Source organism: Xenopus laevis, chromosome 9_10S (assembly GCF_017654675.1).
Source record: "Xenopus laevis strain J_2021 chromosome 9_10S, Xenopus_laevis_v10.1, whole genome shotgun sequence".
NCBI lineage: Eukaryota > Metazoa > Chordata > Amphibia > Anura > Pipidae > Xenopus > Xenopus laevis.
This window is the reverse complement of record NC_054388.1, coordinates 9,571,731-9,715,909: the sequence shown is the minus strand read 5'-3', so window position 1 is coordinate 9,715,909 and position 144,179 is coordinate 9,571,731. Positions and strand designations below refer to the sequence as shown.

The 144,179-nt window shown below is 41.1% G+C and overlaps 3 protein-coding genes across 3 annotated transcripts in view; all 3 read right to left on the bottom strand.

Annotated features, from left to right (window-relative positions):
- Nucleotides 1-43,803: 43,803 nt before the first annotated feature.
- On the bottom strand, nucleotides 43,804-44,670 carry cebpb.S (CCAAT enhancer binding protein beta S homeolog). The gene is given in 3 exon segments (NM_001172167.1): nucleotides 43,804-44,322; nucleotides 44,324-44,349; nucleotides 44,352-44,670. Coding segments are annotated over 3 exon segments (864 nt in total).
- A 19,893-nt stretch (nucleotides 44,671-64,563) lies between these two features.
- opn7b.S (opsin 7, beta S homeolog) lies at nucleotides 64,564-101,748 on the bottom strand. The gene is made up of 6 exons (XM_018238167.2): nucleotides 101,159-101,748; nucleotides 72,863-72,950; nucleotides 71,686-71,848; nucleotides 67,998-68,125; nucleotides 66,965-67,299; nucleotides 64,564-65,596 (listed from the first exon to the last, which is right to left on the bottom strand). The coding sequence occupies exons 2-6, from the start codon at nucleotides 72,948-72,950 to the stop codon at nucleotides 65,018-65,020; spliced, it is 1,293 nt and encodes a 430-aa protein (XP_018093656.1). The 5' UTR covers nucleotides 101,159-101,748; the 3' UTR covers nucleotides 64,564-65,017.
- Nucleotides 101,749-131,491: 29,743 nt separating this feature from the next.
- Nucleotides 131,492-144,179, bottom strand: part of spata2.S (spermatogenesis associated 2 S homeolog) — a 13,415-nt gene continuing 727 nt past the window's right edge. The window contains exons 2-3 of the mRNA XM_018238166.2: nucleotides 133,997-134,434; nucleotides 131,492-132,951 (exon numbers count right to left, since the gene is read on the bottom strand). Coding sequence (XP_018093655.1) covers nucleotides 131,701-132,951; nucleotides 133,997-134,314 — 1,569 coding nt within the window. The 5' untranslated portion in view covers nucleotides 134,315-134,434 and the 3' untranslated portion in view covers nucleotides 131,492-131,700. The remainder of the gene's footprint in view (nucleotides 132,952-133,996; nucleotides 134,435-144,179) is intronic.

The window sequence follows — 144,179 nt, the reverse complement described above, 5'->3', positions numbered from 1 at the left end:
GTTACAGATATATAGAAACATTGGGGTAACAGTCACCCTGCTATAGTTCCAGGGGTACCCAGGGCACAAATATGCACTCGCCCCAAATCTCCCCCTAACTGGCCTTCAGACTGGGCCCCCTTAGCTCATAACAAGGTTACGGATATATAGAAACATTGGGGTAACAGTCACCTGGAAGTGTTCATTTTCAGTTAGTAAAATACTGTATAGGAGTCACTGGCAGAAAACCTACAGTATGACATGCAGACAAATGTGAGAGAGCTTCTTGCAAGTAAAAAATGCTGGCTGGTACCAGTTGCCCTTTAAAGGGGACATATTGTGTAATAAACAAGAATGTGCCAGTGCATTATACTGTTCTAAATATAGAACTGTCCTGAGAAAAGTCGTGTTTTAGCTAATTTGTGGAAAATGTCCCCAAAAACCCTACTAGCACCGCCCATCTGTTCAACTTCCTGCTGTTTTTTTCCCCAGGCTGTGCAGGGGAGCCGCCGGCACTCGGCTAATTGTACTGCAGAATAGGAACCAATCAGCAGCTAGGCTGACCTAAAGCCCACCCTTGTTTGTATGAAAGCAGAGCTGTGATTGGCTATCCCCTACTACGGGTTACTGGCAAGTGCCATTAGGACATGCCGCCCCTCATTTCAAACATGGACAGAGACTATAGCAGATCTATGGGAGGCCATATAGTGTTCAGTATTGCCTAAAAGACTGACAGAGTTTTCAATTATGCTATATTTTAATAAAAATGAACATTTGGAAATTTTAAATTTTCATGAAAAAGTCTTCCATGACGTGCTTATGACCACTTTTATGGGCCACTTTTATTTCCCAGCAAGCCCACTGCCAATAGGTTGCCAATTGAGGATAGGAGATGAGAGCTACAGTGCCTCACAAATGATATTCAGATTCTTGACTAATTGTCCCAATTAATAAACAAATAAACAAAATAACAGATCCTCAACTATAATGTTATTCTCTCTCTTTATCTCTCTTCCTTCTCTGCAGGGGTGATTTTGGCCTATTCCTCCAGCCAAATTTGCAACAAGTTGTTCAGATTCATCGGATGGCGATTGTGCATCTGCAATTTGTCACAGATTTGCCATTGGACTGAGATAGAAACTTTGACTGGGCCATTGAATGGCATTCGTCTTTTTTAATCGCTTGAATGTCAGCAGGGACTGGGATCTTGTTAAAGGGATACTGTCATTGGAAAACATGTTTTTTTTCAAAACGCATCAGTTAATAGTGCTACTCCAGCAGAATTCTGCACTGAAATCCATTTCTCAAAAGAGCAAACAGGTTTTTTTATATTCAATTTTGAAATCTGACATGGGGCTAGATATTTTGTCAATTTCCCAGCTGCCCCTGGTCATGTGACTTGTGCCTGCACTTTAGGAGAGAAATGCTTTCTGGCAGGCTGCTGTTTTTCCTTCTCAATGTAACTGAATGTGTCTCAGTGGGACATGGGATTTTACTATTGAGTGTTGTTCTTAGATCTACCAGGCAGCTGTTATCTTGTGTTAGGGAGCTGCTATCTGGTTACCTTCCCATTGTTCTTTTGTTTGGCTGCTGGGGGGGGGGAAAGGGAGGGGTGATATCACTTCAACTTGCAGTACAGCAGTAAAGAGTGATTGAAGTTTATCAGAGCACAAGTCACATGACTTGGGGTAGCTGGGAAATTGACAATATGTCTAGCGCCATGTCAGATTTCAAAATTGAATATAAAAAAATAGTAGCTTGTGCTTGATCCCAACAAAGATATAATTAATCCTTATTGGAAGCAAAACCAGCCTATTGGGTTTATTTAATGTTTAAATTAATTTCTAGTAGACTTAAGGCATGAAGACCCAAATTACAGAAAGATCCGTTATCCGGAAAACCCCAGGTCCTGAGCATTCTGGATAACAGGTCCCATACCTGTACTGTATTGTCTGTTAGAAACAATATGGCAGCTCCCACTGGGTCAAATCTTGGGGGGGTCAAATATGTCCCATGAAGATCTCGTCCAAAAAGTTTCTGACCACCTGTAAAAAAAATGCATTTGTGTTGCCTAGCAATTCAGGATGAACGCCATTATAGCAAGCATCTAAATTCCCTCTACTGGTAATTAGTGTTATTTGCTACACTCAAACGGCACTTGGGGTCCAGCAGAATTATCCAGTTAAAAGAAGAGACTGCTGAACAAACATTGGGCACTTGATTGTGACGATTATGCACTGCACATGGCAGATTATTAATAAAGAATGAGGGCTCTTTAGAAATGCTGAGATTCCTCCCTAAAGGCTCAGCTCCATCAGACAAAACAAACTGCCACAAGTACAAAGGCGCTTTTAATAGCCATGAAACATCTCAGAGCTCGTGACTCCTTGCCAAGTACACATATAGCCCCAAGCTGTTATTACCCTCCAGCCAAAGAGCTGTAGTAGCCACGTGTCCATGCCGGCACCGAGATTCACCCCAACAAAGGATTGTGGGTAGTGACCTTCCTTGCTCCCACATTATAAAGCTACACAGTGTCAATGAATGGTATTGCATGCTGCACTGATTATAGGAAATAAACTGAATTACTAAAGCTGTTGAAATGTTAGCCAGCCCTTTTGCTAATGTAGTAGCCATGTACCTATTTAATCCCCTCCGTTACAGTTACTATTAATTTTGCCATTATTCCCAGTTGCAAATGTGTTACTTGTACTACAGCCATATTTTTCTCCGATTACCATTTTGCCCTGCTGTCACCATTTAGAATCAAAGTGGGAATGTGCTTCCCTAGATACCATTGGAACTATAGCAGGGTGACTGTTACCCCAATGTTTCTATATATCTGTAACCTTGTTATGAGCTAAGGGTCCCAGCCTAAAGGCCAGTTAGGGGGAGATTTGGGGTGAGTGTTTATTTGTACCCTGGGTACCCCTGGAACTATAGCAGGGTGACTGTTATCCCAAAGTTTCTATATATCTGTTACCTTGTTAAGAGCTACAGGGCCCAGTCTGAAGGCAGTTAGAGGGAGATTTGGGGTGAGTGCTTATTTGTGCCCTGGGTACCCCTGGAACTATAGCAGGGTGACACCCCAATGTTTCTATATATCTGTAACCTTGTTATGAGCTAAGGGTCCCAGCCTGAAGGCCAGTTAGGGGGAGATTTGGGGTGAGTGCTTATTTGTGCCCTGGGTACCCCTGGAACTATAGCAGGGTGACTGTTACCCCAATGTTTCTATATATCTGTTACCTTGTTATGAGCTAAGGGGGCCCAGCCTGAAGGTCAGTTAGGGAGAGATTTGGGGTGAGTGCTTATTTGTGCCCTGGGTACCCCTGGAACTATAGCAGGGTGACTGTTACCCCAAAGTTTCTATATATCTGTTACCTTGTTATGAGCTAAGGGGGCCCAGCCTGAAGGCCAGTTAGGGGGAGATTTGGGTTGAGTGATTATTTGTGCTCTGGGTACCCCTGGAACTATAGCAGGGTGACTGTTACCCCAATATTTCTATATATCTGTAACCTTGTTATGAGCTAAGGGGGCCCAGCCTGAAGGTCAGTTACGGGGAGATTTGGGGTGAGTGCTTATTTGTATCCTGGGTACCCCTGGAACTATATCAGGGTGACTGTTACCCCAATGTTTCTTTATATCTGTAACCTTGTTATGAGCTAAGGGGGCCCAGCCTGAAGGCCAGTTAGGGGGAGATTTGGGGTGAGTGCTTATTTGTGCCCTGGGTACCCCTGGAACTATAGCAGGGTGACTGTTACCCCAATGTTTCTATATATCTGTTACCTTGTTATGAGCTAAGGGGGCCCAGCCTGAAGGTCAGTTAGGGAGAGATTTGGGGTGAGTGCTTATTTGTGCCCTGGGTACCCCTGGAACTATAGCAGGGTGACTGTTACCCCAAAGTTTCTATATATCTGTTACCTTGTTATGAGCTAAGGGGGCCCAGCCTGAAGGCCAGTTAGGGGGAGATTTGGGTTGAGTGATTATTTGTGCTCTGGGTACCCCTGGAACTATAGCAGGGTGACTGTTACCCCAATATTTCTATATATCTGTAACCTTGTTATGAGCTAAGGGGGCCCAGCCTGAAGGTCAGTTACGGGGAGATTTGGGGTGAGTGCTTATTTGTATCCTGGGTACCCCTGGAACTATATCAGGGTGACTGTTACCCCAATGTTTCTTTATATCTGTAACCTTGTTATGAGCTAAGGGGGCCCAGCCTGAAGGCCAGTTAGGGGGAGATTTGGGGTGAGTGCTTATTTGTATCCTGGGTACCCCTGGAACTATAACAGGGTGACTGTTACCCCAATGTTTCTTTATATCTGTAACCTTGTTATGAGCTAAGGGGGCCCAGTCTGAAGGTCAGTTAGGGGGAGATTTGGGGTGAGAGCTTATTTTTGCCCTGGGTACCCCTGGAGCTATAGAAGGGTAACTGTTACCCCAAAGTTTCTATATATCTGTAACCTTGTTATTAGCTGGGAGGCCCAGCCTGAAGGCCAGTTAGGGTGAACAAGAAATTAAAATTATTCAAATATCACAAAAAGATTTTAAAATGTAAATACCAACTGAAATGTGTTTTCAATATGTGCTTTATAAAATTGTAAGACAGTTTTTACTACTTCTTACTACTAACACTCTTTCAATTAGATGCACTAGGGGTGACCACACTAAGCAAGGTGTAATGATGATGATGGAAAACAAGAGTAACAATGAATGTACAAATGTTTTTGTGTACACCTATACATAGTGCAAAGAATATTCTTGCTGAGATAGCATTGCTCATTATTTATACATTTAGAATTCCCCAATGGTTTGTGGTCAGTGATTTTTATTCTATTTTCAGATGGAATGCCCCATCGAAGCAACGCGAGTGCCATTGCGCTGGCGTTTTCTCATTATAGAAGGGGGAAGTCAGTTTGGGGAGATTGTCGCCCCGAAAAAGAGGCAATTAGTAGCCAGGCAACTAAATCTCCCCTAATCTGCCGTATGCCTCTGCCTTTAGCAGTAAAGATCTGTGTCTCCAAAGATGCCCCAGTAGCTCCCCATCTTCTTTTCTGCTGATTCACTGCACATGCTCTGTGCTGCTGTCACTTACTGAGCTTAGGGAGCCACTCACAATATACAGTACACATAGAATAGAAATGTCACAATATAAGGCTGATTAGTAATTAATACACATAATTACTACATGGCAGCACAGAAACCAGTGCAATTAGCATCAGAATTTAATAATCAGCAAACCTGTAGCATCAGCTTATATTACAGCCAGGGAAGCTCATTTTCTGCTGGATAATTGACGAGCCCTAAGCTTAGCTTCTCAACAGCCAATCAGAGCCCACTGAGCATGTGAGTGTCACAGACGCTTTCCAAGATGGCGACCCCCTGTGACAAGTTTGAAGTCCTGGATCATTGCTGCTATTGACAAGCTGAAACTTTAGCCTCGTGTAATAAGTTCACTATATAAAATATGGCATTTTTCCCCATATTTATTTTTTGGGTTTAGTTCTCCTTTAAAGGGACAGTTTGCCATAGAAGTAAGTATGATGTAGACAGTGATAGTCTGAGTTTCTTTGCAACTGATCTTTATTGTTTATCAGTTTCAAGATAATTTCCTCTCCAGGCTGTAAGTTTAAATGCTGCCTGTTTGGTAGGGTCAGGAGAACAGTTTCACATTTGAAGTTCCACATTTGGGAAATAGAGAACAAAAAGTGAAATGATCGAAGAAAGGAAAATGCTGATTTTAATAATAGTCTTAGCACCTGTCCCTGTGACCACTTTCTACACTGAAAACATTGAACTTATATTTCTTCCCTTTAACTGCCTGATAGCGCCAGCACAAGTGGCTCTCAGCTTATAAGATGTGTACACTGACTGCCAATACTCGTAATTTCTGGCAGTTTGCATTGCAGTTAATGGAGGGTAGAAGGCCCAGTTTTGAGCCCTTAATGGGTTTGAAGTACTGTTATAGTAAACTCACACATTGTATTTTCTACTTGACTGAGATATACCAACTGCCTTTAGCTGCATTTAAAATGGATTGTATACCTTCATATCTCCTTTCTTCCTCCACTTTCCTATGCAAACAATCAGAATCAAAAAAGTGTGTTGCATTTTCTAATTCTTTTAATTCACAATACCATGTACATTGTTTAAAAAAAAAAAGTTTTTCAATGACAGTATCCCTTTAGGGCAAGGCCAGACATGGCGTTTTTACGTTGCTTTTTAAAAAAGAAGCGACGGGCGTAAATACGCCACTGAAACCACAAGTGACCGCCAACATGCGTTTTTCATGCGTTTTTTATCACGTAGGTTTCTTTTCCCAACATGCAATTTGGACGCCATATTTAAAATACGCTACGTATTTACCAAAAGTGTGGTTTCAAACGTGCAGATCCCATAGAGTCTATTGTTTTGGTAGTTTCTTGACGTATTGGAGTTTCTGCTGAAAATTGCTAATACAGGCGTCCTGTGGCGGATTTCGGCTTGCAAGCACCCCGTTTGAATTGCCATAGTGCGTTTTCCATTAGTTTCAGTGGTAGTGCAGTTTATGCGTATTTACGCCTGGCGGAGTTTTTTTAAAAACGCCACGTCTGGCCTTGCCCTTAATTCTCACCGTACACAATGGCGCTTCATTGTAATTGATCCATTTCAAATCCATGTTTCGTAAAACATATAAATAGATAATTTGGAAGCTCGGAAATGTTTGCTGTTCTGATGCCAATGTTACCAGTTCGTAACAGTAATCTGTGGTGTTAACAATGTAAATAAAGGATAAGAATATCAGAAGGTGCCGTATAAAGCGTTCGTGAAGCAACAGATTGGCGAGACGATATCTGCCAGGGGTGAAATATTCTGGATCGTACTCAGACATGAAGTTATACAAGCGACAGTTATGCAATTGTCAGCAAGGAGTAGGTTGCATCACTCTTGAAAGAGAAGGTGGATTATTGGGCATTGATTGTTAATGGTGTGTAACTGATTATCTTCGCTTCATGGATACCTTCATGGTGACTGTGCATTTGTGAGTGACTGTTCATTTAAAAATAGGGTCACCTACTGTGATTCATATGTGCTTTGTACAGGGTAATAGCTATTTTGGGATTATGGTATCTCTTTGTATTGGCTATGAGAAAATGTAGGGGTCTGTTCCTGCTGAATTGTGCTTAGTACAGAGGAATACCTATGCTGCTATAGTTTTATGGGATCTCTCTGTACATACTATGAGCAAACTTAGGGGACTGTTCCTGCTGAATTGTGCTTAGTACAGAGGAATACCTATGCTGCCATAGTTTTATGGGATCTCTCTGTACAGGCTATGAGCAAACGTAGGGGCTGTTCCTGCTGAATTGTGCTTACTACAGGGGAATACCTATGCTGCTATAGGTTTATGGTATCTCTCTGTACAGGCTATGAGCAAACTTAGGGGACTGTTCCTGCTGAATTGTGCTTAGTACAGGGGAATACCTATGCTGCTATAGTTTTATTATATCTCTCTGTACAGACTATGAGCAAACTTAGGGGAATGTTCCTGCTGAATTGTGCTTAGTACAGGGGAATTCCTATGCTGCTATAGTTTTATTATATCTCTCTGTACAGACTATGAGCAAACTTAGGGGAATGTTCCTGCTGAATTGTACTTAGTACAGCGGAATACCTATGCAGTGTTAGTACCATCCTCGGAGAAAAGAATGAAAAATCACAGCCAGTAAATATATAGCTGCCCCTTTAAATCTCCATCTTGATAATATAAAAAATGTTTTACCGAAAGTAACCCTTCACTACCCCACTGTTTGGTAAGTTAGTTAGTAAATGGAGATTATCTTGATCCTGCCCTGGAGCTAGACGATTATAACATCAGTATAAATCACAGAAGTGGATGCTGGGTTTTCATTTGGAGGGGTTGAACTTGATGGACTTTGTCTTTTTTCAACCCGATTTAACTATGTAACTATGTAACACAGATTGGAAATTCCACATATTTGTGCTTTCCTGCCATAGGCACAGGTCCACAGGCCTTTCTAATGAATGTGCATATAATTGATTGGTAAGGGGAAGGAGGTTGATAATTAACCTCAATATTGACAAGTATTCCCTACATATGTTCTTCATCACAAGAGGTTGAATCATGTCCAGGGATCGTTTTTTTATCGTCTTGGCAAGAGATTAAAAAGGATGCGTCAGCTTGTGCTGGTAAATGATGCAGCGATGCCAACTTCCTTGAGGTTCTTAAGACAAAGAAACTTTCAATTTTGGTAAAGTTTTTGAACAGGGCTCAATATGCCCTTACTAAAGTCTGACTTCTTTTTAAACAGTACAGTACAAGTTAGGTGTAACTGTGTTAGGTACCTGCCCACTGATTACAGTCGCTGACCTTAAACCCTGGGCTGGTGCTCCTTCTTGCGGTATATTGCTCCAGCCTAGGGTATGTTTCTTTAAGCAAGAATCTGCCATGTTCCAAAAGGTGCTGGTAGTCCCAGGCAACTGTCAGAATGCACAGTAGCTCATTGATTTTTACTATATTGGGCATCAGGTCCGGACTGGCAGTCTGTGGGTTCTGGCAAATGCCAGAGGGGCTGCTATAAGGTGCCATAGAAAGTCAGTATTTAGTGGGCTGGTGGGGGCTGTTTCGGCCTCTGTGTACCTGAAATGCCAGGGTCTATTTTAATTCTCAGTTCTGACCTTTTGGGTATGTGTGACAGCAAGGTGCCAAGTACTTTTCACAGCATAAGCACTATATCCAAACCCTTCAATTTTACCCTAACTTCCGAGAAGGGTCCTACTTTTGGACACCCCCATTGGATACCTAATATATACCTAATATATACAGTACCTATATACCTAATATAGGTGGTTTTCAAGGAAAATTAAATCACAATCACAGCAACAGGTCATCTTGTAACTAGAGATTGGAGTTACTGACTTTGAAGTTACTGACTCTAAAGAGGACAAGGTTTGGTTGGGGTGCGATTGGGTGTAACAAAATAGTTCCTAAACTATGGGTCTGCATTCCATGGGGGTTTCCAATAGTAGGGCCCTTCTCTGAACTTCGGGTAAAATTGGAGGATTTGGATATAGTGCTATGTTGTGAAAAGTCCTTGGTACCTTGCTGTGGACCTAGAGATATGCCCAGACCTAGACAAATGCCCAGACCTAAACACAGACACATGCCCAGACCTAGACACATGCCTCCCAACTGTCCCTTTTTCGGAGGGACAGTCCCTCTTTTGACAGCTCAACCCGCAGTCCCTCATTTGTACTGGAAAGTCCCTCTTTTCTCTGCACTGAACAGCCAGAAAAAGAAACAAAGTTTCTCACTTAATTGGCTTTTAGCAGAGAGCACAGAACACCTAACAGGTACAAATAAGAAAAAAAAATGTTGTCCCTCTTTTTACTTCCAAAATGTTGGGAGGTATGCACACATGCCCATACCTAGACACAGACACATGCCCAGACCTGGACACATGCCCACATGCCCAGCATCTTTTGGAGCATGGCAGTTCCTTGCTTAAAGAACCATACCCTGGGCTGGAGCAATATACCGCAAGAAGGAGCACCAGCCCAGGGTTTAAGGTTAGCGACTGTAATCAGTGGGCAGGTACCTAACACCTAACTTCCACTTGGCTTGTCCTTTAAAAAAGTTTCCAATTAGTGCAACTAAAGCAGGTTAAAGATGCTTTGTCATCCTAAATTGCTCAGTAACCTGCCTATCAATCACTGTGTGCAGTAACCATTGACATTTTACCTAATTGCTCTTTTCTGTTACTTCCTTCTACACGGACCGAAGTGGTCTTGTGATTCTCTCTTTTTTTTGTTTTGGAAATGACATTTATGTTGGCCTTGGCTGATTGCCAACTTGAGTGTGGGCACGTGTTCTGCAGCTGAGGGAGGTGCATTACATGACACCAGTTCCTCATGTGATCAGCGCCATCTCTACTGCCTCGTCCAATCATAAACTGGCTACTTGGGACCTGGTCAGGTGACAGATCAAGCGCTCAGTTGCAGATTTAAAGTTTACCTTTAAATAAACTAACTTCACGTAAAGAGTGATATTCGGAGACAATTTGCAGTTGGTCTTCAATTTTTATTAGTGGATTTTAAATTGAATTACAGCTATCTGGTTGCTTTGGTCCAAAATTACCCTAGCAACCAGGTAGTGGTTTGAATGCGAGATTGGCATTTGAATAGGGTAAGCCTGAATAGAAAGATAAATTTAAAACATAACAATAAAATTGTAGCCTCATAGAGCAACCGTTTATGGGCTACCAGGGTCAGTGGCCCCCCATTTGAAAGCTTTAAAAAGCCAGAAGAATTACCCCTTTAGCGGGCGGTTCACCTTTAACATTTAGTATATTCTAAAATTGCTAAATTTCCAATTGGCCTTCATATTTTCCTTTTAATAGTTCTTTAATTATTTGCCGCCTTCTTCTGAAATTTTCCAGCTTTAAAATGGTTGTCACTGACCCCATCTGCCAAACAAGTGGTTTGTAAGGCTACAAATTTGTTGTTATTGCAAGTTTTTATTACTCGTCTTTTGTTCTAAGCCTCTCCTATTTATATTCAAGTCTCTTATGCAGGTCAGTGCATGGTTGCTAGGGTAATTTGATCCAAAATTGCAAACCGGAGAGCTGCTGAATAAAAAGCTAAATAATTAAAACACAAATAATAAAAACAAATTGTCTCAGAACATCACTCTCTATTATACTAAAAGTTAATATAAAGGTGAACCCTTTTCAGCAGTAGTGTTGTACTCTGCTTAGTGAAGTCTACAAGGTTGAACTGGTGGTCGTTTATTAAGAATTATTTGGCTGTTATAGTTTCCTTTGTCTTTGAGGGATGTGTATAAGGCCACAGAGAGTTGTGTTTTCACACAGGTTCTTTGGAAGGTTGCATTTTTTTTTTCTTATCTGGCCACTGACATGTCATCAAGACTAACTCTGTAAGGGCGGGTTATTTTATTCCTTCTCTGCTTGTTGGGAAACGGGCATGATGCCAGCACCCCCAGGCATGCAGAGAGTTTGTTTTTCTCAGTAACGCGGGAGCTGCGCAGTAATCACACTATTAAAAACCTGTCGGGCGAGCTGTATTGCCAGAGGTTTTATTTCCTGAGAAAACAGATGTGCCATCTGGATGCAGCTGAAGAAAATGTATTGGAACCAAGTGGAATCTTGCCAGGCTCCCAGATCTGAAGTACACGTTTACACGTGGTGTGTCGGTAGTACTGGGTAAATCTTTTGCACACTAAATCCAATGTCACAGAAGTAACCTGGGTAAAATTGTGACTGGGGTTCATTTTGCTTCTATTGTTTTTCTCTGCCTTTATGAATGGTTGGAATGCCAGGCTGGAAGAAAAGTACGAGAAGTCAAGAAGCAGAAACAAATGGTTTATGAATAAATAGTATTCAAAGGAGAGCTGAAGCCTAATAAAGTATATGGCTAGAACTGCTGTATTATTTTATACTAAACTTACTGTTAAAATCCAAAGCTTCAGCAACCCCATAACAGTAATGATCTACACCTTCATTTGTCCAAGCTCCCACCTTGGATCTCGTTGAGCCATCTATTGAGTGTCAGTGGCACTGCACATGCTCTGGGGGTGTGAGCTACTTCAGGGGCTCAGATCTTCACTGATAAAGGGCTATTGTCAATGTTGGACTCAGGTGTCCAGGGTCTACTGGGGCTACCACCCAAAGGGCCCAACCAGGGCCGCCATCAGGGGGGTACTCCTGTACTGGGCCTGAAGGGGGGCCTGGCTGTACTGCACTTTTCAAAATAGCCCATGACCGTGCCAAAGCTGTGCCACCTCGCCTCTCCTCAAGTCACAAACAGCCAAACTGCCAAATCTGCGAAAAGACCCAAAGTCATGAAAACAGCCGAAGTTGAAGTCCTGAAGCGGCAAATTCAATTCTTCTGAACACCAATGTGTGATTTTTATTTAAAAAATGTTTTATTCCCCTGGCCACCAATGCATTATTTTAATACTCTATAGGCCCCTGCCACCATTGTTTTTTAAAAAAAACTATTCTCTGGGGTCCCTATTGTTTTTTAACTTGTAAGGGGTGCCCTGGCACCAATGTGTTTTTTGAAAAATATTCTCTGGAGCCCCAATTTTTTTTAACTTATATGGAGGGCCCTGGTCACCAATTATTGTTTTTTTTTTAACTTGTAGGGGGGCTCTGACCAACAATTTATTTAAAAAAAAAATTTTTTATAGGGGAGCCCTGGCATCACAGTTTTTTTTAACTTATAAGGGGGCCCTGACCATCAATAGCTTTTTATTGCGTGTGGGGAAGGGGTTTCCTTTTTTAGCGCTGATGTCTGTGTGGTCTTTTAACTGTGGTGTGGGCAGGATTTGAGGTGAGACTTAGGGGCTGGAGAGGGCGGGCCCTGTTATTTCTAATGGCCGCCCTGGCGCCAACCCCAGAAGAGAATTCCTCCAACTAATCCCGACCCAGTTGCTTATGCTTGTATCACACACCACAAAGTGTTCCTTATACATTCAGACACCCCCCCCCCCCTGCACATGCACATTCACACATCACACTTTTATTTGTGGCCTGGTAGAATCCACAAGTTCCCAGAAGCCCCGGAGCTGGGTCAGTGGGGCCCACTGGGTTTTTTCTTGCTCAGTCCAACCCACACTTGGTGGCCTTGGGCTGGTGTCTAAAACATTTTGTATAGCATTTTCAACATCCATTTCCATATAAGTGATGTAATAACCCTGACTCGGCATCATAACTCCACGACATCATTGTGACTGCCTCTGATGTCATCATGCCCACCCCAAGACCACTGCTCCACCCCCAATGCTATCTGCCTCACCCCTTTAATCGGATTTAGCCACCGGCAAATGTGGCAACCCTAAGTGCATAACTCCAGCATATTGTATTTTTCTTTTTGTCTAATTTTCCTTAGGGAAAAAAATTCTGCATTGTGGGGAAAAAATATATCAACTTGCTCCTGAAATTGGGCTTTGCGCACTGCACTTGCATTCATAAATGAGTCCTGTAGAGTTTTACTGGTAAAGTTGTGCCATAAAGCAAGAGCAAACTGTTGCAACTGATGTGTAGGAGGTGGTCACATGATGTCAATGAACAAATGCCATCAAACAGGCAGGCAATGATATATCTGAAAGACAGTATTCAGTACAGTTGATATTGTTCTAGTTTTCTTCGTGGTGCTGAAAAATTCGCAAAATTCAAGTAAACGGCGTAAAATTCACGAAATTCGAGTTTTGATGCTGGTGTCAATTTGATGTGTGCCTATTTTATCCAATTGCATTAACGTCAATGGGCGTGCGGTAAATTGTCGCCGCGAGCTGTCGCGAACTTATTCACCGGCGGCAAAACACTGAAATTCACCAAATTCGTGCCTGGCGAATGCATTCGCCCATCGTTAGTCCTATGTCTTTATGCATGGAGGTGGAAATTATAACATGGCATCATCCCTTTAATATCTCTTTAAAAAATCCGCAGCCATTTCAGCGATTTATTATTATTTACAACTACTGGTTGTTTAACTAAAATGTGGTCCAATACAGATTATAAACACACTCATTCAGAATGCTCATATATTCCTGAAATTGTCTGTTCAGCAGTAATATGTTTATTTATCTCGTATGCAGTATCTGCTTAAACTCAAGATAGGGCACGAAAAATAATGATGAACCTTAAAAAATGGTTTATACAAGCAGCATAAGAATGCCAGAAATGTGTGTAATGCTGATACGAATAGTGAGCTTTTTACATACTCTCTCCATTCAAACTGTACCGAGTTATGTATCACTATGGGTATTTTATACTGGGCGCCTAGATACCCAGTGCAGAAGCTGGAAGGCTTTAAATTTCATTTATTATAGATAGGGCAATGTGCAAATTATAAAAGAAAGAGAGCAAAATTCCTTGTTTTTTTCTTGCTCTGAAAGCAGTGCTGTATCCAGGGGTGTCTTGTAGTACAGGGGTCCCCAAATGCTGGGCCATGGCCCAGAATTGACCCGCGGACAGTCCTGAACTGGGCCGCAAAAACAATTAACGTGGCGCCCCAAATTGGAACGGCGACCCCTCCCGACCCCCCATCCCGACCCCGGTCCTTGGAAAAAATGTGGCTTTTTTCTGGTCCCCAGGTCAAAAAAGGTTAGGGACCCCTGTTGTAGTAGTAGCAATGCAATGCTCATAAATGCTCCCCATACCTCCCAACATTTTGGAAACAGAAAGAGAGACAACATTTTTGGCATGCCCAGTTTTTGTGACCACACCCCCTAATTACCCACGTTCATTTTACAAAATTTGGCAGGTTATAAAATTTTGACTACAAAACTTTCTGTGTTTTTTTATGTTATTACAGTTTTGCTAATGAAGATGAATTGCCCTTTAAGCTGCAAGTCTCAGTTCCACCCAAGAAACATGCTTATCTTAAATTGCTACAATTGTTTCTTTGCTTATCTTACATTGCCACGCATTCTGGGCTCTCTGCCAAAAGCCAATTAAGTTAGAAACTTTGTATATTTTTCTGGCTGTTCAGTGCAGGAGATCAAAGAGAAGGTCGGGACATTTCAGTAATAATCCAGGACTGAAGGTTGAGCTGTCAAAATAGGGACTGTCCCGGGACTGTCTATGTCAATCAGATGTGAAGCTAGGGAGCATTTAGGGGTTCAACAATGAGAACAGAGCTCCCCTGTGCCTGGCAGTGCTGCATGCACATTTTGGCTACTAGATTCTGGCTACAGAGACCACTAATTTACTTGAGATATTTCATTTTACCTCATTGGTGGATGTAGTATAACAACATTTTGCAGCAAAACTATCCAGACTTGTTCCACTGAATGGTTGTAGCAATATGAATTAATCCCTGGTCATAATAATTTTCTTGTTAAGCAGATTGCTATTGTATGTGCATGGTATAAAGCCCCTCTGTAATATTATTCCATATTTTCTTATATTTCATATATATTTACATATATTTCCTATTAGGCATGCACTCAACCCACCTGTTTGGAATTCGGCAGAACATCTGAATCCTCCTTAAAAGGAGAAGTAAAGGCATATTTAATTGGGGGTGCTAAAAGTTAGGCACCCCAAGTGATTGTATATACTTACACCCTGGGCCAGTGCTCCTATCAGGAGAAAACTGCACTGTCCCAGGGTTATTCCAGTGAGCACCATGGAGCAATCATTTTCTATCTTATTCTTTCTTCAAATTTCCTGGGGCAGATGCATGCGCAGTACAATGAAATAGGCGACTTCTTTGTTAAAGTTTGGCTTTTCATTCTACTGAGCATGTGCACCCATGCGAACAAAGAAGAAGCAGGAAGCTGATTGCTCCATGGTGGTATAACCCCCGGACTGGTGCAGTTTTCTGCACACGTAAAAAAGCAAATATTTGCTTTTTTTTACGGTTTGGTTTGATTCAGCCAGGCTCTTGGATTATGCTGAATCCTGGTTAAAAAAAAGAAAAAAAGCTTGAATTCAGTCAAATCCTGAACTGAATACAGGATTTGGTGCATCCCTATTTCCTATGCACCTAAACCAGAACAGAAGGACCAAGTCTTATTTCTCGAATGACTGGGGTTATTCAGTTGCACCATTGCTGACTAATGATGGGTGAATTTGTCCCAAAATGCAAATTTTGGCGCTGACAATTTGAGGGTGTCAAAATTTACGCCGTCCGTTTAATTCGCCCATCACTATTGCTGACATTAACAAACAGATCTCAATTGGGCAGGTTAAAAAATCCCATCAGATCGTGGCCGCATCTGTGCATTTATGTTATCCCGCGATCCGACTGCCCATTTCGGATGCATTATGATTCGATCGTTGGGCCCTAGGGCTCGGGTTGCCACCTTTTCTGGAGAAAAATACCAGCCTTCCTATATATTTATCTTTTTTCCCTATTAATAACATTGGCATCAACCATAATCTTTACCGGCCAGGTGGCAACCCTACCTAGGGCCCACTATCAGATCAGCCCGATATCGTCCACTTCAATGTGGGCATATTGGGGAGAGATCCTCTCATTTGACAACATCGGAAAAGAGCGGATCTCTACTTCTATGGCCACCTTAGGACCAATATTAACCAAACTATCCAACCAAATCTGTGCTTGTATGTGCGCCTTTAGTTATTACGGAACTGATTACCACTGTTTTTGACTGTATCTACTGTGCCCAGCAAGGAAAGAGAAAAATAGTCTGCCTTTGCTTGTTGGGACCAGTTCCCCACCCTCTTAATGCTCACAGTGTAATGCAACCCCTCCCTCATCTTATTCCATTGTTAATAAATGGATTCTGGGACATAAAGGGGCAAATTCACTAAGCAGCGAAAATGCCCTAGCGAAGCCTTCGCCACACTTCGCCGCACTTCGCCAGGCAAAGTTTCGGCAGGCGCTGCTAATTCACTAAAATCCGAAGTTGCGCTCAGGGAGGCGAACGGTAGCGAATTTGCGCTAGCGATAATTCGTCAAGCAAAGCGAAGTTAGGCTAGCGATGCCTAATGTGCATATGGCGCCAAGTTAAAGTTGAATGGACGTATATGTAGCAGCAAATACATTACATTACTCAAGGCTGGGAAACCTTCATAAAATAAAATTGAGTTGTTATTTTGCCCTACACATGTGCCCACTCTATAGTTTAGGTGCCATATGTAGGGGGGAACGAGGGTACCCCCAAAAAAATGTACACTCTTTTTCAGCCTACCACCCTTAAAAAAGGAAAAGACGGCAGCGTTTTTTGGGACTTATGTACTCTATTGTACTTCGCCTGGTCTCAATTGGCGAAGGCAAGTCTGGCGCACGAGTTAAAATTCATGAAAATCCGCAAGTTAGTGAATTAGCGTAGTTACATCTCTTCGCCATGCGTAAGGGTGCGAAGTAGCGCTAGAGTAGGTCCACTTCGCTAGCGAATTTACGCCAGCGCCCGTTAGTAAATCGGCAAAGTAACGAAATTTGGTGAATTTGGGCTAGCGTTAGCCACTTCACGCTTTAGTGAATTTGCCCCGAATATCTCTACTTTCTACAGTGGATGGTGTACAGATCAGATAACTGATAGGGAGGGCACAGACAGACTATCATGGTTCTCCTACAATCTGTGGAATCAGGTATATTTGTATAAACAAATATATCCACATTTTATATAATGTATAGGAGTTCAATGAGCTAAATTTAGTGGCACAGTTTTGGAGTTTGGTATTGGGTTAATTACTGACCAGGGCGCTATCTCTATGAACTTTGCTCTGCCTTTGTTTATTTGGGTCTCTTTCCAAAACCATACTAGTAAGTTTATTCATTCCTGCTGAAATTGCCCTCCAAATAAATTAGGCTGAAATTACAACATGGAGAGCTTCTTCCTATTGTTCTATATAGTTATCCGGACAATGACTCAACTCCAGGTGAAATGCAATCAGTTTGCCGAAACTGAGATTACTATCCCTTGGCCTAGCTGCCAACATTCATTATATTACAGCCATATCATCTAACCACGGCTATGTACCCACAGCCGCCTGATTTTAAACATCACATAACACAGTTTATATGGCACAAATCAGTGCCATTCATCATATATCAACATACAGCAGGGCTGCCAGAAATACCGTGGTAGTGTCCATTTGGGGTGCTTTGACTGAACAGAGCAGGGGTATGATCATCTGGAGAAGCAGAGGACTATGGAGTTCGTCTTGTTCAGGATTGTTTGTAAATAAGGTCAGAATAATTCAGAAGGAACAAGTGGGTTACAGCTGATTAGGAGTGGAGTGCAAGCAGGTGTCTCACTGTTGAGTCATTGCTGATTATATTAGGTAATTATTACAGTAATCTGGGAGTGGCATTCAGATTTGAAACCTAATAACTGCCTAGGATAGATTTATCAAAACAGAGCTTAAAATATATTATAGCAATGTACAGCTCAGCAATTCATGTCAATCGGCTTCCATTCGTACTGGCTGTCCTTATTAAAGGGATACTGTTACTGGATACTGAAAAAAACATTTTTCCAAAATGCATCAGTTAATAGTTCTACTTCAGCAGAATTCTGCACTGAAATCCATTTCTCAAAAGAGCAAACAGATTTTTTTATATTCAATTTTGAAATCTGACATGGGGCTAGACATATTGTCAATTTCCCAGCTGCCCCTGGTCATGTGACTTGTGCCTGCACTTCAGGAGAGAAATGCTTTCTGGCAGGCTGCTGTTTTTCCTTCACAGGGTAACTGAATGTGTCTCAGTGGGACATGGGTTTTTACTATTGAGTGGTGTTCTTAGATTTACCAGGCAGCTGTTATCTTGTGTTAAGCTGGCCATAGACACAAAGATCCGATCGTACGAATCAACATACGATCGGACTTTCCCATCTCCCGACCCTCCACTAACCATTCAGATCAAAGTCTTTACCATTCCGATCAAATAAGAACAGATCAGCCAATGTTCTGCCCCTGACAGCAATCGTACGATACTTATGTCTGACAACACTAGTGACAGTCTCCCTCTGAAAATCGTACGATCGGCGATACACGCAGAGATATTATCGGCAGGCGACAGAAATTTTCTAACCTGTCTGATCGACCAAACGACCGATCTCCGACGGACGAAAAATGTCGGGACTCTCCACACACGGTTCGAAAATCGTACGAATCCACGATTCGTACGATCGGATCTTTGCGTCTATGGCCAGCTTTAGGGAGCTGTTATCAAGTTACCTTCCCATTGTTCTTTTGTTTGGCTGCTGGGGGGGAAAAGGGAGGGGGGTGCAGTACAGCAGTAAAGAGTGATTGAAGTTTATCGTAGCACAAGTCACATGACCAGGGGCAGATGGGAAATTGACTAGCCCCATGTCAGATTTCAAAACTGAATATAAAAAAATCTGTTTGCTCTTTTGAGAAATGGATTTCAGTGCAGAATTCTGCTGGAGCAGCACTATTAACGGATTCATTTTGAAAATGTTTTTTTCCCATGACAGTATCCCTTTAAGGGGAAAATTGTATTTCTTTACCCATAATGCTTGTTTCATAGTGCCAAGCGCTGTTTGTTTTAACTTTTTATACCACTCCTGTATGTAGTGCAAAGAGCTGCATCTGATTATGCCCATGATAGAGAAATGTGGGAGCCGCTACTTATTTGTGTAGCATTCAGGAAGCATAAGGTAAAAGCATCAGTGAATCGACGGCACTCTAAAGAACGGGCTCCCTAGCACCCAATGAGTACCATACTGTGCCTGGTTTTTATTCCAGTATAAGGGTTACAGTGCAAAGTTTATATGGATCAAAGAGCCTCTGATACTCTGGCATTTGTGCCAAGACCATAATAAATTAGACCTCTTTTATTTCTTAACATAATAATACAGTATAAAAAAAAAAAATCAATCAATAATACAATAAATATATTAACCCCAAACGGTTTAGAACTTTTAAAAAAAATCATGGCAGTGTGCTAAAATCAATATCTGCATAAATAAACTAAATAGGCAGTCTTTCCCATGTGTTCACGAGGAAACTTCAGGCGACTTCGGAAAACGAATCGCTCCAAGTGCCATCCCGCCGACGATTTAGATTCTAGCCGACACGAGGCAGTTCGGGGAAGAGGCGATTTATCGCCGGGCGACTCAATCTCCCCGAATCTGCGCGTGTGTCTCTGCCCTTAGGGTGAGATGTATGAGGTGCCGTTTGTCCCAAATACATTCTGTATACAAAACTATATACCACGCGAGACATTAATTCTGTATATCAGGGACCCTAATATACATAATTAATGTCTATCATGGTATATAAGTATTTGTGACCATACACAGATGAAAAAATATACAAAAGACATTTCTATTAAAGAATGAGAAGGGCACAATGCATGTTCCAATATCTTGCACTGATGAGATCAAAGATCAAAACAGGCTGTTGGATATATGGCTCTAAACCAGGGATCCCCAACCTTTTGAACCCGTGAGCAACATTCAGAAGTAAAAGGAGTTGGGGAGCAACACTAGCAAGGAAAATGTTCTTGGGGTGCAAATGAAGTGCTGTGATTGGGCATTTAGTAGCCCCTATGAGGATTGTCAACCTACATTGAGGCTCTGTTTGGCAGTACGCCTGTTTTTTATACAATCAAAACTTGCCTCCAACCCTGGAATTAAAAAATAATCATCTGCTTTGAGGCCACTGGGAGCAACATCCAAGGGGTTGGAGAGCAACATGTTGCTCACGAGCTACTGGTTGAGGATCCCTGCTCTAAACTATTAGGCTGGATCTGTGCTATAAAACCAGTGGTTCTAGGTGTGTAGTTGGCCACAGGGATATCAAGGAGTAGTTTCACGTCTCTACCCATAATATCTTATGTGAGAGTTAAAATCTCATTGTTGGTGTGAAGGCTACAAAAGGCTTTACACTAGAACCGTGAAGACTGAACTGCAACTAAATACAAAGAAAACACAACACATTTTTATAGCAGATGGTGATGAAATAGAAGTAGCACAGCACCATTATTTCCTCCGTGAATCATTTATTAACAACATCGGTTGCAAAAATAAGGCAAGGGATGGCACTTGGTAAAACAAATGTAGCAATGCATCTACTAAAACAAATAGGGATTGTCCAAACTATGGTTTATTGATAACGATAGTTATGCTTGCCTTGATGATATAAAGGACTAGCTAACATCATATATGGATTTGGGGTGGGGTATAAGGAGCTGTTTTTTTTTGCATGTTGTTACAGGTAGGGGACCTGTTATTCAGAATGCTCGGGACCTGGGGTATTCCTGGGGTATTATTGGAAGCAAAACCAGCCTATTGGGGTTATTTCATGTTTCCATGATTTTCTAGTAGACTTAAAATCCAAATTATAGAAAGATCCATAGATTTCCATAATTTGGATTTTAAGTCTACTAGAAAATCATGGAAACATGAAATAACCCCAATAGGTTGGTTTTGCTTCCAATAAGGATTAATTATATCTTACTTTGGATCAAGTACAAGCTACTGTTTTATTATTATAGGTATGGGACCTGTTATCCAGAATGCTCAGGACCTGAGGTATTCCGAATGATGGATCTTTCCATAATTTAGATCTTTTTGTTCGTTTGCTCTCCCGTGTTCTGCTGGAACCAGGGACTGACATTGCGAATGCAAAACAGAGAGCAGAACTAAGCCTACAATTCAGGAATAATCATGGTCTTTGTATTAACGACGTAGGCGGGTCCCTGTGTTAGATTGGCAAGCGTTTCAATTGTTTCCATACATTGGTTTTGGTTACGCTATAATTATCTTAATTACCTTTGATGGGATAATTATATGAGCAGGGCTATAACAATGAATTGTTTAATATTTTGACGTTCCGCGCCATTCAAGGGGGAAAAAGAAAAATACAAGAGGAATTTTATTCCAGTGGTTTGAAAGGGGATTTAATATATAAGTACGACCGGAATGTAGTTCTCACCTCTCTGGCTGCTGGCATAGGCCCAACATGGATAAAAATTGTCCTCTTCCACTTAGCAATACATTTGATGTTTTGTTTAGTTCTATTAACTTCAGGAGACCAATAAATGCTAACTGCTCATTGGTTGCTATAGTGTTACCGGGGTAGTCCAAGCTGTATTTTGTTTTTTTTGCAGAACCTACTAGAAAGGGGTTTCTATAGGGATAGCCTCATTGAATGATTGATGGGCGAATCTGTCCCATTTTGCTCCGCTGAAAAATTTGCAAAATGCATTGAAGTCAATGGGCATCAAATTTATTTTGCGGCATAACAATTTTTACACGAGTGACAATTTTCATTTCAAATTTCATTGCATTAAAGTCAATGGGTGTGAAAATAATTTTGTTGCGCGACAGCAGGACTTGGGGTTTAACCAAAGGCTATTAAAGGGAAACTATCGCTAAAATTAAAATTTAATATAAGCTTCAGCACACTGAAATAAAACACTTTATAAATGCAATCCATTAAATATTCTGTACCGTTTCTGAAATAATCAAGTTTATCTTCACTATTTCTCTCTCAGCATCTGCTGTCTCTTAATTCAGCAGTTGGGTGTCAGATATTCATTGACAGTTAGATCCAATATATCTTATAGGGCGGCTCCTTTTGCCTAGAAGATGTATTAGAGCTCACTCTATTAAACTCACCAGACATCATGTCTCTCTACATGCAGAATTTGTGCAAAAGGCGGTTATTTTGTTAGATTTTGTTTGTACTGGAATCAGTTATTTGAGTGACCTCTAATACATCTGCTAGGAAAGGAGCCCCCCTATAAGATATATTGGATCTAACTGTCAATGAATATCTGACACCCAACTGCTGAATGAAGACAGAATGAAGAGAAACAGATGCTGAGAGAGGAATAGTAAATATAAACTTGATTATTTCAGAAACGATGCAGAATTTCTAATCTGTATAGAAAGTTTTTTACTTCAGTATGAGGAAAATTTTATTAAATTTTCATTTTCACAAAAGTTCCCCTTTAAAAGCTGCCTCTCCGGACCAAGTTTGCAGCTTATTGGCTCACGTATGGGGTTTGCCTCACCAATATCTGACCACATTGATAAGTAAAAACATTGATCATGGTTAACAAGTTCACAGCAAAGTTCACGCTTTAATTGGAACCCCAAAATGGCACAGTCAGTATGGCTGAATTAAATCCTTTATTCTATATTTGGTGTTATTGGCCCTTTAACACAAAAATGCCAGCTCCTCATTTGCCGTAAGTCCTATGTATCGTGAGTCACCCCTCTAGGACAGCATATTAGGAACACCCAACTGCTGAGACTTAATACAGTGATCAGCTACACCACATGAGTCATCTGTTTTGGAACAACCTGATTGATGCGGGTGATTTTACCTGATCGAAAACACTGTCCCTCCTTGTCCTAAAGTCTGTCTGAGACTCATCAGCCTTATTACCCTCCACAAATATGTGCAAATACCACAGGCATGGGCTCCCTTTCTACCACACTGTCTATTTCGTGTGATTGTTTCATACCAGGGTTGTTTAAAACTCAAATAAAATTTATTTTACAATGGATATTTTGTATAGATCTTCCAGCTCATATAAACATTGGGCTACTGTTTCTTTAAGGAGTCTATTATATTGAGGAGTTTTCCAATTATCCAAGATTGAGTCAGAAAAAAAAAACCAGTCATCACTTTGACCATTTTTTAGGGATTTTTACTTTTGGGTAATAAATAAATAAAGCTGTGATGTGCTGTGATTTTTTCTGGAAAAAATAATCACACTGAATGATCTAAGTCATTGATAAATTAGTAAGAGGTGCCTGCAGTATTAGTAACCATTTCAGTATGCAGCAGCCTGTTATTCTAGCTTTACAGATCATCATAAGAAACTGGGAATACAACACATGTTTTAAGATAATATATAGTAGGATAATAGGTTCATTGAGTGCATCCTTTTCAAAACCCTCTGCATATTGATCTGAAGTTCCTAACTTTGAGGCTTGGTGTAGTGGTGGGGTGAGGGCTCAGCATCAAGGCTATTTAGGGTGCTTATTTGTGCCCTGGGTACTCCTATATACATAGAAAGGTGACTGTTACCCCAATGTTTCTATATATCTGTAACCTTGTTATGAGCTAAGGGGGCCCAGTCTGAAGGTCAGTTAGGGGGAGATTTGGGGTGAGTGCTTATTTGTGCCCTGGATACCCCTGGAACTATATCAGGGTGACTGTTACACCAATGTTTCTATATATCTGTAACCTTGTTATGAGCTAAGGGGGCCCAGTTAAGGTGTGATTTGGGGCTGAGTGCTTATTTGTACCCTATGTACCCCTGGAACTATAGCAGGGTGACTGTTACCCCAATGTTTCTATATATCTATAACCTTGTTATGAGCTAAGGGGGCTCAGCCTGAAGGCCAGTTCAGGAGAGATTTAGGGTGAGTGATTATTTGTACCCTGGGTACCCCTGGAACTATAGCAGGGTGACTGTTACCCCAATGTTTCTATATATTTGTGACCTTGTTATTAGCTAAGGGGGCCCAGCCTGAAAGCCAGTTAGGGTGAGATTTGGGGTGAATACTTATTTGTACCCTGGGTACCCTTGGAACTATAGCAGGGTGAATGTTACCCCAATGTTTCTATATATTTGTGACCTTGTAATGAGCTAAGGGAGCCCAGCCTGAAGGCCAGTTAGGGGGAGATTTGGGGTGAGTGCTCATTTGTGCCCTGGGTACCCCTAGAACTATAGCAGGTTGAATGTTACCCCAATGTTTCTATATATCTGTAACCTTGTTATGAGCTAAGGGGGCCTAGCCTGAATGCCAGTTAGGGTAAGAGTTGGGGTGAGTGTTTCTTTGTGCCCTGGGTACCCCTGGAACTATAGTAGGGTGATTGATATCCCTAATTCTCTGCCTATGTTGAATGTTGAAAGGAGTTGAAACCACTTCAGCTGTAAATTTGCCTTAACTAATTCCTAACCCCACAATGAATGACTACATGGATTAATTATTGGTGATTGTTCATTTTGAAACCCCTAAAAATGTATCACTTACCACATTCTCTGAAGGGATTCCATAACCCAAATGCCCTTTGTGTAATCACAGTCCCTAAGCTGATGGCGAAATCTCTATTCCTCCAGTCTCAGTGGATATCTTCTTGTAGTTCAGCATCAGCCTATGAAAACAAGCAATCTTAAATACATTTATATATATATATAGATATATATATATATATATATAGATATATATATATATATATATATAGATATATAAAAAATATTATATATGTAATATTCCATTTGGCAATTTTTGACACACTTGAAGCTAAAACACTAAATAAGGGAGTGCAGCAAATTTAAGGGATTTAACTGACATTATTCAAGGACTCTCGCTTTGTATACTACTATAGCCAATTTCTGACATATATGCAAATAAGACCAGTTAAAGGACATATTGAAGCTAACAAAGTAAATTTTTATGATGTAATCCAGAATTGTGGGTTTATGTATGTTTATAGGGTGGATTAAAGGGTAAAAGGTTGGTTTAGGGTGTAGCTTTTTTCGGGAAATTGAAGTTTGCCTTAGGCAGCCATTCAATAACTATGGACTGTAATTAGAAGGTGATCATTAATAATTAAGTTTTACTGTGTATATAATAAAAAGAATATGCTAAGTGATATCAAAAGTTCGCCGCAGCCTATTAAATATCAACTATTCCCTCACATTTTCCACTTAGTTGTGCTTGCATTGTTTGCTTGCTTTCTGTACTAAGCAAATGAAGAGGGTTGTTCCTGCTGAAAAGCGATTGTGCAATGCCTATGCTCTCATAGTTTTATTGGATCTCTCTGTACAGGCTGAGGCTATGAGCAAACTTATGGGGCTGTTCCTGATGAATTGTGCTTAGTACAGGGGAATACCTATGCTGCCATAGTTTTATGGTATCTTTCTGTACAGACTATGTGCAAATTTATGGGGCTGTTACTGCTGAATTGTGTTTAGTACAGGGGAATATCTATGCTGCCATAGTTTTATGAGATCTCTCTGTACAGACTATGAGCAAATTAAGAGGGCTGTTCCTGCTGAATTGTGCTTAGTACAGGGGAATACCTATGCTGCCATAGTTTTATGGTATCTTTCTGTACAGACTATGAGCAAACTTATGGGGCTGTTCCTGCTGAATTGTGCTTAGTACAGGGGAATACCTATGGTGCCATAGTTTTATGGTATCTTTCTGTACAGACTATGAGCAAACTTATGGGGCTGTTCCTGCTGAATTGTGTTTAGTACAGGGGAATACCTATGCTGCCATATTTTTATGGGATCTCTCTGTACAGACTATGAGCAAACTTATGGGGCTGTTCCTGCTGAATTGTGCTTAGTACAGGGGAATACCTATGGTGCCATAGTTTTATGGTATCTTTCTGTACAGACTATGAGCAAACTTATGGGGCTGTTCCTGCTGAATTGTGCTTAGTACAGAGGAATACCTATGCTGCCATAGTTTTATGGTATCTTTCTGTACAGGCTATGTGCAAATGTATGGGGCTGTTCCTGCTGAATTGTGTTTAGTACAGGGGAATATTTATGTTGCCATAGTTTTATGGGATCTCTCTGTACAGACTATGAGCAAACTGAGGGGGCTGTTCCTGCTGAATTGTGCTTAGTACAGGGGAATCCCTATGCTGCCATAGTTTTATGATATCTCTGTGTACAGGCTATAAATGATTAGTGAATATGAAATACATTCGTCAATCCCCCCAGTCTGGCTGCTGTGTTGGATTCTGGATCTGCATACTAACAATATTAATATGTAATGTTTCAATAAAATAGTAGTCAAACTGTATGGTGAAATATATAATAGTCATTATTTATATTAATAGTCATTAATATAGTCATATTCTTATTGCTGCAGAATTAAAAGCAATAATTAACGATTTTGAAAAAATTTACAGTTTTGCTATTCACCTTGTTTAGAATCCGATGAATGGATGTGTGTAGAATGAAATGTAATTCCTCATACAGCCACAAAAAGGGCTGCTATTAGTAGAACAACTTAATCTTTATTAACATAAATATTTATTCATGAACTATGGGTCAGGAACCAAAACTGGGTCCTTATGTTGAGTAGGAAGGGGCTATATAATCATTTATATTGTAGAATTGTATTTATATATACAGGTATGCTGGGGTTTTCCAGATTACAGATACTTCCATAATTTGGATCTTCATACTTTAAGTCTCCTAGAAAATCATGTAAACATTAAATAAACTGAATAGGTTTTGCTTCGAATAATGATTAATTGTATTTTAATTGGGATCAAGTACAAGGTCCTCTTGTATTATTACAGAGAAAAAGGAAATAATTCTTAAAAATTTGGATTACTTGGATAATATGGAGTCTATGGGAGATGGCCTTTCCGTAATTCAAAGATTTTTGGATAATATGTTTCTGGAAAATGTATCCCATACCTATATATATATACTTCTATTTGTGTACTGACTGTACTTCTATATTGACACCCCAGGGCCCCTGCCTAGGATGGACAGCTTCAGAAGAGGCGGCCCCCGGGTGTGTATTTATTTTAATTTAAAAAAAAAAAAAAAACAGGAAGGAGGCGGTGCTGGCACTGCAGAGCTATAAACCTAAATGTGAAATTCCTTCCTACAATTAGTCATTAAATTGAGGTATGTGTGTGTAAATGAATGTTTAGGGTCACAAAGCTAATTTCTCAACTTTGTTTGGTTCCCCTGTGAAAAAGGGTTAAGAAACCCTGTATAAAGGGATAGCATAATATCTATACAATAAATGAATCCTCTACCAAGCCCAAGGGAATCAAAGAAATCCACACCTCCCCAGCTGGCAAGGTATGGGGCATTAGAAAGGAGTTTTGGTGGCAGCCAATCGTCTTATTGCTCCTAAAACCCAATTAACATGTTTTGTAAAAACTGATTCAGCCTCGAGTCATTATCTTCACAGTGACTCCAGGTCTGTTGTTGTTGTTGTTATTTGGTCCAGTATAGACGTGCTTTTTTCCTCGTTGATGGTAAGTGCCAAGGATTAACTGGAACCCAAATTGCGTTGCCAACACCTAGCTGGATCATAGGCTTTATAAGTATATATATTTCTATATATATATTTATTTTTCCTTGTAATTCTCAAGTTCTAAACATGATATCAAAATGTAGACGGTGGCACACTGCCATACTGAAACTGTGCCCATGATACTCACCCGCCCAGAACTTGTCTAAACTTCCCTAGCTGTTCCTGGCACTAGTTGAGTGTTCATGAAGCCATGCCAGGCCTTCCCACACATAGAAGAGAGAAAAAGACAATAGCTGGTTTATCCCCCTGAGATGCTTATCACGCAATGTAACTTTATCTCGGAGACTAGGTGTTTAAATGGATATGCTTTGGGATGGTGGCACACTGATTCATTAAACTAAGGTCCCACACTGCTTTCTGTGAGGAATATGCAAGGACAACAAACTGCCAGGATAAAGTTGCCATAGAGTAGAGGAGTGGGTTTACTACTGAAGTTTCTTTTGGAACCCCTCTGTGATGAGTAAGGGTGTAGTTTAGAGCCCTTGGGGAGAATCCAATAAGCAGTGTGATCAAGACCCCAGAAGATGAGGTTAGATCCTTCATGTAGTAGCTCACAGCAGGGCCGGCCTTAGGCCTATTGGACCAATTAGGCCCAATAGGGCCCCGCACCTCTGGGGGCCCCTCACCACAGGGCAGCACAGATAATATTTCCCTCAGCACATGATGCTGCCTGGTCTGCCCCCAACTTTGAGAGTCCAGCCCATCCCCAAATCCATAGGTCCAGCCCACCCCCAACTCTGATAAGCCAGCCTATCCCCCAACTCCATAGGTCTAGCCTGCCCCCAATTCTCATAGGCCCAGCTTTCCTCCAACCTTGATAGGCCCTGCCTGCCCCCAATCCAACCATGCCTGCTCCCAAGCTGAATCTGCCCAGCCTGCCCCAAACTAATTGGCCCAGTCCACTCTCCTATTTCCTCCCTCTCTCTCTTACCCTGTGTGCCCCTATTATGTGCCCCTATTTCATCCCTCTCACTCTCTTACCTTGTCTGCCCCTTTCCTTTCTATTTTGTGCCTGTATGCCCTTATTTTCCTAAATACTTGGTGTGTCAGTAGCCAGCAACACTTTGTCTAGGGGCCCGCCAACATGGTCCCAATTGGGCCCCACATTTGATAGGATCAGCCCTGGCTCACAGAAGACATTAATGGGGCTCATTTATAAAAACTGGCCAAATTCGCTCCTGGGCAGCAGTAACCCATGGCATAAAGCTAATCACTGATTGGTTGCTATAGTTTACTGCCCATGCCCAGGTGCAAATTTGCCCAGTGTTTATAAATGAGCCCCAATGAAGTGATACTAGCTAGCAAACAACTTTAGTTCCACCAAGGTGTGTGAGTGGGTAAAGGTGGCTGTACATGGGCTGATAATATCAGCAAACTCAGTTCTTTCGGGCGAGTAGGAAGCTTTTAAGGGTCTTTGTGTGGGGCATGCCAACAGACCTGCTCGACAGATATCTGACAAAATCGTCCAGAAATCAGTAAAAAAAGGTTTGATTTTCCCAACAGGGTGAGCTGAGATTGGTATGTTGTGAAGTCTTCTTCCTCTGATCTGGATTGGCAGGCATTATGATTTGTTGGCCGAGAGCTAAACAATCAGATCAACCCAGTGTTGAACTGGGACACCAGGGGCCGACCCAAGAATCTTAGACCAGGGGCCCACTCTCAGTACTATTAGGGTAGAACTACATGGGCATTTTGACATCGGATACCTTCTGTTCTGACATGACGTGAGGAAACGCAGGCGTCAAGTCGGATGCGCCGAATCTAAGGTAAGTCATAGGAATGTTGGATGTTGTTGCATCGTGCGTCTGACACGACTGTCGGATAAAGACGCAACATGGAGCGTTCACATCCGACAGTCGTGTCGGATGCACTCTGTGACAACGTCCAACATTCCTATTGCTTACCTTAGATTCGGCGCATTCGACATGATGCCTGCGCTTCCTTGCGTCGCGTTGGAACGGAAGGTATCGGCTGTCAAAATGCCAGTGTAGTTCTACCCTTATTCTTCCTCTCTTCACTCAACCTCTATTCTCATAGTCTCTCTTCTTCACATACAATAATCTATTATTCAACCTCTTATTATTATAGCCTCTTTGTTTTCATAGAAACAAGGAATGGCCATGAAATGTTTAGCAGTACAGGGGCCCACCGGGAGTTTTCCTGGTCTCCGGGGGGCCAGTCCGACACTGGATCAACCCAAATCGCCAAGCTCAAGGGCATATCAGGAAAAGATGTTCTTGTTTGGCAAAATCTCCACTCAAGTAGATTTAGGTGTATAGTCAGCTTTGGTAATGCAGCAGTGTAAAAAATCTTTTTTGTAATCGTAGAAGTGTTTTCCCATGAGGCTCCCCACCCTGAAGTGTTACTGCTTTAACCTGCGAGCCACTGTGTTTGCCTGCTACTTGTGACAGCTGAATATTAATTTGTATATTATTATTATTATTGAAATCTACTTGTAATAGAGTCATTAAAGGGATACTGTCATGGGAAAAAATTTTTTTACAAAAATGAATCAGTTAATAGTGCTGCTCCAGCAGAATTCTGCAATGAAATCCATTTCTCAAAAGAGCAAACAGATTTTTTTATTTTCATTTTTGAAATATGACATGGGGCTAGACATATTGTCAATTTCCCAGCTGCCCCAAGTCATGTGACTTGTGCTCTGATAAACTTTAATCACTCTTTACTGCTGTACTGCAAGTTGGAGTGATATCACCCCCGTCCCTCCCCCCCCCCAGCAGCCAAACAAAAGAACAATGGGAAGTTAACCAGATAGCAGCTCCCTAACACAAGATAACAGCTGCCTGGTAGATCTGAGAACAACACTCAATGGTAAAAACCCATGTCTCACTGAGACACATTCAGTTACATTGAGAAGGAAAAACAGCAGCCTGCCAGAAAACATTTCTCTCCTAAAGTGCAGGTACAAGTCACATGACCAGGGGCAGCTGGGAAATTGGCAAAATGTCTAGCCCCATGTCAGATTTCAAAATTAAATATAAAAAAATCTGTTTGCTCTTTTGAGAAATGGATTTCAGTGCAGAATTCTGCTGGAGTAGCACTATTAACGGGTGCGTTTTGAAAAAAACATGTTTTTCGATGACAGGATCCCTATAAAAGCATTAGGAGAACACTTGGAACAAGTACAAAGTTACAGTAAGAAAACGTCAGAATAAGCAAAATTATTAAACTATAACTGAAAATCTGGTCAACCTTGATAGATCTATAGGAAACTCACTTACTACCATACATTTATGGTCTTCCAACTAGCCAACTATAGACAATATAAAAGAGTAAAGTCAGTAGTATAACTTAATATCTGCACATTTCTTGTGGTGGTGTAAGGAATGGGGACATCACAGGACATACACCAATAGGTGGATTTGCACTGGTTTAGAGTTCTACATTGAAAAGGTTGTTTTCTCGTGGTATTCCTCTCTCCAAGCTATAAAAGGCACCCCATTTGCCATGAAAATTACCCTGATAAAATTACATATAAAAACTTTTGGTTATGTTTAAAATTTGATAGGGAAGCCCAAACGGTTGCCCTCCATCTGCTGTTGATTATTAAAGTCAACCCCAACATAAAAATTTGCTTAATAATAGAAAATAGATTATTCTAAGCAACTTTCCAAAATAAATTTAATTAAAAACAATTTCAGTGCTTTTAAAGTTATATGTAAAAAATATTGCTATTCCAAGTAGCATTGTCTTAATGACTGGTTGTTACTTTTTAAACAATGTTGCAAAAGTCTTGGTTCCCCAGCAAAGACAGGTCTGTTATTCAGCTGCCTTGTCTTACATTGTATCAACAGTCTTGGCCATCAGGATAAAGAATAAAAAAGGGACAGACAAACACTGCTTTCGATAGCAATACGTATACAAATAACTTTAAAACCATAGAAAATGTGTAATGAATGTATATTGCAAAGTTGCTTTGAATTACGATTTCTTTTGCTAGGCAAATTTTGGGGTTGACTTGCCCTTTAACTCCCAGCAAGCCAACAACCGAAGGTTATATGGGGTACTGAGAGTTGTAGTTTTTTTCTTAATATTACGGAGGCACTGTATCATTTTGTGCCTGCCCTCCCCTACTTATATTAGTCCAACAACAATGGATGGCTACATTGGTGGAGCAAACTATCCTAAGATCACTATACACGCCATGTAATATAAGAATGTACATAATACAGTCAAGCAGCTGGGCACATGCTATTGAACCTGCAGAGAGATATAGTCTAACTGTTCAAAAGAATTTGCAGTGTAAATGTTTAGGACTTGGTTTGGAGCCAAAAACAAGGTATCATAAACAAACCCCCCTGATAAGGCAGGCAGAATCCTTTAGCCACTGCCAAATTGTGAGCTTTGCACCTTGCCGAGCAGGGTGCATTGCCTCTCATTTCATTTCTCTTGTAGACCAAGTCATAACAGGTCATAATTCTGTATTGGAGATAACAGGGGATTTTAAACTATATCCAGGGATTCTAAACTATATCCAGGGATTCTAAACTATATCCAGGCAGTGGACAGATACTAAAGTGTTTTCTTACAGCTGAACCATGTTCTATTAGGGGGCTACCCAACAGGTCCTTTCATGTTTTCTGGACACTGCTTAACCTCACGATTATTGTTTTATTTTTTACCATAGTTCAACTGTAATTTCAAATAACTTTCCAATATGCATTAATTGAAAAAATGTCCAGGGTGTTATATTTAAAGGGGAACTAAAGTGAAAATTTAAATTTAATATAAGCTTCAACGTACTGAAATAAGAAACTTTGTAAACCTGTTATTATACAGCAACAAAAATACAGTCATAGCCATAGCACCTTATCTTATGTGATTTCTCAGCCAATGGCAGAGTTCCCTGTATAACTCAGCCTGCAGCTTTGTGCCTTTAAATGGTCAGAGAACCCCTCAGTGACTTCTAATATCCTTATCATTTACCGTAGGGGGTACATTATCCCTTATAATACATGAGTGATACTCAGAGTTCCCTGTATAACTCAGCCTGCAGCCTTGTGCCTTTATATGGTCACAGAACAACCCCTCAGTGACTTCTAATATCCTTATCATTTACAGTAGGGGGTACATTATCCCTTATAATACATGAGTGCTACTCAGAGTTCCCTGTATAACTCAGCCTGCAGCCTTGTGCCTTTATATGGTCACATAACCCCTCAGTGACTTCTAATATCCTTATCATTTACAGTAGGGGGCAGGCCTGGACTGGCAATCTGTGGGTTCTGGCAAATGCCAAAGGGGCTGTTATAAGGTCCCATAGAAAGTTAGTATTTAGTGGGCTGGTGGGGACTGTTTGGGCCTCTATGTGGGCTAATTGGGCCTCTGTGTACTTGAAATGCCAGGACCTATTTTAATTCTTAGTCTGGACCTGGTAGGTGGGTACATTATCCCTTATAATACATGAGTGATACTCAGAGTTCCCTGTATAACTCAGCCTGCAGCCTTGTGCCTTTATATGGTCGCAGAACAACCCCTCAGTGACTTCTAATATCCTTATCATTTACAGTAGGGGGTACATTATCCCTTATAATACATGAGTGATACTCAGAGTTCCCTGTATAACTCAGCCTGTAGCCTTGTGCCTTTATATGGTCACAGAACCGATCAGTGACTTCTGATATCCTTATCATTTACAGTAGGGGGTACATTATCCCTTATAATACATCAGTGATACTCAGAGTTCCCTGTATAACTCAGCCTGCAGCCTTGTGCCTTTATATGGTCACAGAACCGATCAGTGACTTCTAATATTCTTATCATTTAAATTAGGGGGTACATTATCCCTTATAATACATTTACACACAGTTATATTCACTATTCCTTGACCTGTAGGTGAAGGACAGAATGTGCTTGTGCTATTGTCACTGAGAAGCAGCAGACCCTATAATGTCAGTATGTCACTTCTGCTAATGACAGCAGTACTGGATGTTGCAGCACTTTCTTTTATTTTCCCGTATATCTCCCCTTTTTTAGGTTTCCCAGAATGACTTCTTGACCAACCACTTCTCTATTTTTCTCTCCGAGTCACTCATAGCGCTGTGGTAAAGTAGACCAGGAGCAACATAGGAGCAGAACTGGAACACTGTGTTGCAAACCACTTTTAAATATTACATTTGGTGAGAACTTTCTATTTCACTGTGTGACTGTTAAAATAATACCTGCATTCGAGGCTGACTTTTTGCTTCATTTCAAGAGACACAGCAGTAAGGGAAAAAGCTGCTCACAGTTGAATTTGTAAAAACTTTTCAATTGGCCTAACTATTGATCTAACAAAACATTTATTGCTACTTTATATAACTCGTTTTTAATTCAGGCCTCTCCTATTCATATTTCTGTGTCTTATTCAAATTAATGCATGGTTGCTATGGTAATTTGGACCCTAGCAACCAGATTGCTGAAATTGCAAATGTGAAAGCTGCAAAATAATAAAACATTAAAAACAAATACAATTTGTCTCAGAATATCTCTCTCTATAGCCTACTAAAAAGTAACTCAAAAGTAAACAACTTTAATACCAGTGAAAATGTGGAATAAATGTAAATTTGGAAGTTGCTTGGAATGACATTTTCAGGTTAATATCCCCTTTAAATATTAGTATTCAGATGATATAGAGAACCAGGCGCCATATATGTTAAATTAAAAAAAAAGTTTTGGTTCCTTTTTTTTTCTCTACTTTTAGTATTAGAATCTCTTTCAAACTGCAGACTGGGAAATGGTAATGATTAACTCAATCTCAGTCTCTGCCAATATATGCCAAGAACGCATCTTGTAAAAGCCTTGAACTGCAAAATCAAATCAATAAATATTTATTCAATGAAGAACATTCAATGGTTACTCAGCACAGTGGCCTGATAATACAGCCAGGAACAGCTCTTTCGCTGCAGCTCCCTTCTCTGCTTTATAGAAAAGGGTATAATTTATACCCTCAAACGTCCCTCTCTAGAATCTTAGGAACAGCTCCTTCCATTATGTACAGTATAAATACACACATACAGAGAAGGAATGTTCTGGGCACACAATAAGTTAAACCCTCATACTGTACTGTCTAAGGGAATCAATATGGCACCTCCCATCTCCCATATGTATAAATAAAAATATACAGAGAAGGAATGTTCTGGGCACACTATAAGCTATACCCTCATACTGTACTGTCTAAGGGAATCAATATGGCACCTCCTTCCCATATGTATAAATACAAATATACAGAGAAGGAATGTTCTGGGCACACAATAAGCTATACCCTCATACTGTACTGTCTAAGGGAAACAATATGGCACCTCCTTCCCATATGTATAAATACAAATATACAGAGAAGGAATGTTCTGGGCACACAATAAGCTAAACCCTCATACTTTAATGTCTAAGGGAAACAATATGGCACCTCCGTCCCCTATGTATAAATACAAATATACAGAGAAGGAATGTTCTGGGCACAAAATACACTATACCCTCATAGTGTACTGTCTAAGGGAAATATGGCACCTTCCTTCCCAAATGTATAAATACAAATATACAGAGAAGGAATGTTCTGGGCACACAATAAGCTATACCCTCATACTTTACTGTCTAAGGGAAACAATATGGCACCTCCGTCCCGTATGTATAAATACAAATATACAGAGAAGGAATGTTCTGGGCACAAAATACACTATACCCTCATAGTGTACTGTCTAAGGGAAACAATATGGAACCTCCCATATGTACAAAAATACAAATATACAGAGAATGAAATGTTCTGGGCACACAATAAGCTATACCCACATACTGTACCGTCTAAGGGAAACAATATGGCACCTCCTTCCCATGTGTATAAATACAAATACACAGAGAAGGAATGTTCTGGGCACACAATAAGCTATACCCTCATACTGTACTGTCTAAGGGAAACAATATGGCACCTCCTTCCTATGTGTAGAAATACAAATACACAGAGAAGGAATGTTCTAGGCACACAATAAGCTATACCCTCATACTGTACTGTCTAAGAGGGAATCAATATGGCCCCTCCTTCCCATATATATAAATACAAATATACAGAGAAGGAATGTTCTGGGCACACAATAAGCTATACCCTCATACTGCACTGTCTAAGGGAAACAATATCACATCTCCCTCTCATTTGTATAAATACAAATACTCAGAAAAGGAATGTTCTGGGCACACAATAACTCACACTGTTCTGTATATTTTAATTAAACTCAATGGAATCTAAACACTTCACATAAATAATATGTACTTGCTCTTGAAATAGTCTAATGTGTCACGTTATAAAGAATGAACAGAATGTGAGAGTACACAGAAAAGAGGTGTTAATGAAAATGTTTTTTATTTATTTATCCAATCATACTTGCCCCACATGCATTGCCAATTTCACTTCTGGCCAATTATGTTATGTCCCTATAATAAAAGAAAGATTAGTGAAGTCATGCTAAACTGAACTACAACATTTATTCACTGTTCTGTCTCTGTCTGGATTTCTGTCTACTTTACCTCTTTTTCCAAGCTTGATTTTAAAATGCTAGCTTGTTGCTAAAGTCAGTTAACCTAGCAACCAGAAAGAAGACAGGATTTCAAGGCTAGAACATCACTTATTCGTCGGTTTAGGGGTCTGATATTGATGTTTATAGTTCTTTTGGATCAGAGCTTGGGAAATTAATTTTACTCCCTCATTTCTTGGAGGAATTTGGCTCTAAGAAAATACTGGGATTGTAGCTAAATGTCAGCTGGATTTTTCTTTAAACTGTTTAACTGTGTTCTTTTTCTACATATTACTTCCCCTTTATGTGAATAAATGCACTGTCCGTTGAACCTCTTGCATAATACCCTAAATGAGGAGCCGCCCCCTTGCACAATAGAGTGATTGCGCGGTCAGGTACAAAAAACAGAAGCAATGAAGCAAGTGATTATTTGGGAAGGGAAGAGGCATGGTTGAGCCGGGAAATGTCACCCTATAGGGAGGGCGGGGTTGTAAGGAACTGCTTCTAATCTTCACTAAATTTAGAAATCAATAATAACTATCATGGGAAAAAGTTCAGTTTAAAGATGGCAATGCAGAACATGTTCTATTAAGGTGGCTTTTGCGAAATATTTAGCAAAAGTAGCATAGTTTCAGAAAAATAATATAGTCTGAAATACGCAGGCTGAGAATCAGTTCCTACACGTTTCAGCCCCGTATGACATTAGCCTTATGGCTGTGATTCTAGCTCTCTGTATAACCCAGTGGATGCACAGATGTTATCTGATCCCCATTGTAAGCAGCAGTCCTGTCCTGCTTTATGGCAGCTTAGATTCTAGCTATCTGTATAACAGAACATTCTGTCCCAGTGGCTGCACAGATCCTATCTGATCCCCATTGGAAGCAGCAGTCCTGTCCTGCTTTATGGCAGCTGAGATTCTAGCTATCTGTATAACAGAACATTCTGTCCCAGTGGCTGCACAGATCTGATCCCCATTGTAATTAGCAGTCCTGTCCTGCTTTATGGCTGAGATTCTAGCTATCTGTATAACAGAGCATTCTGTCCCAGTGGCTGCACAGATCCTATCTGATCCCCATTGTAAGCAGCAGTCCTGCCCTGCTTTATGGCAGCTGAGATTCTAGCTATCTGTATAACAGAGCATTCTGTCCCAGTGGCTGCACAGATCCTATCTGATCCCCATTGTAAGCAGCAGTCCTGTCCTGCTTTATGGCAGCTGAGATTCTAGCTATCTGTATAACAGAGCATTCTGTCCCAGTGGCTGCACAGATCCTATCTGATCCCCATTGTAAGCAGCAGTCCTGTCCTGCTTTATGGCTGAGATTCTAGCTATCTGTATAACAGAACATTCTGTCCCAGTGGCTGCACAGATCCTATCTGATCCCCATTGTAAGCAGCAGTCCTGTCCTGCTTTATGGCCAGTAACGTAACTGGAGGGGGGCCGGCCCTGGTGCGGGACGTGCAGTCGGGCCCCGCCCCCCTCCGTACCAGATTACCTGCGCCGAAATCGGCCGATGCAGCCGGAAATCGGCAGTGCGCAAGCTGCCGGGGGTGCCCTGAGGGGGACGGCCCTGGCCCAAGCGCACCCCCTGCTCCCCCGGTAGTTCCACCATTGTTTATGGCTGAGATTCTAGCTATCTGTATAACAGAACATTCTGCCCCAGTGGCTGCACAGATCCTATCTGATCCCCATTGTAAGCAGCAGTCCTGCCCTGCTTTATGGTTAAGATTCTAGCTATCATCAGAAGTGGGGGGCATTAAAACATTAAAATTTTTAAAGGAATAGAATAGATAATATAAGAAATATAGATAAACTGGCATCAGAAAATACTACCCGCAGCCAGGTCAGGAGGATCAAAATGGCCCCCTCGCAAATCCAAAGAGGCCCATTTGCCAGAATCACAGATTGTCGTTCCGGGCCTGCCGCAACCCACAGGTAACCCATTGGTACCTGACCTGTTGCAGAACTCTAGTTAAGAATTTTGACCCCAGGTTAAAGCTGGAGAGCTGCACTGATAAATATGCCTCTCAGCAAAATGATCTTCTGCAGCCCCAGATAAAAATCATAGGACACAAGAAGAGTACAGGAAAAAGATTTGGATATTTATTGCTGCTTGTGTGTGGAACTATTTCTGTAATAGTTGGTAGCATTCAGAGTACAACTCGCTACGTTTTATGTTACTGATGTCACCCAACAAATATCCAATTACACTTAAAAATAAGAAATCAGTTTGTCACATCCTAGATAATTTAATAGCTCTGATCCTAAAAATGGCAGTCTGGAAAAATATCTAAATTCCTGCAAGGGATGGGATAGCAGGATAGATTAGCAAAGATTTCCTGTCTGAGCGAGTGTTTATCCATACAGTTTCAGTGAAAAGTCTGCTAGCCAAGGGAGTTGATGGCACATCAGGAGAGCAGAGTCATTAACTGGGAAAGGGCCAGTACAGAATTTATTGGTATAAACTAGACCATTTTATGACTTTTCGTAAAGACTTTCCAAGTCTTCTGTAAAATGCAATGTGATTTAAAAGGTACTGCACTAACTTACAGTCATCTACAAGAAATCTTTGAATAAAGAAAGCCAAGAGCCGCTTACATTGGTGCTCGTAGCCCAACACCTGAGGGTGGGGACTTGCCTTAGGCACCCCTTATGTCTGTCACAGCACTGGGTGACTGAATGTTTCTAACTATCTCTAATAGGGATGAGTGAAATAATGTCACATTTCAGCAAGAAAAAATACCCAGTTAGGGATTTGGGGTGAGTGCTTATTTGTGTCCTGGGTACCCCTGAAACTATAGCAGGGTGACTGTTACCCCAATGTTTCTATATATCTGTAACCTTGTTATGAGCTAAGGGGGTCCAGTCTGAAGGCCAGTTAGGGGGAGATTTGGGGTGAGTGCTTATTTGTACCCTGGGTACCCCTGGAACTATAGCAGGGTGACTGTTACCCCAATGTTTCTATATATCTGTAACCTTATGAGCTAAGGGGGCCCAGTCTGAAGGCCAGTTAGGGTGAGTGTTTATTTGTGCCCTGGAACTATAGCAGGGTGACTGTTACCCCCAATGTTTCTATATATCTGTAACCCTGTTATGAGCTAAAGGGGCCCAGCCTGAAGGCCAGTTAGGGTGAGTTTTGGGGTGAATGCTTATTTATGCCCTGGGTACCCCTGGAGCTATAGCAGGGTGACTGTTACCCCAATGTTTCTATATATCTGTAACCTTGTTATGAGCTAAGGGAGCCCAGTCTGAAGGTCAGTTAGGGGGAGATTTGGGTGAGTGCTTATTTGTGCCCTGGGTACCTCTGTAACTATAGCAGGATGACTGTTACCCCAATGTTTCTATATATCTGTAACCTTGTTATGAGCTAAGGGGGTCCAGTCTGAAGGCCAGTTAGGGTGAGTTTTGGGGTGAGTGCTTATTTGTGCCCTGGAACTATAACAGGGTAACTGTTACCCCAATGTTTCTATATATCTGTAACCTTGTTATGAGCTAAGGGGGCCCAGCCTGAAGGCCAGTTAGGGGGAGATTTGGGGTGAGTGCTTATTTATGCCCTGGGTACCCCTGGAACTATAGCAGGGTGACTGTTACCCCAATGTTTCTATATATCTGTAACCTTGTTATGAGCTAAGGGGTCCCAGCCTGAATGCCAGTTAGGGGGAGATTTGGGGTGAGTGCTTATTTGTGTCCTGGGTACCCCTGGAACTATAGCAGGGTGACTGTTACTCAAATGTTTCTATATATCTGTAACCTTGCTATGAGCCAAGGGTCAGCCAGCCTGAATGCCATTTAGGGGGAGATTTGGGTGTGTTTATTTGTGCCCTGGGTACCCCTGGAACTACAAAAGGATGATTGTTACCCCAATGTTACCTCTATATTACCTTTGTATTGTACCCTTTTTATAGGGGCTTATACTAAATGCTGCACCACAAACAAAATTATTCTAAATCAGATTAAAGTTCCACCCAACAGACATACCACACAAACATTTTCAATAATAAATAGTGAAAATAAACTTTATTTTAGCAAGTGGCTTCCATAACAGTCATATTTTAATGCACTTTTTTTTAAAAAATTCACTGTAAAAATGTCAAAAAGTTATTTGTATAAATCGTTGTTTTTTTTTGCTCGAAGTTACAATTCAGAGAGAATAGTCAGACAGGACCTGTCACTTTTGCCTCTAAAACAACAACAACTCCCACAATTCAACAGCTGGAAAATAATTTTGGGTGTTATAGCTCAGGTACAGTAGCAGAAGACCAGCATTTAGAAAATATCAAGATGCTTTATTGAAAATACACAGGATCAGATTTTTTTAAAAAAATGGCCTGCTCAATTGTAAATTAATATTTTAATAATTATCTGCCAGAAAGAATTCCACCCCATAGGCAGAGAACCTCTTACAAATTTATTCAGAGCAACCCAAAATATATAAATGCACCCCATATAGAAATAGATTTTTTTATAATATAAAAAACTAAATATTTTAACAGATTACACACTTTATGGCTGGATTACACAGGATTGCATCATGTGTTCAGAGGTTGCAACCATGTTTCATCTTATTGCATCACCAGGCATAGAAAAGATTGTTCTCTTTACTTTAAATAACAGTTATTTTCAAAACCTCAATCCTAGAAAAGAAATAAAAAGAAGGATGAGATTTTAAAGATCTAAAATCACCACAAGGGAACTGGTTTACTCTAACTCCAATAGGAAAATGTGCAAAGTATCTGAAGCTGGTTCTGCTCCGATACATTTCTTCTTCCTCTATCAACAAACCAAGTTAATAGATGTGCTCTCTGATACAAAATATCAATAAATATATTTATATATATATATCTCTCTTTTCAATATTTTTTTTTTAAATAGGGGTTATATTATAGGAATGGCATGGTTACACACTGCCAGACCCCTTGGAATATTCTCAATTAAGTACAAGTATTGCATTTTCAGCTCCCTGTACCAGCAATCCTGTGGTTCTATATATCTGTAACCTTGTTATGAGCTAAGGGGGCCCAGCCTGAATGCCAGTTAGGAGGAGATTTGGGGTGAGTGATTATTTGTACCCTGGGTACCCCTGGAACTATAGCAGGGTGACTGTTACCCCAATGTTTCTATATATCTGTAACCTTGTTATGAGCTAATGGGGCCCAATCTGAAGACCAGTTAGGGGGAGATTTGGGGTGAGTGCTTATTTGTGCCCTGGGTACCCCTGGAACTATAGCAGGGTATATATATATATATATATATATATATATATATATATATATATATATATATATATATATATATAAAATATAGCCTTGTTCTGATTTAAGAGGCCAGACGAATCAGGGTGAATTTTGGGGTCAATGCTGACTTAGGCTTCAGCACAGATACAACTATGCATATTACAGGTTTAAGGTTGCATGACTAAATTGTGCATTTATTGCCAATGCATTGCCGAACAGACTAAAAAAAAAAACATTTTCTCCCAAATTACTTGTACAATACCTTACTGGGAAGGCTGACCAAGATACCAGATGACATTCTATTCAATACCAAGCCATATGATTTTTACCAAACGCTTCATTAACTAGTCATAGCAGAACCTGTTGAATTCAATAGCGGCGGCATGCAGAGCTTATGCTGCAGCGGAGGTCTGTCCAGCTAATGCAATTATACCCCACTACAAGCCTTAAAGGGGTTGTTCACCTTTGAGTTAACGGTTAGTATGATGTAGAGAGTGATGTTCTGAAACAATTTGCAATTGGTTTTCTCTTTTTATTATTTGTGGTTTTTGAGTTATTTCACTTTTTATTCAGCAGCTCTCTGGGTCAGTGACCCCCACTTGAAAGCTGGAGAGTCAGAGAGAGGCAAATGAGTAAAAAACTATAGAGAATAAACTATGAAGACCAATTGATAAATTGCTTAGGATTGGCCATTCTATAACATTAAAGGTTAACTTTAAGGTGAACCACCCCTTTAAGCCAAGACAGGAAAATTCAACCATTCACTGTATATAGACTACAATTCCCAGGTTCCCTGGCAGCAAGTTTAGAATCCCTGTACCGTGGTGACCTCAGACAGGCCGCTGCCTGTATATGTTAATGCTGCAGTGGTTAAGACTTGGCTTTAACAGTGCACTGATTTGAGGGGGTTGCCTGGGTTCTATTCCGGTTACCTTTTCCTTGTGGCACCGTGACTCATTATCAAGATTGCAAGTTCTACAGTACAGGGACTCACTGGTATTAATAGAAAACAAACTTTTACATAACCATGTAAACCAGGGGTCCCCAACCTTTTTCACTCGTGAGCAACATTCAGATGTAAAAAGATCTGGGGAGCAACACAAGCATGAAACAAGTTCCTGGGGTGCCAAATAGGGGCTGTGATTGGCTATTTGGTAGCCCTTATGTCCACTGGCAGCCTATAGGAGGCTCTGTTTGACAGTACATCTGGTTTTTATACAACCAAAACTTGCCTCCAAGCCAGGAATTCAAAAATAAGCTCCTACTTTGAGGCCACAAAGAGCAACATACAAGGGGTTGGAGAGCAACATGTTTCTCACGAGCTAGTGGTTGGGGATCACTGGTGTAAACCATACAGCCATTTAAACAATAAAAATTATAACTGCAATCATATAAACATAAATGTTCGCTCCCACCCAACCCTATAAAGAAATGACCACAGTCAAAGTGCAGAGCCATATTGCATCAGCCTGCAAGCTAGGGGCAGTGGTTGCTGATTTTGGAGAAGTTGCTGTCAACATGGTGCTCCTCTGTGCGGATTTCAGATTCAGAGAGTAAGGAATGAACAAATTCCCAATTAGGACTTCTGGCCTGGTTATTAACAAATAAACAGATTAGGATGTAGGTTTGTTGTGGAATTCGAGAGTTGGATGCTGTTCCTTAATCACACAGCAATTTTAGGGAAGCACCAATGATGAGGGTGCTTGTCTGTATACAACCTGGCGTGCTCTTCTTCATCCACATTGGGATGTTTAATGCTGATTTAATGGCTCCATATTCAAAAGAATGATGGATGGGTATGACATCCAGTCCACATTTAGCCCCCCCACAAACTTGCCAGTGGCGATATGAGGTGCAGCTGCAGATTCGTTGATGCACAGATATTGTGTTTGTGGGTGGATGGTAGGCTGCAGAGTAGCACCAAGATTCGGAGGTGATTATGCAGCACAGATTTGGTGGTAGTAGCTAAAGTGGTACTCAATTCAGACTACAGGTTATAACATCTCCCCAGTGTATGTTGCTTCAGAGAGAATCCCTTGAGCAGGTTTGGAGGGTGTCAAACCCCAGTGCAGGTATAAGGGGGGGCCTGCAAAGCAAGAAGCCGCCCTGTTCTGCAGAAGTTCCGCTAATAGAAAGAACATGGGGACAGAGGCTGCAGGAAAGTTTTACTCCCCAACCACAGCTGATCTGGATGTGCACAAACACAGTCCAGAATAAGGGGGACTATAGTCTTTCAGGTGAAACTAGTTTTGGGGTGCATAGTTCAAGTGCCTGGTAAATATGCATTGTGACGAATGCAGGACAAAGTTATCTGTGCAGCATGAAGGTCTCCCAGTAAACACCCACAGTCCAGAATGGGGGGGCTGCTTACACTAAGAGTCCAGTGCTGGTGGACAGGTCAGTGGGGGATATTCCCAATACAATTGTCGGGGTGCAGGCTTTGAGAGCCCACCACCCTCAAGTGCAGGCCAAGTTCTCCCTAGTGCAGTTTTTGGGAAGTCTGTTCCGTAGCCCTATTTTGGCCCAGACAAGTAGTCCATGGGTGGCACAGCGCCCCGGGTGAGGGTGCCACCCTTAGGCCTAGCAGCGGCCGGTCACAGCCAGCAGGGGCTCGGGCAGCTGTTTGAACAAGTTCCGGAGGGTGCCGAGTTCCCGAGACAACTGCTCCACCCGCTTCTGTAGCCGCTCATTCTCGGCGCTCAGCTCCAGCACTTTATGCTGCGTCTCCATGTTGCGTATTTTCGCTTTGTCGCGGCTTTTCCGCACGGCGATATTATTGCGTTCCCGGCGTAACTTGTAATCGTTACTCTGCTTGTCAAGCGACTTCTTCGCTTTGCCAGATCCGCTTTTCCTGTAACCTGTTCCCGAGGCTCCTGATGGGCCCTCGCTCTTGCTGTCCAGAGGGTTGGGGGTGCCGGGGGGACTGGAAGAGGACGAAGCGCTGGAGAGATTGCCGCTGCTCCCGCTCGGTACCGTTTGGTAACCCAAATAGGCGCGGACACTGTACGGTGATTGCATGGCGTTATCCTCCCGCCCGGGACCCTTGTAGGGTTCCAGGGACTCGAACACGGGCTCCACCTTGGTCTCCCCCAGCTGCGGGTACCCCCCCAGTCCTCTCCCAGCCGGACTGTACTCTAGCGCCCCCTTGCGCCCGCACTTGTACTCGTCTGCGCCCAGGAGATCGGACAGAAAGTCTCCAGGAGGAGCAGCCGAGGGGCTCCCTGCACCCAATGCCCCAGCCGGGGGCTCCAGGTACGGACTGAAGTCTATGGCTCTCTCGTGATCCCCGATAGAACTGTCAGATCCGGGACAGCCACGAGGCACCCGCCGGGGGACCTTTCCTACCAAACCGGCCAGGTAGTCGGAGTCGTAGTAGTCCATGGATCTAATGCCAGGCGGGGGTGGGAGACATGCTGCTGCTTGGTCCCACTGGAGCAGGCGGTGCATGAAAGCAGAGAAGAAGGGTTGCCCCTGGAAGATTTGAGCTCTGTCTCTAACTCTCTCCAGAGTTACTTCTGCTCCCTGTCTCGCTCAGTCTCAATCTGCGCCCTGAGCCGCCAGGGGCCGCATTTATAGGTGCAGAGCTGAGTGATGACGTCACGCGCAGCAACCTCACACATCAATGAAGCCTCCCATTCACTATAGTTCAGGCGGCATTCCCTGTGCCAAGAGCAGGTAGGTAAGTAGAACAGAAGGAAGAGGTTCTGCAGCAGCAACTCTTCCCTACGTGGGACAGCAGCAGGTAAGACAATCACTGGAGTTCTTGCATTGACTGTAGCATTGGAGATTGCACTGCTCACCCCCTGCTGGGGCATGTAAGGAGATCTTCAGTGATTATTATTCACCCATTGTGCTTATATGGGATCAACTGCTTCACAGCGAGACAAGCAGAGAGACAGTCTCTGGGAAGGGGGACTGTAAGATAGCAGGTATAGTAGGGAGAGATGGTGTCTATAGTAACAGTGGGATAATAGTCTCTGGGAAGGGAGTGTGACTGTGGGATAGCAGGTATAGTAGGGAGAGATGGTGTCTATAGTAACAGTGGGATAATAGTCTCTGGGAAGGGAGTGTGACTGTGGGATAGCAGGTATAGTAGGGAGAGATTGTGTCTATAGTAACAGTGGATAATAGTCTCTGGGAAGGGAGTGTGACTGTGGGATAGCAGGTATAGTAGGGAGATATGGTGTCTATAGTAATAGTGGATAATAGTCTCTGGGAAGGGAGTGTGACTGTGGGATAGCAGGTATAGTAGGGAGAGATTGTGCCTATAGTAACAGTGGATAATAGTCTCTGGGAAGGGAGTGTGACTGTGGGATAGCAGGTATAGTAGGGAGATATGGTGTCTATAGTAATAGTGGATAATAGTCTCTGGGAAGGGAGTGTGACTGTGGGATAGCAGGTATAGTAGGGAGAGATGGTGTCTATAGTAACAGTGGATAATAGTCTCTGGGAAGGGAGTGTGACTGTGGGATAGCAGGTATAGTAGGGAGAGATGGTGCTTATAGTAACAGTGGATAATAGTCTCTGGGAAGGGAGTGTGACTGTGGGATAGCAGGTATAGTAGGGAGAGATGGTGCCTATAGTAACAGTGGATAATAGTCTCTGGGAAGGGAGTGTGACTGTGGGATAGTAGGGAGAGATGGTGTCTATAGTAACAGTGGGATAATAGTCTCTGGGAAGGGAGTGTGACTGTGGGATAGCAGGTATAGTAGGGAGAGATGGTGCCTATAGTAACAGTGGATAATAGTCTCTGGGAAGGGAGTGTGACTGTGAGATAGCAGGTATAGTAGGGAGAGATGGTGCCTATAGTAACAGTGGATAATAGTCTCTGGGAAGGGAGTGTGACTGTGGGATAACAGGTATAGTAGGGAGAGATGGTGCCTATAGTAACAGTGGATAGTTTCTGGGAAGGGAGTGTGACTGAGATAGCAGGTATAGTAGGGAGAGATGGTGCCTATAGTAACAGTGGATAATAGTCTCTGGGAAGGGAGTGTGACTGTGAAATAGCAGGTATAGTAGGGAGAGATGGTGCCTATAGTAACAGTGGATAATAGTTTCTGGGAAGGGAGTGTGACTGTGGGATAGCAGGTATAGTAGGGAGAGATGGTGCCTATAGTAACAGTGGATAATAGTCTCTGGGAAGGGAGTGTGACTGTGGGATAGCAGGTATAGTAGGGAGAGATGGTGCCTATAGTAACAGTGGTATAATAGTCTCTGGGAAGGGAGTGTGACTGTGAGATAGCAGGTATAGTAGGCAGAGATGGTGCCTATAGTAACAGTGGATAATAGTTTCTGGGAAGGGAGTGTGGCTGCTGGATAGCAGGAATAGTAGGAAGCAGTAGTGCAGGGCAATATACAACAGTAACACTCAGTGTTGTGTAATCTGTACATGAACACTCACAGTATGACCTGGGAGGTATGTTTAAATAGAAATGGAAGGCCCATATGTGAGACATCCCTACTTTATATAGTGTGACTGTGCACATTTGGTTTCACTTTCCAGTGACAGTCAACCCCAGCACTTTGTGTAATATTCTCCTTTTCAAATTTCCAATTCCTCCCTCTCCAAAGGCTTGGCACTTTTTGCAGCACTGGGCAGCCATATGACAGCTTTCTGCACAGCAGGGATCTAAACAGCTACTTAGAATCAGATGAGTATAGCTTTATTTGTATGGCACCAACTGTGTGTATCACAGCTGTATTTAATACAAAGGGTGGGGGCTGGTTATATGTGTCCAAAATAGCTAGTAGGGAAACATTTTTGCACTGTGATTGTTAATGCCTGTGCCAGATTATATGCCCAGTGGGCCGCTTTAATGCACACTGGGCGTTTGCACTGGAAATGTTAGTGTATTAACCTAGGTCTTGGGCTTTCACACTAAGGGGCAGATTTATTAAGGGTCGAATTGAAAATTAGAATTTAAATTCTTTTTATGGTTAAAACTGTCAAATTCGACTAGGGAAATATCCAAACTTGATTGCAAACTTGAATTAAAAATTCTAAATAGGTTTTCGAGATTTATCATACTCTGGCCCTTTAAGAATTCGAATTCGACTACTCTCCACCTAAAACCTGCCGAATTCATGTATAAGTCAATGGGAGAGGTCCAGGGATCACTTTGGAGATGTTTGTAGCCTTCCATCGAGTTTTGTATAATTCAAGTTTTCAGTTCGGTAAAATTCGTTCTAGTTTTTTAATACATTTCCCCCAATCAAATTTAGAATTCAATTGAATTAAAAAAAAAACTCACATGAATTCGAAATTCGACCCTTGATAAATATGTCTCCCCAAGCGCAGAATGTAACACTCATATTTGGCCACCTAGTATAGTGATTTTGCCCTCTTTGCGCCTCCTAGTGGCAACAGAAATGCTTTGGTCAGTGTTTTCTTTCTGCCCATATGAAATAAGAATAAAACCAATACATTCAAAAGTTAAGATCCCTTTAAAAACAAAACATGTTTGCTAGGGTTTTCCAATAAGTGAAAGTCTACAAATCCCAGCATCCCATTACGACCAAAGAAGATTGTAGCTTGGAGTCCTTCACGAGCCAGTCTCTAACTGAGGCCATATTGATGTTACACATTTAATATTGTGCCATGCCCCCCTTTGCCCTTGGGGTAATTCGATTATTAAGATGTATAACACATTCATATGGTCAGAGTTTTACTCTAGATTCAGCCAATTTCATTCGATTTCACAGTTGTTTAAAATGAATCCAGCGTGTAACTGATCAGTTCCAAGGTCCTGTCTGCTATGAGCCAAATATATTCTCCAGCCAATTGGATCAGGGACAGTCCATCTCTGCTCGGAGTGAATCTGCACTTGGTTCAGTTTGTTAAAGGGAAATATGCCTTAATCTTGTAAAATAACATTTCATTTCTCTTTATTTCACTATAATTGTTTAGTAGACAGAAGCGCTGCACTAATGAGGCAAGTTGAGAAAGCTCGCCTCAAACAGTAGCACCCTACTAGTACCAGGGACAGCAAAAATGCCTCCTGGTAACTTTAACAACCGAATTACTGGTTTTCAAATTGCGCTCTCCTGGATCCCTCCACCAACATCATGAACCCCACCTCCTCAACACCCTCTTAATCAAAAAGCTGAACGCAAAAAGGGGGCAGCAGCAGCAAGCTGCCTTAGGTGGCAGAAGGTTCAGATCACCTCTTGTATAAAGCAAAGAAGGCCTCCCTTAAAGGGATACTGTCATTTTTATTTCCAAAATGCCTGTTAATAGTGCTGCTCCAGCAGAATTCTGCATTGAAATCCATTTCTCAAAAGAGCAAACAGATTGATTTAATTTTGAAATCTGACATGGGGCTATACATATTGTCAGTGTCCCAGCGGTCACTCTTTACTGCTGTACTGCAAGTTGAAGTGATATCACCCCCTCCCTTTCCCCTTCCCAGCAGCCGGACAACAGAACAATAGGAAGGTAACCAGATAGCAGCTCCCTAACACAAGATTACAGCTGCCTGGTAGATCTAAGCACAGTACTCAATAGTAAAATCCAGGTCCCACTGCGACACATTCAGTTACATTGAGTAGGAGAAACAACAGCCTGCCAGAAAGCAGTTCCATCCTAAAGTGCTGGCTCTTTCTGAAAGCACATGGCCAGGCAAAATGACCTGAGATGCACCTACACACCAATATTACAACTAAAATAAATACACTTGCTGGTTCAGGAATGAAATTTTATATTGTAGAGTGAATTATTTCTATTGTAAACTGTGTAATTTAGAAATAAAAACTGCATCATAAAAATCATGACAGAATCCCTTTAAGGTGGCCATACATGGGCTCATACAAGATGCAGACAGATCGAGTCGGCAGCTTATTATCTGTGCAGCCACTAGGACAGAATGTTCTGTTATACAGATAGCTAGAATCTCAGCCATAAAGCAGGACAGGACTGCTGCTTTACAATGGGGATCAGATAGGATCTGTGCAGCCACTGGGACAGAGTGCTCTGTTATACAGATAGCTAGAATCTCAGCTGCCATAAAGCAGGACAGAACTGCTGTTTACAATGGGGATCAGATAGGATCTGTGCCACTGGGATGAAATACTCTGTTATAAAGATAGATAAAATCTCAGTCTTAAAACAAGTCTTTTTTTTTCTAGCTTGAAATTATTACCAATATAAATTTTGGGTGCGGTGTGACCATTTATTTAGACTTCTCTGTACAAGCACAAACAGTTTTTAGAGTTTAATTAATTTGCTTCTTCTCGCATTGAATAAAAATTACAAATTGGCTTTCAGGGTTGCCCCTACTTACATGCATATCCTTATATGACCTTGAAATGCCATAGTTTAACTGAAACTCTATGAAAAAGACCAGGTATGATTTTTTTTTAGTGGTGTAGGTATCATGAATAAAATCAGTGAATGCTGCACACGTTGCTGATCATTGTCTTATCACATAGGAAAGAGCGGCTTGAGCTCTGAATAGAGATAATTTCACCTGCTGCAGGGGCTACCAAGTGGCACGTCATTGTTGGCTATTTTTTGATGGGCATCATTACATTTATTGTACATAGAATGGGCCTAATTTTTATAGAAATAAAAATAAAACTATGTGACAAGAGGAAATGGGAAGCAGTGATTTCCAGGAGTTTCATTACAATTTCAATAAAATTTTTCCTTTACTCCCCAAAACTAAAAGTGGTACATTTTCCACCTTTTTCCAAGAGCAAGAGCAAGAGACCCAGGGTTAAAACAATGCCCTGTTTTCCTATGTCGAATGACTTGAATTATATTTTCATCTGTTTTTAATGTGCCCTAGAATGGAAGAAAAAAAGGAAAAATAGAAAAGCTTGGAATGGGCCAAAATACAGCCCTTAGCACTGGAAGCCAAATCTACATTTGTTTATTTGTTATTCTTGCGGAATATAAATAATTGGCTGTGCTTACTGTTAAATGCTTAATGTTCCATACAAATTGATCATTATTCTCTGCCCTGTGTTTAATATAGCTTGGGCTGAAGACCACACTGACGGCACAGACTTGGCCTTGACATAAATATGAAGTGCCGAGTAATTTAAGGGGTAAAATTAATACATGGGACATTTGTGGGATGATGTGATTTGTGCTGAAAGAACAGATGTTATTTTTGCTGGTTTAGGGATTAGATATGTGCTTAGGGCCATGCTTCTAAATCCACCACAGGACTCTTTTGCTTCTCTAACTGCAGCCATGTTTGAAGGCTACAGTCATATGTATGGGCCCATGGTCTGCAAAATAGTTGCATAATAACACTAGTATCAATACTGATGCTTTCATTGTGTGCCCTGGTTTGCTGTTTATTTTTGTTCTGCTATTGTGTAGCCTTTATTCTCCCATTTATCTGCTCCTGCTGACGTTTCATGTATCAAGCCTTGTAGCCATTCCTCCGATCTTCTATCAATTCCTGCTACCATGTGTTCATACCTGCTGCCCTACAGAATTGTCTGCTGCCATATATCAATTATTGCTTCCTTGAATACATTCCTGTTGCAATGTATCTGCTACTTCTTCCATAGATCAATTCCTGCTGCCTTGCGTGAATTCCTGCTGCCATGTATCCATTCCTGCTGCCTTGTATCCTTTCCTGCTGCCTTGTATTCATCCCTGCTGCCATGTATTCATCCCTGCTGCCATGTATCCATCCCTGCTGCCTCGTATAAATCCCTGCTGCCATGTATTCATTTCTACTGCCTTTTATCCATCCTTACTGCCTTTTATTCATCCCTGCTGCCATGTATTCATCCCTGCTGCCTTGTATTCATCCCTGCTGCCTTGTATTCATCCCTGCTGCCTTGTTTCCATCCCTGCTGCCTTGTATCCATCCCTGCTGCCATGTATCCATCCCTGCTGCCTTGTATTCATCCGTGCTGCCTTGTATTCATCCCTGCTGCCTTGTATCCATCCCTGCTGCCATGTATCCATTCCTGCTCCCTTGTATTCATCCCTGCTGCCTTGTATTCATCCCTGCTGCCTTGTATTCATCCCTGCTGCCTTGTTTCCATCCCTGCTGCCTTGTATCCATCCCTGCTGCCATGTATCCATCCCTGCTGCCTTGTATTCATCCGTGCTGCCTTGTATTCATCCGTGCTGCCTTGTATCCATCCCTGCTGCCATGTATCCATTCCTGCTCCCTTGTATTCATCCCTGCTGCCTTGTATTCATCCCTGCTGCCTTGTATTCATCCCTGCTGCCTTGTTTCCATCCCTGCTGCCTTGTATCCATCCCTGCTGCCATGTATCCATCCCTGCTGCCTTGTATTCATCCGTGCTGCCTTGTATTCATCCCTGCTGCCATGTATCCATTCCTGCTCCCTTGTATTCATCCCTACTGCCTTGTATTTAATCCTGCTGCCTTGTATTCATCCCTGCTGCCTTGTATTCATCCCTGCTGCCATGTATTCATCCCTGCTGCCTTGTATTCATCCCTGCTGCCTCGTATTCATCCCTGCTGCCATGTACCCATCCCTGCGGCCATGTATCCATTCCTGCTGCCTTGTATTCATCCCTGCTGCCTTGTATCCATCCCTGCTGCCTTGTATTCATCCCTGCTGCCTTCTAATCATTCTTGCTGCCAAACATCAATTCCTGCTGCTTGGTATCCATGTATGTTGAAGTGTTTCCATTTTTGCTGCCATGTATTTATCACTACTGCAGTCTGCCAAGTCTTCAGTCCTACAGTAATGTACCTGTTACTTCTGCTGCCATATACTGTATCTGTTCTGCTGCCTTATATCTATTCAGAATGCTGTATTTCCATACTTTATGCATCATAGCCATATATTCATTCCTGCTGCCTTGAATGCATTTCTGTTGCCTTGTGTCCATTACTGGCACCATCACTTCTGCTATGTATACACACCTACAGCCTCACCCACTATAACATATTAGTGAATTAGTATGAGCAGTCATGACGTTGATGCTGACAATTAGGGAAATATATGGATTAAAATAAAATTATTCTGTGCTCATAGCAGCTGCAGATCAGATGTTTTTTGTTTAAAATCCCACCATCCCCGTCAGATAACAGGCATTTCCATCTTAAGTAATGTAAGGATGTCTGCTTTGTTAGAATTGTGCCTTCGCAGGTTTCTCTGCCAGTGGCATTTGGATGTGATACCAGAGGAGTCCCTTACTAAACTGTAATAAACGATGTAGGGGTTGCAAAGTATTTGCGCTTAGAACTATTTAATTTAAATAGGATTAACATGATGATCCATGGAAATTCTCAAATTGGCATTAAGGAGTCAGGAAGGAATTTTTCCCCCTTAAGGCAGAATTGTCTTCCCTTCTTGTATAAAGAAATGATTCTGAAGGAATGGGTCTTATGCCAAACTTATCTAAAGCTGTGAAACATTTGGAAGTTGTTCTATTGCATGGGGCTGATGTATAACTTACCAAGTACAGAAGTCCTATACAACTCATTTTGGCCACATCTCGTTTTACCTCCCAGGTCCACCTTTCATGGTGTTATGCTTGTGCCCAGTTCAATCCTCTTGCATTAGCACCTGCCACCGAGTACATGCACAGGGATGCCTATAAGCAATCACGTAACTATTAAGTTTCTTTTAATGGAATATATGTTATTTCTTAAAGCAATTTAGCTCTTGGGCTGAATTCTGAAGTTAAGATGCTTAATGTTCCATGAGTCTGAAAGTTTATATCCCCTTTAAAAGTTATTTTGTATTTTATGGCTTCTAAACATTCCTCTGCTTGTTTCTCCCCCTTTGAACACAACCCGGCAGTGGGGTCCCAGCTTTGTTTTTTCCACTATCCAGCAATGGAATTAATTTCAGGCAATGTCATAAGTAACAAACACGGAATCCCCTTGGCGGTGAAATACATTGGTCCCAGATGTAAAAGTAATGACATCAAGATGGGCCAGTGCTGCATCCAAGGCCAACCACAGGTGATGGCTACAAAGGCAACAGTCTCCTCATACAGTTAAACAATGATGTGCAACAGGAGTGAAACAGCTTTGCAACTAAACATTTCTGAGATCACTGCTTGTGAGGCCAAGATAAACCAACTGGAAAGTGGCGCTCAAAGGTGTTTTTGAAAACAATTGGACAGATAAAAAGTTTATTTGTTTTATTCAATTTCAGACTAAGCTGTTATATCAGAAATCAGAATGTTTTGGCTGCCTTGGGAGATTGGTCATTGAACTTGAGCAGATAGGACAGGAGTCAGTAAGAAATACATGTAAGGAGAATGCTATGAAAGAAGAGTGGATTTCTGACCTCCCACAATAGGCCCTATACCTGTTAATTATTTTATATACACTAAATTTGTTTTGTGCAATTATCAATGCAGGGCAGGACTGCTGCTTCCAATGGGGATCAGATAGAATCTGTGCAGCCACTGGGACAGAATGCTCTATTATACAGATAGCTAGAATATCAGCCATAAAGCAGGGCAGGAATGCTGCTTACAATGGGGATCAGATAGGATGGGATCTGTGCAGCCACTGGGACAGAATGCTCTGTTATACAGATAGCTAGAATCTCAGCCATAAAGCAGGACAGAACTGCTGCTTACAATGGGGATCAGATAGGATCTGTGCAGCCACTGGGACAGAATGCTCTATTATACAGATAGCTAGAATATCAGCCATAAAGCAGGGCAGGAATGCTGCTTACAATGGGGATCAGATAGGATGGGATCTGTGCAGCCACTGGGACAGAATGCTCTTTTATACAGATAGCTAGAAACTCAGCCATAAAGCAGGGTCTAGACAGCTGCTTACAATGTAGATCAGATAGGATTTCTGCCACTTACACTGACAGCACTTACACTGGGTATCAGAGAGAGCTGGTAAAAACAAGTACTTCTTTAGCATTTTGATGTGCTTGCACATATATCTGTTTTCTGAATAACATACACACTAATGCAGTGTCAGTTTTTGTTTTTTCTTTAACATCTTCCTTGGAATGGTTAACAATATACATTTTGAGTGCAATGCAGCTTTGCTACTTCCCCTTTAGTAAATTACCTTTGGAGGAAGAGGCACAAGGCTGAGTTTCACCTCTAGGCATTTAATCTTCCTTGCACAACAAAGATTTTTAACTGGACGCCGAAATGTTTAATTGTGTATAATAATTTGGTCATAAACTATGAAATCAAAGAAGAATTTGCATTTGGGCAGAGTGTAAAATTATAGGAAGTGCACCGTATATACATTTTATGTGTGGGAAACAATTATATTACATTTAAAAAAAACTATTTTGTAGGCTGCTGGTAATTGCAAGACATTTATGTGACTGTTGTAGCCATTGCCTTGTACTTTATAACCATTACATATACACGCACAGTGATTTAATATTAAGGGTTTTATTTTAAAACTCGTGACAGACAGATTTCGGTTGCTAAATATTTGCAATTTAATTACATATGTTATGATTAGTTTGCTTTACCTTGCTAATGCATATTTCTGTTCCTCTGTCATATAAGGCTGTTCAGGGCTCAAAATTCTGAAGTGATGTCAATACTGATTCTCTGACACGCTCTCCGAACACTTTGACAGAATATTCTGTTATACAGATAGCCAGAATCTCAGCCATAAAGCAGGACAGGACTGCTGCTTACAATGGGGATCAGATAGGATCTGTGCAGCCACTGGGACAGAATGCTCTGTTATACAGATAGCCAGAATCTCAGCCATAAAGCAGGACAGGACTGCTGCTTACAATGGGGATCAGATAGGATCTGTGAAGCCACTGGGACAGAATGTTCTGTTATACAGATAGCTAGAATCTCAGCTGCCGTAAAGCAGGACAGGACTGCTGCTTCCAATGGGGATCAGATAGGATCTGTGCAGCCACTGGGACAGAATGCTCTGTCATACAGAGAGCTAAAATCTCATAAATATCCCATAAATATTTATTTTTGGACACAAACACAAACTTTTTTTTTAACTCAGGAGGCATAATATGAACACCCTACATTTTTGGGGTACTTCGCTACAAGAGTAAAACCCCAATGTTTACAGGGGTTCTATAACCAGTCACCAATGGCAAGCCACAAGGGAAAAAGAAATTAACGCCCATGACCAAGATTTATTTGTTCCTAGAAGACAGACAGGCAGGGTTCTCACCGCCCCTCCAACAAGACCATTTTTATCCATCACTACATAAAACGATCAGTTATTTATATAGGAGCTACTTTCACCAGATTCATTTGTCCTGTTATGGGCGGACAATAAAATTGGCATTCAGTATATTACAATTTTAGCTTGTATGTAGTATAAACACCTGTTCTACCTACTGCAGATGACAAGAAGACTGGAGGAAAGGAGATTTCAACATCAACATAGGCAAACCTATGGGAGGACCCTGGACAAAGACCAAATTGATGGTCCCCCTCACTCTACTCTGACAACAGGCATACTATTCATAGGAGAGAATGACCGGCTTGTGCTTTCCTGAAGGCTGGCAGTGGGTGGCAAGAAGGATCAGACTGGAGCAGAGTATGTGGGACAGTGTGGGGGTGGTTGTGCCGGGAATTACAGGGGGCTCTGGAAGGAGTTTGCAATTGGTATTCATTTTTTATTATTTGTGTTTTTTGAGTTATTTAGCTTTTTATTCAGCAGCTCTCCAGTTTGTAGTGTCAGCTATCTTGTTGCTATGTACCATATTACCATAGCAACCATGCATTGATTTGAATAAGAGACTGGACTATGAATAGGAGAGGACCTTACTAGAAAGATGAGGAATTCAAATTAGCAATAACAATAAATGTGTAGCCTTACAGAGCATTTGCTTTTTAGATGGAGTCAGCGACACCCACTTGAAAGCTGGAAAGAGTTAGAAGAAATAGGCAAATAATTATAAAACTATAAAAAAAATAAAATAATGAAAACCAAAGGAAAGGTTGCTTAGAATTGGCTGTTATATTACATACTATTACAATGGCCGTTATATTACATATTTACTAAACTCTGAATGCAAAAATCACGAAAAATTCCTGATTTTTTTCTATAAAATCTGACTTTTAAAAAAAATCACGAATTTTTTGTAATTTATTAAACCCCAAGGATAGGAAAAGTCAGAATCTGAAAATCCGGCATCTCAGACCTGTCAAGGTTGCATATAAGTAAATGGGAGAAGTTTTCTGAGTTTTCGGCCAAAATTCTGAGTTTTCAGGTGGAAAATCTGAAAAAATCGTGAAGATCGGATGAAAAATCGGAAAAAATTGTGAAAATCAAGATTTTTTCCCGCAAACAAAATTTTCGGGAAAGTGTATTAATAAATAAGCCCAAAAACCCCGTGCGGATTTGGTCAGAGTTTTTTTAGAAAATATTGAGATAAATTCGGACTTTGATAAATAACCCCCTATAAGTTTACCACCCCTTTAAGGCAACCCCGTAAAGGTAGTCATATTATGGAATTCCTTAATAAAAGATTTGGGGGGGGGGGCAGGGTGAGGAAATCAATCAGAAAAAACTTTCTTGAAAGAATATATACTTAGTAAAACAATCAGTATTACATGATCTGTAAAAATATGGGGTCCCTTGTGTAGCTGACAATTCATTCCTCTGGAAGACAACTTCCTGCACCTACAGTATATCTTTTTTTTTAAGCCATGTTTCTCAGCAAAGGGTTGGCCCCGGGGGCAACCCTAAATCTGTATATTTTATTATGACAACTTTGCATTTTGTTATGACTCTCCTGAAATGAAATAGGTCAGCAGAGGGTTTTATTTCCCTGTGTGAGTTATACCAGCCCAGAAACCTCTTCCTATAGGCAAATATTGGGCTGGTTTATTCCTCGTAACCTGCACAGCGACGGGAAATGTTATTGCAGAGTCAACTGAAAACCATGAGTCTTGCGTAAAAAAACAAATGAAGAAAGGGGAAAAGAGAAGGGAGGGGTAACATGAGGAACTGCACCTTTAAATGCACCTTTTAAAATGAGATTTTCCTGTTGTGCAATTGCACCGGGGAGAGAGAAGTAGGTAGAAATGTTGTACATTATATTTTGAGCTTCTGTACCAGCCCAAGGCAACCACAGGCAACCATTGTTATTACAGGAAAAAACACTAAGGAGTTCCCTGACAAAACCTCCAATATTTAGTTACAACAAAGGAAGGAGTCTCCGAGATATATTGTGTCCATCGGAGGTTAATCCGCCCCGAATAAAGGGTACCCAGAGACAGGGCTGATCCTATCAAATATGGGGCCCAATTGGGACCATGTTGGCGGGGCCCCTAGACAAAGTGTTGCTGGCTACTGACACACCAAGTATTTAGGAAAATAAGGGCATACAGGCACAAAATAGAAAGGAAAGGGGCAGACAAGGTAAGAGAGTGAGAGGGATGAAATAGGGGCACATAATAGGGGCACACAGGGTAAGAGAGAGAGGGAGGAAATAGGAGAGTGGACTGGGCCAATTAGTTTGGGGCAGGCTGGGCCGATTCAGCTTGAGAGCAGGCTTGGTTCGATTGGGGGCAGGCAGGGCCTATCAAGGTTGGAGGAAAGCTGGGCCTATGAGAGTTGGGGGCAGGCTAGACCTATGGAGTTGGGGGTTAGGCTGGCTTATCAGAGTTGGGGGTGGGGTGGGCTGGACCTATGGATTTGGGGATGGGCTGGACTCTCAAAGTTGGGGGCAGGCCAGGCAGCATCATGTGCTGAGGGAAATATTATCTGTGCTGCCCTGAGGTGCGGGGCCCTATTGGGCCCAATTGGTCCAATAGGCCTAAGGCCGGCCCTGGGTCAACCTAAAGTGGGAACATTTGCTTGCCTAAACTGTATTTGCTGCTCCTCCATCATCAAAGGAGAAACCTTGCGACATCCAGCTAATGGTACTCCTGTTAAGCTAAATCACTTTGCTACATGTGATACAAGCTATGTGATTTATATGTTAAAAGGTCCCTGTGGGCTTGCATACATTGGTCAAACCATAAGAGCAGTAAAGACTCGCATAAAGGAGCATAAAGGGAATATAAGGAATTTTAAAGAAGGAGCAGCCACCGACACGACGGTATCTAGACACTTTAATACTGCCAACCATAACCAGTCCCAGTTAAGATGGGCTACACTTGAAGTAGTGAGCCCAATGCAGAGAGGTGGTAATCTGAGGAAGAAATTGTCACAGAGGGAGGTATACTGGATTAAAAACTAGATACACTCTATCCCAAAGGCATGAATGATAGCTGGAGTGTTAAATGTTTCCTATAACTACATTGTTGCATCCCTTATCTTTACTATGTGTAAACGATGATTGATAACTTTTTTTTTTTTTTTTTACAGCTCTTTGATACATTTTTGATACATCTGTAACTTATTCCCCCTTGAAACTTATACTTGATTTGTTTCTTTGCAGATAACAGAATTACTGAGCCCAAGATAGTTACATTATATGTACAACTAGTGGTAAGAATATTGGCCAATCCTTCTATGTAAAATAGACATGTGATCATGTTGCTTTAGTGGTAGGTCTAGAAATGGGCAGTTCCTTTTTTGTTCATAAGCATATTTGCATTTTAGCGAAACATTTTGTATATATAACCTTTGTACAATATCCCTGCAAATTTTGCCACATTTGTCACAACTTTGGAATGAAGCAAAAATATTTTTGGACGATTTTTGTACTATTTATACATCTTTTTATTATTGATTTTATGAGCACATATTGTGATAACATCAGCACTGTGTCACGGTTGAACTATAGAATGATGCAAAAAGACTAATGTTTTTTATTAGCATTTATTAAGATGACATCAGCACCGCACCACGGTTGATTGACATACGATGTTTTATGATCTCACTTCCTGTTGTACACCTTAAAAAGTCTGTTCACATAATGATTTGTAAACTTGATAAAGGGCTCTGGGCCCGAAACATGTTGTGTGCAATAAAGAGCACCTAGCAGCAAGTTCTGCCTCTTCGTTTGCATTTCTCTCAGCTCTCTTGTTAATTAACCACAGCCCTTTAGCAGTAAAGATCTGTGTCTCCAAAGATGCCCCAGTAGCTCCCCATCTTCTTTTCTGCTGATTCACTGCACATGCTCTGTGCTGCTGTCACTTACTGAGCGACCCACTCACAATATACAGTACACATAGAATAGAAATGTCACAATATAAGGCTGATTAGTAATTAATACAGATAATTACTACATGGCAGCACAGAAACCAGTGCAATTAGCATCAGAATTTAATAATCAGCAAACCTGTAGCATCAGCTTATATTACAGCCAGGGAAGCTCATTTTCTGCTGGATAATTAGTGACGAGCCCTAAGCTTAGCTTCTCAACAGCCAATCAGAGCCCACTGAGCATGTGATTGTCACAGACACTTTCCAAGATGGTGACCCCCTGTGACAAGTTTGAAGTCCTGGATCATTGCTGCTATTGACAAACTGAAACTTTAGCCTCGTGCAATAAGTTCACTATAAAAAATATGGCATTTTTAGCCACATTAGTTTTTAGGAGTTAGTTCTCCTTTAAAGGGGTTGTTCACCTTCCCAACACTTTTTCATTTGAGTTGTTTTCAGATTGTTCACCATAAACAACTATATTTTTCAATTGCTTTCCATCCTTTATTTTTTGTTATCGTTTCCCCAAAATGTAAGTTTAAAGCTTAATGATCAGATCTCCAGTGTTTCAGTCTGGCGGCTCAGTGATCCTGGAGCATCTGGACCGTTACAATTTGTTACATTTACTTCATACATTTAGTTTATAAATGTCTCAGCAGTATGAAGTGGAATGTTAGTAACTATTGTATCAATTCTAGCAGCTGCTTTTAAAGACACTCAGGGATTTAGAACAGTTAAAGAGTCAGCGACCCCCTTCCCAGCGCTGCTTTAGAAAGTGAAAAAAAAAATAAACTTTACACTTTAATATTAGAAAAATGGTCACAAACAGAAAATAGAAAGTAAATGGAAAAAGTATTTATTATTGGTGAACTATCTGAAACCAACTGAACTGAAAAAAGTGTTTGAAGGTGAACGACCCCTTTACAGTTTACCTAATGTCTGTGCTTTGTTGTCAAAGCTTAAACAATGATGTTTAAAGCATTGTGATTTTACCAGACTGAACTGTTGCATTTTATTTGATTCTCTGGTTCAATGGTGCCACCTAGTGGCCAATGGGAGATGTGTTAAAAGTATAACTGAAATATCAGAAGTCACTGAGGGCTTCTGTGGCCCTATATAATGACAAGGCTGCAGGCTGAGTTATACATGAAACTCAATCACCCGTGTATTATAATGGATAATGTAACCCCTACTTTAAATGATAAGGATATTAGAAGTACTTATCTGTTATCTACTGTGTATCCTGTGCTTGAATGGCTGCCCCATGGCTACACAGCAGCTCGTTTATATAAACTATAGTAGAACTTATCTGTTATCTACTGTCTATCCTGTGCTTAAATAGCTGCCCCCATGGCTACACAGCAGTTTGTTTATATAAACTATAGTAGTACTTATCTGTTACCTACTGTGTGTCCTGTGCTTGAATGGCTGCCCCCATGGCTACACAGCAGTTTGTTTATGTAAACTATAGTAGTACTTATCTGTTATCTACTGTGTGTCCTGTGCTTGAATGGCTGCCCCCATGGCTACACAGCAGCTTGTTTGTATAAACTATAGTAGTACTTATCTGTTAACTACTGTGTATCCTGTGCTTGAATGGCTGCCCTCGTTGCTACACAGCAGCTTGTTTATATAAACTATAGTAGTACTTATCTGTTATCTACTGTGTATCCTGTGCTTGAATGGCTGCCCCCATGGCTACACAGAAGCTTGTTTATATAAACTATAGTAGTACTTATCTGTTATCTACTGTGTATCTTGTGCTTGAATGGCTGCTCCCATGGCTACACAGCAGCTTGTTTATATAAACTATAGTAGTACTTATCTGTTATCTACTGTGTATCCTGTGCTTGAATAGCTGCCCCCATGGCTACACAGCAGTTTGTTCATGTAAACTATAGTAGTACTTATCTGTTATCTACTGTGTATCCTGTGCTTGAACGGCTGCCCCCATGGCTACACAGCAGTTTGTTTATATAAACTATAGTAGTACTTATCTGTTATCTACTGTGTATCCTGTGCTTGAATGGCTGCCCCCATGGCTACACAGCAGCTTGTTTATATAAACTATAGTAGTACTTATCTGTTATCTACTGTGTATCCTGTGCTTGAATGGCTGCCCCCATGGCTACACAGCAGCTTGTTTATATAAACTATAGTAGTACTTATCTGTTATCTACTGTGTATCCTGTGCTTGAATGGCTGCCCCCATGGCTACACAGCAGCTTGTTTATATAAACTATAGTAGTACTTATCTGTTATCTACTGTGTATCCTGTGCTTGAATGGCTGCCCCCATGGCTACACAGCAGCTTGTTTATATAAACTATAGTAGTACTTATCTGTTATCTACTGTGTATCCTGTGCTTGAATGGCTGCCCCCATAGCTACACAGCAGCTTGTTTATATAAACTATAGTAGTACTTATCTGTTATCTACTGTGTATCCTGTGCTTGAATGGCTGCCCCCATGGCTACACAGCAGCTTGTTTATATAAACTATAGTAGTACTTATCTGTTATCTACTGTGTATCCTGTGCTTGAATGGCTGCCCCCATGGCTACACAGCAGCTTGTTTATATAAACTATAGTAGTACTTATCTGTTATCTACTGTGTATCCTGTGCTTGAATGGCTGCCCCCATGGCTACACAGGAATGGCCTAGAATATCCAGATTGCTACTCTGTACCAGGCAGGGCCGCTATTTTGGGGGGAGGGGGTTACTGTTTTGCCAGGCCCAGTCAAGCCCTGAGAAGCCGCCTGTACTGACACAAGGAGAACAATATAAACCAAGTAATAAACTGCAATGAGGCACATTTCATACATAAAGAGGCAGAGGGAGCCAATATCCCACACACATTCTATTCAGTGAGAGAACTTGCACCACAGAAACATTATATAAGTTAAATGGCTCCCAATACAGTTAGAGGCAGTAGTACTGACACCCCAAACACTGCCCACAATTGTGTTAGTCACACAGAGCCACAATAAATCAGCTATTATCATTATACTCACACTCTGTGTGTTCTTGCCTCTCTTCCATACCCTTTCAACCATTGTATTCTCTCCATAACTTCTTCCACATTCCTTCTGTGGCTTCAGCACTGGCATCTATCCTCATGTCTGCTGGAAATAAAAACATTTCTCCCCTCAAAGCATTAGTCCAAGTACAGCTGTGAGGGGATTGGACAAGCCTGAGGGAGGTTCAAAGTTCACCATGCAGCCTAGCCAATCCCAGTGCAGCTGTACCGGGACTTACACTTTGAGAGGGAAAACACAGTGCAGGGATTGGCTAAACCTCCGGTTTGTCTAATTCACTCACCACTGTAAAGGGAATACAAGTTTGAGGGGGAAAAATTGTATGGAAGCTGCAGATATGAGAGAAAATGACGGATTGTATGCTAAAAATATTTTGGGGGGAGGCCACAGCCCACTTTAAGTCCACTAAAAAATAATTTACATTTTCAAAGGGGTTGTTCACCTTTCAGTTGTTGTTTTCAGATTGTTCACCATAAAACAAAGACATTTTTCAGTTGCTTTTCATTTTTTATTGTTTTTCCAAAAATTGAAGTTCGAAGTCTAATGTTCGTGTCTCTGGTGTTTCAGCTCAGTGATCCAGAAACAGAATCTGAACTGTAACAATTTGCGACATTTACTTGAAACATTTAGTTGAAACATTTCTCAGCAGCATCTGTGGAATATTAACAACTATTGTTTCAATTCTAACAGCTGCCTTTAAGGGTCAGGGCATACGCTTTGTTTTCCGAAGTTGCCCGAAGTTTCCTGGTGATGGGATGGAACTCGGAGTGCCTTGTTGTCGCCCGAAGTTTCCTGGTGAAAACTAAGCACTCTGAGTGCCATCCCACCGGCGATTTAAATTCTAGCCGGCGGGAAGCAGTTTGGGGAGATTAGTCACCCCAAAGAAGAGGAGATTTGTCTCCGGGTGACTAATCTCCCCGAATCTGTGCATGTGCCCTGACCTTAAAGGAGAACCAAACCCTTAATTATAAAAACCCCTACCCCCTACCCTACATAGACCCTCCTCCCTGCTCCCTCCCAGCCTAGGTGTTACCCCCTACCTCTTTACTTACCCCTCGGTGCAGATTCTGTGCAGCAGAGTTCACGGGCGCCATCTTCTTCTCTTCGGTAATCTTCGGGGCTTCTTCTAGTGCTTTGGGAATTTCCATCAGTTTCGAGGCATGCACAGTTGTCACAAACCAGAAGATTGCTCCAACTGTGGATGCGCCAATACACCATTATCTTCCCGAAGAGAAGATGGCGCCCGTGAATTCCGCTGCACAGAATCTGCACTGAGGAGTAAGTAAAGAGGTAGGGGCATTTACCGGGGGTAACACCTAGGCTGGGGGAGAGCAGGGGGGAGGGTCTATGTAGGGTAGGAGAGTAGGGGTTTTATAATTAAGGGTTTGGTTCTCCTTTAATGACACTCAGGGATTCTGCTCAGCAGGGCCAAAATGTATCAGTTTAGAGTCAGCGACCCCCCTCCCAGAACTGATTTAGAAGGTGAAAATTGAAACTTTACGCTTTATTATTAGAAAAGCTATCACAAATACAAACTAGAAAGTAATTGAAAAAAGTCTCATTTCTGGTGAAGTATCTGAAAAACATTAAAGCACTGCGTATCTTGACAGCGCTATATAAATAAATGATGATGATGAAAACAACTAAACTAAAAAAAAGTGTTTGAAGGTGAACAACAACAATGTTCCCGTCTCTGGGCTATGAGTCTGGCAGCTCAGTGATCCAGGAGCAGATTCGGAACTGTTACAGTTTGCTACATTTAGTTACTACAAGGGTTGCCACCTGGCCTTTATTATACCAGCCTGGCCGGTAAAAATTATGGCTCATCCCAATGTTATTAATAGGGAAAAAAGATAAATATATAGGAAGGCGGGTATTTTTTTCCAGAAAAGAGGGCAACCCTAGTTACTACATTAGTTGATACATTTCCCAGCAGTATCTGTGAAATATTAGTAACTATTGTATCAATTTTAACAGCCGCCTTTAGTGAAACTCAGGGATTCGGAAAGACATAAGAAGGTGAAAAATTAAACGTTACACTTCAATATTAGAAAAAATGGTCACAAATAGAAAGTTATTGGAAAAAAATCTTTATTTCTGGTGAACTATTCAACTGAACTAAAAAAAAATTGTTTAAAAAGTTTAACAACCACTTCAATTAAACAAAAAACATTGTGATTTTACCTCCAATAAGGATTAATGGTTTATTATTCCAGAGAAAAGGGAAACCATTTTTTTTTAAAATTGATTTTTATTTGATTAAAATGGAGTCTATTGGAGATGGCCTAACTGTAATTCAGAGCTTTCTGGATAAGGGATCCCATATCTTTAATACAATCAGGGTGGTATCACTAGAATCGGACTAGGGGGGCCCAGCGGGCGGACTGGTTACCACTGCTATATGTGTTCATGGCACTAGCAGGCACAGTGTTGGGTCAGTTGTACATGGGTTCTATTAAAGTATCCACTTTTCCAGCTGCAAGCAAATCAAGTCAAGCTATTGGGATAACTTATACTGTAGTCAGTTTGTCGGATCAGTGGAATCCCTAAGTGTCACAACCTAACAACTTCCCCAGTGCCTCCTGCTGTTAGTCTGTGACGCGTGACTTGAGTTCCTGTTTATTATGATGCTAAACACAGCAGCCGAGTCATGAGTTAAAAATACTTTAATATTTTAATATCAGTACAACAGACATTTTCCTGAAGATCCCAGAGATGTTTAACTCTCAGATAAAGTCTTTTATGAAATCTGACGTTAGGGCCCCAGCGGACACCTCAACAGTCTCCACCCCAGACCTTGTCCTTGATGAACTTACAACAAGTTGAACTGTTTGCTGGGGTGCACCATTTGCGGGAGGCATTCTGACGAGAGAGGCTGCCATGGGCTGGGCAGAATCAACATTCGCCAAAGTGCAGCATCGCGGGTAATTCCGAAAACATTCAAAAGTGCCAGCACAGTTCCTGCATATGTCTTGGGTTTCCTTAAAATTGTCCGGTGGTTTTGAGGTGGTTTTAAGGTCTTTGTGTGGACATGGAGTTCTGACCATGGGTGTCCGGCACCAGCCACAAACCACTGCACACATGGTCTGAAGTAATGTCAACTCTTTAGTTACCACATTCAGGAAATTGGGCTTCAAGAGCAGATAAATCATTGGGTTGTAAATCGTTGAGGACTTGGCAAATGCCGCGGCAAGGGCAAACACCAGTGACGGAATTTTCTGAGGGTCTCCGAATGCTGCTATCATAGCCACAATAGCATACGGAGTCCAGGCTATGAGAAACCCAATGCAAACTGCTATACTAAGCTACGAAAAAAAGAAAATATGTTATTGGCAAGTGATATTTATAATATTCCAATAAAAGGTTCATCTAAAAATATCAGTGTAATTTAATGACAGGTGCAAAGTTCTCCTAATCATAAGTCATGACTGGAACTAGAGGCAGGCAAGTGCATTTACCAGGCCAGCCCTCTGGTACCTACTATGAATATGGGCTTCCCTGTGGGTCAGTTTCAAAGAAAAAAACTGTATATATTATTAATTTTTTGGAAGCTGTGGGATAGCAGGTATAGTTCTGAGAGATGGTGCCTATAGTAGCAGTGAGATAATAGTCTCTGGGAAGGGAGTGTGACTGTGGGATAGCAGGTATAGTAGGGAAAGATGGTGCCTATAGTAACAGTGGATAATAGTCTCTGGGAAGGGAATGTGGCTGTGGGATAGCAGGTATAGTAGGGAGAGATGGTGCCTATAGTAACAGTGGATAATAGTCTCTGGGAAGGGAGTGTGACTGTGGGATAGCAGGTATAGTAGGGAGAGATGATGTCTATAGTAACAGTGGATAATAGTCTCTGGGAAGGGAGTGTGACTGTGGGATAGCAGGTATAGTAGGGAGAGATGGTGCCTATAGTAACAGTGGATAATAGTCTCTGGGAAGGGAGTGTGACTGTGGGATAGCAGGTATAGTAGGGAGAGATGATGTCTATAGTAACAGTGGATAATAGTCTCTGGGAAGGGAGTGTGACTGTGGGATAGCAGGTATAGTAGGGAGAGATGGTGCCTATAGTAACAGTGGATAATAGTCTCTGGGAAGGGAGTGTGACTGTGGGATAGCAGGTATAGTAGGGAGAGATGGTGTCTATAGTAACAGTGGATAATAGTCTCTGGGAAGGGAGTGTGACTGTGGGATAGCAGGTATAGTAGGGAGAGATGGTGCCTATAGTAACAGTGGATAATAGTCTCTGGGAAGGGAGTGTGACTGTGGGATAGCAGGTATAGTAGGGAGAGATGGTGTCTATAGTAACAGTGGAATAATAGTCTCTGGGAAGGGAGTGTGACTGCGGGATAGCAGGTATAGTAGGGAGAGATGGTGCCTATAGTAACAGTGGGATAATAGTCTCTGGGAAGGGAGTGTGACTGTGGGATAGCAGGTATAGTAGGGAGAGATGGTGCCTATAGTAACAGTGGGATAATAGTCTCTGGGAAGGGAGTGTGACTGTGGGATAGCAGGTATAGTAGGTGGTGCCTATAGTAGTAGCTTTTGGAGAGACTTGGTATATTATTAGTTGCAGTTCAATATCCACTAAAGGATCATAATTCAAAGTCTGTTTTGTCCCAGCACCACAAAGGACAGCTTTGATCCTAATAGTAATAGTGTTGAATAATTGGTGAACAAACCTTTATTATCAAGCTGTGGATGCTGCTTCCTTTAGCTTGTGGGGATAGATGTTGCCGGACAGCCCTCCTGGCCCCTTTCACAGTGACAAATATGAGTGAGTAGGAGATGAGTATTAAGGAAGATGGGATGAGGTAGCAGAAAACAAATAAAGACATGGTGTAGGATAAAGCCTTGGGTTCCTGGTTAGAAGTCTGCCAGTCTATACAGCAAGCTGTTCCATATGGCTCTGGTCCATATTTTCCCCAATCCGCCAGAGGTGCTGTAGCAAACAATCCTGCATAGGCCCAAATACCCAGCAGCAGGATTCGCGAATGGGCAGTAGAAAACTTATTTCCTGACAAAGAAGAATAAAGGTTTTTAGTTCATTTTTATAGGCAGACGTCCAGTATTTTAATGAAGTTACAAGAAACCAAGGGCCCCAATATATCTGAAGGTATGAATCAGTTTAGTTGTGGGCGCTGCACATTAATCATAAGAACATTTCTTATTATATTATCTTTAAACAAAGGAAATCTAATTGACACTGATTAGACAGAACATGTCTCCTGAAGGCCTATGGTTAGATAATTAAACATGGCATCACCGTTGCAAGTGATTACCCACTAATTATATTAACCAGAGAAAATCTATCACATTACTGGAGACACTGGAGTTCTTTTCTAGTTTGCCATGAAGGCCTTACTGGGAGATCAGCCATAACATAAACCATAACAATTTCATTTTGTTTCTGCTAGAGGCTTTTATCGTGAACACGAAACATTTTCTGCAGACAAAATTTGTTTTGTCCGCACAAAATAAATCCTATCATCACGAATAAAATTCTCTCCACACCAAAATAATTCTACAAACACATAATTCATCAATTAAACGAATGCTGTGGATACAAAGGTAAAACTCGGGTTACAAAATTAGTTTGCAAGCACATCCAAGGATGATATTTTGGATTCACACAATGTATTTTGTGCTGACAGAATTGAATTTATTAGAAGTGTATCACTGCAAGGATATCATGCCCCAGGGCCGTGCACTTACCATAAGCCGGATAACAGACTTTCAGACAACAGACTGAGCTTAGCACCGTCAGGTTGGTCAGGCTGCAAAGTCCAAAAAGCATTCCGCAGAATGCATAGTATTTGCACGTCACGTTATCAAACAGCCACCTGCAACAAAGCAACGCGTTTCACTCCTGTTTAAAAAGTACAGTTCTCTGTTTGAGGCAATGACTGGACAGCAGTTCAATACTTGAAAGGTTCCATAATGATCATAAATTATATTGACCAGCATCCCTTCTGCTAACCTTCTGTTAACCTTTTTATTTTTGAACACTTTTTGTAAATAGTGGAGCAAATAGAAAAGTGGCAAACTGATGTCCTGCTCTCTCTTGGAAACTTTCCAGGGAATCCAAGGCCAGATTCCAGGGTCACATAACTTGGGGTCCCTTACTTCTTAGATAGCTGCAACCCCCCACCAGGAGCCCTGATTATTAGTCCACCACCTGCTTCTGCCAACTAAGTAGGGAAGGGTCCAACCATGCCAAAAATGTGCTTCCGCTGTGCCCCAACCACACTCATTATGCCCAGTTTCTCAGGGTCACTTCTGGCATAGGAACCCAGACTGGACTAGCCCCTGCACCCCCTGAATGGCGGTCCTGCCCCATTTAATAAATATCTCAGATAAAATTCTTGCTATTATGTGGATGTTTTGCATGACAATTTTGCCAAATGGCACAAAAGACATTTAGGGGCAGACTTAAAAATTTTAATTTGAAATTTGAATTTTCACATTTTTTTATGGTCAAAATTCGACTAGGGAGTTATTCAAATTCTATTTGAGTTTTTTTAAAAAAAAATATTCGTCTAGGGAGTTATTCAAATTCTATTAGAGTTTTTAAAAAAATTAGAATTCCACTTTTCACAGATTTATCATACTCCGGCCCCGAACTCGAATATTCGCCACCTAAAACCTGCCGAATTGCTGTTTAAGTCAGTGGGAGCCAGGGATCAGTTTGGAGCAGCTTTCCTGACATTCGATTTTTTTTCGGTTATAATTTTTTAAAATCCAAATCGAATACGATTCGAATTTGATTCAAGTTTCTGATTTAATTCATCTGAGATTAAAAACTTCGATATTATTAATACATTTAGACAAATTTTGAATTTATGGGAGTTAAGGGGAGTTTTTAAAAACTCACATGAATTTGAAATTCAACCTTTGATAAATGTGCCTCCCCAAGTTTGCCTATAGCAGTATGGGAAATCTCTGTCTATAAATCCATGAAGGTGAAATCCTACCAGCATTCCAAATTAGAACCTAATGCGCATCAGTAACTGTGTCCCCTCTCCTTGGGCCTTTTTCAGCCACATCAATCAGCCAATTATCTCTCAAGTGTTGCAATGTGAGCAGCGTCTAATCTGGCACTGACTCGACCCACTGCTCATCTGTATCTTTCCATCACAATGTATATAATAAGGCAGCCGAGCTGATAGAGATAAATTGGGTGGAGGGAGAACAATGAGCAGAGGGGATTTAGATATCTCCACTCCAGTATCCTGAGCGGAATGTTGTTGGCTGGTGGTTCCATGGAAATGATTATGTCTGTATATTTTTTATTTACTGTATTTATAAAGAGATTAGATTATACAATCTAAGGTCCCTTTCACATTCACACATACTAACCATGGTGTCATTAGAGCATAACTATTAAATAGTGAATAAAATATTACTATTGTAAAATATAAGGATATTATAAGAGAAGAGTTCCATAAACTTTTATACAGGTCATGGAACTCCGAGGTTACTTCTAATATCCTCATATTTTCCAAAAAGGGGTACTTTATTTATTATAATACACAAGTTTTAGTGAATCATGTGACAAAAATTACATCACTTCTCACTGTTTATAACTAATGACATCACTAGTCACCATTTATAAGGATTTAATTTATACAATATTCATGGCTCTTGTGAATTATATAGTGAATAAAGTACCCCCTCTTGTAAAATATAAGGATATTATAATGAGCGAGGAGTTTTATGACCATATAAAAACACCTGAATGTTGCTCACAGGTACTAAAGGTGGTGGACCTCTGGTCTATGGCACCTTACAGCAGCCCCTCTGTTATCCACAGATCTCCAGTCCAGACCTGGTGGCAGCCCTTTTGGGTTCTGGACATCCCAGTCCGACAGTGCTTGAGTTTCCAAGGCAAATGGAAAGTAGATGGGGTTCCTAAATAAAGACTCTTGGAAGTTGTAACCATCTTGGCTGCCAAGTTTTTTCCCATGGTCAAAATGTGGGAGAGAATGTAAAGCTACTGCACAGGAAAAAACTAAATATATTAATTACCACTTCAAGCGGAGGAGGCCTCGGTGGCTGAGATTGATTGGGGTACCATTGAGTCCTCTGGAATCACATCCCCTATTTGTGCCAATTTCTCCAATCATGTCCCAGTGTGGGATGGAGTTCAGCCCACAGTCCAAAATAAAAGGAAGCAGAAGAGATGAGCTGCACTTTTCTTTAAATTGCTGTGTTTTTCAAATGAGGCTGATGCAAATTAACAGTTTGCAATTTCTTTATCGAGCCCTGTAATGATGGCTCACTGTATAAATAAACAAATGTGCATCACATCTGGGGGGCAATTACTCTGATTCATTTGTATTTATTGCTGATGCTTTCTGCACTAATTAATCGGGGGGGGGGGGGTTTGTCCCAAAAGCACGGAATACATTGCAGAATTTTGTTTAATTGCTAGGGAAATAATATATAAAACTGGAAATACTGTCATATTCATTTGTGTGCATTTATTATTCAGGATTTCCCCTCTAATTTTCTTTTTCTTGTTTTCCAAATAAAACACGTATCGTTGAGTTTAAATGATTCCTGCATATAATGCGGTCCCTGCAGAGGGGGTTCTTGGCTTGGCGCATAATAAGAAATCTGGAGTATATGGCATTATATGTTGCAAAGCGAGTGGGAGGTAAATCCATGAGAATTCTGTGTACTTTATAGGGGTTTCCAGCTCAGACCTTTAGGTTTCATAGAAATGAAATGTATTCTGCATTAACTCACTGTCGGCATTCTACCTCCCACTTACATTTTCTAGCTATCAGGAAATATTGAAAGGGTTAGTTCACCTTTAAATTAACGTATAGTACAGTATTGGTCTTTTTTTTTTTAAAGGTTATTGTGTTTTTTTAAATTATTTAGCAGCTTTCCGATTTGGAATTTTAGAAGCCACCTCTTTGCTAGGGTTTCAAATGATCATAGTAACCAGGCAGTGGTTTGAATGAAAGATGAATAGCAGAGGCCTGAATAGAAAAATCAATCATAAAGATATAATTAAAATGAATAATAAAATAACAAATTTGTAACTTCGTAGAGCAATACTGGTAGTCTTTTTTTGGCTGGGCCATTTGGAAGAAGCAAAGAAGCAGAAGATAAAGGCAAACAAATAAAAAAAATAAGGAGCAATTGCAAAGTTGCTAAGAATAGGCCATTCTAGAACAAACTAGGGGTCATGGTCTACTAAGTGCAGTTCCTGAAAGTGCAAGACACCTTGTTCTTAGTGTCAGTAATCAAATGTGACCTGTATTGGTATTTCTTTATGAAATAATTCACAGTCAGAAGACTTGATAGGTATGTCTCCCAAAATTTTGCAGATTGTTCTCCCAAAGGGAGCATTGCAGTATATTATAGTATGTGTATGCTTATTTCAAAGTACCTGTGTGCAAATAATGATGGAATCGCCAGAGGAAACAGGGTCCCAGTCATGCCCAGGTCACTGATGGAAAGGTTTACAATGAAGAACTCGGCAGGTTTCAGGATGGAGCGTTTTCGATAGGCCACCAACAGCAGCATGGAGTTACCAGAGAGAGACAGCAGGCCTGGGGGCATAAAAGAAGTATTGTATTTCTAGAATTACCACTTACATACAGCATTGCATTATGGTGCTTTATTTCATATTTGGGGCAGTGGTTCCTGAACTCTTATGCTTGACCACATAGGGGGGCCTGGAACAGTGGATAAGGGCCCAGCCTGAAAGCCAGTTAGGGGGAGATTTGGAGTGAGTGCTTATTTGTGCCCTGGGTACCCCTGGAACAATAGCAGGGTGACTGTTACCCCAATGTTTCTATATATCTATAACCTTGTTTTGAGCTAAGGGGGCCCAGCCTGAAGGTCAGTTATGGGGAGATTTGGGGTGAGTGCTTATTTGTGCCCTGGGTACCCCTGTAACTATAGCAGGGTGACAGTTACCCCAATGTTTCTATATATCTGTAACCTTGTTATTAGCTAAGGGGGCCCAGCCTGAAGGCCAGTTAGGGGCTGATTTGGGGTGAGTGCTTATTTGTGCCGTGGGTACCCCTGGAACTATAGCAGGGTGACTGTTACCCCAATGTTTCTATACATATGTAACCTTGTTATAAGCTAAGGGGGCCAGTCTACTTACTCCTTGAAGTATAATTATGGCAAGATTTGGAAAGAACACTTATTTTTCTTCTGTCTTTGATATTGGAACTATAGCAAACTTTTAATACATCTATGACATTGTCATGAGCCAAGGGGGCCTTGAACAAATGTAGGCCCTCAAAGGTAGATTTGAGCCACAAGAACTGCATATGTTTTTTACAGTCTTTGGGGGGTTGTCTAACTTGCTTTATAAATATATAGCTAATTTACAAGCTGATATTGATTGGGCAGGCAATTGCAAAAGCAGTTTTATCACTTTATAAGTATGGCCATCTTTAGGTTTAAAGCACAAGTAAGATTGTACACCACTAACTATTAATGTAGTAGTTAATAAAAATATACATGGGACGTTTTCTCCGGGGGGGGGGGGGTTGAAGTTCCCAAAAAGCTGAGTGACATGTCTCTAGCTGCACAGTCAACTGTGTTCTTACCAAATACTGAATATATGACTCCTAACACAATGTCATCAGTTTTCGATATGGAGGAATAAAACTCTGAGGCATCTGATTTATTTCCCATCTGCAGAAGATGCAAAAGAAATTCAAGAAGGTTAATTTGTTATACATAATCTATGTAATGGAAAATAATAACACCAGGAGTCACAAAATAAAAAAAAATCTAGTCTAATTTGTGCAACGTTTTCCTCGGCCTTGGAAAAACAGCAATTTTAACACTTTGAAAGGGATACTGTCATGGGAAAACATGTTTTTTTCAAAATGAATCAGTTAATAGTGCTGCTCCAGCAGAATTCTGCCCTGAAATCCATTTCTCAAAAGATTTTTTTATATTCAATTTTGAAATCTGACATGGGGCTAGACATATTGTTAGTTTCCCAGCTGCCCCAGTCATGTGACTTGTGCCTGCACTTGAGGATGGAACTACTTTCTGGCAGGCTGTTATTTCACCTACTAAGGGTAGTTAACACGAGGAGATTCCTCATGAGGTGACTTTGGGCGACTTCGGAAAACGCCGTTCTAATGGCATTATGACATAATAAATGATCTGACAACTAAATGCTTCCTTCATTTTCATATATGGATACAATTTACATTCAAAGACTTTTTTTTATGACTAAATGAACTCGGATCTTTCATTTCTAAGAATTAAACTTTATTCTCCATAAATGCAGGAAAAAAAACCCTCATTTTTTTATTTGGAGAGAAAGCAGCTATGTTGGTGAGTGTTTCCACCATGCTGGAATGTATAGACCAATTACTAGAATTACTACTTAATCCAACAGCTGTCGGTGTTTAAAAGATTCATAACAAGCCAAGTAACAAGGTCAAGATAAACTTTCATTAAATGTTAAGAAATATATATAAACATGTATGTGTGCATTATTACTGACATCATTGTAACCACTAAGCATAACCTTGGGTAGAAAACAACTGTAAAAGGAATTATCACTAATGCAATAATAAAATCGAGTGTTTTTCATCCAGTAGGTTTGCATCTTTGTTATTATATATATATATATATATATATATATATATATATATATATATATATATATATATATATATATATATACCAGTACCTGGGGGGTACTGGGGTGACAATCCTCCCGGGCCTGGTGGGTTCTATATGTTAAAGGGAAACTTGTTTTAATACAAGCTTCATGATACTTGAAATAAGCAACTTTCTAAATACAATCAATTAAATATTCTGCATTGTTTTTGAAATAATCGAGTTTATCTTCACTATCCCTCTCTCAGCATCTGTTTCTCTTCATTCTGTCTTCATGCAGCAGTTGGGTGTCAAATATCAATTGACAGTTAGATCCAATATATCTTAGGGTAAGGCCACACTAAGCGATAGCGCGGCGATTTGACTCGCCGCGACTATTCGCCGCGACTTTTAATCCTCAATCGCTGGCGAAACTTTGGCGCTGGCGTCTATGGGGAATCGCTGCGTAAAAACACACGCGGCGATCTTTTTTCTATTGTCGCTCGAAATCGCCTCGCTAGGCGATTTCGAGCGACAATAGAAAAAAGATCGCCGCGTGTGTTTTTACGCTGGCGATTTTGCGCGATTTCCCATAGACGCCAGCGCCAAAGTTTCGCCAGCGATTGAGGATTAAAAGTCGCGGCGAATAGTCGCGGCGAGTCAAATCGCCGCGCTATCGCTTAGTGTGGCCTTACCCTTATAGGGGGGCTCCTTTTGCCTAGAAGATGTATTAGAGCTCACTCAAATAACTGATTCCAGTACAAACAAAATCTAACAAAATAACTGCCTTTTGCACAAATCCTGCATGTAGAGAGACATGATGTCTGGTGAGTTTAATAGAGTGAGCTCTAATACATCTTCTAGGCAAAAGGAGCCCCCCTATAAGATATATTGGATCTAACTGTCAATGGATATCTGACACCCAAATGCTGCATCAAGATAGAATGAAGAGAAACAGATGCTGAGAGAGGGATAGTGAAGATAAAACTTGATTATTCCAGAAACAGTACAGAATTTTTAATTGAATATATTTAGAAAACGTTTTATTTCTGTATGCTGAAGCTTACATTACATTTTCATTTTCGCGATAGTTCCCCTTTATTAAGGAGGGCCCAGTCGTGATGTGTTTCCAAGATTACCTGGGCCCCTATTGAGTCGTACAGAAACGAATCAAAATCCTAATTTGCATATGCAAATTAGATGTGGAAAGGGGAAAACATTTTTTACTTCCTTGTTTTGTGACAAAAAGTAACGAATCATTTGCATATGCAAATTAGGGTTTGGATTCAGTTCGGCCTGCCAGAAGGATTCGGCCGAATCCGAATCCTTCTGAAAAAGGCCTAATCCCAAACCGAATCCTGGATTCGATGCATCCCTAGAAAACAGTGCCAAATGGTCTTGAGATTATATAGGTTTATATCTTCCAAGACTGGGGCCCACAACAGTGTAATCTGGGCGTCGGCACCCAGCCATTTACACCACCATTCTTATATAATTCCAAAACCGAGAAAGAAAACAACTCAGCCATTGTATGTACTGTATATAAACACTTATATAGGCAGGACAGCTCTAGGCATAACTTAAAAGTATAAATATAAAACAAGACAGATGTTTCAGGGGCTTCTTCTGAGAAACACTTGATCTTTGTTCGTCCACTTGACTGCTTTAGAGCATAAATTTTATGGTGCTGGCTCTCAGCGACACGACTGCCAACACCATAGAATTTATGTCACCCTTTAATCTATGCTGAGCAACATGTTGCAAGTAAGCAAACAGCACATTATCATCACAGATACCACAAATATAGGCACCATCTCTCCCTACTATACCTGCTATCCCACAGTCACACTCCCTTCCCAGAGACTATTATCCGCTGTTACTATAGACACCATCTCTCCCTACTATACCTGCTATCTCACAGTCACACTCCCTTCCCAGAGACTATTATCCACTGTTACTATAGACACCATCTCTCCCTACTATACCTGCTATCCCACAGTCACACTCCCTTCCCAGAGACTATTATCCACTGTTACTATAGGCACCATCTCTCCCTACTATACCTGCTATCTCACAGTCACACTCCCTTCCCAGAGACTATTATCCCACTGTTACTATAGACACCATCTCTCCCTACTATACCTGCTATCCCACAGTCACACTCCCTTACCAGAGACTATTATCCACTGTTACTATAGGCACCATCTCTCCCTACTATACCTGCTATCCCACAGTCACACTCCCTTCCCAGAGACTATTATCCACTGTTACTATAGGCACCATCTCTCCCTACTATACCTGCTATCCCACAGTCACACTCCCTTCCCAGAGACCATTATCCACTGTTACTATAGGCACCATCTCTCCCTACTATACCTGCTATCCCACAGTCACACTCCCTTCCCAGAGACTATTATTCCACTGTTACTATAGACACCATCTCTCCCTACTATACCTGCTATCCCACAGTCACACTCCCTTCCCAGAGACTATTATCCACTGTTACTATAGGCACCATCTCTCCCTACTATACCTGCTATCCCACAGTCACACTCCCTTCCCAGAGACTATTATCTACTGTTACTATAGGCACCATCTCTCCCTACTATACCTGCTATCTCACAGTCACACTCCCTTCCCAGAGACTATTATCCACTGTTACTATAGGCACCATCTCTCCCTACTATACCTGCTATCCCACAGCCACACTCCCTTCCCAGAGACTATTATCCACTGTTACTATAGACACAATCTCTCCCTACTATACCTGCTATCCCACAGTCACACTCCCTTCCCAGAGACTATTATCCACTGTTACTATAGGCACCATCTCTCCCTACTATACCTGCTATCCCACAGTCACACTCCCTTCCCAGAGACCATTATCCACTGTTACTATAGGCACCAGCTCTCCCTACTATACCTGCTATCCCACAGTCACACTCCCTTCCCAGAGACTATTATTCCACTGTTACTATAGACACCATCTCTTCCTACTATACCTGCTATCCCACAGTCACACTCCCTTCCCAAAGATTATTATCCCACTGTTACTATAGGCACCATCTCTCCCTACTATACCTTTTGTTCTGTGGTTCTCTGAGCTGCATTGAAGAAAAGTCTTTTCTGCTTTGATTCTACTCATACCCATCTTTGCTTTCTCAATTTTCTAAACCAGACCTGGGAATCAGAAAAGATAAAGCCTTACACAACATATTACACTGAATATAATTTGCACCCTTTGCATTCTTTCTATAACTCTGATTTACATTTGCTCCCATTTTCATACGCAATAGAACATAATTATTTCCGTAACACACATTGAGCTGAAATGGAACAGATATTTTATCTATTTAGCCTGAATGCAATGAGATTATAATTAAATGGACAATCATAGGAACAGGTAGATAAATAGTCAACCAATGAGAGCATCAGGAATAGTCAATTTAGTGAATAAGCCTGGAGATATGTTTTTTTTTTTTTATCTTTTTACAACAATGAGTTACAATGTATTTCTTTCAGTATTCTGGCAGCAGATGTATATATATACAGTATATCATATTGAATTTCTCATGACAGTCTCTCTATTGCAGAAATATTAAGAATAGACTAAGTAGAGGATTTGTGTGGAAGGCTTCACATGATCTGTATATATAAATAAACATGACTGTTATACAATGCTGTTTTCTAGTATGTGACTTATTGTTTGCGGTTATAGAATAAATTCCAGTTTTCTTGCATTCAGGATGACTTGCAAAATGAAATCATTGTTCCTCTATTCCAGAGAATAAACATGACTATAGTTTCTAGGAAAAGGTCTGGCTGAAACATATATATTTCTATACACACAATTAAGAGTTAAGAGTCCTTTTTTGTGACTGGTACTTCTCTAAAGATGCCCCCGTAGCGACTTCAATAGAAGAAGCAAGTAATCTCTTCTACCTTCACAAGTCTGACCCCCCACACAACACCAAGCCTTTCTGTCAATCAAACAGAACCTGCATTAAATGTCATTTACACCAGATCCCAGTGTCTATATAGAGGCAAGCTCCCACCAATCAGTTCTGGATGTATAGAGGCTGAAAATGGAAATATGTTACTTTTTACCCAATGGGCATTTTAGCTATTTAACATGTACAAGGCATCTATGGAAAATTCACTTATTTCCTTTCCATGTTGTGTTCCAGTCTATAGGCTACATTATTATTATTAGGTGACAGTTCTGAAGGGCTAAAGCATTCCACGGTGCAATTCCGGGATATAATTAATTACTATTCTGCATGTCAGTGCATGATGTGTAAAAAAGAAATAAATACATAAATAAATATATATGTCTAAATATACCATATTGAATGCTCTGGGCACACAATAAGCTATACCCTCATACTGTACTGTCTAAGGGAAACAATATGGCACCTCCTTCCCATATGTATAAATACAAATATACAGAGAAGGAATGTTCTGGGCACACAATAAGCTATACCCTCATAATGTACTGTCTACGGGAAACAATATGGCACCTCCTTCCCATATGTATAAATACAAATATACAGAGAAGGAATGTTCTGGGCACACAATAAGCTATACCCTCATACTGTACTGTCTATGGGAAACAATATGGCACCTCCTTCCCATATGTATAAATACAAATATACAGAGAAGGAATGTTCTGGGCACACAATAAGCTATATCCTCATACTGTACTGTCTATGGGAAACAATATGGCACCTCCTTCCCATATGTATAAATACAAATATACAGAGAAGGAATGTTCTGGGCACACAATAAGCTATACCCTTATACTGTACTGTCTAAGGGAAACAATATGGTATCTCCTTCCCATATGTATAAATACAAATATACAGAGAAGGAATGTTCTGGGCACACAATAAGCTATACCCTCATACTGTACTGTCTAAGGGAAACAATATGGCACCTCCTTCCCATATGTATAAATACAAATATACAGAGAAGGAATGTTCTGGGCACACAATAAGCTATACCCTTATACTGTACTATCTAAGGGAATCAATATGGCACCTCCTTCCCATATGTATAAATACAAATATACAGAGAAGGAATGTTCTGGGCACACAATAAGCTATACCCTCATACTGTACTGTCTAAGGGAAACAATATGACACCTCCTTCCCATATGTATAAATACAAATATACAGAGATTCATGAGTAGCCACTCCAACGCGCATCTTTGCTTCTGGTCAGCATAGAAAAAAGGTAGTGTAGGCTTGAAAACGCAATCAGGCATAAGATTAGAACCCTGGGGTCCAAACAAACCAGGTCATGTATTTTCTTGTTTTTGCTCTAATACTTTAATAGACCAAATTAAAGATGGATTTTTATTTCGGACCTTTCTGAGAATGTGTGGCTTTATCCTGCAATAAACTATATCAAAGTGCAATGCCTCAAGCTCACAGCGAAGACTCTCTCTGTCCTTCACTGAAGTGGGCCCAGCAATTGTGCCAAGCGTCTGACCTCCAAGGCCATAGATTGTCCTGTGTAGTCGGAACTCCTGAAGCATCACATTAAAAATGATAAATTCCCATTGCTCTCTGGCTTATTATATTTAATGGAAAAGTGATATATTTAGCAGCTGTTTGGTTGGCTCAAGGTTGTTGCTTGGCCTCATTCGGCCGCAGTCCTGAAAATGACCTGATTGTTAGGCAAGACATGGCCTCCGTGCACAGGCTGTCTGATGAATGTCTGACATTCAGGGGCACATTTACTTAGCTCGAGTGAATGAATAGAATAAAAAATACTTCGAATTTCGAACTTTTTTTTGGCTACTTCGACCATCGATTAGGCTACTTCGACCTTTGAATGGAACGATTCGAACTAAAAATCGTTCAACTATTCGACCATTCGATAGTCGAAGTACTGTCTCTTTAAAAAAAATTGCGACCGCCAACTAAACCCTACCGAATATCAATGTTTTGCTTTCCTGTCAATTTGGGAAGGAAAATCGTTCGATCGATGGATTAAAATCCTTCGAATCACTCGATTTTAATCATTTGATCGAACGATTTTTCCTACGATCCTTCGAACAAATGAAATCCTTCGACTTCAATATTCGAAGTCAAAGGATTTTACTTCAACGGTTGAATATCGAGGGCTAATTAACCCTCGATATTCAACCCATAGTAAATGTGCCCCTCAGTGTCCACATTACCGGCTCTAGGGAATTGTGTCTTCCTCTGTCGCCCTATATCCAAGGGTTTTTGGTAGGGTTGTTGTAGGAAAGGGACACATTTGAGGCAGGGCATAGAAAGTCAGATTTTATTCAGTAAGGTTACAAATACCTTAACAGCATTAAATAACTGATAAATATCTTTAGGGACATATGTGGGCATACAAGAGTGCTCCACTGCTTTACCCTAAGGCTAAGGACACACTAGGCGATTTTGCCGCGAAAAGTCGGCCGCGATTTTTAAAAAGAAAGTCGCGGCGACAAGGCGACCGTCATTTGCTACAGCGATTTGGAGCAGCGACATTTACAGGAAGCGACTGTTATACCACAATGCTATGCGAAACTAGCACGTCATGTTCACGCAGAAAACGGAAGTCGTCAGGGTCTTCGCTGTCTTGCGTCTTTTCTCAGCGTTTTCTCTCGGCGTCTTGTTCTCTCGGCGTCTTGTCTCGTGGTTTTGTGTGGGCGTCTTCTCGTTGCGTCCTCTCGTTGCGTACTTCCGTGTTGACGTAGCGTATTCTCGCGGCGACATTTCGTTCCGTGTGTCAGTGTAGAGGCGATTGCCATGTTTGCTAATGTACAGTCTATTTCACCCCTATCGCTCCAAAAAGGGTATGGACGCGATTCGAAGCTATTGGCGATCTGAAATCGCGCTGTGTGTATTTGTCGTGGCGCTTTACATTTATGTTTCCGCTACGACAAAACGAACGACTTGTCGCCGCGACCCGCTTTTAAAAGATCGCGGGCGACTTTTCGCCCGGTGTGGCCTTAGCCTAAAGAGTTTTAAAGCTGACCGAGGTATGGTGGAGACATTGTAGGGAGAGATATCTCCAGCTGCTGTAACGCTGAACATATATAGCAGCCCAACGAAATGTAATTATGTAGCCAGTGAGTTCTTTAGTTCTATTAATGGGTAAGGTAATCATAAAATCCAAATGGTTATTAGTACAAAAGGTCAGCTCCTGTCATTGGTAGATAAAAATACCTGCCTATATATAGATTGCTGGTTCTCATGGGCAGCCAACTCCTGCTAATGGGTCATTTACCTTAAAGGGGTTGTTCACCTTTGGGTTTTCTTTTAGTATGATGTAGAGAGTGATATTTTGAGACAATTTGCAATTGGTTTTCATTTTTTGTTATTTGTGGTTTTTGAGTTATTTTGCTTTTTTTTCCAGCAACTTTTTGCAATTTCAGCAGTCTGGTTGATAAGGTCCAAATGACCCTAACAAACGTGCACTGGTTTAAATGAGAGACTGGAATATGAATAGGAGAGGCCTGAATAATAAAAAGTAGCAATAACAATAAATTTGTAGCCTTAGAAAACATTAGGTTTTTAAGATGTGGTCAAGTGACCCCCCCCATTTGAAAGCTGGAAACAGAAAAAGAAGGCAAATAATTCAAAAACTTAAAAAAAAAAAAAAAAATGAAGGCCAATTGAGATTCTGCTTAGAATAAGCCATTCTATAGCATACTAAGGGGGTTATTTATTAAAGTCCGAATGCTAAAAACTTAAAAAATTCAAGATTTTTTTTTACTATAAAATCTGAATTTTTAGTGGGAAATAAAACTCAAGTTTTCGAGATTTATTATACCCCGATTCTGCAAAAAGTCTGAATCCAAAAATCTGCCATCTCAGACCTGCTGAGGTTGTATATAAGTCAATGGGAGAGGTCCCTATTGTCAGGGGCTTATCGGCTCCTAGCGGAGAAGTCTGGACCAAGGAGGAAGCTTTATGACAAAGTTTAAGTTTGCTGTAATCAAAAAGGGTTCAAGAGTAATCGTAGTCAATTCCTGGCAGTAATTCAATTGGCAGGCAGCAAAGGATCGTGGAAACGGGTTCAGGCAAGACTCAAAGTCCAGGAACATAATCAGGAACAATTTTGGAACACCCAGGAACCAAGGTAGCAATTGAACCCGTGACCTGGAAGTCCTTGTATTTTCAATTTTGTCACCGGGAGCGTCATGTCATTGTGCCGGTGTCGGCCCACGACTATTTCAGGGTTTTCAGGCAAAAATTTGTCTTTTTGGCATACAATTCGGTTTTTCTCTCGATTTTATCAAGTTTTCCCCGATCCGATTAAATCTTGATTTTTTGAAATAATAAATAAGTTCAAATTGTGGATTCTAGTTTGGTTGGACTCTTTTGTATATAAATCAATGGGAGAGGTCCCTATCCTATTTAGAACTTCTGTGGTCTGTGCTGGAATTAGCCTGAAAATCCAACTATTTCACGGTTTACAGGCAAAAAATCTGAACAATTTGGGCAAACATCTGAAAAACTCTAGATTTTTGGTGTACAATTTGGGTTTTCTCTCGATTTTATCAAGTTTCCCCTGATCCGATTAAATCTTGATTTTTTGAAATAATAAATAAGGTCAAATCGTGGATTCTAGTTTGGTTGAACTCTTTTGTATATAAGTCAATGGGAGAGGTCCCTATCCTATTTAGAAGTTTCTGTGGTCTGCGCTGGAATTAGCCTGAAAATCCGACTATTTCAGGCAAATATCTGAACAATTTGGGCAAAAATCTGAAAAACTGTCTTTTTGGCATACAATTTGGGTTTTCTCTCAATTTTATCAAGTTTTCCCCCGATCCGATTAAATCTTGATTTTTTGAAATAATAAATAAGTTCAAATCGTGGATTCTAGTTTGGTTGGACTCTTTTGTATATAAGTCAATGGGAGAGGTCCCTATCCTATTTAGAAGTTTCTGTGGTCTGTGCTGGAATTAGCCTGAAAATCCGACTATTTCAGGGTTTACAGGCAAAAAATCCGAACAATGTGGGCAAAAATCCGAAAAACTCTGGATTTTTGGTGTACGATTCGGCTTTTCTCTCGATTTCATTGTGATCTGATTAAATCTTGATTTTTTGTTTAATAATAACTAAGGTCAAATCATAGGTTCTAGTTTGGTCGGACTTTTTCATTTTAAAAAAATTTGGATTTTGATAAATACCCCCCTGCACGTTACAGTATAGGTGAACCACACCCTTTGATATAGATTCAGTAGCAAGTGCATTGTAGTAGCAAATGGTATTAAACCCCTTACTGGAAAGTATAAGGTATTGCAGCTAAATGTAATAAACAATATGGTGATTTCCCTCCCCAGAGGCACAGATATACAAACAACAATCTTTTTAAATGGAGATTACAAAACAGACTTATTGAGTATGATCTATTTCCCACGTTGCTTAGTCTTGTGATCTTATAATTGACAACTCATACTATTCAATCAGAATCCCTTGTGATGCTCAGTAGGAAGCTGATAGCCGGGAAAGTGTTGCGATTGAAGAGGCCTAATTGCTGGAACAGTATTTCACACCACGAGACAGCCGCACATGTTTGTGTATTCTAGAGAACTCGCCATGGGGCACAGCTCTTACCAACAAACGGCAGAGAATTGTTCTTCTAATGCTGTAGGGAGTCAAGTGTATCTGTATAGGGTTACTGAAGGCTTCGCTGAATGATGAGATTTCTAGGAAACAAGGAAGTGATTCCGCTGGTAAAGTGGTACATTTGTGTTGGTAAAAATAACCCCTTTATTCCACTGCCAGTTTGGGTTATTTTTAACACGTCCTACTGGGTCAAAGCATTGCTCTTACAAAGTCACATTCACAAAAAGTGTCTAAAGAGGACAAAAGCCCAGAATTCAGAAAAGCTGAGATATTTCAGAATTCTGTGGCATTTCTTTGTTAGAAACAACAGGCAATATTTCCTTAAAGCCTGAGTTTGTGTCCAGGCATACTATATAGATAGGAAGGTAGAGAGAGAGAGAGAGAGAGAGAGAGAGAGAGAGAGAGAGAGAGAGAGAGAGAGAGACCTGAAACAACTGATCAGCACCCTACTCACCCAAGACTCCCACCAACTGACAAAAGGCCAAATAACACAAAAAATAAACAAAGTGAAAGAGCAATACGTCTGTGACTGGAGGAACGAAATATCAAATTCCCAGAAACTTTCTATCTACCAATCACTGGGGAGAGAGTACAGACTAGCCCCATATCTGGAAAGGCTACAGAACCCCAAAGACCTACAGACCCAGAGAGAACAGACTGTGCCAGCGATGTGACCAGGAGGCCATGGAGGATGAGGCCCACTTCTTGCTACAGTGCCCCAAATACTCAGCACTGAGGGACCCCCACTTCCAGAGATTTTCCAGTCACATCCCAGACTTCACATCCATAAAAGAAGAGAGGAAACTCCACTTCCTACTGGGAGAAGAGGCACGGACAGTAACAATAGCTGCACAATATATAAGAGACTGTCATAGACTGAGAGAGACCCCACTTTCCCCTATTCCCATAAACTTCCCCCCTAACCCCACCCATTTCACCCCTCTACCTGCTTTGACAATGCTTCATGTATCTGGTCCTGCCAATAAAGCTGATTTGAGAGAGAGAGAGAGAGAGAGAGAGAGAGAGAGAGACGGGACTTTCCCCTCACATAAACTGTCACCAACACCATCCAGTTTACCCCTCTACCTGCTTTGGTGATGCTAAATGTATTTGGTCCTGCCAAAATTTTTTTTGGAGATAGAGAGTGAGAGAAAGAAAGAAAGAGAGAGAGAAAGCTAGATAGAGATAACAGAAAGATAGAGAGAGAGAGCAAGAGAGAGAAAGCTAGATAGAGCAAGATAGAGAGAGATAACATAAAGAGAGAGAGAGAGAGAGAGAGAGAGAGAGAATGATAGAGCAAGATAGAGAGAGATAACAGAAAGATAGAGAGAGAGAGAGAGAGAGAGAGAGAGAGAGAGAGAAAGCTAGATAGAGCAAGAGAGAGAAAAGATAGAGAGAGAGAGAGAGAGAGAGAGAGAGAGAGAGAGAGAGAGAAAGCTAGATAGAGCAAGATAGAGAGAGATAACAGAAAGAGAGAGAGAGAGAGAGAGAGAGAGAGAGAGAGAGAAAGCTAGATAGAGCAAGAGAGAGAGAGAGAGAGAGAGAGAGAAAGCTAGATAGAGCAAGATAGAGAGAGATAACAGAAAGATAGAGAGAGAGAGAAAGCTAGATAGAGCAAGAGAGAGAGAAAAGATAGAGAGAGAGAGAGAGAGAGAGAGAGAGAGAGAGAGAGAGAGAGAAAGCTAAATAGAGCAAGATAGAGAGAGAAAGATAGAGAGAGATAACAGAAAGAGAGAGATATGGGGAGAGAGATATTCAGAGATAGATGATAGAAAAAGATAGAAATAGTGATAGATGTATAAAAAGGGGAGCTAGATACATTTAGCATTGTTTAGAGAAAAAGAGAGAGATATATATAGAAAGAAAGAAAGAAAGAAAGAAAGAAAGAAAGAAAGAAAGAAAGAAAGAAAGAAAGAAAGAAAGAAAAAGAAAGAAAGAGCTAAAGAGAAAAGAAAGATATATAGATAGAGATAGATGATGGAAAAAGAGAGAGAGAGATAGATGATAGAGAGAAAAAGACAGAGAGAGAGATACAAAGAGACAGAGAGATAAAAAGAAAGAGAGATAGATAGATGATAGAAAAAGCGAGAGAGAGAGATATTCAGATCTTTTTCAGGCCAATTTGACTTCTGAACTTAATCAAAATAAGTCTCAAAATTACATCCATTCATCAGTTTCCCCAGACGTGTGATGACTAATAAGATTCTAGTAGTGAGCTGATAGAGGGAAATAAATCCCCCTTATTACAAATTGGAATCAACTGGAGTGTGCCATTTAGACAGCAAATCTAGTTGGGGTCATTTATCAATAGGGCACAAGGGGCTTCTCTGTGGCAAAACACTGTTCTGTATTTTATTGTTATTCTGATCTTTGTCAAAACTGAAGAAAGCTCATCTGGTATTTTGAAAATGTCCAGCCAAATAACACTAACATTTTTATAATTAATGTTTCCCCATTATCTCCACTGCCAGGTTTATAAGGACAGAGACAAGAGGAAAGTGTTGGAAGGGTTACTGTCTGCTCTGCTCTCATTTCCCTACAGAAATAGGGATTGGTAACACTAGATAGGTACCTAATATATAAGGATAGAGACAAGAGGAAAGTGTTGGAAGGGTTACTGTCTGCTCTGCTCTCATTTCCCTACAGAAATAGGGATTGGTAGCACTAGATAGGTGCCTAATATATAAGGACAGAGACAAGAGGAAAGTGTTGGAAGGGTTACTGTCTGCTCTGCTCTCATTTCCCTACAGAAATAGGGATTGGTAGCACTAGATAGGTACCTAATATATAAGGATAGAGACAAGAGGAAAGTGTTGGAAGGGTTACTGTCTGCTCTGCTCTAATTTCCCTACAGAAATAGGGATTGGTAACACTAGATAGGTGCCTAATATATACTGTACTACAGGAAAAATAGTTTTCTTTTGTTACTCTGCTGTAAGGCTTCATCAGAGGTATGGAAGCATGCTTTCATGAAAAATCTGGGTAATTTCATTATATTTAACTGTCAATGAAGTGCTTGGGCAACACATATTGAAGCTGGAAATTACATTAAAATCCACTGAACAGCGTTTCCTTTGAAACTGATATCTGCCAATTGGGTCTCACATTCTAAATAATGTATATTTTCCCCGTTTCTTATTGTTATAAAGTGATATATTCTCCGTAGAAGATCTCAGTGTGGGGCCAGTAATCCCCCCAGCTTTAATGAAGTGGCGCCACATGCTATAAACGAATTCTAAACTGTTAAATGAAGAGACCGTATCACGGAGAAATCTCTCATTGGATCAAATGTCGGCTTGAGAATCATGGCGTCTCTTCTCGTTCCTACATTTACGTGGGAGTCGGTCCCTTCATGCATCAGTGTGCCAAGCATTTATTAAAGGGGATATCTGTACTGAGCAGGGGTGTTGTTTTATTATATAGGTTTTGCAAGGATAGCTAAGTTTTATAGTTCTTAAATTATTTACCTTTTCTTTCCAACTTTCAAATGGGGGTCACTGACCCCATCTAAAAAAACAAATGCTCTGTAAGGCTACAAATGTATTGTTATTGCTACTTTTTATTACTCATCTTTCTGTTCAGACCTCTCCTATTCATATTCCAGTCTCTTATTGATATCAATGCATTGTTGCTAGGGGAATTTGGATCCTAGCAACCAGATTACTGAAATTGCAAACCGGAGAGCTGCTGAATAAAAAGCTAAATAACTCAAAAACCACAAATAATAAAAAATTAAAACCAATTGAAAATTGTCCCAGAATATCCCTCTCTCTATATCATACTAAAAGTTAATTACAGGTGAAGAACCCCTTTAATGAAGGACACAAACAGCTTTGAAGGCATCACTGAGTAAAACAGTCCTTAGGCTTTGCTGCAAGATCATTTCACTGCTGAAGGTTTATGTAAATGTGGCGCCAATTTATATTTTATGTGCGCAGAGGAAATAAGGAACAGTAACACCAAAAATGAAAGTGTATTAAAGTAATGAAAATACATGGTACTGATCACAATTAATTGGTAGAACTGGTGTTTTTTTCAGGAACTCTGCTATAGTTTATATAAACAAGGTGCTGTGTAGCCATGGGGGCAGCCATTCAAGCACAGGATACACAGTAGATAACAGATAAGTACTACTATAGTTTATATAAACAAGGTGCTGTGTAGCCATGGGGCAGCCATTCAAGCACAGGATACACAGTAGATAACAGATAAGTACTACTATAGTTTGTATAAACAAGGTGCTGTGTAGCCATGGGGGCAGCCATTCAAGCACAGGATACACAGTAGATAACAGATAAGCTCTGAAGTATACAATGGGATTCTTCAGTACTTATCTGTTATCTACTGTGTATCCTGTGCTTGAATGGCTGCCCCCATGGCTACACAGCAGTTTGTTTATATAAACTATAGTAGTACTTATCTGTTATCTACTGTGTATCCTGTGCTTGAATGGCTGCCCCCATGGCTACACAACAGCTTGTTTATATAAACTATAGTAGTACTTATCTGTTATCTACTGTGTATCCTGGGCTTGAATGGCTGCCCCCATGGCTACACAGCAGCTTGTTTATATAAACTATAGTAGTACTTATCTGTTATCTACTGTGTATCCAGTGCTTGAATGGCTGCCCCCATGGCTACACAGCAGCTTGTTTATATAAACTATAGTAGAGTTTCTGAAGCAAACACACCAGTTTTACCAGTGCAGGGAAACACTACATTATATCATCATTCCTTTAATACACTTGAATTTTTTGGTGTTACTGTTCCATTAAGTTCGTTACTTCGTTATTTAGTTTTTGTCCCTGCAGCTGTCTAGTTTGGTATTTAAAGGGGAAGTTCATCTGAAAGTTCATGAACTTATAATGCGATATTGACAACTGTAATGGAAGGGTGACCATATACCCGCTGACATTTTGGCATTAGGTGTATGAAGTGGTCACACACAGGTACAGCCAAATACTATTGGTTGGCCTACACAGGTCATGTCCCTCAAATTAAGGAACTGGGCAAATGAGCAGATCATTGGGATCGGCAGATCAGCTGCAATCTGATAGGAAACTGCCCACAAATAGGGTGACATGCATACACTGATTTGGGCAGTATTGTCAAAATCGACAAAACTCTGGGGTCTGCTTAGAGATGCAATCGGTCATCTATTATCCCCTGGAGTAAGTTATAGGTTCACATATCCATATATTACTAGCTCCTCCTATACCTTGTGCCAGTTGCACCTCTTGGCAAATGAGCTGCAAATGCACCTTGTTTTCATTTATTGTAAAATGCAAGGAAATCCAAAGGGGTGCCCTTACACTGACCACTCAAAGTGCCAATCATAGTCAGGTACATCCCTAGCACTTTACTCCCCATTCTTAAATGAGTCCTACAAAACCCTACGCTTGCTTATTGGCACAAAATTGCTCCCTTTAAGGTGCAATATATATATATATATAAATATATATATATATATATATATATATATATAAATATACACATATATATATATATATATATATATATATATATATAAAACAAGGGAAAGTTGTGCTCACCACTAGTTTTTAAAATCATTAGGCGGGGGTGCAATGAGGGTGTGACCACAAAAAACATATAGACAATGAATCAGATGAAAATTGAGCATAGGACTGGCCAGATATGGGATGACTTTGACGTAGTTGTTCAGCTTAAATATATTGCAATATATGGACAAACAATCCCTGTTTTGTTTAAAGGGTAAGGCATTTTTCAGTAGCAGTATGCACAAAATGTCGCTGTCTTAAATATATTGATAATGGGTTGAGTGCAGAGGAATCTTGTATTTGTCTATATGTTTTTTGTGGTCACACCCTCATTGCACCCCCGCCTAATGATTTTAAAAACTAGTGGTGAGCACAACTTTCCCCTGTTTGTTATAGTTATACAAGAGCAGTGACCAGCTCCATGTTGTAGCTCCCACCCCCTCCAACTATAGTCAGGTGATCCCACTGGTGTCTAATAAAAGGGCAGCCAAGGTTGGGAGTTTTACTTTGAAAGCAGCTAGTAAGTTGCAGGTAAAACGTATTTGTCCCTTTTATAAAATGTATAATTAAACCATAGAATTCTTAATGAATCAGATGAAAATTGAGCATAGGACTGGCCAGATATGGGATGACTTTGACGTAGTTGTTCAGCTTAAATATATTGCAATATATGGACAAACAATCCCTGTTTTGTTTAAAGGGTAAGGCATTTTTCAGTAGCAGTATGCACAAAATGTCTCTGTCTTAAATATATTGATAATGGGTTGAGTGCAGAGGAATCTTGTATTTGTCTATATGTATATATATATATATTGCGCTTAGTCTAGCGGAAGGTCTCCTGGAAGGGGGGCTTATAAATCGTTTCACTAGGGGGTATTCCATTAGACATGCCATTGGGGGTTCCAAAACAACTGAGACGACTCACAGCTCGACCTTGACAGTGAAGCTATTATTACCGCCATGACCCTCGTTCCATGTATCGCTGCACGTGAAAGCCGCCATATAATCACGCGGCGCAGGTCTATAAAAGAAACTGTCCGTATAGATTCTCCCCATCTGTGAAAGTCCTTGGAAAGGAAAATGAAATCATGGGAAAGGGAAAAGTTATTTCTGGGCTCAAACTCATTACTGTTGTTGATGAATTGGTCAGTAAATCTTGAAAATCAATGAGGGGCTTTGTGATATGCTTGACTGGCGCTAAATAGGCTAGGGAATTTGTTGATAATATAAGAACAGGGAAATAGCCTCCTAAAGTTTAATGGGGTTCAAATGCTAAGGGGGTGCACCCAAAATGTTGGCTGCTTCTGCCATGTTAATGTTTACAAGGCTGCCATTGCAGAATAAGGCCCAAACCCAAGAAACAATTTCTTGACAATTTCTAGGGGTTCAATGATGGCTGAAGCCCAAAGGCTGGAAAGAAATATTATAGGGGTCCTTGGGATCACTGGAGCTCCAAATTACGGAAAGGCTGTCTCCCATAGACTCCATTTTACCAAAATAATCCAGATTCTTTTTATCTTATTTACTCTATAATAATAAAACAGTACCTTGTACTTGATCCCAACTACGATAAACTGTAATTAATCCATATTGGATTCACAATGAGCCTATTGGATTTATTTAATGTTTACATGATTTTTTAGTAGACTTATGGTATGAAGATCCAAATTACGGAAAGATCAGTTATCTGAAAAGCCCAAGCCTCAAATAATCTGGATAACATACCTTTTATGCTGAGCACTTATTCCAAAAGGAATGTATAGGAATATAAAGCACAATTGCTTATGTTAATATCTGTTTTTTTCCCTTCTGATTTTAAGCAATGACCTTTTCCTCTATGGCGCTTTCTACAAGCATTAAAATGAATTGCATGAACATTTCTCAGGAGACGGAGAGGAAGATTGGCGCCCATGTGCTTTATGTAATGGCTAACAATAAATAAAGTCATCTCGCAAGCTTTCTAGGCAATTGAGGCATGTTATTTAGGCAGGTTATTTAGGCAAACAGCACAGGTTATATCTGTGTATCCGGGTGCTGCGAAATCACACAGTTAGGGGAACAGGTAACAACTGTGAATACTACGAGCAAGATGGTTTCTGACACGGCTGTAAATTGGAAATGCAAATAACACGCATGTTTGGCATGTGCAGAAAAGTGATCATTAGGGAAAGATGGGCTTCTGCTCTTTATTGATTTGCTGAACCCCACCGGGACCTGAAAGCTTTCTAAAGACTTTGACTTAACGCCCGTGCTGATCGGAGGCTTCCTACTCGCTTTAGGCTTGTCAGCCTGTTAAATGGTGAGAAACACGGATCCAGGAAGAACAAAGGGATGCAGAATAACCTCAAAGGTTTATTATTTCCAGAGGCAAATAAGGATATTTCTAAAGGGTAGCTAAAAGTTAAGCTGACCATAATTGGTTGTTGACTTGTCCACACTTAGATAGAGAAAGAACCAGCACACATGTGTGGAACCATGGCAATGGCATCTCTAATCGATATTTAATTAGGGTTCATTCAAATATAGATTGGGAAAACCTAGAAATCTCATTGGGCTGTTAGAGTGGTCCTCTCCTTGTGGGTCTACCCAGGCATATAGGCTGCAGTGGGTGTCCTAGTACTAGATTCCCAGTAGTCATTTGCGGCTCAGAAAAAACTCAACCTGCCCATAACCCGCAAAATATTGCCATTGTAGGACCAGCGCCCAACCCATTGCCTTGTCTTCTCGTTCTGTACGCTACTTCTGTGAGCACCTCTGGTTCCAAGACTGGGAATGTTGAAGAGGAGTTTACTTCCCCAGTCCAACCTGCACCCAACCTGCAGAGGTCATTCAAATTTCAATCCAAACTCGCCCAACCAGCAATAACCCCGCCAGTCCCTGCTGGGGGTTAATGTTTTAGATATTGCTGGATGAAGTTCCAAAGAATTTGAGATTAAAGCCAGTTCTTGTTATGCATTGAGCTGTTGTACTAGTGGAAATATGCACCACCTTAAAGCTGTAGATCCCTAAGATAGAGCGCAATACAGCTGCACTCAAGGGATGATCATTTCAGTATCTCTCTTTATATAATGCCATTGATGTAATACAAGCTATTTCAAGCTTTACTAGATTTAAAATAAAAAACAATAAGAGCCTCCATAAAAAATCCCCTAGTGCAACTGTAAATCCTCGGCCACACAAATCATCAGTGAGTTTAGACCTATTGGCTGAGCCATAAAAATGTAATACATAGAAACCCTAAATCTAGATGGACACTGTCAACACCACTGTGAAATATGCTGAGTCTTCTCAGCTGCACCTCTGGCTAAAGCAAATTCAGATCCAATATTCAGTGGTTTACTATGTTCTTATATGTATAAATACAAAAATACAGAGAAGGAATGTTCTGGGCACACAATAAGCTATACCCTCATACTGTACTGTCTCAGGGAAACAATATGTCACCTCCTTCCCATATGTATAAATACAAATATACAGAGAAGGAATGTTCTGGGCACACAATAAGCTATACCCTCATACTGTACTGTCTAAGGGAAACAATATGGCACCTCCTTCCTATATGTATAAATACAAATATACAGAGAAGGAATGTTCTGGGCACACAATAAGCTATACCCTCATACTGTACTGTCTAAGGGAATCAATATGGCACCTCCTTCCTATATGTATAAATACAAATATACAGAGAAGGAATGTTCTGGGCACACAATAAGCTATACCCTCATACTGTACTGTCTAAGGGAAACAATATGGCACCTCCCTCTCATTTGTATAAATACAAGAGCCACTCCAACGCACATCTTTGCTTCTGGTCAGCAAAGAAAAAAAAAGTAATGTAAGCTTGAAAATGCTATCAGGCCTAAGATTAGGACCCTGGGGTCCAATATTGCAGATCACTTTCCTGTGTATAAAATAAAAATATATTGTAACAGATTTGGTTTCATTACTGTGAAGGGCAATCAGGAATCCTCTACCATGAGAGGGGCAATGAGTGATTCATTGATGGGTAAGATGCTTTTCTATCAGGAAAGGGCATCTATAACGATTCCTTAATTAATTAATTCAGTTAATTCAGTTGTAATTGATCCCTAGAACAATCCAATTATGGTTTTCAGGTCAAAAGGGAATCATTTACCCCTTGTGCGACTAAACTGTCACCTCTGCTTCTGGGTAGAGTTGTTTGTCTTCCCTTTAATGAATTAACACAAGTTTTGGAAAGTTTGAACCTCATGGACACGTGTTTATATGGTTAGCATAGCCGCGATGCTTCGTCAATGCAGGAGTCATGGGAGACTGGCGAGGAGTGGGCTGACACTTCATCACGTTAAAACCAAAAGCCCAGAAATGATATATAGGTTGCATAGTGAAGTGCTTTTCAGACAGCTGGGCAGTAAGCTACCGAACAGGTTACTAATTAGCCTGCGGCATATGAACTGATTTATAGTCAGCCCTGCAGTGTGTTAATTTTATAGGTGTTCCGCTAAAGGGCTGGGAGTCAAGGGCACCTCTGTTCTAGCCATGTAACAGTGTCCAGCTCTTGCTGGTTGCAATACAGCCGATGCTTACAGCCCTTACACAGATCAATAGTAGAGATGGTTAAATAAAGACCAAAGTCTATAGAGTTCAAGGACTGTTAAAGTTCAAGCCCACCTTGAAGGCCCATCATTTGACTTGGGCCCTGTTTTAGCAAAAAGGTTAAACATATATACAGTGTCGGACTAGGGTGTCCAGGGCCCACCGGGATGCCACCTCAAGCCCTCCATCCTCCCCCTGCCGCACGGACTGCGTACCTTTAAAGGGATCCTGTCATTGGAAAACATGTTTTTTTCAAAACGCATCAGTTAATAGTGCTACTCCAGCAGAATTCTGCACTGAAATCCATTTCTCAAAAGAGCAAACAGATTTTTTTATATTCAATTTTGAAATCTGACATGGGGCTAGACATTTTGTCAATTTCCCAGCTGCCCCTGGTCATGTGACTTGTGCCTGCACTTTAGGAGAGAAATGCTTTCTGGCAGGCTGCTGTTTTTCCTTCTCAATGTAACTGAATGAGTCTCAGTGACACATGGGTTTTTACTATTGAGTGTTGTTCTTAGATCTACCAGGCAGCTGTTATCTTGTGTTAGGGAGCTGCTATCTGATTACCTTCCCATTGTTCTTTTGTTTGGCTGCTGGGGGGGAGGGAGGGGGTGATATCACTCCAACTTGCAGTACAGCAGTAAAGAGTGATTGAAGTTTATCAGAGCACAAGTCACATGACTTGGGGCAGCTGGGAAATTAACAAAATGTCTAGCCCCATGTCAGATTTCAAAATTGAATATAAAAAAATCTGTTTGCTCCTTTGAGAAATGGATTTCAGTGCAGAATTCTCCCGGAACAGCACAATTAAATGATTCATTTTGAAAAATAATTTTTTTCCCATGACAGTATCCCTTTAAAAGAAAAGTAACACCATTAATAATAATTAAAATATAATGTGCTGTTGCTCTGCACTGGTAAACCCGTTGTGTTGGCTTCAGAAAAACATAAACACGCTGCTGTGTAGCCAAGGGGGCAGCCATGCAGTTTGTAAAAAGGAGTAATGACAGAAACGATCTGGAGAATCTCATTGTAATCATCAGAGTTTATCTGTTATCTCCTATGTAAAACTAGAGCCTTTCCTCCTTCTCTGCTTTGAATGGCTGAAGTATCCACCATAAAGCCAAAGTTATCAAAAGAATATCTGGGACAACAGAGAAGTTTTCACAAGAAAGGTAACCCTAACTGGCCTTCAGGCTGGTCATCCCTTGCTAATGTCATGGCCCCCCTTAGCAGGGCCAGCATAACAATTTGGGAACCACTCTAGAATCATCTAGAACCGTTCTAGATGATTCTGAGGAAGCTTGAAAAAAAACCTCCCAGCTAAGGCCATCTCCAATTTCCCTCACGGGGGTTAAAAAGACCTTCCTGACATGACAACTGGACCAATCACTGGATGGAAATGGTACTATGAGTATTAATATCATTAGCCTTATATTTTATCACTTTCTAAAAAGTGCCAGTGTGTTAGAAAAAGTAACTGTATACTTAACTCCGACATTCAGTTGGAGCGTTGGACTGGGCATACTAGGGCCCACCAGATAACCTGACATATAGCGCCCCTCATTTAAAATGTACTAGATGCTATAGGAATTTCACAGCTCTATGGTTGAGTTAATGGGATTTGTCATTCAGGGGGCCCGCTGGGAGATTCCACGGTATATAGAGAGGCAAGTCCAACCCTGTTCAGTTGACAGAGAATGCTGAAGGTCTCAAGATGAAGAATCTGAATAGAAAGTGTACTTTTGACTTTGTATGTTGACTGATAATCCATGGAGCATCATATAGGATTCAGAGGACAAGGAATAGAGCTTTAGAGAAGTCTTGCAGGCTGCAATATGATGAGAGTGGAAGAGAGATGAAGGTTGAAATCAGAGCGTAGGAAGCATGAAGGAGTGTATTTAAAGATCAGAGCTCCAATATAGAGAGAGGATTCATGGTTAAGAGCCTTAATTGTGAGTCCTTGAATTTAAATCAAGACAAAACTGGGAGCCAGTGAAGGGATTTGCTGGTATGGAACAGAGACATTAGTGGATGACTAACTGTAGAATTTAAAACAGACTGAAGTACCGAAAGGAGCAGAGTGGGTTGCCTGTAAGAAAGCTACACTAGTCTATAAGAAAAATAATAAGAGAAAGAGAGAAGTAAAGCAGGCAAGCGGATTGGGGGTCACCACAACAGAAGGAGGGAATGAGGAGGAGGTAGAAGAATGATAATATTTTATCCACAAAAGAGCAGTATCATGAATGTCATTAGAGAAAATCTAGGGGTGATCAACTGTGCCAAACTGTAGGTACAATCTCTCCCTACTATACTACACTCCCTTCCCAGAGACTATTATCCCACTGTTACTATAGACACCATCTCTCCCTACTATACCTGCTATCCCACAGTCACACTCCCTTCCCAGAGACTATTATCCACTGTTACTATAGGCACCATCTCTCCCTACTATACCTGCTATCCCACAGTCACACTCCCTTCCCAGAGACTATTATCCACTGTTACTATAGACACCATCTCTCCCTACTATACCTGCTATCCCACAGTCACACTCCCTTCCCAGAGACTATTATCCCACTGTTATTATAGACACCATCTCTCCCTACTATACCTGCTATCCCACAGTCACACTCCCTTCCCAGAGACTATTATCCCACTGTTACTATAGACACCATCTCTCCCTACTATACCTGCTATCCCACAGTCACACTCCCTTCCCAGAGACTATTATCCACTGTTACTATAGGCACCATCTCTCCCTACTATACCTGCTATCCCACAGTCACACTCCCTTCCCAGAGACTATTATCCACTGTTACTATAGACACCATCTCTCCCTACTATACCTGCTATCCCAGTCACACTCCCTTCCCAGAGACTATTATCCACTGTTACTATAGACACCATCTCTCCCTACTATACCTGCTATCCCACAGTCACACTCCCTTCCCAGAGACTATTATCCACTGTTACTATAGGCACCATCTCTCCCTACTATACCTGCTATCCCACAGTCACACTCCCTTCCCAGAGACTATTATCCCACTGTTATTATAGACACCATCTCTCCCTACTATACCTGCTATCCCACAGTCACACTCCCTTCCCAGAGACTATTATCCCACTGTTACTATAGACACCATCTCTCCCTACTATACCTGCTATCCCACAGTCACACTCCCTTCCCAGAGACTATTATCCACTGTTACTATAGGCACCATCTCTCCCTACTATACCTGCTATCCCACAGTCACACTCCCTTCCCAGAGACTATTATCCACTGTTACTATAGACACCATCTCTCCCTACTATACCTGCTATCCCAGTCACACTCCCTTCCCAGAGACTATTATCCACTGTTACTATAGACACCATCTCTCCCTACTATACCTGCTATCCCACAGTCACACTCCCTTCCCAGAGACTATTATCCCACTGTTACTATAGGCACCATCTCTCCCTACTATACCTGCTATCCCACAGTCACACTCCCTTCCCAGAGACTATTATCCACTGTTACTATAGGCACCATCTCTCCCTACTATACCTGCTATCCCACAGTCACACTCCCTTCCCAGAGACTATTATCCCACTGTTACTATAGACACCATCTCTCCCTACTATACCTGCTATCCCACAGTCACACTCCCTTCCCAGAGACTATTATCCACTGTTACTATAGGCATCATCTCTCCCTACTATACCTGCTATCCCACAGTCACACTCCCTTCCAGAGACTATTATCCACTGTTACTATAGGCACCATCTCTCCCTACTATACCTGCTATCCCACAGTCACACTCCCTTCCCAGAGACTATTATCCACTGTTACTATAGACACCATCTCTCCCTACTATACCAGCTATCCCACAGTCACACTCCCTTCCCAGAGACTATTATCCCACTGTTACTATAGACACCATCTCTCCCTACTATACCTGCTATCCCACAGTCACACTCCCTTCCCAGAGACTATTATCCCACTGTTACTATAGACACCATCTCTCCCTACTATACCTGCTATCCCACAGTCACACTCCCTTCCCAGAGACTATTATCCCACTGTTACTATAGGCACCATCTCTCCCTACTATACCTGCTATCCCACAGTCACACTCCCTTCCCAGAGACTATTATCCACTGTTACTATAGACACCATCTCTCCCTACTATACCTGCTATCCCACAGTCACATTCCCTTCCCAGAGACTATTATCCCACTGTTACTATAGGCACCATCTCTCCCTACTATACCTGCTATCCCACAGTCACACTCCCTTCCCAGAGACTATTATCCACTGTTACTATAGACACCATCTCTCCCTACTATACCTGCTATCCCACAGTCACATTCCCTTCCCAGAGACTATTATCCCACTGCAGAAAAAGACATTAATGCAAAAAAAATAACTAAACAATTAATCATCATTTAATTAATGAACCCACAAACACTGGGCATTCAGTAACCCTGTGGAATAACAGCCAAACAAATCAATGACAGCATTTAATTGATGTCTTGCTCATGGTGCGATTCATTACCAGAGCTCTGAGATGCCAATCATAGAAGATCCACTTAAATCAATTCCCTGATGATCAGCTGCCATGTAAGTTCACAGCCATTTCACCTCTTTATTTCAATACATTACCTGCTGAAAGGAACAGTGTTACTCCACTATATGTTGATCTTATTTAACATGGCAGTATAGGATTATTATTATTAATGTAATAAAGTTTAAACCTCTGATAATGCCAATAAGTTGGGCACCTCCTCCCCTCCACAAGTCAGATGAATAACCATGTGCCCCCTGCTGGTGTGTTTCTTTCATAACAATTAAATTGGTCCAGGGCATGGTGCCCATTATCAATTATCCCCTTTAGCCAATGGGGTAGGAATATGCCCAGTACAGTACAAGCATTATACTGGGCCTGCTCCTGCCCATTGGACACAGCTACATCATTGAGCTTTTAAAAAAAATCCCTGGTCCAGTGCAATGTTTTGTTGTACACCAGCCTGGCCTAAAGGTTATTAATTTCGGGCTCGTTATACAGGTATACATTGATCTCATTGTCCCTGTTTCCATGTTCCTACATATCGAGCAAGGAGTGATTACAATGATATCGGAGTTAATGAGGAATAAAAGCTGCCGGTGAATGGAAACAGCAAGGAGAATTTTTAAATTACACAGCCCTCCCCAACATTCACACACAATTATATCAGTCGTGCTCTGTGCCTGGAACAGCACAATCACTTACTGCTGCTTTCTACAATCAAAATCTATATTTTGTGTCATTAGTCTCACCTTTACATGAAGCTTGCTGCACTCACAGCTCATATACCTGCATATGATATATGTATAAATAGAAATACATATATCATGCAAATTCTCTGCCATTAAGCCATGGACTTGGGGTTACAATGGAACCAAAGCTGCAAGGCAGACAGAGGGTTAAACAGCAGCCTGGGTGAACTTGCCAGGTCTTCGGGTGGATTCATGACTATTTTGGAGCTAAATTGGAATAAAATTCAACCACAAAAAACATGCAAAACCACTGTATTTATGAGCTGACATTATCTTGTTGATAATACCCCCCAATCCTCCTAAGACTGAATTTTTGCCCCCAAAAAAACCCAGAAGTTGTTATGTACATGTGCAATGGTGTCTGAAAATGGGCACCCACCTATAACGGTTCAGTTTCCGGCAGGCATGCTTTTAAAGCCACATCAACGCAGAATAAACGGTTTTAGTGGGAGTTGCAATAAACATCCTAATTATTATCCCCCAACGCTCATTCTAATTTTTCCCAAAATAACACATATTTTTCCCTAATAATAACATTGGGGGAAATAAAAGTCTCAAAGAGAAAAACAATTTGCGTAAATAAGACTAAAACAAAACAATATCATTTCGCAATATTTTTCGTTGATGAAATTGAATTGTTTAAATGTTAGGCACCCCCAAGTGAATGTATTTACTTACCAGAAACACCGGGCCGGTGCTCCTATGAGCAGAAAACTGCACCGGCCCGGGGTTATTCCAGCGAGCACCACGGAGCAGTTCTCTTCCGGCTTCTTGTCTTTTTGCGGCTGTGCATGCGCATTAGGGCTCTTACATATGGGCGGTTTTTCCTGCGTTTCCCTGCGTTGCACTTTCTTCCGTTCAGCCGCAGGGGAGCGCAAGAGTAGACGCACTCAATTATTGTCAAGGGCGCTGTACTCACACAGACGCATGTAAGCTCCAAACGCAGGTGAAATGCAACATGCTGAGTCCCACCTGCATTTGTCGCTTACATGCGTCTGTGTGAGTACAGCGCCCTTGACAATAATTGAGTGCGTCTACTACTATTGAGTGCGCAGGTAAAACTCTAAGAGCCCTTAGAGTGAAAAACCGAAACTTTAACAAAAAATTCAGCTTTTTTCATTCTACTGCGCATGTGTCTGCCCTGTGAAATTTGAAGACACAAGATGCCAGAAGAGAAGCGTTCCGTGGTGTTTGCTGGTATAAACTCTCGGGCCGGTGCAGTTTTCTGCTGATAGGAGCACCGGCCCAGGGTTTTAGTAAGTAAATACATTCACTTGGGGTGCCTAACATTTGGCATCCCCAAATAGTTAACGACTTTCCTTCTCCTTTAAGAAGCATACATAACAACTACAGGGACAGTATGGGACCTGTTATCTAGAATGCTCGGGACCTGGGGTTTTCCAGATAATGGATCTTTTCGTAATTTGGATCTTCATACTTTAAGTCTACTAGAAAATCATGTAAACATAAAATAAGCACTATAGGCTGGTTTGTCTTCCAATAAAGATGAATTATATCTTAGTTAGGATCAAGTACAAGCTACTGTTTTATTATTACAGGAAAAAAGGAAATCATGTTTAAATATTTGGATTATTTAGATGAAAATAGAGTCTATGGGAGACGGCTTTTCCATAATTCGGGGCTTTCTGGATAACGGATTTCTGGATAACGGATCCCATACCTGTATTTCAGAAAGAAGTTTTATTACTTACACTTAAACTATAAAATTCACAATCTTTCTTCCGCTGTCGGAAGTGGTCGCCAAACAGTTTCCGGGTTCGCACAAATTCGAGCAAAGCCATACATTTTCGCATTGTGGTTTTCCCATTACTGACTTTTTGTTAAATCCCCCCATTTAACCTTGATATGTAGCCCAGGTTACCGACTGAAAAACAAAATCAATTTGCTCCATAAATCTTTTTATTTTTTCATATAAGGTTAAATTGTGATCTATTGCTGCAAAGTGTGGTGGGAGGGGAGTCATTGGCATATAGATTATTTTTCTTGACCCCTGCGTCGGTGAAAGGGTTAATGACATAAGAATGATGATAGACGGGTGACTTTAAATCTCATCACCTTGACTCGTCTTGCCATAAAGAAGAGAAATAGCTTAATTTGAGGGAGTGAAATAAAAATGAAATGGCTTTTTAATCCCCTTTCTCGGTTCTCGACATGTGGAGTCACTTGGAATGGAAAATGGAACCTTTATTGCTGCTACTTAGTCGCTTTTCCCCTTTCTATAGATCAGCGCTACATGAATAAAGAATAAAGAACATTCCTTACCTTATTGCCGGATGAATTCTTTCCAGAAAGGTCATGGAAGTTTCAATTCATGGTAAAAAGTTCTGCCAAAATATTGTTCCATTTTTGCCATGCGCTTCCTGCAAGTGTCAGCTCTTGTTTCCAAGGGAAAGAGACTCACAACGCAGCCCCTGGTGCTTCAGTGGGATCCTGCCAGTGGGAGACTGAGACTGGAGAGAGATTTTCTTGTTTAATTCCCGGCTCCCTGTGCTGTGAATGCCATGAGATAGAGATTGTAACAAAGCAGGGAGTTGTGGGCTGTTAATGTGTCACCTTGTCGGTGCCTGAAGGATTTCTAATAAGACAGTAGCCTGATGAGAAGGAGCTGCCTGTGATCCAGCCAAGCACAGCACAACTCCAGCCCCTAACTTGTTGAATAAAGGGGCAGGCCTTTTAGATGTATGTTTTTCTTTCTCACACAGGATTAAATCAGATATAACAGGTCCCTCCCTTTGCCTATTGAATATGTGCAGCTCATACAGAGAAAATATATCAACGACTGATGTTTTCCATTTGCTCCCTGACCTGGAGACAAGAAGCAGGTACAGGTATCCGGAAACCCATTAGAGAAAGCTCTGAATTACGGAAAGGCCACCTCCCATAGACTCCATTTTAACTAGGGATGCACCAAATCCACTATTTGGGATTCGGCCGAATCCTTTATGAAAGATTTGGCCGAATACCGAACCGAAGCCAAATCCTAATTAGCAGAAAAGTTATGTGATTTCCCTTCCCGCCCCTAATTTACATATACAAATTAGGATTCAGATCCGACCAGGCACAAGAATGTGGCCTAATCCGAATCCTGCTGAAAAAGGCCGAATCCCTAACCAAATCCCGAATTCCGTGCATCCATAATTTTAACCAAATAATCAAAATTTTTTCCTTTTTCTGTGTAATAATAAAATAGTAGCTTGTACTTGATCCCAACTAAGATATAATTAATCCTTATTGGAAGCAAAACCAGCCTATTGGGTTTTATTTAAAGTTGACATTATTTTCTAGTAGATTTAAGGTATGGAGATCCAGATTACGGAAAGATCCAGGTCCTGGGTATCTGGATAACAGATCCCATGCCAGACATCATTCTTGAAATGATTCACTGGCACTGGTACAGTATACTACATGATTTAGATCCTACTTTAATACTCCAATGTAGATCTGAATGGTTAGTTTAGGATTGTGGCATTGAAATGAATGATTGATATCCAAACATTCGGCGGCCAAAGAATAAAATCTGATGTCTATGGCCGGCTTCAAAGTTTCCAGGTGAGGCTTTTTTCAGCCCCTGGTACCCTGAGGGGTGCTGTTTCTCATCTCACCTCATGGCGGCAGCAGCACCCTGATGGTCCTAACTATTTACCCCATGCCAATTTTCTCTCCAATGGTGGTCTGGTGCTTGGGTGTTTTTCTTGAAGATCGAGTGGATGAGCCTGTGATTGCAATTCTTTTGTTGAGTGACAATTTTGCCAAGATAATGCAACTATTCAGGGTGGTACCAGCCTATAAAACATCATTGGAGGTAATTAGTTAGGACTTTATGATATTTACATTGCCATGGGTATGGCAGACTCCCTAGGCTCAAGCCAAAATCAAATATATACATAATATGAAGCAGTTTCTGATGACCAGACCATTTGGCTCCTAATATCCTCAGGGCATCAATCGGACACTACTTGAAGTCCTGCTGTCTAAAGGTGGCCATTCACGGGCCGATAAAAGACAGAGTCGCAGCTTCCCCCGACGGGCTTCCCCCGATCGATATCTGGCCGAAAGTCGGCAGATGTCCATCGGACAGGACTAAAAATCCCGTCAGATTGCGGCAGCATCTGTTCGTTGATGCAGTCCCGCGTTCAGCGCGCCTGTTATGATCCGATCGTTGTGCCCTAGGGTCCACGATTGGATCAGCCCGATATCACCCACCTCAAGGTGGGCATATCGGGGAGAGAGACGCTCACTTGGCGACATCGCCAAACAGGCGTATCTCTCTATGTATGGCCGCCTTTAGTATAGGTAGCTTAGGGGCACTTACCTACAGCAAAGGAGTGAAAAATCAGTTGTCTCTTATTCTGACCTTGACAGGATGGACCTTCACCAAAGCTTTGATCTTCGATGAGTCGGAATCCTAAACTAATTAGCAGTTTCCAAGACCGGATTACTTAAATTGGACGCTGTTAGATATGTGACATTTTTATTAACTTGAATCCTAAATAGCAGAATAGTTTAATTAGAACTTAGCAGAATTTAGCAGAGCGCACAACAAGGCAAGGCCAGCTCGAGCATTCCAAGTTAAGTTATGAATAAAAAAGTAGTTGATGATTTAGATGTCAAGTTGGCAGAAAGGACAACATTTGTTCAACAAATCAGCAAAATCAGAGCTGGAAAGAAAATCAATCGAAAGAGTTGCCATAGTAAATGAGAGAGGAGGGGTTGCTGGAAGCATAGCCTGGGGCTTTAAGATTTGATTCATGGCTGAAGGTTGCGCTGGTGAATTATAATTGGGAAGAGCTTGTATAACAGCTAAAAACACAGAAGAAAAACTATGGTAAAGAAAGTAATGGGCAAGAACACGCAACTAATTTCTAAATAGCCCCTTTCACCATGGCACTCAAGGTTAGCCCCATCTTATTGGCTTCTAGGGCCCGTGCAGGCGCAGGTGATTTGTACAATAAGACCCAGAAGTCTCCCTTTTCAGACAACACAGCTAGAATGTCAACCCTGTAGAGATAACTACAATGTCAGCCTTGTGGACTTAGTCAAATCTCAGCCCTATAAGGAAAATGACAGAAAGGGCATTTTGGTGATTTGGAGTCAAATCGCAGGTGACAAAACATTCAAAATGCTATTTCATGGGTAAATTACACTATTATCACTATTGCCTTGGAAGTATTTTGGTTCGACTGAATGAACTAAGTAATTTACTCAACACTATTAACATTATGATTTAGCCAGTTTAATACCTGCTATCAAACACAGGTGGCAAAAGGCCCCATCTGTAATTGCCTTCAAGATAGCTTGAATCATTCTCAGCATTATATAGATAACCAGACTGTCCACCCTATAGAGACAGCTAGAATCTCTCAAACTTTAGAGACAGCTAGAATCCCAGCCATACAGAGACAGCTAGAGTCTCAACCCTATAGACAGCTAGAATCTCTACCCTATAGAGCAGGGATCCCCAACATTTTCTACCTGTGAGCAACATTCAGATGTAAAAGGAGCTGGGGAGCAACACAAGCATGAAAAATGTTCCTGGAGGTACCAAATAAGTGTTGTGATTGACCATTTAGTAGCCGCTATGAAGACTGGCAGTCTACAGGGGCTTCTGTTTGGCAGTACACCTAGTTTGTATGCAACCAAAACTTGCCTCTGAGCCTGAAATTCAAAAATAAGCTCCTGATTTGAGGCCATGGGGAGCAACATCCAAGAGATCGGAGAGCAACATGTTGCTCACAAGCTACTGCTATAGAGACAGCTAGAACCTCAGCTCTATAAAGACAGCTAGAATGTCAGCCCTAGAGAGACAGCTAGAATGTCAGCCCTAGAGAGACAGCTAGAATGTCAGCCATACAGAGACAGCTAGAATCTCAACCCTATAGAGACAGTTAGAATAGCAGCTCTATAAAGACAGATAGAATCTCCGCCCTATAGAGAAAACTAGAATCTTAACTTTTACAGACAGCTAGAATCAAAGACCTACAGAGACAGTTAGAATCTCAATTCAATAAATACGGCTAGAATCCCAGCTCTATTAAGACAGATAGAATCTCTGCCCTATAGAGACAGCTAGAATCCCAGCCCTACAGAGACAGCTAAAATCTCAACCCTACAGAGACAGCTAGAATCTCAGCTCTATAAAGACAGATGGAATCTCAGCCCAACAGAGAAAGCTAGAATCTCAATTCTATAGATACAGCAGTGGTCAACGGGGAGATTTGTCCCCCTCGATTACTGATACGCAACTGGGAGCAACAAGTCTCCCGAAAATGCCTCTCCATTGGAAATACCTGAAATCGCTGGCGTTAAAACCAATTTCAGTGTTTTACTGCTGGCGATTTCAATTATTTCCAATGGAGAAGCGTTTTCGGGAGATTTGTCAGTCGCAGTTGCACATGAATAATCGTGGGGGAGAAATCTCCCTGTTGGCCACTGCCATTGAGCTAGAATCTTAACCCTGTAGAGACCGCATGAATGTTATTGGGTTTTTTTTTACAATTACAATTTTTTACGATAAAGTGGGGCACTACTGTTGCTGTGATTAACAGGACACTCCACTGACTATAATTATATATTTATTCATTTACTTATTTTCAAATTAATTTCACCATTTCCTTTTGTGCCTTGTACTTATGGGGAACTAAAATGCATAAATTTATGTTGGCGGCAAAACAATTCTATAATTTTTTTTTCTATTGTTTCAATTTTTTGTGATCCAAATTACAGAAAACCCCTGAAAAAGTCCAGTAAACACAAGGTCCCCAGCATTCCAAAATAAAAGACTGCATACCTGTATTGTGATTACATTGTTAAATGCCTGTCAGGCTTTTGAAGCTTTAGTGTAAATCTAAATACATTTTCTTATTGGCTCAATTTGCATTTTGACATGAGTCAAGGAATAGTAGGCAAGTGTTCTCTTCCGAACGTTAAACGATTATTAGTCATGGACAGGACATTTTGTGCGAATCCACTGATATACGCGTATGCGTTTAAATTCAAGTTAAAAGTAAATTTTCACAGTGGGAAGGGAATGCGTTTATACTGGTATATAATAATAGAAAAGCTAGGGGCCCCGAAAAAATTCAAGAGACTTCAAAGAGAAATGAATGAGGCTGAAAAGTGATGATGTTCAATTTTTTTAAATTAAAATGTAAAGGAATCCTCCAAAGTCTCAGTCTGTAGGATCGGGCAATTTTAATTATATCCTATTTCTAAATATAAATTACCTTCAGCTTATTATAAATGTTTATTTAAAGGGATAAAATAAACCCCTTTCTAACATGAGCTCCCTCAGTTGGGTTATGTAGATAAGATGCATAAACACTATCTGAACTTTTAAAAATACATATAAATGTATTGTTCTACAGAGACATTCCACAGATTGAAAGGAAGCCATGACACCATTTCCCAACCTTCCTTAGGCTCACAGTGTCAAGCAATCCCTGTTTCATTGTGATGCGATGGATTCTGGGACCTGAATTCCCTCTTTTTTTGATAATGGGTGGTACATAGAGTCTTTGTAATGCAGAGGGACTTCAAATCCCCAAATCTATCACACACAGACATTCCACAGATTGAAAGGAAGCCATGATACCATTTTCCAACCTTCCTTAGGCTCACAGTGTCAAGCAATCCCTCCTTCACCTTGTTTCTGTCACAGTCGGCACCCAAACACCAGAACAAATGCCAAGCACCCTGGTCTCGGCTTGTGCTTCATCTGTAGTGTGACCGCCTTTGGCCTCGGGAGGAGCCCTCAGCTACTTGAATGCCACCAGGACTTAAACGAGAGGTGCAAGGCTAGAGGTTCTGGATAAACAGAGGGGCACGACTGTTTAGCTAGAGTCTTAAGGCCAAGAGTCACGGTACAGAACAGGAAACCAAATCCTATCACGGGCAGTGTGAAAAAGAAACTGTACTTTTAAATACCATTTGAACATAATCACGCCAGCGCACCTTTAAATTACAAGGAGGCGCACCGCGCACCCTAGGAAACCGCCACCGAAGACTGATATGGCGGGCGTCCCCGCTTGGAGTGTGGCGGGCGTCCCCGCCGACCCCCGTGAGTCTTCCTCACATTACCACCCCCTCTAGGGGGGGCCACTGGACCCCCAGGTCTCTCAGGAAACTTTATATGAAACTGTCTCCTGAGATGGTCAGCCCTGATGTCACTAACTGAGACCCAAGCGTTCTCCTCGGGGCCATAGCCCTTCCATTTAACTAGATACTGGAGCTTACCTCGCACAAGGCGAGAATCGAGGAGCTCTTGGACCTCAAATTCAGACTGACCTTCAACCAACACTGGGGGAGGAACTGATAGTTGACGGACCTGTGAAGCTGGTTTTAGGAGAGAAACGTGAAAAGAATTAGAAACCTTAAAACTGACTGGTAGTTTAAGACGGACAGAGGATGGATTAATTATTTCTGAGGTGGGATATGGACCAATAAACTTAGGACCCAACTTGAGAGAGGGGACCTTAAGCTTGATGTTTTTAGTAGACAACCAAACAGAATCACCAACCTTATATTTGGGTGCCTCCCTACGGGATCTATCAGCTGCCTTTTTCTGAGCGGCTGTAGCTGCGGAAAGAGAGTCATGCTCCTGAGACCAAATTTTCGCAAACTGTTTGACAGAGGAGTTAATGGAAGGTACGGGAGACAAAGAACCAGAAAAGGAAAATGCTTTGGGATGTAAACCATGGACAATAAAGAAAGGAGATTCCCCAGTGGAGGCATGAGTAGCATTATTGTAGGCAAACTCTGCCCAGGGTAATAGCTCAGCCCATGAGGTTTGGTTGTCAGATACATAGCACCTCAGATACTGTTCAAGGGACTGATTAACCCTTTCAGTTTGGCCGTTGGTTTGGGGGTGGTAGAGAAGGATAAATCAATCCCATCTAAAGAGCAGAAGGCTCGCCAAAATTTCGAAACAAAATTCACCGGAAAACCATGCAACCTAAAAATGTGAAAAATGAACAATTCAGCCAAGGTTTTGGCAGAAGGGAGATGTGGAAGGGAAACAAATGGCCTAAACCTATCCACCACCACCCAAATCACAGTTTTTCCTTGAGAAGGGGGCAAATCAACAATAAAATCCATCGAAAGATGGGACCAAGGTTTGTCAGGAATGGGTAGCGGATTTAGCAATCCCTGGGACAGATTCCTGGAAGGTTTAGACCTCTGGCAAACTGGACAGGAATTAACAAAAATGTTAGCATCCAGTTTATAGGAGGGCCACCATACATTGTGGGACAGAAGTGACACAGTCTCAGCAATGCCAAGATGTCCTGCCATTTTAGAATTGTGGACTTCACTCAAAACTTGCTCCCTTAAATCTTCTGAAACAAATAGTCACCCAGAGGGATTTTCTACAGGAGCAGAAGACTGAACAGGAGATAACAAGGAAGTTAGATCAGATTCTAGAGCCGCCACAATTAATGCACCAGGAATGATGGGGGTACACTCACTAGATTCAGAGGGTCTGGATTCAAAACTCCTAGAGAGTGCGTCTGCTTTAGTGTTTTTAGAGCCAGGTCTAAAAGTTAAAGAGAAATTTAACCTGGTGAAAAACAACGCCCATCTAGCCTGCCTAGGATGTAGTCGCTTGGCCGACTCTATATACAGGAGATTTTTATGGTCAGTAAAGACCGTTATCAAATGTTTTTCTCCCTCCAACAGATGCCGCCATTCCTCAAAGGCCCATTTGATAGCCAACGATTCTCTATTACCGATGTCATAGTTTGCCTCAGCAGGCGAAAATTTCTTAGAGAAAAATGCAAAGGGGTGCACTTTGTTGGTTATCGGATGCCTTTGGGAAAGGACTGCTCCTGCCCCAACCTCCGAGGCATCCACTTCAACAATAAATTGAAGTGCAGTATCAGGGTGCCGCAGAATAGGGGCTGAACTGAACTCTTTTTTGAGGAATTCGAAAGCTTGGATAGCTTCAGGGGACCAAATGCTTAAGTTTGTAATGGGAGCCACTATTAGGGAGAAGTTCTTTATAAATTGACGATAGTAATTGGTGAAACCTAGGAACCTTTGGGTTGCACGTAAAGAAAGAGGTTGGGTCCAATCCAGTACAGCTTTCACCTTTCCTGGATCCATCTCTAGACCCTTACTGGAAATATTGAAACCCAAAAACTGAACAGAAGTAACCTCAAAAGTACACTTTTCAAGTTTCGCATAAAGACTATTTTCTCTTAACCTACATAAAACTTCGCGAACATGGTTTTGATGTTCACATAGGTTAGAAGAGAAAATTAAAATATCATCAAGATAGACCACTACGAATATCCCCAGCAGGTCACTGACAAATTCTTGGAACACTGTGGGGGCGTTACAGAGACCAAATGGCATTACTAAGTATTCGTAGTGGCCGTCCCTGGTGTTAAATGCTGTTGGTGCACCTGATGAAGGCTGTTGTAGCTGAAACATGTTGTGCAGGAGTGTCTGCGAAATAAAAATGAAAACCTTTTAAACATAAAGGTGTGCTCTGCGGCTATTTTTGATTTACTTGGAATACATGAACCACCACACTTTAAACCCCATTGAATAATCTCCCCTGATACCCAGTCAATATGAGGATTATGGGTCTGAAGCCAAGGTAACCCCAGAATAAGAGGAGAAGAAACACCCTCAATAATGTAAAGGGCTAACTTCTCACTGTGTAGGTTATTAGTGCACATGGAAATGAACACAGATTTTTTAGTTACCAGGCCTGACCCTAAGGGTTTTTTATCGACTGCCAAAATCCTCAAAGGAGGAAATAGAGGGGTTAAAGGAATACAAAATTTTGCTGCAAAGGTAGCATCCAAAAAATTCCCCTCCGCCCCTGAATTCACAAAAGCGGACACCTTGACAGAGCCCGTAGGCCAGGTTAACTTAACCAGTAACAAAATCCTAGAGGTAGATTGGAGAGAGGAAACTTCTGCACCCAAATGGAGCTCCCCTTCTCCATTTAGGCTTGGAAGTTTCCCGGCTTCTTAGGACATGAATTCAGAATATGACCCTTTTCCCCACAGCAAATGCAAAGACCTAGGGAACGTCTGCGGGCTTTTTTCTCAGAGGTTAGATGGGATATGCCCAATTGCATGGGTTCCTCCTGAGGTTGAAGGATTAGGGGACTTAACATTGGATACCACATTAGAAAAGTTAGACTTAACATTGGTAAACCCAGAATGCAAAGAAGAACCCCTTTCACCCCTTCTTTCCCTCTGCCTCCTATCTACCTGGATGGCAAGTGACATGAGGTCATCCAAGTTAGAAGATAGGGGGTAATTTACTAAGCAGACTTTGACAGAATCAGCAAGTCCAATACGGAACTGACTGCGAAGAGCCATGTCGTTCCACCCAGTTTCAACTGCCAATCTGCGGAACTCAGTGCAATACACCTCCGCATCCCGCTTTCCCTGGCGCAATTTACGAATCGCGGAATCAGCAGATGATGCACAATCCGGGTCACCGAAGAGTACAGCCATGGTTTTAAAGAATGTGTCTAGGGAAAAACGGGCAGGATCAGAGGTGGGCAATCTGAGGGCCCAAATTTGGGGATCACCCTGTAACAGGGTCATTACAAACCTCACTTTTTCTTCGCCAGTAGCGAAAGAGTGGGGGAAAAAGCTGAGGTATAATTTGCACGCCTCTTGGAACACAAAGAATTTATATCTGTCCTCATTGAATTTATCGGGGAACACAATTTTGGGTTCATGGGATCTAGCGGAAGAACCCACAGGAATGGCCATAAGAGCAACAGGACTTGGCGACTGAGGTGTGGACTCCAGTCGGCGGGTCAGGTTGTGAAAGCCCTGCATGAGGTAATCTTGTTTCCACTCATGATCCTCCAAGCGCTGAAGTAAAGTGGTTAGGAGCGCTTCAGTAGTAGATGGAGGAGCGGCAGCAGTGGCGTGACCTTCCTCTTCCATGGCCCGTGGTAATGTCACGGTCGGCACCCAACACCAGAACAAATGCCAAAGCACCCAGGTCTCGGCTCGTGCTTCACCTGTAGTGTGACCGCCTTTGGCCTCGGGAGGAGCTCTCAGCTACTTGGATGCCACCAGGACTTAAACGAGAGGTGCAAGGCTAGAGGTTCTGGATAAACAGAGGGGCACGACTGTTTAGCTAGAGTCTTAAGGCCGAGGGTCAGGTACAGAACAGAACAGGAAACCAGAATCGTCGTCCGACCAGGCCGGGTCGAGGCAGACAGATGTCAATCGTAATCAAGCAGGCAAGGGTCAAACCAGGTAGTCAATCAGAGGGTAAAGCAGAATCGGAGTCGATAATCACGCACGGGGTCAGGATACAGAATGTAGAATCGTCAAAAGCCAGGCAGGGGTCAAAACAGGTAATCAGAATCAGGTTCAAACAGAATAGCAACAGCTAACAGCACCAGGAAACAAATCCTATCATGGGCAGTGTGAAAAAGAAACTGTACCTATAAATACCATTTGAATTTCATGCCATTGCGCGCCGACATAAACACGCCAGCGCGCCTGCGCGCCTGCGCCTCTTAATTACAAGGAGGCGCGCTGCGCGCCCTAGGAAACCGGCGCTGAAGACTGACATGACGGGCGTCCCTGCTTGGAGTGCGTCAGGCGTCCCTGCCGACCCCCGTGAGTCTTCCTCACAGTTTCATAGTGATGCAATGGATTCTGGGACCTGAATTCCCTCTTTTTTTGGTAATGGGTGGCACATAGAGTCTTTGTAAAGCAGAGGTACGTCAAATCCCCAAATCTATCATACACAGACATTCCACAGATTGAAAGGAAGCCACAATACCATTTTCCAACCTTCCTTAGGCTCACAGGGTCATGCAACCCCTCCTTCACCCTGTTTCATTCTGATGCGATGGATTCTGGGACCTAAATTCCCACTTTTTTTGGTAATGGGTGGCGCATAGAGTCTTTGTAAAGCAGAGGTACGTCAAATCCCCAAATCTATCATACACAGACATTCCACAGATTGAACGGAAGCCACAATACCATTTTCCAACCTTCCTTAGGCTCACAGGGTCATGCAACCCTTCCTTCACCTTGTTTCATTGTGATGCGATGGATTCTGGGACCTAAATTCCCACTTGTTTTGGTAATAGGTGGCGCACAGAGTCTTTGTAAAGCAGAGGGATGTCAAATACCCAAATCTATCACACACAGACATTCCACAGATTGAAAGGAACCCATGATACCATTTTCCAACCTTCCTTAGGTTCAGTGTCAAGAAATGCCTCCTTCACCTTGTTTCATTTTGATGTGATGGATTCTGGGACTTGAATTCCCACTTTTTTTGGTAATGGGTGGCACATAGAGTCTTTGTAAGTGAGGGAGGGGTTGCACATTCACACAGTGAGCCTCATTACACAGTGAGGGTGGGGAAATGATAGATAGATATTGTTTATGCACCTTTTCTACATACCGGTAACCCAACTGAGTGAGCTCATGTCAAAAAGGAAGTGTATAAGATACTGTAACTCTATTTTTCCAGAAATGATAAGATAAGATTTCCAAGCCTGTATTTCTATAGGAATAGAGGGGAGAGGTTGCGAGTGATGCTCAGAATAAAAACATGTGATGTAGGAGAATAACAAGTAAACTGTTCCAATTGGAATGTTCCAATATGTTCCATATTCATGTAAGTACCCAGTTACCCAAGTGTTTGTGCTATAAAAGGATCCTGAAAAACAACACTTCAGTTCACTGCCGAGATCTAATGGCGTCTGAAGAGTTTATGAATTGGCACTCGAAATGCAGGTGTGACAGTCGCAGAAAGAGCAGAATTATTGCATGTGTCGGTGGAAACAGTGTGGAGAATCACAACGAGATACTGAAGGCAAGCACTGGCTCAAGAAGGAGAATTGGTGGTTGTAACTTGCAGCTAACAAATGGGGGGGATTTGGTAAAATAGTAGGCACTTTGTAACCTGTCCAGTTTTGACCCAGACAGCCCTGCTTTTTGAAGGGTTGGCAGGGTCAAAATTGCCTGCCATTTTTCCAAATTAGCAGGATTTCCTATGATTGATGTGGCAATAGCTCCGCATTGCATTGGTGCTCCGCACCCCTGCCTGGAAGTTCCACTGGACAGAAGGTGACAACCCTAGGTTCAGTGTTGCCCTAGTCACTGAACCTTCACCCTTCTCTTGCCAATCAGCACATGTGCATGGCAGTCTATTATTTTGTTAATTAAACAGGAGCTATTGAGTGTGAATAGATGTATGAGAAAAAATGGAATATAAATGGGGTAGAAGATAACTCTACAAATAAGACTGGGAGGTCCAAGTCCTTAGAGTTGCGGTTCATGCCATCAGGTTGACCATATGTTCTAAATAAACCAACTCTATATCATGATTTCATTCTAATCCAGTTTCGCACTTGGTATACAGTAACTGGATCAATGAATGAAAAACACACCTAGATATGAGGAACATCTCAAATAACTACTCAAACGTCTCATGAGGAACATCTCAAATAACTCCTCAAACATCTCATGAGGAATATCTTAAATAACTGTTACTACTTGTTACCTGCTTATCCATCACTGGCAGATCATGCCAAGGAGCTGACCCTTTAGCTTTCTTGGTGGAGCTTCAGACTGCCCTGCTAAATAACAAAGGACTTTCTGCTTCTTCTATAAAACAATGAATGTACCACTAACGAGCACTGTCAGTAGTTGTAGTCACCAAAACCCCTAACTTACCTGCTGGACTGAAATGCATAAAAAAGTCGCCTAAAGCCCATCGATATCCACCCAAAGCAGTGAAGCCAAGCAAATGGATAGGACTGGCATTTCTGTATCTCTTTTTTACAGGATCCCTTCTCCCCAACTTTCAATGAAGGCATATCTAAACCCAGATGGAGCCACATCTTCACCCACACATGCTTAATAAAAACTACTAGAGCTAAGGCTGATAAGAATAAAGAAGATCTAAAGTCATGTTCCGTTAACCTGTGCTCTACTAGCAACATGTTGCTCGCCGCCCCCTTTAATGATGGCCACTATGCAGGCACTCAAATGTTCAGCTGCAGGAGGATGCTGGGAATATAATTTCAAAAATATTTGGAATTCTGCAGTTTGTAAACTAGTCATATTAGAAAAAATGACTCCTGAATTGAGGTCTCATCTGCTTAACCACATGATTATCATTTGACGACTGTCAAGACCCCAATCAACCCATTATCAAGAAGAAACGCCTTCCTGAGAAGCTTATTTATTTTTAATATAACAATTTATTTATAGAGAGTGAAGATGTTGCAGAGCTCAATACACATAACAAGTGTATAAACATGGGTCATTGACTGAAATGGAAGGTGATAAAGTCACTTAGAGAAATATGACAAGATACTTGATGAGGATATTAGCCAGTGGTAGAAACCAACCTGCTGCACATTTCTCTATGGTGGAAGTAGTGGGAGAGTTTGGGACTGTGCTCATCTGATGTCCTTTGTGGAATTATTTAATGTTCCATGTGGCAGGCAGGACAGTGATTGTCCCCTAGGGGAATGTAGATGATAATTGGTCTAAACCCCACTTGTGGATTCCCCTCGGGCCTCTGGGTGCTTTTCAGTGTCTGGCATTATTAAGACTCTAGCTATCTGTATAACAGATCATTTCTAATCCCCATTGTAAGCAGCAGTCCTGTCCTGCTTTATGGCAGCTGAGATTCCAGCTATCTGTATAACAGAGCATTCTGTCCCAGTAGCTGCACAGATCCTATCTGATCCCCATTGTAAGCAGCAGTCCTGCCCTGCTTTATGGCAGCTGAGATTCTAGCTATCTGTATAACAGAGCATTCTGTCCCAGTGGCTGCACAGATCTTATCTGATCCCCATTGTAAGCAGCAGTCCTGTCCTGCTTTATGGCAGCTGAGATTCTAGCTATCTGTATAACATTCTCTTTAGTGAAAATATTGTCATTTTGTCACATAAGATTATTTTAGAATAGAAATTATACTTTAGATTGAATATACTTCCCCCACCCAGCAAGCATCTGACCTGCATATTGACTAAAATCTGGTTTCACAGTACCATTATCTGTTGATCTAAATGAATTCTGAAGCGGTATATTCAGTCGTTCCTCAAAAATGCCCTGTTGATTGAAAATCCATTTTTCTAATCTAATTTCTGGGACTCAGATTAAGCGTTAAACTGTGGTTTTTTTCTAATAAATAAGAAGTCACAGGAGGTCAGTAGGCCAATGAAATTGTTGCAGTGTGGGCAAAGTGTGAGCCTTGCACTCTTGATTGAGTGGAATTCGAGAAAACACATGGGTTCTTATTTTTGTGAACCTCATTTGCATACATACATCTAAATAAGGTGGTGGATAACTATTTGTCTAATAGAAATATTAAGGGGAGTGTATTATCATTGCTTCTTGATACCAGTAAGAGATAGTAACCCCTTTGACAGATACAGTATGTCCATAGATTCTGTCCCGGTTGGACTGGCCAATTATTTGCTATTTGCATTTATTTTGCTATTATTTACCCAAGGCCACTGAAGAGCCTTATAGTTATAGTTAAGTTGGGCTGAAAAAAAGACCAAAGTCCACTTATTTCAACTCCTACAAAACCCCTCTCAACTAGAGCTCCTGTTCAATGCTAATATGGAGTCTTCTGAAGTGCAACAGCAAAGACCAGTTAGAACACAAGGGCCCTATTACAGCCCCAGAATTAGAAGTACCTTGTACAGTAGCACCCCTTATCTCTGTTTTATGGCTGCTTTGCTTCTAAGGGAGATACACAGGTAGAGACTGACATGGAAACTGAGATGGGAAACCTTTGTATAATGCATCTCTCAGAAATGGCACCCCCTACCCCCTGTTTTATTCTGCAGTGATAGTTATTTAACATATCAGTTTTGTTTTATTCCCAAACACCTATTAATTCAGACAGTGTCGGACTGGGGGGGCCATATCAGGGGCCACCACCTCCCCCCGGGCCCCCCCTGCCATAACACCCCTTAACCCCCCCGCCAGTGCGCACCTACTGATATCTTCAGACATTTGGTGGGGAGGTTAAACAATGGTAGGTTAAACAATTGGCTGGTGGAGCACACCGGATTTTTTCCCGGAGACACTCCAGCCCAGTCCGACCCCCTGAATTCAAAAATGATCACCCCAGGTGCCAGGCGCATTGCAGGAAAAAATATATATTCTTGGAAAGTACCTAAATGGAAGACAGGGGGCTCCCTAAACATGTTTAATCTAAACTGTGCTGGGTGCCTATATCACCCACCCCCAGTGGCGCCATTATTAGCCCCTACATCTTTTCATTAGTTCTGGTCACCTTCCTACATGAAAGTGAAAGTAGGAATCCTCCAGCAGTAATGGCTGCGAGCACATGGCAATCTCCTTTTATAGGGTACAGCGACACCTTGTGGCTGCTTTTGGGATCAGCCATGTTGCACCAATCCAAGAGCTCTGCCCTTGGAAACTCTAAGAGACCCTGTATCCACCATGAGGCTCCAAATGAAAAGGGGAACTTACACCTCAGGGTCCCTACACACTCAAATGATTTTCCCTCAACCCCCAGGGACCCGGCTGCCAAAATTAAACTACTCCCGCCCAGCACAGACATACGGCCAGACACGGAGCGTACCAGCGGGCGCACAAATAAACACGAATTACTTATCATGTTTGTTATTTGCAGTCAAAGGAAAAGTAAGAGAAAGAGAGAGATAAGGAACTTTCCACTTCAGCTGCAGATTCCACAAGGAACAAATTGGCTGGAGTGAAAAGTAATAATTATCAGGGAGCTGCAGCCGAACGGGGGAATAATCACTGCATAGAATACACGGAATATGGCAGGACATTAATTCAGGAGGCACCAAGGATTTATATAACTATATATCTGATGATAATCGTGTTATCATTATAAAATATTGCTTTTCTGGCAAGATGTCATTTTTGATTAATAATGCACATCATAGGCATGCGCATACCATCAGCTCTTAAATGGATAACAAGTACAGCCTATAATTTATTAACAGGATGTAATAGTGTTGTATTGTTATACACAAGAGACACAAAGGCTATTGAATAGCATCAAAGTCAGAATGGTCTATGTGTTGGAAGTGTTACTGCCTGCTCTGTCTCATTTCTCTACAGAAAAAGGGATTGGTAACACTAGATAGGTGCCTAATATATAAGGATAGAGACAAGAGGAAAGTGTTGGAAGGGTTACTGTATGCTCTGCTCTCATTTCCCTACAGAAATAGGGATTGGTAACACTAGATAGGTGCCTAATATATAAGGACAGAGACAAGAGGAAAGTGTTTGAAGGGTTACTGTCTGCTCTGTCTCATTTCCCTACAGAAATAGGGATAGGTAGCACTAGATAGGTGCCTAATATATAAGGATAGAGACAAGAGGAAAGTGTTGGAAGGGTTACTGTATGCTCTGCTCTCATTTCCCTACAGAAATAGGGATTGGTAGCACTAGATAGGTACCTAATATATAAGGATGGAGATAAGAGGAAAGTGTTGGAAGGGTTACTGCCTGCTCTGCTCTCATTTCCCTACAGAAATAGGGATTGGTAGCACTAGATAGGTTTCTAATATATAAGGACAAAGACAAAGGAAAGTGTTGGGTTGGACTGGTCCAGTGGGTCACCGGGAGAAAACCCGGTGGGCCCTGGGTCACGTGGGCCCAGACCCAATCCCTGCCCCAACCTTCTTCTCCTGCCCCTGGGCTGGAGGGGCAGGAGAAGGGTTGCAGCAGGGGGCCCATAGTGACCCTGGTTGAAAGAGTTACTGCCTGGTCTGCATTCGTTTCCACCTACAGAATTAGGGATAAGTAGGATGAGATAGGTACTGAATATATTGGGGAAGAGACAAGGGGAAAGTGTATGGAAAGGTCATGTTCTCATTTTCCCCTATGACTACAGCCAAAGTATAGAAGGTTGGAAGTGAAGCTTTCACATGTAAAGGGGATATTTTCACAACAGCCAATTAAGTATATATTTTCATCCTGAGAGACCCTTTAGAAAATTGTATCAAGAAAGGAAATTGGAATGACACCAGCCATAAATAAGTACCATATTAGTTGACATAGTGCTGCAGATCAATGAGAGGAGAATCATTAGGATCACAAACAGAGCTACAGAGTATTAAATCTCACTTCTGTCTGATATCTAAAGTAACAAGCCATTTACAAACACGTCTCTTGCATAAGGTTCCTGTATTGGAAAGTGATGGACTTTCCCCTGAACATTAGTAACTAGAGAAATTAGAATGCCTGGTATTATACCCATTCTCACAGGAGAGAACAACTAGTTGCAGAAAGAACATTCTGTCCAACTGGCTGCACAGATCCTATCTGATCCCCATTGTAAGCAGCAGTCCTGTCCTGCTTTATGGCAGCTGAGATTCTAGCTATCTGTATAACAGAAAGATTCTGTCCCATTGGCTGCACACATCCAATCTGATCCCCATTGTAAGCAGCAGTCCTGTCTTGCTTTATGGCAGTTGAGATTCTAGCTATCTGTATAACAGAACATTCTGTCCCAGTGGCTGCACAGATCCTATCTGATCCCCATTGTAAGCAGCAGTCCTGTCCTGCTTTATGGCAGCTGAGATTCTAGCTATCTGTATAACAGAGCATTCTGTCCCAGTGGCTGCACAGATCCTATCTGATCCCCATTGTAAGCAGCAGTCCTGTCCTGCTTTATGGCTGAGATTCTAGCTATCTGTATAACAGAGCATTCTGTCCCAGTGGCTGCACAGATCCTATCTGATCCCCATTGTAAGCAGCAGTCCTGCCCTGCTTTATGGCTGAGATTCTAGCTATCTGTATAACAGAGCATTCTGTCCCAGTGACTGCACAGATCCTATCTGATCCCCATTGTAAGAAGCAGTCCTGCCCTGCTTTATGGCAGCTGAGATTCTAGCTATCTGTATAACAGAGCATTCTGTCCCAGTGGCTGCACAGGTTCTATCTGATCCCAATTGTAAGCAGCAGTCCTGTCCTGCTTTATGGCTGAGATTCTAGCTATCTGTATAACAGAACATTCTGTCCCAGTGGCTGCACAGATCCTATCTGATCCCCATTGTAAGCAGCAGTCCTGCCCTGCTTTATGGCTGAGATTCTAGCCATCTGTAAAAGAAAGCTGAATGTTCATAATGAATGTAATAGAATAATTGTTTTTATATCATAACTGGGAAGGTTTTCTTGACATTTTGTTTTTGTCAGAAACAAAAACTGGGGAGAACCTCCGTGTATGGAATAAGCCCTAATCTTGCTCGTTCCCTCAATAAGGTTTAAGCAAAATCCAATGCAAAATCTCGATTCAAAATGGGGTGTGAGTGCCATTTGCATATATTATCCTCAAATCCCCAAAAGACAATTTGCAACATTGTTATACTGACAATTACATTTGCTTATTTTCCATTTTTTTTTTTTATTGTTGAAATATCATGTGAACAGCAATACTTAAATACTCCAAGGGAATATTTATAACCATGGGAATTTTGTGCCAAAAAAAGCACAAACATTGGAATACACTTAAACACATATTTATAAAGCTGCAGTAAAAGCCGGCCAAGTTTCCCGTTGTTCATAATTTCCATATGTAAAAAGCCTGTGCTGGAATATATGAAACTAGTTTACACGACTCTGGGCCTTAAACACTGGCTTTAAAATAATGATCCTGAATGAGAGGGCAATGGCGTATTCTCTGCTGGCACCGTTACCCTTCCCTGCTGGGGTCTTTCCGTTATTTGGATCTTCATACCTTAAGTCTACTAGAAAATCATGTAATCATTAAATAAAGCCAATAGGCTGGTTTTGCTTCCAATAAGGATTAATTATATCTTAGTTGGGATCAAGTAAATGCTACTTTTTTATTATTACAGAAACAAAGGAAATCCTTTTTAAAAATTTGGGATATTTGAATAAAATGGAGTGTATGGGAGACGGCTTTTTCATAATTCAGAACTTTCTGGATAATGAGTTTCTGTAAAACGGATCCTATACCTGTAAATGACTCACTTATGTTTCACATCAGGCAATTACTGAAATACAATTACGTAGTAAGCAGAGATTATCAGTCTGCCAGCACAAAAGCCTAATGGATATTTACATTTTATATTATCGACATGCACAGATGAGGATCCACAGGAGAAATGATAGACTGGAGCCAAAGGGCACAATAAATATTGCACTTACCCAAAAATGTGTCCTTGCCTTCCACTTTCTTTCATTTTCTACTCTTTTGATGCTGCTTTTGTACTTTTCTCTTCTCCGCATTGTCTTGTCTTCTTCTTTTGTATTTCTCCTGCTTCTTCTATTTAGCTATTTTTTTTCCTTTCACTTTACGTTCTTTTTTCTTTTCCTGTCCATTTCTTTGCTTTGCCCTTTTTCTTTTCCTACCCATTTCTTTGCTTTGCCCTTTTCCTACCAATTTATTTGCTTTGCCCTTTTCCTACCCATTTCTTTGCTTTGCCCTTTTCCTACCCATTTCTTTGCTTTGCCCTTTTCCTACAAATTTCTTTGCTTTGCTCTTTTTCTTTTCCTACCCATTTCTTTGCCCTTTTCTTACCCATTTCTTTGCTTTGCCCTTTTTTTCTTTTCCTATCCATTTCTTTACTTTGCCCTTTTCCTTCACATTTCTTTGCTTTGCATTTTTCCTTTCCTACTCATTTCTTTGCTTTGCCCTTTTTCTTTTCCTTCCCATTTCTTTACTTTGCCCTTTTCCTTCCCATTTCTTTGCTTTGCATTTTTCCTTTCCTACTCATTTCTTTGCCCTTTTTCTTTTCCTTCCCATTTCTTTACTTTGCCCTTTTCCTTCCCATTTCTTTGCTTTGCATTTTTCCTTTTTCTACTCATTTCTTTGCCCTTTTTCTTTTCCTACCCATTTCTTTACTTTGCCCTTTCCTACCCATTTCTTTACTTTGCCCTTTTCCTTCCCATTTCTTTGCTTTGCATTTTTCCTTTCCTACTCATTTCTTTGCCCTTTTTCTTTTCCTACCCATTTCTTTGCTTTGCCCTTTTCACATTATTTTTCTCACTTCTTTAGCCAGAGAGACCTTCATAAGTCAGAGGCTTTTTTCCAGTCTTTGTGTTGATTGTGAGGCATGTCTTGTTTTTTGATATATTAAAGGACATTAAAGGATAGGCTGATATTCTGGGAGAGCCAATATGTTAGGCCCCACAGCATATTAAATCTGTGACTTTATTTCCCCCTATTTTGCAAGGCTCCCTTGTGGCTGTATATACTTGTGAATAGACACTATTTTGAGAACATACAAACTCATATGTCCTTATGAAATGCAAGGGATATTTGGGAAATACAGGTTTGGTACCTGTTATCCACCACCCTAGACACTGAACCCGGTTGCTGCTGCCACACTACTACTACTGACTGCCATCCCCACTTAGACTGTAAGCTCTACAGTGCAGGGACCACCTTCCCACTGTCTCTCTTACCACACCGTGTCCTTATATGAACTGTGTATATTTATAGTATTTATTGCATACTTTTTATATATTGTATTTATTATTCATTGTACAGCGCTGCTGCTCCTTAACAGCACTTTACAATTAAAGTTATACAGACAGACACACTTACACACAGATAATCCAACATTGACTACCAAGACAGAGATATCAATGCCCATGTATAAACCTTTCCTTGTCCTTTAAATAGATAAATTACATATGGTTGTCCAAATTCTATGAATATGCTGTTAATCTATGGGGAGATGTTCACCCTGGTGGGTATGATGGTTGGAGAATGCAGTTATTACAAGACTCAAATGTGCGTGAAAGAACACAAATATAACAAAAAATAGTTCATTTTGCAAAGTAGGGGAATAAGTGGATGGTATAGGACTCAATACTGAATACATGAATAGTGAACTCCATCAACCTAACTTTTTTCCTGCTGCAAGCAACTCACTCATGCTGTAAGTACCAGCCCAGACTGGTAGCAGGAGAAATAAGGGCGCATTGTTAAGCCAAAGGAGCAGATGTCACTAGTTCAGTGATATGAAAGGTGAAAAATCATGAATGCAGCGTTTGCATAAAAAAATAAATGTTAGGCTGGGGGAGCATGCTAATAAACATTTTAGTATATCGAAAGCTATGAATAAAAGAAACACAATTTGTGACATGGAATCATTAATCATCCCGCACAGCTGGGCACATGTTTTACAGCGGAGAATTATCCTTTTTCAATCATTTTTCCATGAAGAACATACAAAATGAAACAATCTGCCCAGAAAACATCCCCAGGAAATTCAATTAATTGCTCCTCCGCAGCCGAATTCTAACGGGAAATGCAAAAGCCTCATAAACCCCCAACACATAAAGGGCTTGGGAACCGCACAGGACCCCAACTCTCAAAAACAATGGCTGATTATTGGATTAGGTGAGTCATGTTGCAGTAATGTTTCTCAAAATGGGACTTAATCCAGCACCATAATAATAGGCTCTTCTGCCTAAAATTAGCAGAGAATGGAAGTCCCATCCCAAAAGCCACTTTAGCAATGACATAAAGCCCTGGACAGATTATTGTGTTACAGATATGATGTCATCACTGTATACATGTCATGCAAGACCTGTGACATCATTCCCATGTTATGATTACGGATGCAAAAATTCTTGGAGTTGCTGAAGCCACTGGGACCGAACCAAACCCTTAAAATCACATGTGCAGCAATCTGGATGAAGGCATGAAACACGTGCATCCCAGAATTCCACACCTAGACACCAACACAGAAACTTAGCATGTGAACTGCCGTTGACACCAGGGAAAGGGATGACCATCATAAGCTACATCCCCTGGACTGGTAAATTAATCTCTCTCTCTCTATATATATCAAATACATTACTTTCATGTTTTTTTTTTCTCCACCTCTTTAAGACCTTTCTTTGGTAGTGCACAAGAGCTTACTATCTAAATGCATAGCAGCAGATGAAGTGCTCTAATGAAAGCCCCTTCCCACACAGAGCAATTGCCTCATTGTTAAGCTTAAACACACACTGACTTGAAAAAAAACCAATGTTTAAAATACCAGCCGTAATTACTGGCCATAAATCTTCCCATAGAAGTGTTTTTGCCCCACCCGTTTGGCTGTTATTCATGTTTTTGCTGCTGGAGGCATAAGACATATTTCTTCTCAACAGCACTATGTCCGCTCCCCCTGGTGTTTGATATATCCAGAGTAATGTTGGTCAGCAAATATAATATGTAATATCTCTACGCTCCAGGAAAAAAAAAGGTAGCACTTTACCCCCAGCAGCTGTTCCTGGTTACTTGTTTTTCATGCGTGTGATGCTCCCCAACTCTTTTTACAATTGAATGTGGCTCACGGGTAAAAAAAAGGTTGGGGACCCCTGCTTTAAAGGATAAAGAAATGTTATATTATTCGCTGGGGTTGTCAGTTTAGTAGTCAGCCATGTTTCTTTAATTTCCAGGCACCCTTGCTTCCAGTCCAGGACCAGAGCATGTCCATATTGTAAATGCGCTATACTTTGCCAACGGACAATGGTTGAGTGGCTCGTAAATACATTTAGCACCCAAGGTTGATTCATAGTTTTTTTACTCAAGAGGAGCAACCCCAGCCCAAGGTCCCAGGTTACCCATTTGATTATATGGGTCTGCCTTATAAATTGGCACCACTTGACAAATGTTCCATTCCTCGTCTTTTAAGGACTGAATTGACAAATTTGCTTTCCACATGTGATAACCCCAACCCCCCCCCAACCTGATTCAAGTGCAAAGAGCCAAGCTAGATGAAGACCACATTGAGACTGCAGAAAGGACAGATATGCCTCTGCTTATATTAATGTGGCAATATACAGGCTGATATAAAAAATGCCAAATGAGTTCATCATCAGCTGATTTACCCATAAATGGCTTCCCTCCACTGTCTTCTCTGGTTTGGCATTGGGCAGACTGGAAAATCCCTTTGCAGGTTCATGCAGTCCTCTCCTGGTGGGTCTCTCTAGGCCACCATTATGATCCAGTCTTTGGACAGGAGGCCAATTAGATCATGATCCGGCCCAGCACATTGGTGACTTTAGGAGGAAGATCTATTCATTTGTCAACCAACAAAGGAGTGGACAGAGTGAGACTGAGTATTTGGTCCCAGCAAAAGATCAACACAGCCCCCCAAAACTTTCCAACCCCAACATGTACCTCTTGCCACTGCCTAGTGCTGCAGACATGCATCCAAAGACAAACTACTCTCCCCAAAACCAGAGATCGTGAGCAGTGTGCCAAGTATAGTGGGGCCCACCAGGATGTCTCGTAGTCTCCTTACAGGCCAGTTTGTCACTGCAAGCGGATCTTACAGTATGTCTAGTTGCCTGGGCAAGGCAAGATGGCTGGTGTAGCACTGGTAGGGAGGATTTCCACTGTTGAATACAATTGCTACCCATCTTAAATTAAGTTTGTGTTGCATTTTGCTGAGCTAGTGGAAAAGTTTAGTGAATACTTGTTTACCCTCTAACTTCAGAAAGAGAGTAAAGAATTGTAAAATAGATGCCCCTAAAGAAAACAGATGGCACTGAAGCTTTAAAAAACAATTCTACAATTTCCCACCCTGGAAAAAGAAAACCTTGAAAAGATGCTACATTACCAGCTGTATCTCTGTTATTCACTGTACTGCATTTGAAAGCCATTTCGCCTGCAGCCTTATTAATGACCCCTTGCCACTATGACTGAACTTTAGTGGTCGCAAGGGCTATTAGGTCAATTGTGTCCAACGTCCTGTGATCCACGTCTCTCCGCACCCATGTGTTGCACTCAGAACTGAGAGACTCAACAAAAGAGTTGGCTACGTGGCTGTTCTTGGTCACATGGACGTCTGAGAGATGTTAAGGGTTTTTATAATCACATGGCTGGGGATAGTGGAAGAGCTGTTTGTTACAAATAAAAGTTCTGCTGGCTAAATGTCTGCACTCGGTTGATGATGAACCTAGCCAACTTGGCTTATGAACCCTGCCTCAGTAAGATCATTGTGCCCCAATGACATGATTAATGACAAGCTCAATCGCTTCCAGCTACAGTTGTATCTTTATGCAGATCAAACGGAAAAAAAAAAGATATATATATATATACATACATACATACATATTTTAGGATAAATCGAAGCATTTTAGGCATTTAAAATAGAACGCCTCATGCTTTCTGTACTAGGACTGCCCTCGGCTCTAGTTCAGCAGGCTGTCAGAAGAAGCATAACAACATGTAGAAGCCCAAATGCATGGGCCTAATGAAAAAACCTGGGTACCTGCATATTATGCTCATGCCCCAGCATGGCTGCCCACACTAGGAAGCTCAAAAGGGTACAATTCATTCCCCCATCTAGAATGTGAGGTCTGTTAGTCTGCACCTCGGGTGGGGGAAACAAGTGATACTATATAAGAACACTTAGGCACCAAGAAAGATTAAGCTCTAAACCAAAGAATTATTGGTGCAAGTATAGGGGTCTTCACTTAAAGGACAGGGAAAGTTAAACTAAAGAAGTAGCTAGAAATGTTGTACATTATATTTTGGGCTTCTGTACCAGCCCAAGGCAACCACAGCCCTTTAGCAGTAAAGATCTGTGTCTCCAAAGATGCCCCAGTAGTTCCCCATCTTTTTTTCTGCTGATTCACTGCACATGCTCTGTGCTGCTGTCACTTACTGAGCTTAGAGACCCACTCACAATATACAGTACACATAGAAATGTCACAATATATAGTGAATAAAGTACCCCCTCTTGTAAAATATAAGGATATTATAAGTTACAGAGGAGTTTCATGACCATATAAAAACACGAGGCCGAAGGCCGAGTCTTTTTAAACAGGTCATGGAACTCCGAGGTAACTTATAATAACTTTATATTTTACAACTGGGGGTACTTTATTAATTATAATACACAAATTTTAGTGAGTCATCACTACTCACCGTTTATAACTGATGACATCACTACTCACCGTTTATAAGGAAATAATTTACAAGATATTCATGGCCTTTGTGTATTATAAGGCTGATTAGTAATTAATACACATAATTACTACATGGCAGCACAGAAACCAGTGCAATTAGCATCAGAATTTAATAATCGGCAAACCTGTAGCATCAGCATGTATTGTTTTTAGGACAGCAGGATATCCAGATATACAAATTTTCATCCAGTAGACAGCACTCCCGTTTCAGTAAAACAGTCTTTATTGTTTTTAGGACAGCAGCATAATGCAACGTTTCGAGCTGCTGTCCTAAAAACAATAAAGACTGTTTTACTGAAACGGGAGTGCTGTCTACTGGATGAAAATTTGTATATCTTGATGCAGCCCTTGTGAAAAGGCTACAAGACGTGCACCCAACCATAAACGCAGGCAGAAGTAGTAAGTGCGGCCTAACCTGTACTGTGGATCAGCTTATATTACAGGGGAAGCTCATTTTCTGCTGGATAATTAGTGACAAGCCCTAAGCTTAGCTTCTCAACAGCCAATCAGAGCCCACTGAGCATGTGAGTGTCACAGACACTTTCCAAGATGGTGACCCCCTGTGACAAGTTTGAAGTCCTGGATCATTGCTGCTATTGACAAGCTGAAACTTTAAAAGTGCAGTATATAAAACATGGCATTTTTAACCATATTAATTTTTAGGGGTTAGTTCTCCTTTAAAGGGTTCATGTTAAAAAAAAATAAAAAAAATTGAAAAAAATCACCTTGAATTCTGTTCCAAATCCAAACACTTGTCTGTGATCGCCCTCTAGTGTTCACATAAGAAAAACACCAGTTTCGTGGGTAACAGTTGCACAATACATGTGGCATCCTGCAGGATAGAATATTATATATGTATTTAGAGATATTAGAATCACTTAACCCTTTAAAGGAGGCGTTAAGGGCATACATGTAGAATCTCTGACATAAAGAAAGTCCAAGTGTCTGTTATTGGCTGAAATTAATTAGCAGGGGATAGAGTCCTGCAGCAGGTCGGGTACCCGCAAAAACATGCGGGTTGCAGGATGAAGTTTCGGGAGCGGGTATAGACGTGGGTCAGTGATTATCTAGGTTTGCGGGTCAGTGATTATCTAGGTTTGCGGGTCAGGTCGCGGTCTTCTCAATAGCGAGTTTTACTCCTTTTTTCTGATCACGCCTACTTCTAATGATGTTACTTCCGGTTTACAATGACAGCACTTCCTGTTTTACTCCTTTTTTTCTGATCACGCCTACTTCTAATGATGTCACTTCCGGTTTACAATCACAGCACTTCCTGTTTCTTGATGGTCAGCGGATCAGATTGTGGATAAGGTAGTTGCAGGTCGGGTTCCCCGCAGGACTCTAGCAGGGGATACACCACCCCACAGTGCAATTTAGGCACTATTTAAAGCAAATAAGAAACAAAGGCAGAACAGACAGGCTTGAAATAAGTTTATATTTTAGACTCTTGTCGTTTGAACTGTTGACACAGCAACCTCATACATCAAAATATACACAAAAAAAATAGCATGTCATCATCACTCAGAAGTCAACACAGTTTGTACGACTATTATAAGTGGTTATTTACATGGGACTCCCTTTCGTCAGGCAAAAACGGGGTCCCCTCCAAGGTTACTGTACAGGTTACGTGGCATTACGGAGTATTTCAGATTACTGTAGTGCTGTTATATTACCTAGATGGATATAGGACTCTTAAACCCGAATGTAAATAGTGGACCAGCATACAGGCAATACATCAGGAGAAAAAAATGATTAAAAACCATCACTGTACATTTATATATTTGTTTTCCTTCTCCGTTTCGCACTATTTATATACATATTATCTACATTTAGTAAAGAATCAGCAAAATACTTCTCCAGAGCTGCCGACGCAACGTGATGCTCAGAGCCGATATCTGAAGTGTGCATTGAGGATTATGTGCTCAAGCTTCGATCAAGACATTAACAGGCGATAGTGTAACGACACGGTGAAAGATTGAATACCAGGAAAAAAAATAAAATAAAATCGCATGGCACTTACACAAACCCCAATTAGCTGCCCAGGCACGAGTCACATTATGTTAATTAGAAATACAGCTATAGGAACAGTCCCACATCCTTCCACGCCGTGATACATATATTGCTTCTCTGAGATTCACATTGCAGGGTATCATGAAGAAAAGAAAGGGGGATACAGACTGTGTGCAACAGCTGAGCGTTTGAGTCGGGGGCATTTAAGACACAAAATGATAAAATAAACAAGGCTTTAGCGATTAGAATCCCCTCATAGGAGGGTCATATGCAAAGTGAAAATCCAGGGTCTTAAAGGGATTCTGCCATGATTTTTATGATGTCGTTTTTATTTCTAAATTTGGAAAACTGTTTACACTGCAAATAATTCACTCTACAATATAAAATTTAATTCCTGAACCAACAAGTGTATTTATTTAGTTGTAATATTGGTGTGTAGGTGCATCTCAGGTCATTTTGCCTGGTCATGTGCTTTCAGAAAGAGCCAGCACTTTAGGATGGAACTGCTTTTTGGCAGGCTGTTGTTTCTCCTACTCAATGTAACTGAATGTGTCTCAGTGGGACCTGGATTTTACTATTGAGGGTTGTTCTTAGATCTACCAGGCAGCTGCTATCTGGTTACCTTCCCACTGTTCTGTTGTTAGGCTGTGGGGGGGGGGGGGGAAAGGGAGGGGGTGATATCACTCCAACTTGCAGTAGAGCAGTAAAGAGTGACCAAAGTTAATCAGAGCACAAGTCACATGACTGGGGGCAGCTGGGAAACTGACAATATGTCTAGCCCCATGTCAGATTTAAAATTAAATATAAAAAAATCTGTTTGCTCTTTTGAGAAACTGATTTCAGTGCAGAATTCTGCTGGAGCGGCACTATTAACTGATGTGTTTTGAAAAAATAATATAATAAAAAAAAATAAAAAAAACATGTTTTCCCATGACAGTATCCCTTTAAGGTTAACACAAAAACAACTAGAATTTTGGTGCAATTAATAACTGAATGGGACATAAAAATGGCCGCATGTAAGAACTGATGCCATCCTTGGCCAATGAGCCATTTCATCTAGCCCCATCAATTCCTTAACGAACCTCATCAGATAGATATATTTATAGATATATAGAAACAGTATACACTAATTGGTGCCACAGACAAGCAAAGGCATAATTAAGTCAGCAATGACCCAAGGCAGCACCCAATATCTACCTGTGTATGGGCGCAGTAAAGGAGAGAATGTACCAATAAGAGCTTACATACTGTATAAAGGATTCCAGGCTATGGGATACAAAGCAAAGTCCACAAGAGCGTATCTGGTATCTGATGAGGTCACGGCATCACTAATCATACACTCTTTTATGCTGTCATAGCACAGGACAGGGCAGTTATGGCTTATATAGTTCCAATTCCCAGCAATTATCTGGTAGCAGTTATGCCCCATCTTCCCCTGCTGTGCTTCCATGATAAGACATGAGCTTTATGATCTTTGAATGGTCTGGTGCACTTTAGGTCATCTTGAAAAAGGTACTTTACTGTCCCTTTAAAATGTAAGTTTTTCTCTTATATCTTAAGAAGAAAAACCCCAGTGACAACGATATCAAAACCAAACTAGATTTGTTTCTTTAATTCTGTCTAGTAATAGGGGATGCCTGTACTAGTCACTGATTTATTTCCCCTCTTTTTTGAGGAACCCCTCTTTGTCCTATTTAAAAGCTTTTGGCTGACCATGCTGGCAAGGACTGCAGACTGTGCCCAGTAAGAGGCCAGCCTGTGCCCAGTAAGAGGCCAGCCTGTGCCCAGTAAGAGGCCAGCCTGTGCCCAGTAAGAGGCCAGCCTGTGCCCAGTAAGAGGCCAGCCTGTGCCCAGTAAGAGGCCAGCCTGTGCCCAGTAAGAGGCCAGCCTGTGCCCAGTAAGAGGCCAGCCTGTGCCCAGTAAGAGGCCAGCCTGTGCCCAGTAAGAGGCCAGCCTGTGCCCAGTAAGAGGCCAGCCTGTGCCCAGTAAGAGGCCAGCCTGTGCCCAGTAAGAGGCCAGCCTGTGCCCAGTAAGAGGCCAGCCTGTGCCCAGTAAGAGGCCAGACTGTGCCCAGTAAGAGGCCAGCCTGTGCCCAGTAAGAGGCCAGACTGTGCCCAGTAAGAGGCCAGACTGTGCCCTCGGTTATTTGGCCACAGTTCTAAGCTGCTTTACTGTAAAACCACAAGATATATAGACTGATGGGTGGGCTTTGGATGGGCAATAAGCAAAACTCAAGATTACTTTCGATGGTCATTTATTAATATTACCCTGAAATGGAAAAGAAAATGATCCTTTGAAGGCATTTTAAGAACAAGCGTTATTGGGCTATAGATAAAATAGTGCCCATGTAAAGGCCCAAAATATTCACACTGCAGCTGTAACCATGCACAGTACAATCATGCCATCCCTGCAGAGCTGTGCTAAGGCCGAGCTGCATGGCATAGGGTTTCTTAATGGCTAGGCTGAACCAGAATTTTCCCATCACCACATACAAATCAGAATTTCACTTCATAAGAGAAACATAAAAAGAAAGTCAACAGCTTATGAATATACAGATATCCATGTCATTGAAAATCAGGGCAGGTCTGACCAGAACGGTGTGGGGCCCATTATTTTGGAACCCGTCAGATCAGATGTCTTTGCTACCACCCCAAAAATACAGCGCTGAGTTAACCAACCGACGAGCCCTATATAATTAGGAAACACTATACACAGGAACTGGCTACAACTTCCAAATTAACGGCCTAAATAACCACCTAATTACCCAACTTGCAGGTTATTATTTGCATACAAAACCAGATACCAGTTAACTAAGAAAACTTGCTTACGGCCTAGGAATGAATCTTGATTATCTGCCTTAAACGGGAACTATCACGAAAATGAAAATGTAACATTAGCTTTCTCCTACTGAAGAAACTTTCTAAATACAATCAATTTAAAATTCTGCATTGTTTCTGAAATAATCAAGTTTATATTCACTATCCCTCTCTCAGCATCTGTTTCTCTTCATTCAGCAGTTGGGTGTCAGATATTCATCGACAGTTAGATCCAATATATCTTATAGGGGGCTCCTTTTCCTAGCAGATGTGTTAGAGCTCACTCAAATAGCCAAATCCAGTACAAACAAAATCTAACAAAATAACTGCCTTTTGCACAAATTCTGCATGTAGAGAGACATGATATCTCATGATTTTAATAGAGTGAGCGCTAATACATCTTCTAAGATATATTGGATCATTTATCGGACACCTTACTCCTGAATGAAGACAGAATAAGGAGAAACAGATGCTGAGAGAGGGATAATGAAGATAAACTTGATTATTTCAGAAACGGTACAGAATTTAATTGAATGTATTTAGTAAGTTAGTTATTTCAGTATGCCGAAGCAAATATTAAATTTTCATTTTCACAATAGTTTCCCTTTAATATTCAGGGAAAATCTCAAGGTAGATAGGTTTACTCAAGTGTGACAAAATGTTGGCATTTAAATGGCAAAGCTCCAAGTGCTTAACAAGTATAGAGACCTATAGCATAAACAGCTAAAGGAGAGACAAGAAAAAAGAAAATGTACACGAACAATGCCAAGCTTAACCACACAACGATTTTTCACTCTTTTAGGTAAATGTTCTCAATTTAAGTACTTCTGGAAATGCACTTTTAAAGATTTACAGCAAAACCACCAGGATTTTATTGCACCAAATTGTAGCAGCGAGAAACAGAATTATCCACAGTATTTCCGACGTCACCAAAACTAAAAAAACGAAAAAAAAAAAAAAAACACTGATAGATTTCTCTTCCCTGAACAGTCAAGTCCAGTGTATTCCTGTTCCAGAGGCTTGGCGAGTCCTGTTAGCCCTTATTCAGCAAGAGGTTGCAAGTCTATCTTAAAACAAGATGGGGCAGTTGGGATGATTTATAATTCAGCTGATTGTTAGGTGCAAATTTATGAAAATCGCTTTTCCGGCAGCAATATTCCCGGCAGTATGCAGTGATGCAATTGTTGCACGAGACTTTGGAGCAGACTGTGCAAGTGTTGGAGGCTCCTTGTCTGTTGCAAAAGCCACAGCGCATCGTAGAGGAAGGCTTCATTTTTGGATTTTGCTGAGAAGCCCTCTCTTGGGACGACGAGCCATATGAAGACTTCTCACGCAGGACGGGCCCGGAAGAGTAATTGTCATTTTGACCCGCGGTTTTGATCGACAGGCTACTCTGCTTGTGTGATGGGACCTCCGGTCTAAAGATGAGCACGTTATCACACTTTTGGCACAAGGGGCCCCCACACGATACACCGCAACTTTGGCACTTCATGAAAGCGGTCTCTTTGGCTAAATGCGAACGCTTGTGATACAGCGGGTTCATTTCGTTTTTCAATAGCCACACGTCAGGTTTGGCAAAGTCCTGCCTCTTAATGTTTAGCATTCGAGTGTCCGGGTCTGTGTACAAATCAACGTCGTCTTCGGAAGGGTAATAACCGTAGGTCGGGTTTGTTCGTAAGGCTCCGTTAGGGTTGGAGGAAAGATTTAGAAACTCGTCAGAGCAACCGTGCGGAGAGCTTGACATGGTCAGCAAAGAAGGCGAGGGCCGTATAATTTCATCTTTGAGATCGTCTTCTGCATCCACTAAAATTGGCTCTTTCCTCAGACTTAAAGATGGCATGAGAGGCGGCTTGTTTTTACTGTCCCAATAGTTATCGTACGTGTCGACAGATTTCGATGGTTTGGTCACCTTCGATTTGAAGTAGTCTTTTGAAGGGGCTCGCTCGCTGGCAGATTTCTGAAGAACCATCCTTGCCATAGATATATTTAACGTTTCCTTGCACTCGGCCCTCCTCTTCATATCGTCCGTGCAACCCCGAACGTCCTCGTTGCTGCTCCGTCTCTCATTAACGACATCGACCTCTAGGTAGCCTCTGTCCTTGACTTGTAAGTAAATTTCTAGAAGCAGTTCACATTCTACCCTTGCTAAGAATAGTTCAAACGCAACTTTCTTAACTTGTGTGGGGTCCACATGTTCTTTCAGCCTGTACACTGGTCCAAGCTCTTGGACATAGCCCATATTATGCAAAACATGCCTGATGTCATCGTCACTCAGTGCAGCTCTTACATAATATACAAATGGACCCGTGTACGTCTGTTGAGATAAAAAAAAAAAATGGAATGCCAAGGTTAGATGCAAGTTAACATACAGATTCAGCACTACAGACCTGAAACTCACTGGTATATACAGTTTGCATATCTAAATAGAGGAGCGTAAGAAGTTGACTGAATTTGGATCACAAAGCCGGTACTGCATAGCAGGATCATATACTAACTAGAGGGATGAATAAATTGGTTATTAACTAACTAAGAAAGTCACTCTGGCTACTGATGACACCATTATAAAGTGCCCATTCCCAGGGTAATGAGAGCTGATTATACCTTGAGCGTAATTCAGTTAAAGGAGAAGGAAAGCTACTGAAGCAGTTAATTGCCAACAGCTTAGCCACAATAGTGCAAGCTATCACACTATTTATTCTGCAGAATGCTTTACCATACCTGAGTAAACAGCTTTAGAAGCTCTGTTTGTTTAGGATAGCAGCTGCCATATTAGCTTGGTGTGACATCACTTCCTGCCTGAGTCTCTCCCTGCTCACTCATAGCTCTGGGTTCAGATTACAGCAGGGAGGGGAGGAAGGAGGGGGAGAGTAGAAACTGAGCATGCTCAAGCCCTAGCCCTGGAGATTTAAGCTGAAAACAGGAAGTCTGATACAGAAGCCCATGAGTACACAATAGAAGGAAGGAAATTCAGTGTTTCTTTTGACAGAGGACTTAGAACAGCATTTATAGACCTTTCTGATACACCTTACTTAGTTTTAGCCTTTCCTTCTCCTTTAAATTCATGTGACTGTAAAGCATTTTTAAAATGGGAGTATACCCCCTTTTTCAACATTAATTGAGTTTTTGCTGATCATACTTTCTGTGCATTGTTGTAATTAATAAGTATCTACAAGGCTACATTTGAAAATTAAAATAAAGTGAAATTCTACTAACTGACCTGTAAACAAGGTAAAAACAAACAGCAGCTGCAAAAGAGGATATCACAGATGTGGGTAAAAGAAATGATAGACAGCCAGACAGAATGCTCCAGTACCACTACAGAGTACAGATACTGAACATCTCAAGCAGCTGAGGCTCACCTTTATGCTTTTATATTCTTTTTTCCAGGGATACAGGAAGAGGTTAATCCCAATCGTCTCAAGCATGGCGGCCGCATTGTGCAGAGAACGTAGGTTCGAAGTCACCAATGACTTTAGGGAATTCTCACAAACGTCGTAGAATCGGATCAGCCGGAATCGATAAAGGGGATCGACTTTCGGGAGACTGAGAAAGGCCGCCGCCGCCGTGCGGAGATACTCGTCGCTGACTGTACGCGGCTTGTTGTCAGACGCATCCAATTTGGCCTCATGGTACTGTACATATTTTCTAAAGAGGTCTTCCTTGTACTTTGTATCCATTGAAATGCAGTTTTCACTTCCCCTTCCCTGCGGCTAGGGCAGTCGCCTCATCTCTTCCAAGGATTTTTAATGGGATGAGGAATAAACTGGCTGAAGCCGCAACCAGTCATCTTGCCAAGGCTGAAAAAATTACACATAAAATTAAAATGAGATATTTGGTAACCAAGCAAACTTTACGTTTTAAAGGACTAAACTCAATCAAGAGATAAACTTTTATGTAGTGGTATGGTAGGGTACACTTCATTGGGAGTGACACAACATGCCTTAGGACAACATATAGAGATTCAGGTATGGGACCTGTTATCCAGAATTTGGATCTTCATACCTTAAAGGGGAAGTAAAATCTAAAATAGAATAAGGCTAGAAATGCTGTATTTTGTATACTAAACAAACTTACTGCACCACAAACAAATGATTTATGCTTTCAAAGTTGGCCACAGGGGGTCACCATCTTGTAACTTTGTTATACATCTTTGCAAGACCAAGACTGTGCACATGCTCAGTGCGGTCTGGGCTGCTTAGGGATCATCATAAATGATCAAAACAGCACAAGTCAAATAATATCTGACAGAAGCCGATACAGCAAGACTGATTAATAATCAGAATATACAGACTGCACTGGGTCCTGTGTTGTCATGTAATCTAATGTGGATTTTATAGTTTTTGTATTGTTTAATACAAACTTTCTCCAACTCTGCAGAACCAGTGGCTGCAGCAAAATAATCCTCCAAATAGAATCCCAGTTTATCTTTTTAAATCTGGCTCCATGATCTTTGTCCCTGCAGCTGGAGTTGGAAACAGTAAAGGAGATGTAAAGGCAAAAATAAAATCCAATACAAATCTCTACACAGTCGCCGACTGCTCTACAGGGAAACAAACAAAGCTGCTTGAGTTCTGCATGGCTGGGAAGTAAGGCGGGGGCTCCCCCTGCTGTACATAAGTATGATTGTTTCCCTGCAGAGCAGTTAGGGACCATCTGACAATTCCAATCCACAGCAGAAAATGAACACAGAATTGCACTCCATACAGTCAGGTTTCTTATGAAAATGGTACACATTTTTTAATTAAAGTATATTGGAGATAGGTTTCTTTTTCATTAAAGAAAGAAAATGGGATTTTATTTTTTTGCCTTTACATGCCCTTTAAGTCGACTAGAAAACCACGTAAAGATTAAATAAACACAATAGGCTTGGATTAATTATATCTTAGTTGGGATCAAGTACTGTTTTATTATCACTGAGAAAAAGGAAATCCTTTATAAAAATTTGGATTATTTGGATAAAATGGAGTCTATGGGAAACAGCTGTTCTGTAATTCTTTTCGGGATAATGGGTTTCCGGATAACGGATCGCATACGGAAATACAACATAAATAGCATTTGGTTTCTTTTTTCTACATTCATTCAGTGCAGCAAATTCAGCCTGATAGGATGGGGGGGAAAGAGACGACAGCTTGAATAACTAATAACAGGGCTATCAGTTGTGCAAGACAGATTCTGCAATATTTTGGAACATTTTGTGCTTTCTCATCTGGCATGGGGGATTCCCCCCTATTTCTAGAACAAAAAAAAAAAAATGTATGAATGGAAATTTTTTTTCCATCTCCTGCATACCTTAACCACATCCTTAAATAAAGCTGCCGTTGCATCACCGCGTCGGTGAACAAATAGTACATTTTTGACGACAATTTCTTGGTAAAGTGCCTCGTTCAGATTCAAAGCTTGACCTATGTTGCTATACATCCTGCTGTATACACAGCACTTATGTTAAAGCTGCTAACAACACCAAGTAAAATAGCAAGTTGACATCAATTAAATTTATTTTTGGATTAGATCCCCTTTAAAGGAGAATTAAAGTTTAATTAAAGAAGTAGTTAGAAATGTTGTGCTCTAAACCAAAGTATTATTGGTGCAAGCAAAGGGGTTTTCGCATAAAAGAGAACTAAAGAATTAAGCAGAAATGTTGTACATTATGTTTTGTGCTTCTGTACCAGCCCAAGGCAACCACAGCCCTTTAGCTGTAAAGATCGGTGTCTCCAAAGATGCCCCAGTAGCTCCCCATCTTCTTTTCTGCTGATTCACTGCACATGCTCCGTGCTGCTGTCACTTACTGAGCTTAGGGACCCACTCACAATATACAGTACACATAGAATAGAAATGTCACAATATAAGGCTGATTAGTAATTAATACACATAATTACTACATGGCAGCACAGCATTTAATAATCAGCCCTGTAGCATCAGCTTATATTACAGCCAGGGAAGCTCATTTTCTGCTGGATAATTAGTGACGAGCCCTAAGCTTAGCTTCTCAACAGCCAATCAGAGCCCACTGAGCATGTGAGTGTCACAGACACTTTCCAAGATGGTGACCCCCTGTGACAAGTTTGAAGTCCTGGATCATTGCTGCTATTGACAAGCTGAAACTTTAGCCTCGTGCAATAAATTCTGTATATAAAATATGGCATTTGTAGCCATATTCATTTTTTAGGGTATAGTTTTCCTTTAAGCCTTACATAATTCCACCTGTGAGTCCTTTAGCCATCCATACTGAACAACCAATCTTCATTCTACAGTTCTTCTGGACTGATAAATCTGCTTGTCCAATTAAGCCTATCATAGCACGTGGTGCAGGAGAGTGACACTTCTTTTCTGCACAACCAGATTGTGCACGTCTGGAGGTGGCAAGTCTTCCAGCAGAAAACGGGAATATTTGTTCACCAAGAAAAGGTTTTTGGGTGCCATCAAAATGCACTCACCATAAAATTCTGCCTCCGCAGCCCTCGATTGCTACAGACCGATCCTGTTTTATGTAAAAGTGATGCAGACAGCAGGGTAGGGATTTACTAAAGGGCAAAGTGGCCGTCGCTAGTGAAAATTTGCCAAAAAGACATCACCAATTTACTAACAGGCGTAGGTTATAGCAGACGAACTGATAAAATGAAGGTACATCCTCCTCAATCTTATGTTAGTGACATCATATCCTTTATGCCATTAAAAAAAAAAGCCAAAAGGGATGTATTTTTTCATATTTTAAAGTGGGATTATGTTTATAAATTGTAACTGTAAAATATATTTCTCAATTTTTTTTAACCAATTTGGAGCTCATAACACATTTGTTTTCAGGTGGGCTCGTGTCTAAGGCATTAGAGCAGGGGTCCCCAACCGCCGGGCCGGCGGGCCTCATCGACTTTCGAATTGGACGCCGACCCCTGACACCACACAAAAGTGATTAACTATTTCTCTGTAATAATAAAACAGTCGCTTGTACTTGATCCCAACTAAGATATAATTAATCATTATTGGAAGCAAAACCAGCCTATTGGGTTTATTTAATGATTACAGGATTTTCTAGTAGTTCAATATCAAGTTAACTTTTAGTATGTTATAGAATGGCTAATTCTAAGCAATTTTTCTACTAGCCTTAAGTTTTTTTGGTTTTTTTAATAGCGTTTTCATTATTTGCCTTTTTCTTCTGACTGTTTCCAGCTTTCAGTTGGGGGCCAATGACCCTATCTAAAAACAAATGCTCTGTAAAGCTACATATTTATAGTTATTGCTACTCCTTATAACTCATCTTTCTACTCAGGCCTCATATTCCAGTCTCTTAATCATATCAGTGCATGGTTGCTAGGGTTATTTGGACCCTAGCAACCAGATGGCTGAAATTGCAAACAGGAGAGCGGCTGAATAAAAAGCTAAATCACAAAAAACACATAAAAAATGAAAGCCGATTGCAAATTGTCTCAGAATATCTGTCTCTACATCATACTAAAAGTTCTTTTAAAGTGAACAACCCCTTTAAGGTATGAAGATCAAAATAACAGAAAGATCAGTTATCCAGAACACCCCAGGTCCAGAGCATTGTGGATAACAGGTTCCATACCTGTACAGTGTATCCCTAAGACAGTGAATAAGTACAGTGGAACCTCAATTTTTCATCTCAGTGTTTCTCTTATTTTACATTGTTGTTTTGTGGTCCCACCTATAAATTATGCATCATACATTTTACTGATTTTCCATTTTCCTGGTCCATGAAAAACATAAAATTGGGATTCTACTGTATGCATATTAGCTTGCCTACATAACGGTTCTGCTTGGAGTGGTTTGAACAACAGTAACCCTGTGTTTTCAGAGTCTGACTCATTTTCTGTTGAAAAGTCAGAATCACATAACTGCAAGGAAGTCGTTACCTTGCGAGATGAAAGCAGCAAGAGCAAAGCAAAATAAAATTCCCCTTTCACAACACCGTTGTACTAAATACTGCATAATTTCCAGCTATAATCACGGCTTTTTCAGATCACTAGGGCAGGTTAAAAAGGTAGAAGTACAGGTATGGGACCTGTTATCCAGAATGCTCGGGACCTGGGGTTTTCTGGATAACGGATATTTCTGTAATTTGGGTCTTCATACCTTAAGCCTACTAGAAATTCATTTAAACATTTAATAAACTCAATAGGTTTTGCTTCCAATAAGGATTAATTATATCTTAGTTGGGATCAAGTACAAGATACGGTTTTATTATTACACAGAAAAAGGAAATCACTTTTTAAAAATGTTAATTATTAGGATAAAATGGAGTATATAGGAGACAGCCATTCTGTAATTCGGAGCTTTCTGGATATCGGGTTTCTGGATAAGGGATCATATACCTGTACTGAGGTAGAGCTAAAATTATGTGCACAAAGAACACAGAAGTCTTAAAGAGGCACAATACACAATTTTCCCCACCATGAGCTCAATGAAAGAGGCTTGTGCTGTACATACTACAGGTATTGGATCCCATTATCCAGAAAGCTCAGAATTCCAGAAAGGCCATCTCCCATAGACTTTGTTATAAGAGTCTTTCAAGAGTAGAAAACCCAAATATTTGGCTTTCTGATTTCCCTCTGCAGTCGTGTTTATGGGAACAATTGCATGGCCTTACTAATTTTGTATAGTAAAAGTATGGGATCAATTATCTGGAAACCCGTTATCCAGAAAGCTCTGAATTGCGGAAAGGCCATCTCCCATCGACTCCATTTTATTCAAATAATCCAACTTTTTAAAAACGATTTCCTTTTTCTCTGTAATCATAAAACAGTCGCTTGTATTTGATCCCAACTAAGATATAATGAATCCTTATTGGAAGCAAAAACAGGTTATTGGGTTTATTTAATGTTTACATGGTTTTCTAGTAGACTTAAGGTACAAAGATCCAAATTACGCAAAGATCCATTAGCCGGAAACCCCAGGTCCTGAGCATTTTAGATAACGGGTCCCATACCTGTACACTGCTGCAGAATATGTTAGTGCTATATAAAAGATAACTTCATTCACCACAAAAAAAAATCTATTTTACTTGATCCAAATTAAGATATAATTAATCCTTACTGGAAGCAAAAACAGCCTATTGGGTTTATTTAATGTTTACATGATTTTCTACTAGACTGAAGATCCAAATTACAGAAAGATCCATTATCCAGAAATCCCCAGGTCCCGTGCATTCTGGATAACAGGTCCCATATCTGTATTAGCAATTTTTTTTTATCAAAGAAATATCAGATTTTGCACTTTCACTTTCCAACTTACTGTTAGAAAATAAACTGCTTCCAGTTCTGCCGAGCAAAGGAGAAGCCGATAAATAATACAAGTGCACAGATATAACTAGTTGCTCTGTATTTCAAAGGCCTAACAAAGGATGTTACTTAGGGGTTTCTTTATACAGAGCCCAGGGAGGGAGTGATTCAGTAAAAAAAAAAAATTAAATTCCGTTAGTGCTTAATGGCCAAAATAAGGAGAAGATAAGATTGCTTTTAAAAATACACAAGGCCTAGTTATTTTAATTTCTAGCAAAGGTGCAATATAGCTGTATACTGCCCCTTAGTAACATAATAGTTTATATGTTCTCCTTGTGTCTGTGTGGGTTTGCTCCTATCACAATAAATAACAATAATAAATGGGGATCAGATAGGATCTGCGCAGCCAATGGGACAGAATGCTCTGTTATACAGATAGCTAGAATCTCAGCTGCCATAAAGCAGGACAGGACTGCTGCTTACAATGGGGATCAGATAGGATATGTGCAGCCACTGGGACAGAATGTTCTGTTATACAGATAGCTAGAATCTCAGCCATAAAGCAGGACAGGACTGCTGCTTACAATGGGGATCAGATAGGATCTGTGCAGCCACTGGGACAGAATGTTCTGTTATACAGATAGCTAGAATCTCAGCTGCCATAAAGCAAGGCAGGACTGCTGCTTACAATGGGGATCAGATAGGATCTGTGCAGCCACTGGGACAATGTTCTGTTATACAGATAGCTAGAATCTCAGCTGCCATAAAGCAGGACAGGACTGCTGCTTACAATGGGCATCAGATAGGATATGTGCAGCCACTGGGACAGAATGTTCTGTTATACAGATAGCTAGAATCTCAGCTGCCATAAAGCAGGACAGGACTGCTGCTTACAATGGGGATCAGATAGGATCTGTGCAGCCACTGGGACAGAATGCTCTGTTATACAGATAGCTAGAATCTCAGCTGCCATAAAGCAGGACAGGACTGCTGCTTACAATGGGGATCAGATAGGATCTGTGCAGCCACTGGGACAGAATGTTCTGTTATACAGATAGCTAGAATCTCAGCTGCCATAAAGCAGGACAGGACTGCTGCTTACAATGGGCATCAGATAGGATATGTGCAGCCACTGGGACAGAATGTTCTGTTATACAGATAGCTAGAATCTCAGCCATAAAGCAGGACAGGACTGCTGCTTACAATGGGCATCAGATAGGATATGTGCAGCCACTGGGACAGAATGTTCTGTTATACAGATAGCTAGAATCTCAGCCATAAAGCAGGACAGGACTGCTGCTTACAATGGGGATCAGATAGGATCTGTGCAGCCACTGGAACAGAATGCTCTGTTATACAGATAGCTAGAATCTCAGCTGCCATAAAGCAGGACAGGACTGCTGCTTACAATGGGGATCAGATAGGATCAGTGCAGCCACTGGGACAGAATGTTCTGTTATACAGATAGCTAGAATTTCAGCAGGATTACTGCTCCTTTTAATACATATCAGATAGGAGTTGTTTACAATGAACCTACAACACGTAACATGCCTTTAACTGTAAATTGTTCATTTTAAAAGGTTTGGGTGCTTTTCTGCCCAAAGTAGTTTTGGCTTTATGTGTTATTTTCTGCAAGATGACACAGCACTGAAAAATGCAGCAGGGCAAATGAACATTTGTCACTTTCTTCTGGGAATTCCTTTAGTTGGTGAGCGGTCCCTCGTTCAAAAGGTTAATTCAGCAGGGCTGAAAAAAGCAATATGCATCGCTGTGCTGACACAACGACATTCAAGCACAAAGCATAAAACACTGCACTCCAAGAAAAACCCAATGCAATGGAAAAATATGCTTTTATGCAATATCTAGTACAGGGTTCTGCAGCTCTCCAAAGAGGGCGTCCTTTAATTATATAACCAACGTTTGAATAAAACGGTCCAAACAAGGCAAGTTTGAATGATGTGTAACTTGTGACGCACTGTGGAATATGTCGGCATTACACAAAGAAGAATATTAAAGAGTTGTGTTTAAAGGGGTGGTTCACCTTTAAATCAATTTTTAGTATGATCTAGAGAGCGTTATTCGGACAATTTGCAATTGGTTTTAATTTTTTATTGTGTGTGGTTTTTGAGTATTCAGCAGCTCTCCAGTTTGGAGTTTCAGCAATCATGTTGCTAGGTTCCCAATTACCCTAGCAACCATGCATTGATTTGGATAAGAGACTGGAATATGAATAGGAGAGGTCTGAGTAGAACGACGAGTAATAAAAAGTAGCAATAAAATAAATGTGTAGCCTTACAGAGCATTTGTTTTAAGATGGGGTCAGTGACCCCCATTTGAAGGCTGGAAAGAGTCAGAAGGAGAAGGCAAAATTGAAAAACTATAATAAATAGAAGAGGAGGAAAGTTGCTTAGAATTGGCCATTCTATAACATACTAAAAGTTAACTTAAAGGTGAACAACCCCTTTAATTATTTGAATGACTCTCCAATTTTGCATCATGTTTCCCAATAACTTGGACAACACACCTGTAGAGATAATAAAATATCTAATTGTTCGGGTAATGACCCATTATTACAAATTCAGGATGTAAATTAGTGTGTAAAATCACTAGAAATGTTGGGAAATTCACCAAGCCAGTTGCTTTCAGTAGTCGTACTACAGTTGCTGTAGGTTACAACTTCAGAGTGTTCCCAAATTTCCCCACCTCAAGTCCGGTACCCAAAAGATAAATGTGATTCGTTTCTCACATTTCCTTGCTGCCGGTATTTAAATTCCCTTATGTAAAATTAAAAAAGGCATAAGCAGTCCACGTGAGAAAAGATTCCCTTTTCCCCAGAAAACGCTCAGAAAGTTTGGGAAACTTTGGGCTAATCTAGGACTAGGGATGCACCAAATCCAGGATTCGGCTTTTTTCAGCAGGATTCGACTGGGCTGAATCCGAATTTGCAAATAAGGGGAGGGAAATTGCATGACTTTGTCACAAAACAAGGAAGTAAAAAATGTTTTCCCCTTCCCATCCCAATTTGCATATGCAAATTATGAATCGGATTCGGCTGAATCTTTTCGCATAGGATTTGGGGTTTCAGCTGAATCCAAAATAGTGGACTTGGTGCCTCCCTATCTAGGACAACTGACTTTTGCACATCTATAAACCCACAGTCTTCCAACAGCCCCTCTGTGAGCAGTGAACGAGCAACAGCTGGAATGGGAACTGGCGATCATCACTTCAGCAGGTTAAAAATACAAAAATACTTAAAAAGATGTTCATTTTATCAGTAGGCATAAACAATCCTCGATATATGCATAAAGAGGCAGGTCAAACCTGGACAATCTGCAGGATTGGCAGTGGATGCTGAGAGCTGGAGCTTCAGATTACAGATATAAAGGGACATTGGGGTAACAGTCTTGTTGTTAAAGTTGCAGGGATACCCAGGACACGAATAAGCTCTCACCTCAAATCTCACCCTTTCTAGTGTTCAGGCTGGGCCCCCTTAGTTCATAACAAGGTTACGGATATAAAGAAACATTGGGGTAACAGTCACCCTGCTATAGTTCCAGGGGTACCCAAGGCACAAATAATCACTCACCCCAAATCTCCCCCTAACTGGCCTTCAGACTGGGCCCCCTTAGCTCATAACAAGGTTACAGATATATAGAAACATTGGGGTAACAGTCACACTGCTATAGTTCCAGGGGTACCCAATGCACAAATAATCACTCACCCCAAATCTCCCCCTAACTGGCGTTCAGGCTGGGCCCCCTTAGCTCATAACAAGGTTACAGTTATATAGAAACATTGGGGTGTCACCCTGCTATAGTTCCACGGGTACCCAGGGCACAAATAAAAACTCACCCCAAATCCCCCCCTAACTGGACTTCAGACTGGGCCTCCTTAGTGCATAACAAGGTTACAGATATATAGAAACATTGGGGTAACAGTCACCCTGCTATAGTTCCAGGGGTACCCAGGGCACAAATAAGCACTCACCCCAAATCTCCCCCTAACTGGCCTTCTGACTGGGCCCCCTTAGCTCATAACAATGTTACAGATATATAGAAACATTGGGGTAACAGTCACCCCGCTATAGTTCCAGGGGTACCCAGGGCACAAATAAGCACTCACCCCAAATCTCCCCCTAACTGGCCTTCTGACTGGGCCCCCTTAGCTCATTTCAAGGTTACAGATATATATAGAAACATTGGGGTAACAGTCACCCCGCTATAGTTCCAGGGGTACCCAGGCTACAAATAAGCACTCACCCCAAATCTCCCCCTAACTGGCCTTCAGGCTGGGCCCCCCTTAGCTCATA

Coding starts and splice junctions, on each gene's coding strand:
- opn7b.S (XM_018238167.2), bottom strand. CDS start 72,950: ATGGGAAATAAATCAGATGCCTCAGAGTTTTATTCCTCCATATCGAAA. Junction 68,126..71,685: donor CCATCATTATTTGCACACAG/GTACTTTGAAAT, acceptor GCTTTGTTGCAG/GTGGCTGTTTGATAACGTGA. Junction 65,597..66,964: donor TCCACAGCTTGATAATAAAG/GTTTGTTCACCA, acceptor TTTTTTTCGTAG/CTTAGTATAGCAGTTTGCAT.